Source organism: Melopsittacus undulatus, chromosome 11, assembly GCF_012275295.1.
Source record: "Melopsittacus undulatus isolate bMelUnd1 chromosome 11, bMelUnd1.mat.Z, whole genome shotgun sequence".
NCBI classification, from domain to species: Eukaryota; Metazoa; Chordata; class Aves; order Psittaciformes; family Psittaculidae; genus Melopsittacus; species Melopsittacus undulatus.
This window is the reverse complement of record NC_047537.1, coordinates 14,421,922-14,530,337: the sequence shown is the minus strand read 5'-3', so window position 1 is coordinate 14,530,337 and position 108,416 is coordinate 14,421,922. Positions and strand designations below refer to the sequence as shown.

At 51.3% G+C, this 108,416-nt stretch overlaps 3 protein-coding genes across 8 annotated transcripts; 2 read left to right on the top strand and 1 right to left on the bottom strand.

The window, feature by feature from the left end:
* Positions 1–4,796: 4,796 nt before the first annotated feature.
* Positions 4,797–69,213, top strand: UBE2O (ubiquitin conjugating enzyme E2 O). 2 transcript variants are annotated; one of them, XM_031044893.2, is made up of 18 exons: positions 4,797–5,164; positions 39,322–39,381; positions 44,617–44,727; positions 45,653–45,750; positions 47,175–47,238; positions 48,945–49,088; positions 49,658–49,767; positions 50,505–50,655; positions 51,412–51,911; positions 54,814–54,968; positions 56,397–56,509; positions 57,580–57,705; positions 58,742–58,831; positions 61,087–61,744; positions 62,606–62,742; positions 63,266–63,469; positions 64,044–64,101; positions 65,614–69,213. In XM_031044893.2, exons 1-18 carry the CDS (start codon positions 4,826–4,828, stop codon positions 66,375–66,377), a joined length of 3,882 nt encoding a protein of 1,293 aa, XP_030900753.2. In that variant the 5' UTR covers positions 4,797–4,825; the 3' UTR covers positions 66,378–69,213. The 2 variants fall into 2 exon arrangements, with proteins under 2 accessions (XP_030900753.2, XP_030900754.2); XM_031044894.2 differs by lacking the exon at positions 4,797–5,164 and adding an exon at positions 37,668–37,700.
* A 951-nt stretch (positions 69,214–70,164) lies between these two features.
* Positions 70,165–76,725, bottom strand: SPHK1 (sphingosine kinase 1). Its single transcript, XM_034067624.1, has 5 exons — positions 76,272–76,725; positions 72,395–72,544; positions 72,097–72,191; positions 71,815–71,930; positions 70,165–71,404 (listed from the first exon to the last, which is right to left on the bottom strand). Exons 1-5 carry the CDS (start codon positions 76,687–76,689, stop codon positions 70,645–70,647), a joined length of 1,539 nt encoding a protein of 512 aa, XP_033923515.1. The 5' UTR covers positions 76,690–76,725; the 3' UTR covers positions 70,165–70,644.
* Positions 76,726–83,182: 6,457 nt separating this feature from the next.
* PRPSAP1 (phosphoribosyl pyrophosphate synthetase associated protein 1) lies at positions 83,183–108,136 on the top strand. Of its 5 annotated transcripts, none has more exons than XM_031044835.2 (11): positions 83,183–83,317; positions 83,917–84,028; positions 92,701–92,753; positions 94,008–94,074; positions 97,718–97,890; positions 98,269–98,384; positions 99,069–99,124; positions 99,604–99,749; positions 105,881–105,951; positions 106,631–106,777; positions 107,313–108,136. In XM_031044835.2, exons 2-11 carry the CDS (start codon positions 83,946–83,948, stop codon positions 107,469–107,471), a joined length of 1,071 nt encoding a protein of 356 aa, XP_030900695.2. In that variant the 5' UTR covers positions 83,183–83,317; positions 83,917–83,945; the 3' UTR covers positions 107,472–108,136. The 5 variants fall into 5 exon arrangements, with proteins under 5 accessions (XP_030900695.2, XP_030900698.2, XP_033923516.1 ...); XM_031044834.2 differs by lacking the exon at positions 83,183–83,317 and adding an exon at positions 83,405–83,482; XM_031044838.2 differs by lacking the exons at positions 83,183–83,317; positions 105,881–105,951; positions 106,631–106,777; positions 107,313–108,136 and adding exons at positions 83,387–83,482; positions 101,523–101,642; positions 103,389–105,874.
* Positions 108,137–108,416: the final 280 nt, after the last annotated feature.

The window sequence follows — 108,416 nt, the reverse complement described above, 5'->3', positions numbered from 1 at the left end:
TTCACCGAGTTCTGAAGCTGAATATTCTTTGCAAAAGAGCTTGAGATCTTCCAACACCCTGAACAGGGAGGGTTTCAGTGAGAAGGGTCCTTACACCCAGGTTTTGAGAGTGTTGGAAGTGCAGGCATGGGACACGGGCTGCGGTCACACTCTTACCTCCACCAAAGCCACTTTTCAGACAAGCTAAGCTCCCTGCATCAACCTCCCTCCCCTCTGGAGCAATTCCCCCCCTGCCTGGGATCCTGGGGCTGGCAGGTCACTGGGCTGCCTGGACCACCGGTGTCCCCAAGGCTGGTGAGGCACTGGGATGCGGGGTTCTTACCGGATGGGGCCCTCGAGCTGTTCCTCTGCCTGCCTGGCTCCAGTGGTGCTGTCCCACAGCAGAGGAGGAGCCAGGGTTCTGCCTCCCCTCTCTGCCCACTGCACCCTCCACTGCCCCAGCTTATATATTTGTTATTTATGGGGCACGTGATGCCATCCACTAAGGAGTTTATGTCTCCAATGACAGACAGGGTGAGGTGAGAGGCTTTAACGTGACAGACCAGCAAAAGGATCCCATCAGGTTTCTATTCCCCCCCCCCCCAGGGGATAAAGCATTTAGCTGATTGCTCTGCCCTGAGTCCCTGCTGCAGGCAGAGCGCAGGACTTAGCTAGGACAGGAAAGCAATGTGTGCCTGATCCAGACCTCCCTGATGGCATCGGGAGATGCTGACGACAGCCCTGCCACGACTGGATGAGCTTCCTAAGGATGCCCATCACCCCAAGGGAGGTCATGGTCATGCCTGCTCATCATGCCAGGCATAAGCATTGCTTCAGTTTGAGCAGCTGGGGAGGGAAATCAGCTGGTTCCTTGTGGGATGAAAGGCCAGACCTAAGCTTTCTGCCCCAAGGAGCTTAATCCAAAGACCAAGCATCTCCCTTGCACAGCCCTCTGTTGCATAAGAGACTGGATAGGCAAAGCCAGCAACATTTGTCCTTGTCAGGATGTGTGCAATAAAAGGGGGATTATCCCAGGCATGAGTGTGATGTTGGAATCATCATTATCATCATGAACCAGATGCAGCCCTGAAAGGAGCCTGGAGCATGAGGCAGAGCTGGCTTTGCTCCACCAGAGACATGTCCAGGGGAGCTCAGGTTGCTCCCATTTCCAGCCATGGATAAGGCGACTCCTTAAGGGAGATATTCCCTTATCTCCCTCTTTTAAGTTTCTTTTCATGGAATTGAAACAGGAATACAGCCCAGAAGTTTTCTGCTCCTCAGAATTGCCATTTCAGAGCCATCCCCCACCATTTAGACTGAGCCCAGCAGAGCAGAGGCTGGTCTGTGCCTGGAATAGTCAAGCAGGGATGCTGCATTAGGTGGTGTTAACTGGGTCCATCTCTCCCTGCTCCTACACAGCTGCAGAGGGTCAAATACTCCATTAAATGAGAGCCACAGCAATGTGCTGGGATTTACACATTTAGCATCTTCAAAGAGCCTTGAGCTGTTGCTGCAGCCAGGCTGGTCCCTCCACTGGGGTCCCACTCAGGAAGGTGGCAATTGTCTCTGGGTAGGATTTGCAGAGAGGGGTGGCACATGGAGTGCAGATCGACCACAACTCATCCCCTGCTCTGCCAGGACTTGGGGCTGAAGCAACACACACAGAGCCCAGGGTCTGCCATCACAGGGGACAACGGTGGCATCAGGATCCTCCCGAGTGCCACCATCAGGGAGGTTTCTCTGCCAAACTCTTGTATTTACTCACGTAATTTCCAAGCTGGATGCTTTGCTTACATCCCTGTTTCACACCTTCCGCTGGCTTAGCCGCGGGGACCCGAGGGTGATGCTGTTCTAGAAGTGGCCTAAGAGGGGTGGCAGCGGGACATGGCTGCAAGGTCAGCCACGGGCTCTGATTCCATTCTCCGTTGCCTCCTGCCTTTTCATCAGCTACCACTGACCGGCAGCATGGAGTGCCCGTTCACAGCAGGATGTGGCTCTTGGGGCATACTCAGTATCTTCAGCACTTGCCAGGCTGGCTCCTTCGCTTTATCTCTCAGTGCTCCCGTACTGAGCTGCCAAGAGCAGGTCGAACTCACCAGCAGGTCCAGGTCTCTGTGCTGGAGAGGGACATTCGGTGCAGGTTAAGAGCCTGGGAGCTGGGGCTCTACTGGAATAGAGGTTCAGGGCTCTCATGGACAGTGGCCAGAGGCCCCAGGCTCTAAACAGACCCTAGAGGATTCTGGTTCTGCTCTGTGCTCTGAACTGTAAATATACATATAGAACATAGATATAAACCATGCAAATATACATGTACGTGGCTTTCCTCTGGCATATTCCTTTTGTTCCATCAGTGCAGCTGATGCCCTTCTGCGAGACTGCAGGGCTGATACCCTCTGCAGCATGCACAGGGAGCTGGGAAATGGATGAAGGGATGAAGGGATGAAGGTATGCTACTTTACAGCTTGTTTGGGATCGCAGCACTGGTCAGGCTTTGGATGCTGGCTTTGTCCTGCCCCACATCAACACGTGCCTTTGCAGGGCTGGTGAGTCTCGCTCCTTCTCTACACAAGCCTTTGAGGAAGAGCACGAGCAGTCCGGGGGCAGTTGCACGATGCTCTCCTGCCTCTGGGCTCCACCAGCAGCACCAGGCAGGGGTCCCGAGCACGGATCCCGCTCCTCCGGCCCGGCGAACCGGTGCTGTCCTCGCCCGCCCGTCACAACGGGAGCGGCCGGGCCAGACCCTGCGCGGCGGCGGCAGGAGGCAGCCCACGAGGTGGCACCAGAGCCCCGCAGCAGTGCGGGCACCGGGACCCTCCGGGCATCACCAGCACCTCCGGGCACCAGGACCCTCTGGGCATCATCGGGCATCACCAGCACCACCGGGCAACAGGAACCTCCAGGCATCACCAGCACCACCGGGCACCAGAGCCCTCTGGGCATCACCGAGCATCACCAGCACCACCGGGCACCAGGACCCTCTGGGCATCAGCAAGCATCACCAGCACCACTGGGCACCAGAGGCCTCTGGGCATCACCGGGAATCACCAGGCACTGGGGTCTTCCAAGCACCCCAGCATCACAAGACATCCCAACGCTGAAGACGTCGTCAGCACCACCGGGCTTCACCAGCACCCTTGGGAATCACAGGGCATCACTTGTCATCCCAGTACTCCACAGGCATCATCAAGCATCACTGGCACCCTGCAGGCATCACCAGCATATCTGGGCATCCAGGTACCTTGCGAGCATCCGTGGCACCCTGAAGGCATTACCAGTGTCTTCTGGGTACCCAGCACCCTCTGGACATCCCTGGCACCCTGCAGGCATCCTGGTGCCCTCTGGACATCCCAGCACCCAGTGGACATCCCAGCGCCTGCCCCTTAACCCCTGCAAAGCCTGTGCAACCCCATGAGAGGTGCACCAAGAGCCAGCCAGGTTCCAAGGAGGAGGGAAGGGAATTGCCCTTCACCAGTGCCTCGTCAGGGAGATCCAACAACCATAAAGAGGCTGGATCTCAGGGGCAGCTTGCTTGCAGGGAGGATGTTCTCCTACAAAGCAAAAGCCATCGCTTCCCAATCAGCCTAAGAGCAGGAATGGTCCCTAAATGAGGCAGTGGGAGGCTGTTTGACATGTGTCACTTGCATACACTTCCTTTGTGGTCAAACCTCCTGCTGAATCAATCCCATTTGCCAAAAAAACACGGATGCAAAATGCTTCTTGGGTCTGCCATAGTGTTTTGCAGAGCAATGCTACTTCCCTATGGAAGCATGGCAGAACCCCAGCTGGGATCACAGTGCAAAACCACCCGGCTCAACTCTTTGTTAACAGGCAAACAGTCCTCACTTGTCCCCATTAAAATCCCCCTGCTGTGAGCCTGGCCTGTTGTATAATGTGCTTGTTTGCATGGCTATTTATGGCTACCTGAAACCCCACAGCTGCTCTTCAGCATGTCCCTCTGAAGAGGGACAGTTTTTACCTATGCACACAACTACACCCATTACACATATGTATATTTTATTAGTGGCTGTAAGATGTACATTAAGGAGATGATAAGCATCACAGCGCTGGATAAAGCTGTGCTTTGGAGCCTTGAAAAGAACGGCTTCCATCAGCTCTTCACCAGCCAGAGCAGCGGAACCAGCTTCACAAACCATTTCTACTTCAAAAATCCCTGGAGACAGAGGAGGAAAAAACCCTTGGAATCAAGGAAGTCAAATGAAGTCAGTGACCGGGGACACAGGGATGGTGCAGTGCAGCCCCCAGTGACGGGGGTCACGGGGATGGTGCAGTGCAGCCCCCAGTGACGGGGGTCATGGGGATGGTGCAGTGCAGCCCCCAGTGACGGGAGTCATGGGGATGGTGCAGTGCAGCCCCCAGTGACGGGGGTCACGGGGATGGTGCAGTGCAGCCCCCAGTGACGGGGGTCACGGGGATGGTGCAGTGCAGCCCCCAGTGACAGGGGTCATGGGGATGGTGCAGTGCAGCCCCCAGTGACGGGAGTCATGGGGATGGTGCAGTGCAGCCCCCAGTGACCAGGAACACGGGGATGGTGCAGTGCAGCCCTCCGATGATCGAGGACATGGGGATAGTGCGGTACAACCCCCGGTAACCGAGGACGTGGTGCAGTCCAACCTCCCCCAGTGACAAGGGACATGGCTCAGCCCAAACCTCCCTGAAGTCCGTGTCCGTACCCGCCCCCTCCCTCACGGTGGGCGTGGCCTGACTGTGGGCGTGACCTCACCTGGCCCCGCCTCCCACCATTACTTGCGCGCGGCCCGCGCCACTCCGCCCCTCCCCTCCCCCGCCCGCCGAGGCGGCCGCGCGCTCTGCCGTGACTCCCGGCGCCATGGCGGACCTGCCCGCTGAGGCGGCCCCGGCCCTGCCGCTGCCGGCCCCGCCGGGCGGATCGCAGCGCCTCCTCTTCTCGCACGACCTGGTGTCGGGGCGCTACCGCGGCTCCGTGCGCTTCGGCCTGGTGCGCCTCATCCACGGCGAGGACTCGGAGGAGGACTCGGATGAGGGCGGCCGAGGCACCGGCGCCGGCGCCGCCAGCTCGGGAGGCTCTGAGTCCGGAGGGCCCGGCCCCGGCGGCGCGGAGGAGGGCCGCTCCAGCCCGCTGCGGCGGGGCTACGTGCGGGTGCAGTGGTACCCGGAGGGCATCAAGCAGCACGTCAAGGAGACCAAGGTAACCAGGGCTGCCGCCGACGGGGGGGCTGGCGCGGCCTCTGCGCCCGCGGGTGGCCCGCACTGGGGGGCCTGGCTCCGCGCTGGCTGCCGGTGCCTCCGCGGGCTCCGGTGTCCGCTGCTCCGGAGCCCCCGCCGAAGGGGGTTTGCGGCTTTCTTTGCTCTACCCCGTCCCTGCGCGCTGTGGAGCCATGGCCGGAGCAGGAAAGGTGGACAGGGTCCTGCAGAGGTTGAAATCCTGATCCCTTTCCCTTCCTTCGTTGCGCTCCTTCTGGAAGGCCGGCGTGGGTTCTGCTGCTGCTCTTTGCTGGTGGCAGAGCACGGCTGGGGTGCTGGGATTTAATCGTGGAATCGGATCCTAGAATGGTTTAGGTTGGAAGGGACCTTAAAGCTCCTCCGGTTCCAGCCCCTCTGCCACAGGCAGGGGCACCTTCTGCTGTTGAATGGCAGAGAGAGGCCTGCCTGCGAAGGTGGTTTGTGCGAGCTTCCAGACCCCTCATGCTGGGAATGTGGGCCGGTATCTCTGCCTTCATGGACAGTGTCGTCATTGCCTGTTTTCAGGGAGTCAGCAGCTGAATAGGGAAACCTCGGCGTGGGCTTTCCCCGTGCAGATTTCAGCGGGGAGTAATTGTGGTCTGGATCTGCCCTTGTTGACGTGAGCTTGTACCCCCTGCCGCTGAGCCATGCGTAAATCTGTGACCTCTTAATTCCATCCGAAGAGCCACAAGGTGTAGGTAGGTGTGTGTCAGAGCATTCCCACTTCCCAAAGTTCGCTTGGCGTACACTGACTGACAGTACAGAGACAAAAGCGAGCGAGGGGGCACTGTAATAGAACACAAAGGGGCCTGCGAGGAATGGGCGTTGCACTGAACAAAACAGGCCTGCACTGCCCCTGCAGTGGGTCCTGGCCCTTGTCTGGGGTGGCAGGCGAGCTGGGGGGCTTCTGGTATGGTGTGTGCTTTGCTGGTGCAGAAATGGCCTTGTGCACTGAAGGAGAGAGGGAAGGCCGGGAGGAAGGAAGGTGTGTTGCAGTCCTACAGGCATCGGTGGGATTGCAAGTGCTAACGGAATGAGCTAAATTTAGGTGGTAGTGTCATTGCCCACGTGACTGCTTGGAGATAAGGAAAATGAAAACAGGTATTCAGAAAAGATACTGCCACGGGATGGGTTTCTACCTTGGGAAAATAAAAGGCTTCTTTCTCGAAAGAACCACGATTCAGTCCCTGCAGCTTTCCAGTGAAATCTTTGTGTGCTGTTGCAGCAAGGATTTGTCCCAGGGTGAGTGTGGTTTAAGCACCTAAACAAAGCCACCTTGGTTTGGGTGAGTAAACATAGACTTGGGAGTTGCTACTGGGTTCCCGAATCCAGGAGTGCTGGCTCTGACTTCACTCGCTTGGTAACTGAACCCTTTACAGTGTTAGAAAAAGCTGGACTGGAGACGGTCAGAAATCAAAGACAGTTATGGAAATAAAGTGTCGTTCCTCTTCGTGGTGGTTCTCCTCTGGTGTAGGCATCTCTACCACTTTAACCTGCAGAGAAGTCTCCTGAGTGCTTGAGGAGCTGAGGTGTACTTGTATTGATTTTTCCATCTGGGAAGCTGCCCACTAACAAAATTGAGAGGCATTGTGTGCTGTCTGCACTGCAGCTCGGGGTTGTTAAAAACAAACCTGATGCCATTGGAAACATGCTATGGGACTTACCATTTTGTGGTTATAATCAGGGATTTTGGCTGTCTGCTAACCTAGTCCTTTCTGGGTTACACTGATGTGTGAGAACCAGCCAGGTAAGCCTGATGTCCTTCTTGTTGGCCGTGCTGGAAGTGATACAAACTGTGGGCACTACATGGCTGTCCTGAGCCTAAAGTTTGTTTCCTTTTGGGTGCTGTTGCCTGCTGTTAGCTGCAGGTGCTTCTTTTAATGTCTTTGACTCTTACCATCTTTGGCTGTGAGGCTCTTGCTTGACATCCTTAATGTTGACTTGTGCTGGTCACAGCTAAGCCATGAATTTGAGAGGATGCTTGTGTCACCCTTGTATTTTCCTGAGCTCTTAAATCTGAAATGGGGAGAGGGTAAAGGTGCTCATGGTGCCAGGGCTTCCACTAGCCCCATCTTGTGCCATCGTGTGCCTGGTTTGTGTGTTAGGTTCATTCCTGTCTCTCCCCTGTTTGTCAAGCACTTGAAGATCTATAAACCCTAGTGTATGGGTTGGATAGAGTTGAGTGTTGTTATTTGAGGGTAGTGAAACACCTTTAGCTTCCAGTGCAAAGGTTAAAGGCAGCTTTCTGTATCCAATTGCAACCCTGAGCTTTCCTGGCTTTAAACTCTGGGCCAGTTCCATGTTGGTTTTCAGCTAGGGAATAAGTAAGCCAATCATTCTCACTGGTGCTTCTAGAAGTTCAGTGCTTGCTGTTGCTCTTTCCTGTTGGAGGTGATAGGCACATAAACCACAGCACACCATAACTGATGTTAATAGGTAATAAAACTTTGTCTTGAAGAGAGCTCTCAGTCAGTACAAAAGCCCCACCAGCTCCTCTTGTAATAAGTGGTACATCTGAGTGCACTCCTCCATTTGATTCCTGTGTTGATAGTCATGACAGTAATCTGGAGGTACCCTCTGGCTCCTTGTGCTCCTTTCCTGCCTTCCATGAGCCCTGTTTAAGACACTGGGAAATCAGTGCTGCTGAATATTTTAAGACCCAAGCAGTCCTGGAAGGAGCAAGCTTCCCTTTACAAGTATATTTGCCATCCCTGTCTTTTCTGACCCAGCAAACCTGAAGAGCAGTTCCTCTGAGTGGCTAAAGCCTTATCTCTTGTCTTCATGATACTGTTGGGTGTGATTACAGCACAGGTTGTGAAGTGCTGTGACCTGGTGTGAGCACTTAGGGCTTTCTCTAACACCTTAGCAGGAGCACTTGAGCCCAGCTGAATGTTAATTCAGGATTTCTCAGCTGCAGGTTAGCTTTCCTGCTGCATGCTTGAGCTGCCTTTGGGAACCTCACAAAGATGCTGGGATGGATTGGGTGTTAGTAATGCTCATAGAGTGCCTTAAAATGTTGCTCCCTTCCTTCTGCCTCTCACCCAAAAGTGTGTGAGCTCTCTGCTGCCTTTCCTGTTCACAAAGCCTGTGCAAGGCAGCTTCTGCAGCTGGGGAAATGGAGAGTTCAGGTGTTGTGTTTCAGCACCTTATCTACAGGCCTTCAGATAAGGTACAAGCTCCGGGCCTCCAAGATCCCTGCTCTGTGTCCACCCTGGGAGGGGATGCTGGCACTTGGTGTGATGCTGTGGTACACACACAGTGCTGATGGGTTTACATGTAGGGACCTTACAGGGTCCCAGGGTTGCCCTCAGTGTCAAAGTACAATTGTGTTTATCTTTTTAGCAGCCTTTTGTTTTCAAGGTCCAGGATGCAGCTTGGTTTGAGTGGCTGTGACTGTGTTCAGCTTTGCTTTGGAGACAGATTCTGACTATCAGTGCTCCTCAGACACAACCCAGTAGCTGATGCTTGTTAGCTGGAAATTATCTGATGTTATCTCTGTGGATTCAACTCTGCTTTGCCCCACACAGCCCTTTTGTCCTTTTTTTTCACTGCTAGAATTTCTTGACCTCCAGTACTGAGTCATGAATATAAGATTGCAGGAGAAGTTTCTGAAGACTTTATACTCTCATCATTTCAAGGTTTTAATGAATAGTTTTTCTTGTCTGAATTCTGCCGTGTAGTTACTGCTATGACCTGGACTTTTCAGTTGTGATCTTCCTGTGCTTATACATAGGAGAAGGAAATAAATCTTTCACTGAAGGTCTGCATTTCCCTTCTCCATCCCTTTGCAGACCCTCTCAGCCCTCATTGCTGGGATCCCAGGCCACGCTCTTCAAATGTTAATCCTACTTAGTGACTCTATGGGAGCTATCTGCAGTGGAGGGATGAAAACAGCCCCAAAATCTTCCATTATCCTACCTGGCAAGAGGTTCTCTTTCTGGAAGTGCAGTGATGCAGCAGGAGTGCTTTGCAGCAGGTCAGGAGGGAGAGCTCTGCCTTGCACAGGCAGGATCCTTTTCAGAAGCCATGAGGAGATACTGGTCACAGCCAAGAAGTCCAGTTTCATTGCAGCACACCAATTCCATGCTCATACACTACGAAGACTGGGGTTTACTGCATGAGGAAGCTCTATGTAACCCTATTCTTGCATTTCAGTTAGTCTCCCAGGAGGGTTCTTTGACACCACCTGGTGTTTGTAGCCATCAGAGACAGGAGACAAGAAAAGGCTTACTGGAATTTTTTGCACTTCTGTGTAAAATAGAACCACTTTAATGTGTGACCTTTCCATCCTGTGAGTGTCTGTTGCAAGGTTACCTACCCTCGAGTCAATTCCCCATTTTGCTTTGATTCGTTTGACTTTTGCAATATAGACTTGGGGATCATCATTAATATTTTAGTGCAAAAGCAGACTCCTGCACAACTCATGGGCTGGAAATCTCAGGAGTCCTAAATAGTGTATGAATACAGCACTGAATACTGCATGGAGGGCTGGTTTGTGTACACTGTGCAGAGTGAGTTGATCAGTCAGGAGTTGCAAGTGGCCACCTGGGCTAAGCAATGAGTTAGAACTATCCCAGGCCTGGACAGGAGGGTTGTCAAAGGACAAAACTTGTGCTCAGGCAGCAGGTTCTGTGACATGATCTCTTCCAATGTGCTTGTATAGCCCCAAAAAAAGAAACCAAAGTAATAATGCTCTTAGGACCAGTAAACAAACTAATGTGCACTAAAAGCTTTAGCAGGAATCGATCAAAGCCCATGACAGGGTTTGAAATACCTGGCGAGTGAAGCATTTACTGCAGCATTCCCATACAAGCTCTTCCTTCACTGCTGTGCTGCAGCTCTGATGCAGACTGTTGCAAAGAAGCAGCTTCAGGCAGTTTTACCAGGTTACTTTTTTTGGGTGAAGGTTCTTCATTGCAGTTAAATGGCAGAAGCTTTTTGGGGCAAGGTCTTTCTTACAGCAGCTGCCTTCAGCTCCTCTCTTCAGAGGAAGGATGCTTTGTAATGTTTAGCATCTGTATTGGTGCTGGGAAATAACTGTGAAGCTAAAAGCCTCTTCTCACATGACTCTTTGACTGTTTAATTACTTGGGGGATTTCAGAGGCTCAGAAGGTGATGACACCTTACTAAATGCTACAGAGGAAAAACCTGCCTCATTGTTTCCACTCTCCTGTTACCTTCCACCCTCTGCTGAGTTTTGGACCAAAGGGGTTGTTGTAAGCGCAGGAGCTGATGCTTTAGTCTGGAAGCTTTGAACTTGCTTTTAAGGTTGTCAGTCCTGAGTTTCCTGTTACTAGGGGATGCGAGATGATGGCTTGGCTCTCTTCATTTTATGTAGTGCTCAAAGCACTTGGCTTGTAACTCAGTTCAGGCTCCTTGAATAGCTGGGGTGTCCCACTCCTGAGACCTTTAGACCTGTGGCAAGGTAGGTGAATGCTAACTCCATCTTCTAGAACAACAAAAACCCTTACAGGGAGACTCCATGGGAATGTTTGGGCTTTTTTTTTTTATTCCCCATTTGCTGTTGGCTGTTTCATTGCCAAGGAGATCTGTGCATGTTTGTGTCTGAAACCGAGATATTCTGCTGGCTTCATTTGTGAAGTTTCAGTTTCCCCTCAACATGAAGAAGAACTTCTTTATGCTGAGGGTGGCAGAGCCCTGGAACAGCCTGCCTGGGGGGTTGTGGAGTCATCTTCTGCAGACATTCCTGACCCACCATGGCCATGTTCTGTGTGACCTGCTCTGGGTGGCCCTGCCTCAGCAGGGGGTTGGACTGAATGATCTCCAGAGGTCCCTCTGACCCTGATGATCCTGGGATTGTGTGGAGTTAAACTTCAGCAAAAGCCAGTTTCTGTTAGTGGCAAGGTCCTGGAGCTGGGTAGGGGATTTGCCTTTGACAGCTATGGATAAGGTTTCTTCCTCTCTGTTAAGTGTTTCTGTGAAGGCAGCAGACTGCACTGGGGGGTAGAGCAATAATGAGTGTAAAGGGTGGTGAGCAACATCAAATGCTGTGAAAAACATGTGGTTTTGTTAGTGGAGGTGATGCGGATTACTGGTGACTAATAGCTGCTTTCAGATGTGCCTAGGTTTCAAGTTGACAGGTACCCTTTGGTTTTAGACCTGCTCTTGGTGTGAGCTAAATGAACTGCATGGAGGATCCTTGCCTGCTGCGGGGAGCCAGAGCACATGCAGCCCTACTTCATATAGGTTAGGGTGTTGTGTTTCTTGATAGGAAGCATCTCTCATTGTGAACTTCAGGATTATTCTTGGTTACCTTGTGCATTTTACTGCACATCTGGCAAAAAGGTGAGCTGTGGAATTCTGTCTGCTGTGCTCTCTGCTTTGGGAAGTGCTTGGGCCAGGCACTGGAAGTGGCCCAAGTGGCAATTGTGAGCATTTACTGGGCTGAAATCTTGAGAGTGTGGTGTAGATGCAAACAAACATGTTGATGGTGGATAGGCCTTGATAGCTTTATGTTGGATGTGTGCTTGTCAGGAGAGGTGAGGGGAAGTACAAGTGATGTTACATTTGTCTTCTGCCCTTAATTGTGTAGGGTTTAAAGCAACTTAATGGAGAGAGATTCAAGAAGCACCTGCAGATGGAATTCTTCCCTCTTACAGAATGACATGTAGATTGGGGCCAAGAACCTGGGTTGAGAGTGGTCAGATTTTAAGACTAAGAAGTCTGTACCTCTCTACACTGGGCTTCACTTTTTGAGCTGCTTTTTTAAAGGGATGGCATCACCATTGTGCTTTGGTCATCTTCTGTCAGTCAGGTACGTGCTGCACTAGAGAAGCTCCGTGGTTGTGGAGTTTGCACTGTGGTTCAGGTTATGGGGAAGACTTAAGCTAAACAGCATTGGTGCCTGTATGCTGCAAGCTACTAACCTGCTGGTCTGAATGGGTAGCTGAAATGTGTGGAAGTGTTGTCTAAAGCAGGCTAGTACTGGGCTTGGAATTGCTCCATTAGCCTCTGGCGTGGGGCAGAATTGTGGGAGTATAGGGAGAGCAGGAGGAAGCCAAGATACAGAATGCTTTTTCTGCACATACACCAAGATCACAGAATCCCAGCCTGGTTTGGGTTGAAGTGACCTTAAAGCTCATCCAGCTCCAACCCTGTCACAAGCAGGGACCCCTTCCACTGGAGCAGCTTGCTCCAAGCCCCCATGTCCAACCTGGCCTTGAACACTGCCAGGGATGGGGCAGCCACAGCTTCTCTGGGCACCCTGTGCCAGCGCCTCAGCACCCTCACAGGAAACAGCTTGTGCCTAAGAGCTCAGCTCAGTCTCCCCTCTGTCAGGTTCAAGCCATTCCCCTTGGCCCAAAAGCAGGACACATCAAACTGCATCTTAAATAATTTGCCCTGTTTTTCAAGGGGGTAGAACAACCAGCTCCCTGCTGGGGATGTACACTGGATGCCATAGGTAGGCTGCTTTAATTGCAGAACTGAATGGTTTCTCCCTGCTTTTCCCATTATCTTTAAAATCATGACCTCTGTTTCTTCCCTCAAGAGCTGGTGCTGTAACTCTCTGTGAGAGGAATGGGCAGTGTGAAGGCTGGTGGTCAGAGGTGAGACCAGGGCCTTGCAGCAAGGAAGGAGAGGCCAGGAGCACTTGGTGTCTTACCAAAGCTTTCAGACCAAGGAGAAGTTGAATTCCCAGGAGTAAACATGGAACAAGGAAACCCTGCTCAGCTTGCATGGTATCACTTCACAGCCTCTGGTTACAGTCTCTCCAGCTTTGCCCTTTATCCCATGAAGCAGCACTGCTTTTGTACAGTAACATTGTACCATATGGTTCTGCATTCAGCACACATCAGACCCAGCCCAGCGGTTTGGCTTTACCACTGCCTGTAAAGCTATTGAGCTTTTCTGCTTGTGAGCGGGGTGTTGGAGGCTCACAATCGAGGAGGCTGTTTCATCAACCAGCTGTGAAGAGCAGGAGCTTAAGGCTCTTAACTGTGTTTCTTTGCCCAAAGCTGTGAGTTCCTCGTGCATCATTCCAGTTGAAGTGACTGGGTGCAGTTTTCATTTGTCAGTGGATGGTGAACCCTCTGCTTTAGTGAAATACCCTGATACTGGGAGAGCTGGAGTCAGTTCCATCATGATGGATGTATTTGTTTTACCTGCTGTTGAAAGGGTCTGTCTTCTTGGAGAATAAAAACATTTTGCTTATGAATCATTTTGGTTGTAAGAAGCAGTTCTGCTTCTGTGCTGATAAGGATACTTAGCAAGTAAGTAGTGCTTTTCATCTTCAAAGGGATAAAAAGGCTCTGATGTGGCAGTGCCTCTTTGGCTGTGTTGGAAAGGTGACAGAAACTTCCCTCTCAGGTGACTGTGGGTAGTGCCAGGCCTTGGTGGTGCTTTCCTGGGATGTGCTCAGGGCTTTCTCGATTTCAGCCTTTCTGATCAGGGCTGGAGAGCATGAGCTATCTGCTTGGTGGAAAAGCTTTTGACTTCCTCAGTGGAGTTATAGCTACAGTCTGGTCTGGGCAAGCTATTCTCACCTCAAACTATAATACGTTGGTTATTTGGTATATGTGTGAAGTGGGATGCTTGGAAACCAGAAGACATGCTGTATCTCTTTCTGTTGAGGAGCTTGAGTTTGTTTTGGTTTTACTTGTATGAATAGCTTTTGAGGATTCTAGTATTGTTGAAAGCTGGTTTTTAGGTATAAATCTAGTCTAGAGAGAGGCAAAGGTAGAAATGTAGCCAGTGAAGAGCTGTCACAGGAGGCCATTAGCTTAGTTCACAGCAGTGTTTCTAGAACTCAGTGGTGTTGCAGGCCTCTTGGCTCAAGATAACACTGATAAAGAACCGGCCCTAGATCTCAGTCCTCAGTGAAGTAGTTGGCAGCAGCCACACTGAAACACAATTGGAACTGAGCTGTGCTCGGATCTCCAAGGAGCCTCTGTATTGCCCTTCATGCAGCTTTCCTCCATGTGCACTGAGATGGCCACTTCTGCCTTACCTGCTGCTGGGGAGGGGTGGGAGGTCTCAGCCCTGCAACGTAGGGCCTGCCTCTGATGGCTGGTGCTGGTCTCTGCCTTGTCACCTTTGCAGTGCTGGAGGGGAGTGTGCGTGGGGCACTGCTTGATGCTGTTGTTCAGAGTTGATCAGGTCTCCAGCAAGGCCCTCTTTGTCCTTTGCCTTTGCCCTTCAGTCTGCTGTTGAGGATGACAGTTGGGGTTTCTGCTTGGAAGGTGGGTTATGTATCTAACCCAAGTGAACAATTCGCATAGCTGTTGTAAGGAACATTCATGCTTCTGTTCAGCGCTTCTGTCCAAGTTCCTTGAAACAGCTTTAGTCTAGAGGCAAAATAGCCACATCTTCTAAATTTAGAGTTACTGCAGTTGTGTAACTGGCTGGCAAGGGTACATAATGAGCTGCCTCCTCATATCTGCATCCTTAGCACGTGTGACTTCTGTCAGAAGCCTGCTCTCTGTCCTTGTGCCACAGGTTGTAAAAGCTGCTGGGGTTTCCCGTGCTGAAGTACAATCTTGTCTCAGTGAAGTGCCTGTGGGTTTCAGTTTAAAGCAGAAAATGGGAGCGGGGGAGAGGCAGGAATCTCCATCCTTCCTGGAAAACCTCTGTGTTTGGCTGTTTTATTTTAAAGCCTGCAGATGTGGATGAGTCATTTGTAAGAGGTGGGCTGGCCAACATTGCAAGTGGGAAGCTCTTCCTAAGGAGGTGTAGTAGTACACGGTTTCTTTCTTTCTTGAGGTATATTTAATGCTGTTTGTGATTGAACATGGATTTACCCTGGCTGTGGAAGCATTCTAAGCTGGAGGAAAGTCCACAGCATGAATCAGACTGCTTAATGGATGAAGCAAACTGCTTCCTAGACTACACACCTCTGTTTAGTCCTGAAATCAGGAAAGAAGAGAGGACCTTGCAGAATTACACAGCAGGGAAGGTGCCACTGCAGAGGAAGAACCAGAATTCCCATCTGCTTCCATTAGGAAGAAACTTGAGGGGTTTTAAATCCATCATCCTCATGTGTCGGTGTTCTGAGCTCTCGCCTGTGTGTGTAACAGTTGGACAGTCACGTGCAGAGTGTGACTGGCTCAGTAACTGCCTTTTCACCCCAAACAGCCAACCTGTGGAGCTGACTTGGCTGGTTTGCCCTTTTGCCTCTGGGGCTAGAAACTTCCTCTCTTTGGTTTTGTGTGGGTTTGGGGATTGTGCTGGGATGTGATGGAGAAATTGGTTCACAAACCAAACGTTCCCTGTCATGATAGAGCAAAGTGAACAATGACTTTACTGTAATACAATGTGTGCTGGGCGGGCACAACCTGGGATCACTCTTGAGCACTCCTGCGTACTGGTGAGGGCACCCTGAGCAGGTTCCTGCTGTCACATAGAATCATAGAATAGTTAGGGTTGGAAAGGACCTTAAGATCATCCAGTTCCAACCCCCCTGCCATGGGCAGGGACACCTCACACTAAACCGTATCACCAAAGGCTTCATCCAACCTGGCCTTGAACACTGCCAGGGATGGAGCATTCATCACTTCCCTGGGCAGCCCATTCCAGTGCCTCAGCACCCTCACAGTAAAGAGTTTATTCCTTATATCCAATCTAAACCTCCCCTGTTTAAGTTTCAACCCATTACCCCTCATCCTATCACTACAGTCCCTAATGAATAGTCCATCCCCAGCATCCCTGTAGGCCCCCTTCAGACACTGGAAGTTGCTCTGAGGTCTCCACGCAGCTTCTCTTCTCCAGGCTGAACAGCCCCAACTTTCTCAGCCTGTCTTCATACAGGAGGTGCTTCAGCCCCTGATCATCTTTGTGACCTCCTCTGGACTTGTTCCAACAGTTCCATGTCCTTTCTATGTTGAGGACACCAGAACTGCACACAATGCTCCAAGTGAGGTCTCACAAGAGCAGAGGGGCAGGATCACCTCCTTCCACCTGCTGGGAAGGTCTCTCATAAAGAGTTAACTGTTTGCACGCCTCGAATTAGGAAGCTGTCCCAGTCTTGAGGAGTAAATGTGTGATTTCCAGCATAAACATGCAGGCAGTTTATACCCATCTCGTGCTAAAAGCAAACCTGGCTCCTAAGTAGCTTCTTGTCTTTACAAACGTGCTGTTATGTGAGGAAGCACAACCATTTTCTCCCTTTCACATGCTTTCTGAATTGGCTCTGGCTGCCCTGCTCAGCCTTGAGTACCTTGTTGAATGGTATTAGTGTTTCCTTCCTGCAGCTGCTTTTATCTGAGCCCAAGTGTTAGATGAAAACTTAACGCTTCCCGTATCGTGCACTCTGTATTTCACAGGAGGATTACGTGATCTGCTCTCATGTTTCTTGTTTTGGTGGGGATCTTAGAGCACGATTAATAATTTATAGGGGGGAAAGAATCACAAATATGGAAACTGATGTGGTCATCGTAATGCATGTGTAAAATCTTCAATTGGAGGAGTCTGTTTTTCTGCAGTGTTGACACTTGGAGATCTGGAAGAAATCCAGGCTGAGTTCCTGGCTTCCTCCTGGTTGTGCTGTGTGTATGTTTATTTCTTCTGTTCTCAGTAATGTAACTTCACAGAATCCCAGCCTGGTTTGTGCTGGAAGGGACCTTAAAGCTCATCCAGCTCCACGCCCCTGTGTCCAACCTGGCCTTGAACACTGCCAGGGATGGGGCAGCCACAGCTTCTCTGGGCACCCTGTGCCAGCGCCTCAGCACCCTCACAGGGAACAGCTTCTGCCTAAGAGCTAACCTGAACTTCCCCTGTTTCAGTTTGAACCCATCACCCCTTGTCCTATCACTACAGTCGCTGGTGAAGAGTCCCTCATTTAATATGAGATCACCATCCATGGATACCCTTTAGCATTTAGAATTTATCTTCTCTTTAGAATTTATCTTCTCTTGCACAATTGAGTTGAATTATGTCTTAGTGTAGTGAATGGGACCCAGTGTGTGTTGCACTAATTCTGTGTATTCTACTGTTTAATTGGCATTGGGTGCAAACACACAATGTGTGTTCACACCTAATGTGTGTCTCTCACAGGGATGCTTTGCCTTCTTTTGTTTCTGCCCCATGCAGTTGCTTTCTCTTCAGATTAGCATATATACAACCATGCAAACAAGGCAGTTTTGTAGAAAAGATACTCTTATCTGAGGCCTCCCATAGCTGGCACACTTGCTGTGAAATGAGCACACGCTGCAAAAGCTGTTTTCTTTTTTTCCTTTAGCAGTTGTGGAGATGTATGGGCTCCCCATCAGCTTCCAGTCATGTTGGGTTTGACAGCCTGCATTTGACCTTCTTGGCCACTATCAGTTGGGTAGTCCCATCTCATCACCCACCCTACCTACCTCTGATAGTTACTGTTGAGTGCACTTTACTGCCCGTGCTGACTGGCATGAACCTAAGCTTGTGATAATGGAATGAATCTCTTCTAACCTGCCATTGGTAAGTGTTGGCTGTCAGGAGAGCTGTGGTGAGAAATGAAGGGTCTGAACAGAGCAGCTTTTAAAGGTGATGTTTGTAGGACAGATTCCTGGTTTCCAGCTCCTCTACCTGCGAGTGTTGTTCTCTTAATGCTGCCAAAGGTGAGCATGCGGAGGGGGCAACAAACTTGGGGTGGAAAGCTCTTGCTTTCCACAACTTGGATTTTACAACTGCTTAGTACAGCTTGGCAAGCCATTCTGTAGCAGCATTTCTGAGCAATGCTGTGCAGCTCCTGCTGCTGTGGAGCTCCTGTGGAAGAATCCTGTTGATGTGAAGATGGCAGCGAAGCCAGCACCCCAGAGTCCAAGAGAGTAGTTTTGGAAAGCAGCTGAAGAAATCATTATGAAATGTCCTTCGTTCTTGTTGGTGCTGCTAACTTTGCTCCAGTTGGGTTCAGATTGCTACAGTGCTGGCAGTGAAGGTATAAAACAGAAGATGAAGGATCAGACACAGAGTGATGTTGATAGCTTCATTGTCCAACCTGTGTGTACTCCTGAGCATGGTGGAAAAGACACTAAATTGCAGTTCTTGATGAGGTGTGTTACTGCTGCTGTAGGCAGAAGTTTGGTATGATAACAGGGCCTTCATAGTTCTTCCTTTCAGTTTTATACCATTCTGTTGCTTCAGAGGCCCTTAAGTGTTCATGGCCCTTAAGTGTTAAGTGTAATCTCTGATTAAGTTTAGCTTTCTTCTCATACCAGTCTCAGGTGCCTCAAAGATCCTTTCTCCCCACACATTTATCCTCCCATCCCTTATCTTTGCTATTCTCATTTTCCCCTGGGAGTCCACTTACTCAGAACAGTAGCATGTTTGTTGTTCTTCAGAGAACGGTCCATCCCTGTGCTTGGTTGCATCTGACCGGAGGAGTGATGTTGAGCTGGGTTTTAGGTTTTCCTGCCAATGCATGGCCACTGGTATGTGAGCTAAAAGGGCATTTCCCCACTTAATTGCTGCAGGGTATTTGAAATGAAGCAGAGTTCTCTGTGTTCTGAGGAAGAGCAAAACAAAGTGTGTTTATGTTCCCATGTAGGAAACGGAGGCTCCAGTGGGAACACCACAAGGTTAGTAGGTGCTATGTGCATAGCTAGTGCTGCTCCTTCCCGCTTAGCCTCATCCCAGCAGTGCTTTTATCTCGTGCTTTCAAGAGAAGAAGGTACCTGTCATGTTCAACTACACCCAGGTTTACCCGAAGTGGCAAATCTCCATTAGAGACCAGAAAGAGCTTTTAATCAGAAATGACAGTGTGTGGTCTGTGATTTGCACGCAGGCCTCCGGTGCTGGATGAAATTACCTTTCTTGACACCCACCTTGCTATAAATAGCTGTTTTAACTGGAGGCACATGTCACTTGGGTGAAACCTGAGTGATGGGGGGAATGCACATCTCTGAGCAGAGGCATTGTCTTGCTTTATGAGATGTATTGAAAGCTGCGCATCTCTGCCAAGCGATGGTGTAATGGTGAGGCAGCTATTGATCAGAGCTGCTCTCTCAAGTGTTTGGAAGCTGTAATAGTGTCTTGAATCATCCTGGTGCTCCATTCACAAAAGCTGCTGCTGCTGTTAGTGTCACACTGATAGATCTGTATTGGTTTTATCCCACCCGACTCCCCCATCATAAGTGATTTATATTTCTTTTCCAGGAAACTCCACACTTTTTCAGTTCCCTGCTTTGTGTGCATCACAAAGGGATGGTTTTCCTGTTACCAAGTGTTGTCCTAGTGCCCAGACTGTTGGTAACATGTAGCAATGTGCTTTTTGGTGCAGTGTTAGAGTATCTCCACAATTCTCTCTTTATAATTGTCCTCTTTCAGGGGAAGCTGTGGTGACTTCCCTGCTTGAAGCATTTATCCATCACATGCCGTCTCTGCACTGTTGCTGTAGGACTTGGCTTCTGATGCTGAGGTGTTCTGCAAGAGGAAAACTGCAGCTTGTCTTGATGCATTCAAGCCTGGAGTGTTACTTGAACTTTGTGGAGAGGTCTGTGATTGGTGCATGTGAAAGAAGGAGGATTCAATTGCAAATCCCACTTGCCATTATCATGATGGCTTTCTGAGATGAAGAACTCTGCCCATCATCACATCCTTTTGAAAGGAGAGCAGCAGCTTCTTTTTAAACTTCATTTTCTTTTAAAGCTACTGTATCAAAATCATCTTTGCTAGATGAAACAGAGCCAGGACTTTTGAATCACAGGCTTTGATTTTGCAGCCCATTTCTGATCTTTGGGCTGTTCCTGTTCAGAAAGCATGTGATGCTTCAAAGCTTTAACACTGCGGTGCTTGGAGGCTTCAGGTGGCTGGGTGGAGAACGTGACTGGAGGGTGCCTATTGCAGTTACCATTGCTGCTGAATCTCCAACACCCAGAGCCTGTGGAAGCTACCTCTGTGTTTGTGACTGTTAAGGATGCTTAGCGCTGGTTCCTATGGGTGGTGTAGCTGTGACAGTATAATCCTGAAAGGGTTCTGAAACACGAATGTATCAGAAGACTCGAGCACTGATGGAGCAGCACATACCACACCACCACATCAATGTTTAATAATCCCCGTTTTTGTGTTACCATCTCAGTTTGCTGAGCAGACTGAAACCTAGGAAGAACTCTCAATTTGGGGCTGAAACAACATGTATGCTTTGTGCATGGAAGGAGGAAGCGTGGTAAGAATAGAGGTGGAGGCTCCATCCTGAGGGGTCGGAAATTTGGGTGGTAAGAGTTGGAGTTCCCTTAAAATCATCTTGCCCAGAAAGGTGGCGCTTGCCTCTTGGGTTGGAAATGGAGATCTGTGAAAGGAGAACTGTACACAAACCATCAGTGCGAGCCCTGCAGGCAAGGGATGGCTTCAGAGGTGACTTATATTTCTGCTGGGACTCTGCCACAAAGGGTTTGTGTTACTGCTGATCAGGTACCCAGAAGGGGAGACCCTTCTTTTTATCTTTCAGCTTAAATATAAGTGGTGGCTTAAGTTACCCTAAAAATCTGGGGTTAAACTTTGCTTCTGAAAGAGGTGCTCCACTATGGGCTCTTCCTATCTTGAGGCAATTGTGAAGAGTAACCTCATCTTGGTCTGATCATTGACAAAAATAGAGAGCTGAGCTCCGTGGCCCTTGAGGATGTCATGCTACAGGCTTCACAAACCCTTCTGTATGGATTTTCAGTGAGATTGGTTGGTTCTTGTTGTGTAGAGAATTCACCCCTCATATGTTGAAGGCTTTGGAGAATCTGCTTGTCCTGCCCTTGCCAGTGGCTTGGGCCCCAGGCCAGGAGGAGTGCATGATGGGGTACTCCCAGGTGATGCCTCACTGGTTGAGGTTTGCAAAGCGAACACTTAAAAATGGCAATCAAAATGACAGTTCAGCCAAGGGCTGTGTGAGGAGAGGGAGGAGGATGAGCAGACTTCACATCTTCATCCCTTGCCATGACTGTTATGCTCTGGTAGAGCTCAGTGTGAGGTGTGTGCTTGCGCACAGCTGAGTTTGGCGTCTTTGCTTCATTTCCTCAAGTCTGGTACATGGGATGGAGCAGTTTGAGAGAGGTGCTGGTGCTGAACCTCAGCACCTTGAGAGATGCTGGTGCTGCAGCGGGGGAATAGGATGTGCAGCAGCGGTGCTGGTGGCGGGTCCTACCGCAGCGTTAGGCTGTGTCTGCCCTGCAATAGGTCAGCAGCATCTGAACATGGTCTGGCTGCTGCCTTAGTGGTCTTGTCACCCCCAGCCTGTGTGTTGGTAGAGCTGCACTTGTGCAGGAAAGGAGTTTATACCCTAGCAAAGGAGAGGGTGTTCTTGTTTCTCTCCCATTGAAGGGAACTTTAAGCCTGATCTCTCCTCAGTTCTGTTTGGGATGATGTGAACAAAAGGGGGAAAATGGTGGGATTTCTTTTCATCTGTGGCTTTCTTACCACGCCCCTGGTGATCTCATAGCTGCTTAAATCTCAGCCCTAGCGCTGTGCAACATAATCCTTGTCATTTGGTGACAGCTTATTGTATGCACATTCTCTGTGCGCCTCCTCATCTGAACTGCTTCATATACCAAAGCAGGAGGCATTTTTATTGCTCTCAGTGTTGTTGAGCTTTGCAGTGTTCGGTGTATCCTCTTCTGCATCATGGATCAACAAAGCTAACAGCCTTTGGGGGCATCTTTGATCTTTATTGCTGGTGGTAATAGAGAGACACAAAAATGATGTGGGTCAGCTTGTAGAAACTGCTGGGGTTTTAAACAGCTAAAATAGCCACAGGATTGCAGAAGGGTAAATCTGAAATGCTTCATCCTGATGGGGAGAGCACATTGACCCAAACGAGTGTTTTCCAAAGGGTGGCAGTGAGATGTGTTCTGTCACTGCTTTTCTGTTCCTGCCCTGATGCCCTCAGAGGGAGCTGTTGTCCCTGAAGCTTGATGTCCTGTGTCAGTGTCCCTGGTGTGCCAGGGGAAAGCCCTCAAGGAAGGGTTTGCCTCCCTGATATTGTTGCCCAAGAGCAGTTCTGCACAGATTGCTTCTCTGTTGAGCCTTCAGGGGTTCCTTTCTGATTTGGGGGTTTTCTTAGGGAGGGTTTGGGGGGGGTGTGTGCTTTGGGTTGTTTTTTTTGCTGTAGTAGTAGAGGAGAGTCTGCATCTTGGAACCTCTCTGAGTTTCCTAGAACTTCACAGTAATAAGGATAAGGTGTAATCCTTACATGCGAGTTCCTGCTCCCTCTGTGTTTTAATGCAGCCAATGAGTCTGCTTGTTTCTGTGTTCTCGTTACCAGTGCCCATGGGCTCCTTTCTTTGGAGACAAGAGGTAAGGTTGGTGACTGCCCCAAAGACTGCTGGTTTCATTTCCCTCCTCAAACCCAATCTTGGCTGCAGTTTCAGCTGGAGACAACCACTTGCATAAGGAGGTAAAGCATGTGGCCAGGGCCATTGCCCGTGCAGGCTCTGTGTTCATCCATCCCAGTGGTCTCTGGAGCAGAGGGTACTGGTCAGATCAGGCTGCAGATACTGTTGCCTTCCTTGAACTTGATGGCTGTTCTACCTCTCTCTTTCCTGGAGCTTCTGTAGCTGTGTGTTATCTGAAGAGACATGAGGCTGCTCCATCCATCCCCGCTGAACCCTGAAAAACTGCTGGAGCTGATTAAAGAGGCACATTCCCACTGGAGATTGGCCTCCTCCGAGCATGGGAATGTAGGTCATGGTTAAGTATATAAAATGCAAAAAAGACTCTATTGTAATGGCAGCATTTCACCCAGATAATCCAGTGAGGTCCTCACACTAATAGCAAACCTGTTCTTCCATACATGCTATTTAATATGACTCATTAAGCAAACCTAATTAAGTAGCAGCTTCAGCCCTACTAAATGCCATGGCACAAGTGATTCCTAAGGCTTTAGGAATCCTGACTAGTGCATCTTCCTGTCTGCTGGGCTTTTTCCATACAAATCTGTATTCTCAGCCTTCAGTGCCCAAGGCCATGGCAAAGGAGGGAAGCAGCAAGGTGTGAGGCACTGTTAAGTACCTGATAGGATAAAGGGAATGTTGCATACGTGGCTGGCTGAGTCAGGCACTTAGGTCCGGGGTAATGAGGAATGAATCCTGGCAGATGAATTAAGTGGGATGGAAGCTGGCTCTGTGTGGTGAAGGGGGTGCTCTGTGTTCACTGGGTGGTGTTGTAACATGCAGGGGATCTCCTAAAGCACACCTGAGAAGTGGTGTATCTGAAAAGAAATCTCTCAAAGCCAGTCAGTGCCTGTTGGGGATGAGTCTGAGGCTCATCTGATGCAGATGTTCCCAGCTGAAGACCTTTCACGACAGGATTCTGTCACATTAGGTGCTTTCTGATGGTTTTTAGCATCTGGTAAGAGCATAGCCAGTCATATTCATAGCAAAATTATCCCTTTTGCTGCTTTCTCTGTATACTCAACATACTTTTAAATCTTGACAGTATCTTGAGTATGTACTTGAGTAGCTGCAGTGTATACCTTCAAATGGAGAAGTACCATGTTCTTGGCTTACTGTTGCCCACATGGTTACCATGTACTAACACTAGCTGCATTTCAGTGTCTGGTAACACAGTACTTTCACATATGCACAGCCTGCAAAGTTGGGGAATCTTAATTCAAGTACAAAAATCACTGTTGTAAGCAGAGGAGCATCCTGTGGCTGGTCTGACTTGACTGGAGGTTGCGCTTCTGACTCAGAAGCCTGCCAAATCTGAGGAGTACACAACGGCAGTAATGAGCAGGGGCAGCTTTAAGGAAGATCCCGGTTTGTCTGTCTAATGAGGAATGACCATCTAGTGCAGCCTGAGGCTTTGCCCCCCATGGACCTTCCCAGGACATGCCTGGGGCTCAGCATCCTGGAGCTGTTCTGCTTATGGATGTGCTAATGCTCTTCAGTTCACGCCACGGGGCTTTTCAGTGACTGAAATCAGTGCCTTCCACAGGGACCAGCCTGCAGCCCTGTCCCCTGCCTCCCCATGGCATTTTGGCAGTGCTGGTTGGAGGCAGAGTTCTGTTAACCTCCATTTTAGGGGAAGCAGGGAAGAGGAGACTGAGCGCTGCTCTGGCTGTCAGGGGAGCAGAGCTCTCTAAATCGTCTTGTGAGGGTGCTTTTATGGTGTTTGTAAACCTATAACTGTGTTTATGGCTCCATGTTTCATCAGGGCTGTGATGGGCTGAAATCCCTCTATTATAACTGAAGTCATTAAAGCAAAGAACATGTTCTGGATATGGCACGTAACAAAGAGCCTGGTATTAAAGCAAAATATGCACTTACCTACTATATATATGCATAGCAATCTATCCTCAAAAAAATGTTATTTTAGGAAGCAAGCATCAAGTGAATTACAGTTCCAGGAAATATGGGCTCCTGTCAAGGATAAGTGGCTGGGTTTAAGACAAGGCTATTGATTAGTTGTTCACCAGAATGTATGCTTTGGTGCAAAGGTATCCAGATGCACAAGGCACATGTTTGGAGTCGTGGCACTGTAGGGACAGGGATGAGTGGCTTTGTACTTGCTTAGCTGCATCAGTTGTCCTTAGTGGCTTTCCATCTTGGTTAAGATATTCCAAAGAGCCTGTTAGCACAGGTACAGCGCAGCACTCAGTGTCACATCTGTGCTAAGGGATCTGGTGCCTTTCTGCTGTGAAAGGCAAATGCTTTGTTTTAATGGGGAAAGAAAAAGCTTCACTGACAGCCGTGGGTCTGTTTGGAGCAGAACTGCTGACTTGAGGCAAACGAGCTCTTACTGCTTTCTGCTCATGCTCTCTAGTGTGAGCACTTATTCCTCTAAGGGCATCCTCAGCAGAGCTACTTATATCCAGTCAGGTTACACCTGAGAGAGTCCATGGAGGCAGTGAAGATGCTCAGAGATGAAAGAGCTCAGCTCATCTCAGGCCTTGGGCTGAGCTAGCAGCTCTGGAGGGGGGTTGGCAAGGTTAAGGGAGAGCAAATGCTTTTTATACCTATGCAGTATTTGTCACGTGGAAGGGGGGAGATTGTCTCCACCCCTTGTGTTTGATCTGTCTGTCAGCATCCCAAGGAAGCCAAGACCTTGTGCCAAACCATTGTGTCAGTGTCCCATTGTAGGGACCCTTTCCTGACCAGTGCTGCTGGACTGGGGGCCATTCCACTGAGCAGGGAATCATAAGGGGACCCCTCAGTGGCTCTTCCCACTTTGTGACCCACTGGCAGGATCACCTCAGGTTCATCCTTCAGAAGAGTCTTAAATCCCAGTTAGGAAAATTCTGAGACCTTAGTCCTTGACATTTCTAGGAAGATAGTGAGCTCCAGGCTGGGTTTGGTAACACCCAATCTTCCCTTGCCTGTAAGAGGTGACCTTTTAGAGTAGTGAAGGGGCCACTCCAGGGTTAGAATGGGAACTGCCCACAAACCCAGAGTGCATCTGGCTGTATTGCTCCTCTGGTTTCAATGTCATTGATACAAGTATTTACTTATAGCTCAGTGACTTGTGTGAGCCATCTATATATGTGCTTTTTGTTGCCAAGGAAGGGAAAGGAAGAGAAAAGAAGATTCCCAGAGCTATAATTCTGGAATTACTGTCACATCAAATGTGCTGCTGAATAACTGAATGGATACCTGTGAAGTGATATGGAGAGGAGAGCAGTGTTTGGGTGCAGATGCTGGATGTCCTGCTGGGCAAATGCTGTGTTGTTTTAGCTTCTCTGCACATATCTGGAGAGCTTATGATAGCTGGTTTAGGTGTCAGCCTAGGAAACACCTGACTGCAAAAGAATGTGGTAGTGTTGTGTGATCACACTGATGGGGTTTAAATACGATGTTGAAAGCCTTGTGCTCTGGCTGAGATGGTAAGGAAAGAAAAGTCAGTCCACTGGACTTACCTGTGCAAGGAAGTGAAACAGCTTTGCTCTGGGAGAACAAAGTGAGACTCTGAAGGGGTTTGACATTTCTGTGTCCATATTGCATCATTGCTGTCACCAGCCCTGGTGAGATTGTCTCAGAGTTATTATAGGGAATTACAGGTTGGTGGGTTTTGTTATAGGATGTAGGAGGCAATCGATTAAACCTGCTCAGGCTGAGGATGTTTCCAGCTTCCCGAGCCATTCCACAAGTGATGAATTCACCCCTTGAATAAACAGGCATGTTCCAGTGCAGGGCTTGCAGAAAATCACTCCTTAAATAACTGGGGTTTGTAGCCTGCTGTATGGATTCAGTAGGGACTGTTACTTCGTTTTGTAATGGCCAATACAGCATTTATGGGGGGGGGGGGATAACTGAAACCCTTTCAGTGAATAGAAAATGCAGCTGAGGTTTTTTGGGCAGTGATGCAATTGTGCTGCATTGTCCCAGTAGCATTCACACACTTCTGCAGTGTGAGCTGGGGGAGTGGCTTTGCTGTTTGTCAGGAGTGAATGCACTCATGGGGTACCTACACTGCACTGAATGTGAGGTGGGCTCTCTGTAGCATTCCAGAGGTTGCTTGAACTGGTTGTAAAGGCTTCGATTACACTCTCTGAGACCAATACTTGACTTAGGTGGCTCAGGAGGCATGTTATTTAACAGAAGGCTTTCACAGAACACGTGCTGCATCTTGAGCTAGGCACTGTACCTCTTAAACCAGCTCCTGCCTTGGCTCTGTGCAAGGAGGAACTGAAGAAATGACCCTAAAACTGCCCTGGCTGGTCCTGGCAAGGAGTCAGTGATGATACTGGTGTCCTTGCGAGCTAAATCTGTTTCCCTTGAGTGCTCTTAATCACCAGCCATGGAAATTGCCCCCATCTCCAGCCTGAGCATCCCATATTTCTCAGCTCAGTTAGCAGATTTACCCAGGTCCTGATCTGCTTCATGAACTTCACTGCTTTGCCTCTTCTCCTTGGGCTTCAGCCAGCCTCTCTGTCCATGCAGCATTCCATATGTAGCAGAGCACTAAGGCACTGCAGCATGTTCTCCCTGTGACACCAACCAGGACTCTTTCTCCAGGGGGAATGCTGGGGTTTGTAGCAGGCAGGACCCTCAGAGGAGCTACAAGAGATCGGTCAGCTCCATGGCCTCGCTGCCCAGGACTGACTTGGCACTGTAGCATGACACAGCATTTGCTGTGCTTTCAGCTCCAGCTATTTATAAATGGCTTTTCCGTGATATTTTGTCTCCTCTAGGAGACTCTGTACTTGATAAAAGAATTCTGCCTAAGTTTATTAGATTTGCCACAATTTCTACACCTCAAGGAGTATTTTGGCTCCATGGCAGGGCTCTGTCTCTGGGTCTAAACATGGTTTAATGTGAGGGAATTGCTCCTTAAGGTACGTCTGCAGTCAGGCCCCTAAAGTGATTTGTGCTGCAGGCTGGACTTGCATTGGGTCTTATGTGCAAGCCAGAGCTGCCACACTAGGGGTTTAAGGCTTATCTCTTCCCTCTCTCCTAGGAGAGAAGCTTGCAGCCACTGTGGAACATTGCTGTCTGTGGGGAAGGGGCTGCTGTGAGGGTGGTAGAGGAGGCTGTGGGCTGTAGCACACTAACCAGCCTCTGTCAGCCTCCCCCGTCCGGGTGTTGCATGGCTGACATCCTATCAAAGAGCTCGGGCTGTGTCCAGAATCTTAAGCAGCTTTATAAATAGTGTTGCTCAAACTGCCTGTGTGTGCAGAGACTGTGAACGACTGGGGGAGACCAAAATATTATTGCTTCAATTTGTGAACCAGTCCGAAAACTGGAGCCAGGAAGAGTGGAAACCTTGGTTATCATCCCCTGCAATGCAAAGCACACATCTGGGGGGGCTGGCTGTTAGAGAGGCAGCACTGCTGGAGGTTGCAGGCTGTAACACTCAGAAAACATGAATATCTAAATCTTCTTAAAGCATCTTAAACCATTATTTCTCTCTTATTTGCCTGCTGCCTTAAAGCAGGTTATGCTGTCTGAATAACTGTCAACAATTAGAAGCTAATTTAAATGGCTGGTTTGTATTCGCAGCAGCAGCACATGAGCTAACCAGCTGGAGAGCAGACACTGATTCTCTGAGATGTCTCCTTCTTGTGTTCCCTGGTGGGTTTGGCAAGGTGGATGTTTGCTGCGGGCTATTAGGAGTTCCTGCTGCACACACTGACCTGATTGCAAGGAGAGAGAGGATGCTTCATTCCTTAGCACACACTTACCACCAACCCAGCAGAGACCAGCTTTGGCTCAGCAGATGAGCTCAGCCTGGTTTGCTTCAGGAATACTTTTCATGGATCCACTCTTTATTCCTACTTCCAAAGCTGCAGGAAGGTGGGTGCACTGTGCCTCGGGAGGGGGTTGGTCAGCAGCAGTGACACAGATCTCCTTGCAGCATCCTTTTTAGCCTCTGGAAAGGCAGATGGAGGTTCAGGCAGCCCCACTCTTTCCTCCAGGCCTGGCAGTGTGCTGCAGATGCCACTCAGAGTGGTGAGTGACCAATCTCCACACCACTGATGGTGTCCAGATGGCAACCCCAGGGTGGTCCAGCCAGGTGGAAGCCCTGCTGCATTGTAATGCCATCTCCCTCCCAGGGCAACAGTCTGAGGAATCCTTTTGCTTCAGGTAAAAAAAAGAGCTACTGAACAGACCCTTCTTGCACACAAGGAAGAACACAGCTTAACTGCCCATGGGTTGTTGGGAATCGCAGGGATCTGCATTGGTGGCTAAAATGGGCGTCTGTTCTGTCCGTGTCACACTGGTTGGTGTTAGCATCCCGGTGAGCTTTTTAAGGGAGTCTCTTCTAGCAGTCAAAGGCATCTGACTTAGACCTTGCATAAGGTCTAAGATACTGCAGAAATGCTCAGCACAGCCCCTGGATGCTGACGTGTTCACCAAGGTTTGCTGGGCCTGGGTGTCTGTAGAGATGATGTGCTCCTTACTGCTGCTTTCTGCTGGCGCTGACCCGGCTTTCCTGGGCGAGTGCTGAGACAGCCTGTCTGCGGCAAGTGTTGTCTGATGGATAGATAGGCAAAATGTTGTCTCCTTTCCTGCTCACTGCTTCCACCCAGCTCCTCTTGTCTCTAACCACGGGCTGGTGTATTGTCAGGTAACAGTGCCATCTGGTGCTCTCTTACCAAGCTGCTCTCACATTCTTAGGCAAAGGTAGTAGGACAGTATTGCTTTTAATCAGCCATCTTACTATAAGAAAATGTGATGAGGGGAGACCTGTGATGATGTGCTTTTGAGACACTAAAAGGGGCGATGCTTTAGGCCTGGCTTGTCTTTTCTGTTAAGGAACTGATTTTCCTGGAACTGCTATACCCACAAGACTGGGTCCACAAAGCGAGGATATACAAAGCACTGAGAAGGAGGATCATAGCCTTTATTATGAACTGCTGCTGAAAAGAACAATTCGATGTTTGCATTTTATCTCATCACTGGGGACATCTTTTAAAGACTCCTTGTAGGAATCTGAGTGGCTTCCTGCTGGAGTGACCCGTCAGCAAATCATAGACTGGTTTGGGCTGGAAAGGACCTTAAAGCTCCTCCAGCTCCAACCCCTGCCATGGGCAGGGACCCCTTCCACTGGAGCAGCTGCTCCAAGCCCCTGTGTACAACCTGGCCTTGAACACTGCCAGGGATGGGGCAGCCACAGCTTCTCTGGGCACCCTGTGCCAGCGCCTCAGCACCCTCACAGGGAAGAGCTTCTGCCCAAGAGCTCATCTCAGTCTCCCCTCTTTGTGTAAATCTTTTTGCACACTGGGGGTTTGCTTTGCATTCCCAGATGCAGAACCTGTTGATGGATTGACGTGAGTACATGGGATGTGAGCCTGTTAGAACAAGTAGAGCAGCACTTGATGGCGAGGTTGGACAAAGTCAGACTTCTCTGTAACTCTTCCTGGTGGCACTGAAGCTTGTTCATGCCTGTTGAGTCCAGAACAGTGTCTCTGTTGAGCAGGCTGCTGAGGTCCTCGTCCTTCCAGCCAGAGCTGGCACTTGAGGTACCAGGTTGTCTTTGCTGCTTTACCCCTTCTTCAGGCATGTAAGCCAGACTGATCTGTAAGTGGGTTCCCTGTTGCTGCATCCCTTTTGTGATGAGTGGTGGTGCTCAGAATGTGAGACTGAAGGTGCTGAGAAGCTAAGAGTTGATGGTTATAGATGGGATTTGCCTCCAAGTGAAACAAAGAGCAAGGTGGATTTATGCGGCATTCCTTGTTCTTCTTCCAGGATCCTCCTCTCACAACTGTGTTGCTGCCTGTGCTGGGAAATGATCCTAAACCTACTTTTTCTTCCTTCAGATAATAACCCAGTAACCTTCCTGTTGTCTTGTTTTCCTTCCTGTGAATCACTGCCTTGTACTTTGTCTTCATCTGCAGACTGGTGTGTTCACCAGGCCAGGCAATGTGGCTTGCTTGTGGTGTTTTCCAAACCATCATGCAGCTCTGCAGAGCCACGGAAGTGATTTGTTGCCAGTGCAACCAATAATACTTGACAGCCTTGGACAAGGCAAATCCAAGCAAAAGACTCACATTGAAGCCAGATTCCTCTGCTCCAAAGCACAGCATTTGCCCACATCAGAATTAAGCTGATTTTTTTGTTGTTGTTGTATTCAGTGATTTGTTCTGATTTTTTTTTAGCCAAATTCCACTTCTTGGAAAAAGAAAGTGGAGCCTTTCAAGGTCTTTCTGCCAGAAGGTTTAAAGGTGGTATTTTGGGAGAGGGGGAAGATGCTGCAGCAGCAGCATGTGGCTGTGAGTGAAGGACTGGAAGGAATTGCGCTGTGGTGCTTAAAGGATGGAAAGATACTCTTGCCACCAAGGAGCTTTACTGCCCAAAAACAATGGGAAGGGTAAAAAAATCCCAGCAGGTAGGGTCCTCAGAAGTGCAGGCCACTGCAGGTAGGTGTGCAGAAAGGGAAGGCTCAGGAAGCTTCAACTCAAAGCCTAAGTCGGAAGGAACTCAGCTGAGTGGCACAACATCAGGTCTCTGTGTCTCCATAATGAGAGATAACAACTCAGAGCTGTGGGTCTCTCTTAGGGGAGCTGCAGGTCCCAGGGGAGGATGGCAGTGTTGGGAGGTTATAAGGAATGACACAGCGGGCTTTTGAAGCTGGCTGTGTCACAAACCTTGACTGCTAGCAGTGCTGAGATGGAACAGGGATGCGCAGCCAGAGATCTGATTCCTGTGTTTCAGGCTGCCTGATCCCTGGTGCTGGGAAGGTTTCCCTCCTCCGCTGTAAACAATAGGGGTGTAATTTGATCAGAATTCTGGTTCCCTTAGTGTAAAGGAGCTTTAAAGCTGTTGTAGGCATTCAGCTGGTAAATTTAGAGCAGTGTGTGATGGCCTGAGGATGGAAGCTGCTGTATTCATCCCTACCAGCAATGAGATCATCGAGTCATGGCATGGGTTGGGTTGGAAGGGACCATTGAATCACAGAATGGTTTGGGTTGGAAGGGTTCTAAACCCTGTACCATAGAGGGGGGATTCATTACCAGATCTTCATGAGCCCTTTAGGAAATCCTGCTTTAGGCCATGCCTTTTTTTTCCCTGACAAGGTGCTGCATCCACACTGTACCATCAAACCCCCAGCAGCTTGCTGGTACCAGGCACTGCTAGGGGTAGGTTAGTGGTGAATCTGAACTGTGTGCTGCTGGCTGTGCATGTGCTGGATGTTGGGTGATTGACAGATTTAGGGCTGTTGGGTGCATGAACAAAAGAGCTGGAATAGGTTAGCAGTTGGCTGCCTGCAGGTAGTGCTGCATGTGATGCGAAGTGGCTTGATTTCATCTTGGCTCTGTGCTTTCCTTTATTCATTTCAGTTTTGGGGAGCCTTTTAGCATCTTTGCCTCCCCCTGCTCTGTTCTTCCTGCAGCTGAAGGAAGGGTGTTTGGCCCTGCCCACAACAGCCTCATGGGCAAGCTTTTGGACTCCTTTGCACTAAATGCAGGAAACAAAGATGCTGCTCACTGCCCTTCCCTGGCTTGGACCAATGCAGATGGGGAGCTGGTGGTTCCTGCGTCACTCAAGGGATTTTTGAGTTAAACACAGGCCGCGTTGATCTTGTTGGTAACTTTAAATGTTTTCTCCTTTAGTAACTGAGTGCTTTGAGATGACAAGTGAGGTCATGATGTTATGAAAAGGCAGAATGATGTTAAAAAGCCAAGTGGCTAAAACCCAATGCCTTAAAGGCATTGGTTATGTGGCAGAGAGAACCAGGTTCAGTTGTAGGGTGCTGGGAGCCACACACCACTGACATCTACTTGACCAGGCAGACGTTCAGACTGTCCCAAATGCATGTATTCTGTGGGTAACGCAGGAGGCTCCCCAGCCTCCTGTCTTACTTTCTGTCTGCAAGAGCTACACACCACATACGTTTGCTATGTGCCAGGAGCCATCACAAGCACAACTTGTGTGCTGATCAGTGCAGAAGACTTATTCTCATTGTTTTGCAGCTGCCTCCCTCAAAGGTTGCATTGAAAACCTTCTGTGGTTCTGGGTGGTAGAATTCCAGTTCTCTGGAGTTTAGGTTTCTAGTAGCCTGTTTTCTACCCCATTGTCCTGTCTTCCCTCCCATAAAACCCAGTGTGGCTGGAAACCTTCATTTGTTAGAAGTGAAGCAAATCTGAGCTTCCATGTGATTCTCAGCTCTTGCTGCTTCATCCTCTCTCCTCCTTCTTTGCTTTTCAGACAGCGTGCAATGCAATATGATCAATGTAACGCAAGTCTTGCAAGGGAAGTGAACTTTCCACGTGGAACGTATTTTCCCCAAGAGTAGTATGGGATGCCACGGGTAATGTGTTGCTACTGAAATGATATTAAAAATATCTTGGCTTCGGATCTTCCAGGTCTTTGAATTTCTGAACCTTTTGTCATGTAACTGTGTGTAGCCAGGCTATATTTGGGAGCTCACTTGCTATTTCAGGCATTTTGTTTGGGTTGAAATAAACCCAGTTTTTGTTGAGATGCTTGCTGCACTGCTGTGTTAGCTGAAGTGGATTTGGGTGTGTGAGCAGGCCTTAGAGCTAAAAACAGCACAACACTGGGGAACACTGGCTTGGCTTGGCTGCTGCCATCTCCCTCCTGGCCTACCTCCCGTGGCCACCCCTGCACCAGGACTGAGCTGCTCTGTGTTATGTTGGCCACAGCATCGTTTTGTTTTCTCCCAGTGCTTGGTGCTGCAGCTGCTGTTGCCAGAAGCTGCTTGTTGTTGTAAGGAAGCTTTCCCTTAACCTCAGAGCCCTGTGATGGTCCCAGTCCCCAACCAGTGCTGTTTGATGTAGCTTCCCCATTGGAGAAAGCACCTCCCTACTTTCAGGTTCAGAAACCAGGCATGGAAACAAGGGTATGCAATGTCCTGCTTCACATGCGCTTCAGGGCATTCAGAAGACGTGTGAGGAGCCTGTCTGCCAGCTGGATGAAGCCAGGTTGTATTTTGTCACAGCATCAGGCACTTGGATTTAGCTTTATCTGTTTATGAAGCATCCTCTGAGTGTATCCCGGGGTCTGGAGAGCTCTGTGTGCCCTAGAACCTGTTGATGCAGCAAACTGCTTTCCCTGTGGTTTGCTCTTAACCTGGAGTTTTCCTTTTCTCTCTGAGTGTTGCTACTGCAGGATTTCCATGGCATCTCCAAAGCAAACACATAGGTGCCTGTCCCTTCAAAACAAAAATGCTAATGTGGGGATTGCAGGACAATGGATGGAGAAGCAGCCCAGAATGAAGAGCAGTGGCAGGTCTGTGCAGGCCAGAGCCTGGCTTCCCTGCCCTCCACGTGATGACCACCAAGTACTTGCTTAACTCAAATGGCAGAACTTCCATAATGGATAGTTTACTTCCAACTCTCAATTGGATCAACATCTCAGCCATCGTAGAGTTTCATCTTCAGCATTGTGCTTCCCTCCATTTCCTGGCAGTGTCTTGTTATTCCCATTTCTATAGGCAGTTACCAAGGGAGGGTATGTGGGTGTTGCTTTTTCTCCTCCATCCTTATGTGCTTATTCCCAGAGCTCTTGTTTTGGAGGATAAAATCTGGGATGCGTTCTGGAATAGAAACTGATGTTCTCACCACAGCGACTGTGTTGGAGGTAGAGGCTATGGGATGGCTCTGGCACCCTTGAGCAAATGTTATTCTTTGTTGGTCAGACGCTGCAGTTAAATAGACTCTCAGGATCATTTATGTTGGAATAGACTTGCAAGGTCATTGGGTCCAACCTAGCACTGCTGACATCACTCTAAGTGCCACATCTCATGTCTTTTAAACACCTCCAGGGCTGGTGCCTGCAGCCCTGCCCTGGGCAGCCTGTTCCAATGCCTGAGCACCCTCTGGGGCAGGAATTGTTCCTCAGCTCCATCTAAACCTGCCCTGGTGCAGCTTGAGGCCATTTCCTCTTGTCCCATCCCTTGTTCCTTGGGAGCAGAGCCCAGCCCCTCCTGGCTCCATCCTCCTGTCAGGCACTTGTAGGGGGCCATCAGATCCCCCCTGAGCCTTCTCTTCTCCATCTGAACCCCCCAGGTCCCTCAGCCATTCCTCATCAGAATCATGCTCCAGACACATAAGACAGCACTGATGGAGTGTAAACTTCAGCAGCTGAAGCTGGTATTGGCAAGCTTTGTACTGGATCAGGTGTGACCTCCCACAGCCAGGACACACTCCGCATCACTGGCTGGCTGAGCACTTATAAAACCGGGGTTGATCCAGGTGAAAGATGCGCTCCCATAGTCTGTAGGAGTTGAAGATCAAGGAGCAGTGGTCTGAAGTTCAGCCTTGGGCAGTGGTGAGTCACAGTGACACAGTCTCCTGTCCTTGCTTGTGACCACGCATAGCTTGAGCCTGACTGAGTAGTCAGCTCCTCTGAAAGGGAGCCCTAGCAAAAGATGTGTGTTGGTATGTTTGAGACTGAGCAACCAGTGTCTGCCTGGGGATGCATTCAGCCTTTAAAACTATGGGTCCCATCTGTGATTTAACTTGTCCCCAGCTTCTGTTGTGGGGCTGTTCAGAGCAGGGGATGGTTTGTTGATACTCATCTCCTGTTGGCCACATTGCCCACTTGGAGTGAAGTGTGATGGTACCAAAGCAAAATCCTATTTGTAGGAAAATTCCCTTCTTTTATTCTCCTAAAGTATCAAGACTCCTGCCCCAAGCAGAAAAGAGGCCATATGGAAATAGGGAAGGAAGAGATGTGCTGGCAGCAAGTGGGTGTATGTTGCCTTTTCCCCTTTGTAGTTTAAGGAGAGGGATGACACTGGTGGCTGCAGCCTGTGTAGAGGTGTTTCTATCCACTGTTGGGTACCACTGATGTTACAAGCCAAGCCAACCCAACCACCTGGTTAGTGAATTTAAGCTCTGCTTTTAACCATGCAGATAGTGCCTAGGGATTTATGCCACTACTGCCTGCTTCCAGTACTGATTTTGTTTGGATGCAGGCTAACCAGGGCTGCTTGTCCCTGTGTCAGCCTCAGCAACTCCTGTGTTAGCTCTCACTAAACTGCACAAGTAATTGCTGCTTATTTACCTGCCACAGCACTTGGCACTGGTGGCAAGTCCAAACCATCAAAAGAAATCGGTTTGGGTTTGATCTCTTGTCAGAAGGTAGTTCTGGAGAGGAAAATTGGGCCTGTGTGTCTCCCATTTGCTCTATGGAGTTGAGAGGTTAAACCCAGAGAGTTAGAGTGTGGATTCAGCACAGCTCTGGCCAAGGATGCCTACACCTACCTGCTGAGCTGCTTGCTAAAGTGAGGATGCAGTTATTGTCACAGACATAGCTCCCAACCTCTGCAGTTAATAAATAACCTGCACAAAGATGCTTCAAATGAACAGTTTCTTTCTGATAAAAGGGTAGACAAATGGTCTGAAGCAATAAGATGCCAATTCTTAATGAGTTAGTGCTCAGTAGCTAGGCTGAAATCCCAGGCTGGTTTGTATTGGAAGGGACCTTAAAGCTCCTCCAGCTCCAACCCCTGTCACGGGCAGAGACCCCTTCCACTGGAGCAGCTGCTCCAAGCCCCTGTGTCCAACCTGGCCTTGAACACTGCCAGGGATGGGGCAGCCACAGCTTCTCTGGGCACTCTGTGCCAGCGCCTCAGCACCCTTGTCATGAAAGATTCCTTCCTTACATTCAGTCTGAATCTCCCCTCGGGCAGGTTCAAGCCATTCCCCTTGGCCTGTCCCTACAGGCCCTTGTCCCAAGCCCCTCTCCAGGTTTCCTGCAGCCCCTTTAGGCACTGGAGCTGCTCTCAGGTCTCCCCTTCAGGAGCCTTCTCTTGTCCAGCCTGCCCCAGCCCAGCTCTCAAGCTGTCTGTTCTCTCCTAGTCTACCCAGCTTCAGGTAGGAGCCATGATGCTGCCTTATTTCATTTGAGGTGCGTGGATTCAGCTGGGAAAGGGACTGTGTTCCTGTTGGTGCTTGTTCTTATGCAGAAATCAAATACTTCTGTACCCCTCCTGCTGCATGTGGTACATGAGCATCTTCAGATGTGTTGAAGTATCAGATGTTCTCTAGATTGCAGCTGGTGTCTTTTGGTTGGTAGATCTGCTGTCGAGCTTAGGTATTGATTCCATGCTGAGCACCAAGAGAACATCTGAATAGGGGAGGAAATAGATGGGTGCCAGAGCTCTTTTGCAGTCAGTGCACTCACCAGTGTAACAGTCCAGGTGGGTGCGTGTCGGGTGTCCCTCTTTGCTTGGGTAAAATGAGTGTTTCCCGATGAATGGCCTTGTTTTGCCTTATTTAACATACAGGAATGTGGGTTTATTCCTCATGCCTTGTGCTTGAGGTGTTTGGAGGGTGTGGAGCCCAGTGTGGCTCACAGGAGTGCAGGACTAGCTGAGGGCATTGCTGAGAACCTGGTATTTATCATTCTTGGAGCTATTATCAAGGTGCATGGTTAGACCATCAATCTGATGTTAATACTGCCTTTCCTAGGGGTAAATATAGCAACTGAGCTGTAAGTACCTATTTTCGAAGGCTTCAATATTGAGTTCTCTCACTGCTGAGTGAGGGGGCTGACCTGCTGCTGACGATCACATCACTCTGGGTATGACAGGCAAGAGGAGGAATGACTGAAGTGTCGTTCTGGCTTCCTCTGCTCGGGGTTCTTCTGGGGTTTCGCAGGCTTTTGTGTGATGACAGACCTGCCGAGTATTTGTTGCTGATGCTGGCATCCTGCCTCCTATGTGGCTGCTTATCCTGGCAACTTGAGGCAGGTGGGTCTGGCACATGAAGCTGAAAATAGTTGTGCTGCCTTTAAAAATAGTGATCTGCAAATAGGTGAGATGCAGGCCCCCTGCAGAGGAAGCATTATGCCTTGCTTTGGGAAGGGTTTGTGTGGTTGTATCCTTCAGGAAGGATCACAGAATGGGGACGCTGCCCATTTACAACTTGTGTGATTTACTAGAGCTGGCTGGTGCACAAGTACCACCGCTGTCAGGTAGCATCGGATCACCTTGACAGGCTGGGTTCTTCAGGTACTGTTCAATACAGAGCAGAGCGGTATGGCTCAATGGTATGTTGAAACATAACACATCAATTTAAACACTGTGTGTCAGAAATTAAATTGCCCTAATGCATGTTGAAGTGAAAGTATCATTATACACTTGGAGATGTGCAGGAAGAGAACTTCAGTTCAAATACCCAACCTGCTGCTTGAGCTCGAGTCCTTCCTGGAATGTGAATGTTCTCTTTCTGGATGGTAAGAGGCTATCTATACAGTACTTATTTTAACAAACAAGTTTAGAAAGCTCTGTAAAAATTGATGTGCTCTATATACCCTGGTGGGATGTGAGAGGCAATGAAAATACTTCCACAGTCTGGAAATGGGCTGTGGGCTTCAGGTTTCCCACTCTGGTGAAATTCTGATTGCAGAAGCTGGGTCTAAAAGCCTGGCTGGCTGGCTCCCTTCCTCTCTTACTGAAATACACCATCAAGAAGGCCATAAATACTCAGGTACTTTGGGTTGATTCCGGATCTTGTCCTTGAATTATAGATTTATGTCTAATTTAGTAAAGCAGGCTGGAAGCCAGGGTGTGGGTTAGGATGAAATGCTGACAAAGCACAGTAGATTTTAGGCTGGAATCCACAAGAAAAAGTAATGAACGCAGCAGCAGTGGAAAGGTGGATGCTGAAGGTGAGATGTGGAAGAGGCTCTGTCCCTGACAGTGCCCTCAGGATGTGTAATGAGTGTGCCTGCTGGGCTCAGAATGGTGCACCAATGCAGATATGCTCTTGACAACTGAAATGCAGATGGAACTTCTCCTTCTGCTGAACAGGAGAAGGAAGATCTCAACTCAGTTGCTGTGAGGCTGAGCAAGCCTGAAACTGGAGTTGTGGCCTCCCTGTTAGTATGCTCAGGGCATTACTCCTTGTGTAGCATTTTGGTATTAGTGTATTTGATGGCAATGGTGGGTTGTAGTTTTGAGCTTGTTGATGACACTTAATGGTATTCAGGTAGCCTTGAGATCACCGAAGCAGCTTGATGAAGGGCCACTGTTGGAAGGCTACCACTTGGTTAATGGAGCAGTAATCACTGAAGACTGATCAAGTGATACCTCCCCTTACCCTTACTCGTTGCACCAGCTCTGTATGAACGAATGCAGAACATGTAATGATGGTCCAGCCACCTCTTGTTGCCAGCTCTAGCTCTTTGCCAGCAAGTGCTTTAGCAGGAGTACAAGCAGTGCTTTGGCTTTATCCATGTTCTTACCAACATTTTGTGTTACCTGCATGGACCTGGAGGCTATTAAGTGCAGCAGCAGCCATTTATTTGCCTTTTTTTCCTCAAGGCAATTGCTTGCTGCAGTGAATTTAGCACCAATTCCTCTGCTATACAGTACCTCCTCACCATACAGTACCTTGCTTCAAATGTAGCTGGCCAAACACATCCACAGATATTTGGGGATATCTTGTGTGTGAGATGAGACACAGGACAGACACTGTGCTGCTTCTTGTGTCATCTTATTTCTCTGGTGCATAGATTTGGTGTGGGTACAAAAGGATGTGTGGTGCAGATGGAGGAAGAGGAGAGAGGGAGCTTTGAAGTGATGAACGAGTCAGGATGTCTGCATCCTTTTAATGTGTCTGCTAATTTAGAGCACGGTCATGGATGGAGTGCCTGGTTGCTGTGTTTTGGATCTGGCAACTGGATTTTGTGCATGTGCCAAGGGGGTTAACTCTGTATGGAAGTGCCTCAGCATCCTCTGCCGAAAACCCTCTGTCTGGAGGATTGGGATGTTGTGCATTTGTATTTGTCATGTTATTTCTGACTATGTATCATCTGGAGTCACTAAATTCAGTCTCTCTCTGTCTCCCCTTAGCTGAAGCTTGAAGATCGCTCTGTGGTCCCTCGAGATGTGGTCAGACATATGAGCTCCAGTGTAAGTGCTTTTTTCTTTGTCCTGTTTTGATTGTGATACTGCTGCATAGATTTCTGAGGCTTGCCAAATTGCCTGAATGGAATTGAACAGGAATGCTTTGAGCATGTTCTATTTTTAGTGTGTGTGATAGACGTAGCTGCATCCTTTGCAAATGAAATGCTGATAAGGCTGCTTCTCTTCTGTTGCATATCTGCAAAGGGCTTCTGAGCAAGCAAGCCTGATAATGCCAAGTAATGAGACAAGAAGCTCATTTATTCTGCCATCGTTTAAGTTTTAAGTCAGTCTATGCTGGGATGAGGAGCATGGATCTCTCCTGGACCTGACGGGGAGGCTGAGGCAGAGGCAGATCACATCATCACTGCTTTGCTTGCCTTTTGATGTGCTGCAGTAGAGAAGTTGGAGGGAATGTTTTGAGGAAGACCTCTCAACCTGCAGTGAGCACCATCCTGTCCAGCATCTCCCAGTCAGACCTCAGATCCCAAGACTGCTAAAACGCCTGACACAAAGCAAGCAGCCTGTAATCCTTACCTGTACTCTTTCTGTACACTGTTTTAAGTCCTACTTGTTGTCTTGTAGCTGTGCTTAGCAGAGATGTGTGGATTTGGTTTTTGTGTTCAGTTTGGATCGTCAGCTGAGTTGTGATCTCTTGAGGGGCTTAGCTAGGCTGGCAGTTTCTTCCTGTAGCTCACATCTAACCTGTAACCCCGAGCCATATGGCTTGCCATGTGCCTGCATCTTCTCTTGACTTGCTTCCAGCAACATGGCTACCAAGGCTGTGATGAAGCAGGCAGCTGGCCACTCACTGCTGCAGTTGCACCACATGGTGCCCAGCCTGGTACCCAGCCTGGTGCAGGGATGGGGAAGGCCATTCTCTGACCTGGGTGTTTTGGGGCTTTAAATAAAGCCTTTTTTTTTATGTCAGTTAAAAAGTAAACCCACCCCTTTTTTACCACCGAATGTTCTAAAGAGAAGGGAGGAGAGACTTGAAGGGTAATTTGAAAAATGCTGAAACAAAGCATTTCCTTAAGAAATTGCATTGGTTTTGAAATGGAAATTTGGAGTCAACGGATGTTATTAAAGCTGCAGCTTGATGAAAGCATTTCAATCCCCAATAATGAAAGCAAATTGAAACATCAGCTCTTCACACCACTGTACCTGGCACAGCTGGACTCTGTAGTGTACCCTCCCTCACACAGAGGGATGCTCTGAGTCCTACCTCTCAACTCCCTGTTCTCCAGTGCTGCTTACAGACATTTTAAGCTTTCAGGACAGCAAATTGTCCTCCTCTTGGCAAACATGGATGTGCTGCTTTTGTTTGCAATTTCCATACTCCTCTGAGCAGAACTTGGCTTCTGTGGCTTGCTGCACGTGTATCAGCAGATAAATTACCCAGCAGTTGTTTTGCACACTCCTTTATTGTCTGTTTGCATGTTTAAACGCTTGCTTTTGCTTGACCATTTGTACTGGTGGCTGACAACTTCGTTTTCTTTAATTGAAAGGGTATAACTCAAATTCTTCTCTCTATTCAAAAGCATGGCAAGCCTGAAGATGACTTATATTTCACCTTCCCCTCAAGCATGCTTTAAATGTCAGCGATAAATGAAACAAACCCCTTCTATCCCAAAGAAAGCCTTTGCTGTTAAGCAGAATAGAAATCGAAACTAGAAGATCTGCAGGTGTCAGCCTGCCAAGTGCAGGGTGTGGGATGGCTGCCCTGTACCAGTTGGCCTGGCAAATGCACGGGGTGGAACTTATTCTGTATTCACCACGCACTCTTAGGGCTTGTTTTTAACCTTGAGCGGGAAGGACTCAGTCCTCTGTTCCTCAAGAGAAGAGCTGACTCAAATTCATGTGCTTTGTATCGAGCCCTGAGTGTGGGGAAAGGCTGCTTCAGGGGTAATGCAGAAAATGAGATCATTCCCTCTGGATGCGGTTGGGCCTCTGAGTCTAATCCAGCTGGATGAGAAGTGCTGGAGGTAGCAGAGTTCATTTTCCCAGGTGATAGGCTCATTTGGGGAAAGAGTGTATATTGGTGTCTGTAATCTGGATATTGTGCTGCTTCAGAGGGTGCTGGGCTATGCTGGCCCTGTTAAATAAAGGAATAAGAGGTTGTTATAAAAACCTCCTTATTAGAAAAGAGAGTGATGAAGGAAAAAGTAGAATGATGGGAGGTAGAAGATGCAGGATTGAAACCTGTTCTTGCTAAGCTGCTGTTCTTTCAGGTTGGAGTTTGCTGCTCTGCCTCAAACCCTTGTCTCTGCAGAGGAAGGCAGAGTCTTCTCCATTCACTGCTTAAATATTCAGTATCTCCAGTGTGGTGCATGCTGTCAGGGAACCAGAAGCAGCAGGAAGGAAGTCTAAGGAGTGCACTTAATTCTGGTTTAAGTGGGACTTGAACCCATCAGCTCTTCTTCAGATCAGTCACCTCCCTTCTCCAGTTCTGTTGTTGGGGTTGATGGACATTGATTTTTTTGGACTAGAACTGGAAATATCAGCTCATTCCATCCTTTAATGGGAGCATCTAATGAAGAGGCTGGGCCAGTTGTGCTGGAGCAGGCTGATGGGGAGCCTGCCCTGGAAGACAGGAAACACGGTGGTGACTTCTTGCTCCAGGACTGCATTGCTGAGCTACTGTAATGAGAATGATTCAGCAGAAGCCCTCGGCTGTGGATCTGCCTCCCCAGTTGCAGGCTGGTGCTTCATGTGACAGGGAAGTAAATAAACTCCCAATAAACCCAGGTTCAGTGGCAGGTGAGGGAGGAGAGCTGTGACTCAACAGCTCCCAGCATTGATCTCTGCTTTCATAACCACAGCCAGGGCTCTCTGCTTGCTCAAGCGCCACTGGAAGATGAAGCAAGATGAGCTAAACCCATGGCTAATAGCACCTGACTGTGTTAGATGGGAGGCTGACTTGTAGGGTGGTGCAGGCACCTTCTCCATGTGAAAGGTGTCTCTAAAGTATGGGCAGAGGGTGCTGGTGTCACCCCACTCCTGGGTTTATCACTTTCAGCATCAATAAAAGAGGGGGTTTAGGCCCAGAGAGCCAAGATGATGCGCAGGAACCTCAGGTGTTGGATTACTTCATGTCTCAAAGCTGCTGTCATGTTGGCTCCTGATAAAGGCAAAAAGAACTCTGAAATGCTCCGCATAGAGCAAGGAATTTTGTTGCTTGAGGGGGTTTTTTGGTTCTGACTATTGAGCAGCCTAAACCACGGAGCCTGAACTGCAGGGCTTGGGCAGAGGATGGATTGGGCATGCTTGATTTAACTTCATGTGCAGTGAAAGCAGGGTGGTGGCCATGCTGTAGCCTGCAGGAGCTGTGGGCTTGTGGAGCAGGTGCCACTTCTGAGCTGGCCTGGCTCATCCTGCAGCTCCAATCCTGCTGGCAGTGGTTGGTGTGGATCTGGGGGAGTTCTGGCAACTCCTTTGCAGGTGAGATACAGAGCAGCTCTGCTGGGCTCTACCCTGGCAGCCTGTGCAGGCTGCGAGCTGCTGTCTGCCATGGCGGAGCTCCCATTGCATCCCGGCCTTTCAGAAAGAAATGGGAATGATAGGTAGACCAGATGGAGGGAATGAGCCCAAGTGCTTCAGGCTCTGCCAGCCCTCCTGGCCGTGCTGGCACTGCTTTGCACGGGCAATGCATGGGGCAGGACCCACTCCTCGTCATCACTGCCTTAGGAGCCAGGAGGCTGCAGAGCACAGCTTTAATGGGATGTGAGGAAGGAAGACTTGCAACAGGCAGGTGGAAAGCCAGCCAGCCAAATGGGCTGAGCAATCTGTCCAGGAATTATCCTGGACTGTGGGTGTCTGTAGGGTGTCTTTGCTCTTAACTACCAGTTCCCAAGATGGGGCTGGATGTGGTGAGCACCAGCAAGCTCCTGAAGTCCCAGAAGGGCTGCCTTGGGGCTCAGAGTGAAAGCCTTGAATAAATATTTGATGTAATCAGAAGAGCAGCATGTTTAGAAGTGGGACTGAGCAAACAAATCCACTTCTCACAGGGTTTAAGCCCTTCGAGTGTTTTGCTCAAGTCCTGTTGGAGCAGAGACCTTGGTGCTTGGGATAAGGACAGCTTCAGAAGTTCTCATACCAGGGTGTTTGTCACGCTGGCCCTCAGACAGCTTTTATAATGAACTTGTAGTCATTAATAAATCCATATCAGTTGTGTCAGGAGGCCAGGGAGCTGCTGCTCTGACAGTGTTTGGGTTAGCAGCCCTTCCTTGCAGGCGTCCACCATGTGTGTGAGCAACATGCACATTGTGTGCTCCCTGCCAGACCACCCCCAGAAGGCTCTTGACAGCACGAATCAGTTTCCTGGGGACTAAAAAGGTTAAAACTTGGCTAAGAAATGAGGGAGATAATGACAAGCACCTCCTGATGGGAGCAACTGGGAATGAGAAGCCTTGAAACCTTACTAAAGGGTGCCAGGTTTATGCTAGTTATATTTTCAGCATGTAAGCATGTGAAGACCATTTCTCATGTCCTGCAAAACTGAGCTTGATGTGAAAAAGTCACAGCTTTAGAGAATTCACAGAATCCCAGCCTGGTTTGTGCTGGAAGGGACCTTAAGATCATCCAGCTCCAACCCCTGCCACGGGCAGGGACCCCTTCCACTGGAGCAGCTGCTCCAAGCCCCTGTGTCCAACCTGGCCTTGAGCACTGCCAGGGATGGGGCAGCCACAGCTTCTCTGGGCACCCTGTGCCAGCGCCTCAGCACCCTCACAGGGAAGAGCTTCTGCCTAAGAGCTCATCTCAGTCTCCCCTCTGGCAGGTTAAAGCCATTCCCCTTGTCCCGAAAGCCCTCATTTTTGCTCTGGGGTTGATGGTCTACCTCTGCCTTTGCTGTCTAAGGGCAGTACCTGCAGGAAGGTCCTATGGAGTTGCAGAGGTCTGCTCCTTTGCATAGACCAAGGAGCCAGACAGGCTTTAAAGCAAGTTCTAATCACCTGACGCTGTTCTTATTTGACCAGATGCACCATTCTCTGGGCTGCTGCTTTGGCAGCCATAGTAACTGGGAAGAAAACATTGCAGGTATTTAAGTGATCTCAACTTCTGAGTTGCCTTAGGGTCTTCTGGAGTGCCCCTTCATAATGAGGGCCTGAAGGGTGAGACTGAACAGGCTTGAATGGCTGCTTGCCTCTGCACTGTGTACACAGAGCACATATATATGTGTGTGTGTGTGTGTGTGTGTAAGACCTTCCATAGGCGATAAACTCTTTTACTCTTTTGCCTTTTCAGGACAGCCAGTGTGGAACTGTAATTGATGTCAACATAGAGTGTGCTGTGAAGTTGGTAGGAACCAACTGCATCCTCTACCCTGTCAACAGCAAAGATCTGCAACATATCTGGGTGAGAACACAGCCCAAATCCACGTGGGAGCCAGGGCTTGGTGGTTTGGAGGGATGCTGCTGTATTCTAAGTAACACACGCAAGGGAAGAATCCATATTGTGCAGAAAGCATCTGCAGCTTGGTTTTATTTTAAACTTATAGCAGGCATCCTCCCTGGAAGAAGATGATGCAGCATCACCTCATCTCCCCATCTGTTCTGTGTTTCTGATCACACTGCCGAGGCCAAATTGACTTGAAGGGCAAGGCTGACATTCAGTTGTGTGAGAATTGAGATGGGCTGCTGTGCCAACCTGATTGGGGCAGCCCCATGGCAGTGGCACAGAGCTTTTGAGCTGTTGGTACTGTTTAAAGAGGCTAATAAAAAGCTGAAAGGAGTTGAGCATCTTTCTGTTGAGCTGGAACAGTCTGAACCAGATCTGGTTCTCCCCTTGAGTGGGTGGATGATTTCCAGAGACCAGGCAGGATTTCATCATTCTTTTTCCTCTGAGATAAAGGTAATTTGGGAGCGAAGAGCTGGAACGTCGCAGCCTTTTTCAGGACATAGCCTGTGGAAAGGCAGTGGGATACAAGCTTCTCTGAGATGGAAAGTTAGTCTCAGGGATAACAGTTATTAATATTAACTGAAGGCAAGTGTTAGTATGCCTCTACCTTGCAGAGCACCTCCGAAACTGCACAGAACACTTAAACTTAAGATGCGAGGGGAAAAGAATCCCAGAGAGAGCCTGATCTTTTGAACAGGAGAATCCAGGCTCCGTGCCTACTGTGAAACAGGTTGATGCACCTTATTTCCAGTTTATAGGAAGATCTGCAGTTGCTGTGAGGAGTCCCTTTGAGATAGCTATCTAGTCTGCATGGTGTAAGGACTTACAGCTCAAAATACAAGGATTAATATGTATAAGGTCTTGTTTCCTGTTTTCTTCTTAGCCTTTCATGTATGGTGACTACATAGCCTATGACTGCTGGCTGGGAAAGGTCTATGATTTGAAGAACCAGGTCATCCTCAAGCTTTCCAATGGAGCCAGGTACTTCTTGCTGTTGAAGACTGTCCCCCTGTGGCTTTCACAATCCTGATCTGTTTTAGGAGAACCAGGAACAGACTTCATTCACATACTGATGAGTTATCTGCCTGCTTTATCGTCACATGTAGAGTAAGAACACATCTCTCTCTGAAAACGTTAACATTCATTGGTCACCCTCTGGAAAAGCTGTTGTCTGGAAGGTGACCGTTTTCTTCAGTCCCAGCAGATCAGTGCTTCAGAACTCAAGCATGTTGGTCCTTAAACTGTGCTTCTGTTCTGGAAAATAGCTGTTTAATATGGGCTGCTGTTCTAGACCTGTTCTCAGTAGGAGAGGAAAACTCCACTGAGAGGATTGTTACCTTAAGAAAGGTCTGTGAAAGTGTAGGAACTTGGAGGCTGATGGGTTTTATGAAACCAGGATTGAACAGCTTGGCTTGCTCACTGTTGTTTGCAGTTGTAGCAGGAATGCTTTTTCAATGAAGACCTAATCCAAGGTTACCTCTAGAGAGAGATTTAACCAGAGGTATTGAAAGAAATATCTGGTGACTTTCTGCAGAGCCAGCAGAAGGATCTGGATTCTGTTCCTTCTGCATGTTGGACGGTTACTTGGGAGCTAAACCCCTCTGAATTCCCTACATTCACTGGCACTGAAGCTTGTTTTGTCCAACAAACTTCACTGATGCAAGGGAAGGAAGGAACCAGTATAGAGCCAGGAGGCTTATAGGCCTGGAAGGTGGGAGATAGCCCATCTGCCTTGTAAATGGAGTGTTGATGTTTAAAACCCCCAAACCCACAATCCTGCAGGCAGCTCTGAGCCTTTCTAAGAGAAGCAATGTGAGAGCTATAACAGATGACTGGTGGATGTGTCTGATTTTGATTGTTTCAGTGTTTGTTTCAGGCTGGAAGTCTCTTATGCATATGCTAAACTGGGAGTGAAAAATAGCTCCACTTCTTTATCTGTATCTCCTGCAGTTACTGCTGCAGCTTAAAACCTTCTTGCTGTCTGTTACCAGCTCACACACAGCTATGTGAAATGAGGTAACCGTTTGCTAAATCTCTTCCTACTGAACCGTTTGAAATCCCATCAGAACTAACTCTGGAAGTGAAGCTGTTGCTGAAGCAAGATACCCCAATTGCCCTGATGTTCCAGCAGCAGCGTGAATAACAAATGGGAGCTTTAAACTGGATATGTTTAAGATTCCTTAAATTTATTATTACTTAATGATTTTACTTCTTTTTACATGCTGAATGGAACCTTTAGATAGCAAGCAGGGCTTTTAGAGCTTGTCTGTAACCAGCTTTGCTCTGAATCATAAAGGCTCAGTGCTGCACTGCAGGGTGTATGGACAGACCCACCCAGGCAGCGTCAGTTGATTTGGTGGTGTTTGCCTCTGAAAACGTGACTGTGTCTCTTGTCTGTTTTCCAGGTGTTCTATGAGCACAGAAGATGGAGCCAAGCTGTATGATGTCTGTCCTCATGTCAGTGACTCGGTGAGCTTCTGCTTCTCCTGAGTCTTTTTGATCACCTTCATCTTGTAAGCTTTTTGTGCAGGAGGGAGGGAGAAGACAAAACTATAGCCATTTATTAATCCTAAAATTAAACGATGCATCACAGCTGAAAAGCATTTCACTTGAAGTAAGTGTAACAGAATGTAGCTTAAAGGTGATGTTAGTAATGAGCAGGTTTTGTGGAGGTATTACAATTCATGAATCCAACTGCTTCCTTTGCAAACAACTTGCATAACATGTAGTCAGATGGCTGATGTCAAGGCAGTTCACTGCTCATTAGATCTGTACATGCTTGAAAAGGCTCTTTACTCCATTTAATGCTTTCAAAATTGTTCCTCTTCTGGAAAAGGGCATGTTGAAAAGGTGTTGTGCTAGAAGCACGTTTCCATGTCACATAACGCACTGTCCCTCTTGTTACTGAGCTCCATCGTGTTCTCTGAATGGAGACCTACCACCATACTGGTATTTTCCAAATCACATGCTGGGGAAGGTTTTGCTAGCTTTTGGGTAGACCAGAATTGCCTGTGTGCTGATGGGATCTAACCTCTCTCACCTTTAAAGGGTGACAGCTTGCTTGTTCTTTCAGGTGCCATCAGCAGGGCCTCGCTGTACTCCTGCAGTGATACTGGGAGTTGACTGAGAATGGTGTTTAATTCTTAGGAGCTACCAATGCAGTCAGCCACTATCCATCCCAACCCTCAAATCTGAGGTCCCTTTGAACTAAGACAGCACTTCTGCCAAAATCTGATGCCTGTTTCTTGAAGAGCAAATGAAGTATCAGTTTAATAGGTTGTGCTGCTGTTTTCTTGTTCTGTACAGAAAAGGACTGGTCTGCTTCTAGGTATTCTTTGGTATCTTCCTCTTGGCTACTTTGGGTTGTATGATTCCAGTATGTTTGCTGCTTGTAGTAGCATCCACTTTCTGGTTACCTAATTTTGAGCCCTTGTTTTGAGTCAGGCTGTGTTTGAATCGTACGTAGCCCTCTGGAGACTTACGGTGTCGTCTGAAACAGGAGTTGGCTCCAGTGTTACTCTTGTTCCCATTCTCAGAACTTACCTGACTTTCATCTTGTCACACTGCTCTTACCCTTCGTGACAAATTACAAGACCTGATAGAGGTTTGTGTGCTCAGTATTTTATCTGCCCTCCACTGCTCTGTCCACCTTCACACTCTGAGTCTAAAGTCACTCTAAATATCAGAGGGAAAGAGCTCTAGGAGAGCAGTTGTTATGTTTATCCTGGTTTGCTTTCAAAGAACTGTCATATTAACTAACCAACCTAAGACAAATAACAGTGAATTTGAGGAGCAGAGGAGTGAAGGCAGGTATGCTCTGGCTCTGAAAGCATATAGGTGCTTGAATCAGGGCGTGGAAAAGAGATGACACCCTTGCCCAGGGCTCAGCCCACCTTGGCTACCTTGAACCAAGAGCATTTGTGTGGAAATACCTTTTGTTTCTTGCAAGTTCCTTTGCTTCTCCCTGCCTTGAGTCATAGTCCTGTTCGGATGTGTGACAGAGCAGGTTGCTATAGGAACTGCTATAGGAGAGGAATGAGCTTTAGGAGATGGGCAACTTGCAGACTTCACCCTTATGGCTAATCTTACTGATCACTAATGAGACACAAGCAATGCTAGAATCATAAATCTTACAGTCCTTTATGCTGTTTTTTCCACCTCCTTTCCCCCCACAGGGTCTCTTCTTTGATGATTCATATGGCTTCTATCCTGGACAAGTCCTCATCGGGCCTTCTAAAGTCTTCTCCAGCGTGCAGTGGCTGTCGGGTGTGAAGCCTGTTCTGAGCACAAAGAGCAAGTTCAGAGTGGTGGTGGAAGAGGTAAGGACTGAGCAGCAGACACAGAGCCATCTGCACAGGCCCTGCCTGGCGGTTTGGAGCAGAGTCAGCTTGCCATGGGCACCTTACACGAGCACATGCACTGTGGCTGTATTCTCCTGAGGTGACAAATTCTTCACTATGGATTGACAGGACTGTTGAGCATGGTTTGGCTTTGCCTCCCTGCCAGCACCCTGCAAGGTGATCATGTGCCAATACACTTAGAAGCTGATCATTAGGGCAGTAGAAGCACCTCTTCTATTGGAGCTCAATGTTGCATGCTATCCAGAAAGGGAGGAATGTAGCTGACTCCAAGAGGGAGCAGCTCCAAGCCCATTAGCATGTCTCTGTGACATTGGGCTGCTGATTTGTATGTATGTAGCTTCCTTCCCAAGCCATGTGTCATCTTTCTTGGAGTTAAGAACTCTAGAAGCTCTTGGTGTTGCCAGGAGCTAGGCTATGGGAGCACACACAGGTTTGCTGCTTTCCTGGGTGCAAGTATTCAGATCCTAGACACTGGTCAAGGAAAGCCTTTGGAAAACTGAGTTTCCTTTTCTCTCTTTACATTGTAGGTACAGGTGGTGGAACTAAAGGTTACCTGGATCACTAAAAGTTTCTGTCCTGGAGGTACTGACAGTGTGAGCCCTCCTCCCTCAGTAATCAGCCAAGAGAAGCTGTCCAGGTGAGAGAACCCTTTTCAGTCCCAGCACCCAGTGCTATGGGTGATGTGCCCGCTAGCTGATCAGACACAGTGCTGCTCTTCCTTGATCCATGCCTGCATATTCCAGAGCTTTAAAACATCAGAGAATAGCTTCCAAATCAGTTTAGCAGATGCTTGAGTTACCAACACAAGGACTGGCATCTCCAAGTACTCTCCACCTGACAAATGAATAGAGGAAGGGAGTGTCTGGCAACAGGTCACTTCTTCCCTCATCCTTCCACCTGTGTCTGGAGCCGGGGGCATCTGTTCTGTGTGCGTGCAGTAGGCAGCTGAGGTGTCCTCTCCGGAGCTAGGCTGATGCTGAGGGAGCAGCTGGTGCCCTCTGCAGGCCGCAGCTGCAAAACAGGGCTGAACACGACTCGGCAGGGAAAGTCAAATGAGTAATAGCTCAATGCAGTGGGGTTCCTGCCTGGAATTCATAAGCTGGGGCAGAGCAGCTCTCAGATGACATCAAAAAAACCCCAATGCCCACTTCAAATGTCCCTTGGCAGCATCTCTGGGAAGGGGAGCTGGAGGGAAAGGAGTCACTGGTATCCCACCCAGTCCCTGGTGAGATCCCCACTTCTCCTTTAGAACTGTGTGCCTGGGAAGGATCCTGCCACCCCAGAAGAAGAGCTGTTGGCAAGAGCCTCGCTGGGCACTACTGGGTTCTGCTACTGCTTTTGCACTTTCTCATGGCTGTCCTCCTGTCCCACCAGGGTAAAGCGGCTGGGGTGCTTTGACCATGCCCAAAGGCAGCTTGGAGAAAGGTGCCTCTATGTGTTCCCAGACAAAGTGGAACCTGCTAAAATCACGTGTGAGTGTCCCGAGAGGAACTGTGTCCTGGGTGAAGGGACAGTTGCCAAAAAGGTGAGTTGAGGGCTCGAGGGAGTCATTATCTTCTCGAAGTGTTTCTGGTTGCTGTGGCTTTTAGAGCAGAAACCTTCTGCACTGTCATGGGGCCTGAAATGTGACTCCTGAAATGGTGGCTGTAAACAGTGATGGCTCCTTGTTGCCAGCAGCCAAGTCACCTTGTGTGGCAGTCTGACTGCACTGGGTGAAGCATGCAGCTAATGCCATGAGAGATCACGAACAGGGCCTTGAACACACTGCACCTCGCAGGGGTCGAGCTCTGTCAGGCTGGTGTGCTCTGACAGCCAGGGCTGTTAGACACATGTTGTTTTCATTAGCATGGCCTCAGGTTTCTCATGGAGCTGTGCTGTTCAGTTAAATCCTTGCTGCAGTGAGACAAGGAAGAAGTCTTTGCATCCTAGGCCAAGTGAGTCACGCTACGGCTTCTACATGCTGGCAGCAGAGCAGTGGTGTTCCTGGAATAACAGGATATCATCAGTGGGGATGGTGACCTCCCTGTGTAGCTCTGTCTGCTGCATAGATTAGCTGGTGACCTTCCATAACAAAAACTTCAGAAAAAGCTTAAAATAGCCTGCAGGAGCAAAGCTCACTGTCCTTGGACTAGCCCAGTGCTGCTCTCCTTGGTTTGCAGGATGCTCTGGGGCCCATGAGCTGTACAGAGGCCTGTGGGGTGCTGTGTTCCTCTGTGTGCAAAGCTGGCTGGCAGCTTGTGATGTGCCCAGGCATTGTCTGATTCAGCTCTGCTTTCTATAGGTGAGGCGGCTGCTGAAGAAACAGATAGTGAAGATCATGTCCTGCTCCCCAGAGTCTCAGGGTACCAGTGAGTCCCCTGACAAAGAGGCTGCTGCAGCTGATGACCAAAAATCAGAAGAGCTTAAGCCTGAACCCAAGTGTGAGCTGGATGACTCTCCTTCCAGTGCACCGAGTCCTGAGGAGAGCAAGGAGGAGCAGCCTGAGGAAACAGGGAAGGACAAAGAGGGAGCAGCAGCACGACAGCAGCCTCCCTTTCTGCTGAAAGATGAAGGGTTGTCCGACTACCGGCTTCAGTCCATGGAGCAGGATGCTGATGATGAAGCAGCTGATGACACTGATGACACGAGCTCTGTCACCTCTTCTGCTAGCTCCACTGCCTCGTCCCAGAGTGGTAGTGGCACTGGGCGCAAGAAGAGCATCCCTCTTTCCATTAAAAACTTGAAGCGGAAGCACAAGAAGAAGAAGACAAAAGTCTCGCGGGAGTTTAAGCCAGGGGACAGGTGAGTTGGGCTTCCAAAGCCTGGTAGTCTTAGAATCATAGAGTCATAGAATAGTTTGGGTTGGAAAGGATCTTAAGATCATCCAGTTCCAACCCCCTGCCATGGGCAGGGACACCTCACACTAAACCATATCACCCAAGGTTTCATCCAACCTGGCCTTGACAGAAATCTCCCTTCCCAAGATTCCCAGATGTAAACCTCCTCCTCAGCTTGGATGGAAGTTGGTGACTTGCCTCACATTAGAACACCCAGTGGTAGTAACCAACAGCAGTTCTCCTGTGATGACTGTGCAGTGGCCTGTGTTGAATCAGCTTGGTCCCAGTCCAGCTTCTGATGAAACTGGGGCCACATGACGTGACACTGATGCTATTTTATTTCAGCTGTGCCTCAGGGCATTGGCAGAATGTCTGTGCTGCATTAGACTCTATGCAGGGAAAGAGATGGGTGAATAAAGATCACACAGCTTAAACATGACATGAATTGGTTACCCCATTGGCAGCTTCTGCAGAGAGGCTGAGGACAGGCCATGCTTGCAGGAGTGGACAGTTTCTCCTCTGAGAGCTGCCTCCAGATGAGCAGGGAGCTCTGTGTTGGCAGGGGTTCACACTGCAGTGGTCTCTATTAGCTTTACCCTGCTCTGGAGAGAAATGAGCAACTTTTGCCAGCAGTATACTTTATATTGGGTTTTTAATGAGCAAAGTGCACTCCTTGAGAGCCTTGGAGGGATTGATTTCATAGCTTGGGGAGGAGGGAGCATTGCCTGGGTCTGCCCATCTCTAGATAAAACTGGATCTCAGCAGCTTTTACCTAATTTGAGAATGTTTAAACTCCTCATGGGATGCAGAGATGTCTGGCAATTGGCTTCTTTGGACTACTTGTATACAGACCCTGCACCAGAAATGAGCTAGTGTGAGATAGGTGAGAATCCTGGCAGAAAAGTGGCAGGATCAGGATTCAAGGGACCCAGTAGTTTGAGAATGCCACGAACTTCAGTCACGTTTAGGTTAGGTGTTTTAGCTTTGTCTGCATGCCAGGAGAGCTGCTCCTTCAGTCATTGTGGGGTTTGGAGAACCTGGATTTGAAGATCACAAGTAGTATTCAAGTGACAGAGCAGGAGTGTGTGATGGAGATCCTGGGAACTGATTCTGGCTTCACTTTTCACTTCTCACCCCTTTGCTGGCGCCTCCATTTCACTAAAGGCTTTGTTAAGGAGAGCATAGTAGCTGGTGAACCTGGCAGCTTTCTGCACCATACAGGCACTGGATCTGGGCAGCTCCAAGAAGGAAATGCAGAGATCAGATGTCAGGGCCCTTTGCAGAGATGACCATGCTGCAGAGAGTAAGAAACTAGAAGCTTTTTCAGCAGAGAATGTGAAGCCCCAGCTGATAGAGTACTGCAGAGTACAGGACACATGTGGCAGCTGGTCACAGCTCAGCAGGAGGGGTCTTTGCTGGTCAAACATCCAGCTGAAGCTGGTGCCCATCAGTAGACACTGCCAAGCACTGCTGAGAAATGCAGGGTAGCTGGGCTGGCTGCAGTCAGTCACCACATCAGACCTGGCAGTGCATGGGCATCTCTGCCTGCAGGAGCCAATGCAACCTGTGGCTTTGCCATCATTCAGTGACCTGCTGCAGCTCTCCAGGCAGCTCATGGACTCCTGGCTGTTTTAGTGAGGATATAACAGGGGGGTTTACTAATGTTAAATCATGATTTTCCTGTTTGTCAAGCTGCATAAGCTGTGCTGCAGACAGGGCTGGAGCGTTTCCTTCCAGCCTCTCCACTCTCCCATCCTTAGCTTTGCATAGTCCCACTTTCCCCAAGGAACCATCTCTGGGCATGTCACCCACCACACGTGACCTGTTGCAGACTTGTTCTCTGATACTCTGCTGTTGAGTGCTGGTCCTACAAGAAACTTCGTAGTATTTCCGAAGTATTTCTCTGGCATTTCAAACCCTACTTTGATGCTGTTGGGTCCTCTATGCATAAAAACAAGGGTGGAGAAAACAGTTGTATTTGCCTGTTGTATCTTCTTGATGGATTGACTTGAAAACAGCACAAATGCAGCACTTTTGTGATGTCTGGAAGGCCTGGGCAGCAAAATCAAGACAAGGTTTAAATGCTGCATGAGCTTCAGTTTGTTCTGTGCTGTAGGAAGGATGGAAATGGTGGAGGGCTCATTAGAAGAGGCGGTCCAGCTAAACTGCAGCTCTTCAGCTTCTCAACTTGCCTCTTCAGGCAGTTTACTCAAGCTCTACAGCAGAGGACCAGCATGTGGTCCATTGTTGCATGTGTGGGTTTGATTTCTGAGCTGCAGACACACATGGATGTGTTTGAACAGCTGAGAAGGAGACTTTTGTCCTTTCAGACAAAATCCTTTTGCTTTACCCATAATCAATGTGTTGCCTCTGGCCTTTTGTTTGGCTTTTTTCCTTTTTTCTGGAAGGGCTGACATGAATGCTGCTTTAGCTTTCCTTTCCAGTCCCATGCTCTTTGGCTGCAAAGATGACTCGGAGCTGTCAGGCAGAAGGTGCTTCAGTGGAGATGTTCTTAAGGTTCAGAGTATTTGAAGCTCCTGTTGTACCTCTGCCAGGGGTAGAATGTTGGTGCTGGCAGATGTTAATGTGCTCCACTAAGATTAAAAGTGAGCTCAGCATCAGCTCCCTGGAAGGGAAGAAGTCCTGTAATACATAGAGGCTTGCAGCAATATAACATCTGCAGGATGATGGAGAGCCTGACAGAACAAAACCACTGTGAGGAGGTGGGTTTCTGACATCCCAACCTACTCATGAGCATACCTTTGTGTTGCTGAGATCTGTCTTGATTCTTGAGGTTGGCAGCATCACATTGTGGCTGTAATCATGCACATTCCCTCTGGTAACTCATTGCCTTTCTGTGTTCCCAGGGTTGCTGTGGAAGTGGTGACCACGATGACTTCAGCTGACGTGATGTGGCAGGATGGCACCGTGGAGACAAACATCCGCTCCAACGAGCTGATTCCTGTCCATCATCTGGACAACAACGAGTTCTGCCCTGGGGACTTCGTGGTGGACAAAAGAGGTATTGGGTGTCAAAACAGTCCTCTCCTTGGGGAGCAAACATGCTCTTAAATGCAAAGTATTCTTCAGTCTGGATCTCTTAATGTACAGTGCAGCCCTTTTTATGGTAGCCTTAGTAGTACTCACTGGAGGTCGGTGCAGGAGCCTAACAACGAACAGTGGTTCAGCCAACTTAATGTATCAGTAGAGGATTGTTATTTAACTACCATTATTTAAACTGTTGGAACTGTGATAACAGGCAAGATGTGGAAGGAATAAATGCCAAGGAGCAAAGCTGGGATTCTCAGGGTTTCTATAGAGAAGCGGCCACCTTCTCCTTGAAGGCCCTGAGCTCTGTTGCAGAACACAGGGAGAAAGGAACAGCTCACTTTAGGCTGCTTCCTCCGCATGGCTTGTTTGTCATGACCCCCCCATTTTTTCATGGAGGGGTTGTAGGATCCAGAGGCATCTTGCTTTCTCTTTCTTCACCAAACCAGTTGCTGACACTGGTGAGGGTCAACAGTACAAGTTCAAGGACACTTACAGCTTTTGGCCATGAAATATTGATGGCACACCATCTGCTTTCAGCTCCATTTCTAGCAGGGGTAGTCTGTCAGCAGCAGAGAGCCAAAGTATTGTCAGGTTGGACTCTGACAGTCTTTGTGTGGTGCTGAAGGGGTACCAAAAGGCCCACAGAGATGCTGCAAGGGCTGGAGCAGCTCTGCTCTGGAGCCAGGCTGAGAGAGCTGGGCTGGGGCAGCCTGGACAAGAGAAGGCTCCTGAAGGGGAGACCTGAGAGCAGCTCCAGTGCCTAAAGGGGCTGCAGGAAACCGGGAGAGGGGCTTGGGACAAGGGCCTGTAGGGACAGGCCAAGGGGAATGGCTTGAACCTGCCAGAACAGGGGAGACTGAGCTGAGCTCTTAGGCAGAAGCTGTTCCCTGTGAGGGTGCTGAGGCACTGGCACAGGGTGCCCAGAGAAGCTGTGGCTGCCCCATCCCTGGCAGTGTTCAAGGCCAGGTTGGACACAGGGGCTTGGAGCAAGCTGCTCCAGTGGAAGGTGTCCCTGCCCGTGGCAGGGGTTGGAGCTGGAGGAGCTTTAAGGTCCCTTCTGACACAAAGCAGGCTGGAATTCTGTGGATGTATGATTTGAGAGCAGAGCACTAAGGATTAAAAGTGTGTTTTCTCTTGGTGATGGAGCTCAAAAGTGGTCCCGAAGTGGTGTTCACCCCATCCAGTAATCTTATTTTAACATCACTCTGTGCCCCATTAAAGCACAGCTTGTTAGCTGAGTACAGTTGTGACTGTGCAGGAACAAGTGTTTTTTCCTCCTGCCATTCATAAATGGAAGGTTTCAGCTGCGAGAGCTTGGGAGCTGACAGCCTCAGTTGCTGTGCAATCTCTGCTCCTCACTTACCTTGTCTGTTTTCTTCCCTCCCATTGCAACCCAAAGCTCAGAGCTCCCAGGACCCTGGGTTATATGGAGTCGTGCAATCTGGAGACCATATTGGCCGTACCTGTGTGGTGAAGTGGTTCAAGTTGAAATCCAGTGGAGATGATGTGGAGGTAAGTGCAGGAGCCAGTGCTTGTTGGAGCCAGCTAAGAGAATGCAGCCACAAAACACACAGGCTTCACACATAAACACAGATAAGCCTGGGGGTCAGCTCTGCAGCGGAGTTTGTCCTTGGGGATGGGAACAGCAATGTGCTTTCGGCCCTGTGAGGCTTACCTACATATTTACAGATGCCTCCAAGGCAGTGAAGACCAAACAGAGAGTTTGTATCTCATAATCAGCATCAGGCTGAAGGTTATTGCTGAAGATATCGGAGACAGTTGATTTGTTAAGTTCACTATAGGGATTTTTCCTTCCCATGGCTTTGCTAGCTCATCGGAAGAGAATCCACCTATTGCTTGTTGTCCTGCTCACTCTGCTGGGCACTACTGCCTATAGTCAGCCTGATGCCTTTTCCTCAGGGCTTGTATGAACACTGTTTTGCAGAGTCCTGATAGACTCTGGTCTAGTGGGAGATGAGGGGGATTCAGGCCACATAAATGGGGTGTGCTGCTTTCTGCCTTAGGGTGGGAGACCCCATTGTCAGAACTGAGCAGGGCCCTTTACATCTAGAAGTGGAACATGAGTCAGGTATGGGGTTGTGCTCCACTTCACCCATTTCTCATGAGTTGTGAGGCTCCTAGCTCTCTTCCTTCAGGAGGAATCAAAGGAAAGATGTTTCCTATTAATTGACAAGGCTTTTGTCAGGCACTTCCCATTGCCTTGGATCATTTCAGGAGTAAACTAACCCTTTGGGCCCCAGCAAACTGCCTTGAGAAATCTGGGTGTTCAGAAGGGGATAAAATGCTGTGCTTGCATGTCTTGTGAGCATAGTGATGCAGAACCTGAAGTAAAGGTGAGGATGAGCAGATGAGACAGAATATCCATTTCCTTTCACTGTTGTACCTTGACTGATGTGCTGCAGGATGAGGTGACAGGAAGGGACATCAGCAGCTCCTTGCAGGCTGTTAGACAACTGAAAACTGACCCCATATAACACAGTACTTCTGAGTGTTGCAGGCACGTTCTGCAGGTCAGAGCAGCATCGTGGGGCTGACATGTTCACATTCTGTCTGTGCTGCAGCTGATCGGGGAGGAGGAGGATGTGAGTGTGTATGATATTGCTGATCACCCAGACTTCCGCTTCCGCACCACTGACATCGTGATCCGCATTGGCAACTCGGATGGAGCCACGGCTAAGGAGGATGAGGTGGGTTCTGGGCACAGTTACGTGACTACATTGTCACCAGCTATTAGTGGAGGCACTTGAGAGAGTCAGGCAGAGGGCCTCAGGCCCTGCAGGGGTATCCTAAGCTTCTCAGCTTCCTAGCTTTGTGTTAGTGCTCCCTGCTGTCATGAGTAACACATCAGACCTCGAAGTCTGGAGGTGTAACCTTGAAATCCTTTGCTTTTTGGTGACAGTCTATAGCAGAGCAAGAACAAAGTGGGGACAAGAAGCAAACATGCCTGAATGGGTTTAGTGTAAGAGTCTTGCTTAAGCTTTCAGGGTAATCTCTGTTATGAGGATATTCTGCGGGCTCCTGAGCAAGAGTGAAGGTGGCTTTGTTATTAAACCAGTTTCACTTGGCAGCAGAAGACTGGGGTTGTGGTTTTCATCTGAGCTGTTATGTACATGTTAACTCTGTTGAGCTGGTTGAACTCCTGGTGAGGAAGAGGGAACGGTTTATATTGTAGAGGACATGCTCTTTGCTAGGAAAGCAGCATCCTTGGTGTACAGGGAAGACCTCCCTCCAGCTTTTGCGACTGCTGTCCTAAGTAAGAGTTAAAAGGTGCAGTGTGGCTCTTCCTGCAGCTCCAGTTTCAGCAGCATGAAGCACACACACCCCGTGCCAGTGAGGACTTGTCTGTTCCCTCCCTGCCGGGAGAAGCTGCTGGGATCCCACTAGAGGGCAGCCCCATTCCAGGGAAGGTCCTGTTGCCTTCCTGGCACAGCCCTGCAGTGGCCCTGGGCCTGCTTAGAAACCAGACCTCCTGCCAGATTGAGCCCTCCTGCTTCCTCCCCTCCTTGGGCAGTGAAGGGGAGAGTGTTCCCCTTCTCTGTGGCAGTGTTATGGGATTCCTGTGTGATTCTTCTACCCCTCAGCATGGGAGCCCAGGACTGCTGCTGGAGGCTGCAGGCATTGCTCTAGGTGCTTATCCAGCTGGGGAATATCTGTTTCTCAAGCCTTCCTGCTCTGCACTTCTGGGGGAGGAAAGGGGTTGACAAACTGCTCTTGTCTCTGCAGCCCTCAGTCGGACAAGTGGCTCGTGTGGATGTCAGCAGTAAAGTGGAAGTGGTATGGGCTGATAACACCAAGACTATTATTCTGCCTCAGGTGAGGTCCTGTTCCAGCTTGTGATATCCCTGTAATTGTTGGCTGAGTGATAAGTCTTGGGTTTAAATCCTGGGTGCGGGGAGTTTCGCTGAGTAAGGGAATCTTGCTCCATTTATTGCTGCCTTCCCTTATCATAGGATGACTTCCCAATTCTGTTAGCACAAGAAAATCCTTTGTCAGGAGGACTGGGCAGCTAACTGGCCATCACTGCTCTTGACTATAGAGACCAGGAAAGTATGGGCAGGCTGCTGCTCCCTTCACACACTGCGCTGCATGTTCCCAGCTCTGAGCACAACCCTGCTCCTGCCCTCCTGTTGCTCTGCACTTGGGGTTGCAGAGCTCAGGGATCATCAGCTCTGACCTGAGCCCAGGTTCCCTGCATTGTCCAACTGGGCACTGCTGATTGTTTGTTCTGTCTTGCTTGTGAAGTAGCTCCATGGTGGTTTGTTTGGGGTTTTTTTGGCTAAAGAAGCTCCTCCAGAAGCTGGACCAGAGCCACAAGTTCACACCTCAGCTAACCTAGGGATCAGACCCAAATCTCTTCCCAGGGCAGGGAATTAGCCACACTGCTAATCCATTTAGCCCCATTGATATGTCTTCTGCATTGTTCTAAGCTTTTCTGCTTACTATCTTGTAATTGTCTTCACTACTCCATGTAGTTTCATCCAATGTCTTTTCTCCTTGTTGCCTCAGATGAAGGCAGACAGCCTAAAGCTAAGAGAAAACCTGCATCTGTAGGACCCCATCTCTGTCACTGTGGCAGAGAACACCCCTACAGAGATGCATCTGGGAGTAGAAAGTACTCGCTCCAGATTTCTTTCTAAAGCAAGCAGCTCTGCATTAATTACAGTAGAATAGTCAATGCCTGCACTATGGCAGTGGACTGGAGCGTCACAAAGCAGGCTGCTGTCTCCCTTCCCCCCGTGTCACATGTGCTTGGATCACAGGCACAATCCGATGTGTGTTCCACAAAGGGCTGTTCTCACCCTGCAGGGCTGGGGCTCTGCGGCAGCTCCTGCTGTGTCACGCCAGCCCCTTCCATTCTGCTCGGCTGCGTAATGATGGGAGTTGGGGAATGTCAGGAGCGTGAGTTATCAGTTGGTAAAGCCTGGATTTATCGATGCCTGTCCGTGTGCCCAGGGAGGAGCTGGCTGGGAGCTTTCTCTCGGCTCTAAAAATAAAGATGGCATGAATGGCTAATTCCCTTTCTGCCTCCGATTTGGATTAGCTCTGAGGTTTGATGGCTCTTCCTGCCTGCAGTCACTTGTGTTGAACCCGGCTGACCTCTGCTGCCTGCCTGTCTCTGGGTGGCGCAGAACAGCGCTGCTTCAGTTCAAGGCTGTGACAAGATGATTGAGTGTCCATGGGCTTTAGCCTCTGGGTCATATCTTGCAAGATTAAGAGGATTCTTGGGCCATCAGTCAAGTGTCAGAAGCTTGTGGATAAAATGTTCCATCCTCACGCAGCCCTGTGAACTTGTTCTTGCTCCCTGCCTCTGTTGGTGCTTGTACCTGGAGTATGTCTGTAAGCCTCTGCAGGGGGCCTAGAGTGAGACATAGCATGTGCAGACTTAGAAGAGGCGAGGCCAGATGGAGCATGGAAGGGTTCAGCTTCCAGCAGCAAAGGGGGAGAGAACATTTTATGTAAGAGCTTATTCAGTAACTTGGGTTAGACTTCATTGTCCCAGTTGAATTTTAAGCAGCAGTGACATACCACAGCCGAAGCAGCATAGCAGGGCTCTGATGGCAAGTAGTGCGTGCCACAGAAGAAGAAAGCTGGTATGGGAATGTTTTCCTGCTTCCAGCATTGTTTCTATGGAAGAACAGAGTGTGAAGGCAGCCAAACCAGGGCTCTGTGCCAACACAGTTGCTGGTACAGAAGCAGGACCAGAAATGCTAACTCCACTCACAGTACATCTGCATTTGGAAACCCTGGGGCATCCAGGTAGCTGTTTGGTGCTTGTGTCCTCTCCCTAGCTGGATCCCAGCCACTGGAATGGCTGCAGCCCACCTGGAACTTGCCTTAGTTATGCCCTTTGAAAAGTGGAGGGTGGGGTTCTGCTTATCCATAATCTGTACCAGCCATTGAGCATGTAATTTAGATGAACCACACTCCACCCTGTAGAGATGGAAAGGGTTGAAACAGCCCAACCGATCCTAGATGCAAGCTCCCTTTTCATGGGGAGAACTGACTTGCATGTAAAACCGACTTAACACTCTGTGCTTCAGCCAAACTCTCTTGTAACTCTCCTTTAGCACTTATACAACATAGAATCAGAAATTGAGGAGTCAGACTATGACTCTGTTGACGGCAGCACCAGTGGAGCATCCTCAGAGTGGGAGGATGAAAGCGACAGCTGGGAGACAGACAATGGCCTCATGGAAGACGACCACCCAAAAATTGAGGAGTTAGAGCCTGAGGAGCCAGCAACAGAGGAGGTGAAGAAAGTAGAGGAACAAGTCCAGGGAGCTGTGGCTATGGCTGTTGCAGATCTGGCTGCAGAAAAAGGCGTGAAGGAAAAAGCCCCCAAGAGCTTCCGCGAGCTAAAGGAGGCCATCAAGATCTTGGAGAGCCTGAAGAACATGACTGTGGAGCAGCTGCTGACTGTGTCTCCCACCTCGCCGACGGTGGAGCTGGAAAAACCCACTCGGGAGAAGAAGTTCTTGGATGACATTAAAAAGTTGCAGGAGAATCTAAAGAAAACCCTGGATAACGTGGCTATTGCAGAGGAGGAAAAGATGGAAGCTATGGTGGAAACAGAAAAGAAAGAAGAAAAAGCAGAGGCACAGACACCCGTGAGGTCAGAGTGGCCCAGTGAGACACCAGTGCTGTGCCAGCAGAGTGGAGGCAAGCCTGGAGTCACCTTCACCAGTGCCAAGGGAGAAGTCTTCTCTGTGTTGGAGTATGCTCCAGGTGAGTGTGTAAGGTCCCACCAGTGTGGCAGACTCCATCCTTGCTGTCCTGCAGTGTTCCCTTCAAAACCTTTGCTTCCAGGCCTTTTGGGTTGCCTATCCTCTCTTCTTCCTAGTCCTTTTCACAGCTCATTGAGTAGGGAGGAGAAATTAAGACAACTTCTGTAGCACAATCTGTTCTGGGACATAAACCTGGCTTTTAGATAGCATCTCTAGGCACTGCTGCAACATCTCAAGCCACAGGAGTGTGCTTCCCTTTTGCCCATGTTGGTAAGTAACTTTGGAGGGCTGCAGAGAAGAGCTGCTCTCCATTGCAAGTACTTTCTTGAGAGCTGCAGGCTTGGTTCAGGCTTAGTTGCAGGGATGAACTGGTTAAGAAGCAGAGCAGTAACAGCTTGTACTGGGTGTCCTTGATGGGTGAGAGTCCTTGTTCACTTACGCCAATGTTAATCAGCCAAAAATCCAGAGCAGCATCTGTTTGTGTGGAACAGTGGTGACAGCAGAGCCCAAGGTGCTTGGGAGCCAGCCTGCCAGGCCAGAGCTGACAAGAAGAGGTGGCCAAAGTGGTCAGGACCTGCAGGGTGCATAGGTAAAAAGCTGTGCTTAGATTTGCTGTGGGCCAGGGCTCCTGGCTGGGGCACAAGGACCATGTTGTGTGGGACCATGGGAGCAGGAGATGCAGGTTGTGGCTGCTGTACAGTGTGGGAAAAATCAGGTCATCTCCAGGCTGCCTCCTGGCTCAGCACCAAAGCAAGTTTGGCTCTTTTCATCCCAATGATACATTTATAGAGTTGCCCTCACAAGGAACCTGTGGCAGTTCCCAAAGGCAGGCTCTAATCCTGTTCTCTGCCTTGCCCCACAGATACCCATGCCTTCAAGAAGATGGAGTTCCAGCCCCCAGAAGCAAAGAAGTTCTTTAGCACCGTGCGGAAGGAGATGGCTCTGCTGGCCACCTCCCTGCCTGATGGCATCATGGTGAAAACCTTTGAGGATCGAATGGTAAGTGCCTGCTCTCAAATGCCTGTGTGTTAGGGCTGGGCTCAGCATTTACATCACTTTCTTTCTGGAATTCCCTGCTTAGCCTTAATCCTTTGCATTAGAGCTGCAGGAATGTGTGCAGCATGTGAAATACAGCTGTAATTACCGTAAAGGGCTGCTTGTGCATTCCTCAAGTCAGGGTGGGAAACAGCCTGGAGCTCCTCATTGTAGGAAGCTTATTTCAGGTGCTTTGCCCCTGAGCCGCCTGTCCTGCTGAGCAGGAAAGGTGGATGGGCAGCCACAAGGGGCTGGTGTAACCAGGGAGTGAGTAGCTGGGGCTTGCTGGCTGTTCCCAAAGCCTTGCTTCAGATCCCTTTGCACCCTCTGGTCTCAGGCTGTAGTACAAGTGCAGCTTCTGTGGGGAGAGGTGCCTTGGGATGTGGTGTTTGAGCTGAGTTAATCACATCTCTCCTCTCTCCTGTGTAAATAGAGCCCTGCCAAGGTAAGAGGATGCTTCACTGGCTTCTGTTGCCTCTCTCCACAGGATCTCTTCTCAGCACTTATAAAAGGGCCCACACGCACGCCCTATGAAGATGGGCTCTTCCTCTTCGATATCCAGCTCCCCAACATCTACCCTGCTGTCCCTCCTCTCTTCCGCTACCTCTCCCAGTGCAGTGGGAGGCTGAATCCCAACCTGTACGACAATGGCAAAGTGTGTGTCAGCCTCCTGGGGACATGGATAGGCAAGGTAACGCTTCCATCCACCCGTCCCTGGGGAGCAGTGGTTGTGCCAGGAACAAGCCACCTCTTACCAGGCCCAGAGTCCTGGGCTCGGGTGGTGCTTGAGCTCAGGGTGCTTTGGGCTCCGTTGTAGATGTCTGGAGCAGGTAACTGGTGTAGGTTGGCTTCTGCAGGGACTGTATTTGGCTCTTGTCTGTCCCCGATGAGAAGCCTGGGGTCAGACCAGCCAGGCTGCGTCACACTTGGACAGAGCAGAGATGCCAACACCAGCATGGGGTGTTCTCCCATGGGTTGGGTGTGTGTCTCCCACAGGGAGATGCTGTGCTGTGAACAGGTAGAGCAGCAGGGCACGGGGAGGACTTGGAACTGGTGTCTGATGTGTAGGGTTACACTGTTCCATGCAGAACTGGCCTGATGGGGTGCAGTGCTGGCACAAAGTAATGGAGAGATGGGTTGGTACAATGGGACACCAGCACCTTCCTGCTGTGAATGCAGGGAAACTGGGGCCTTGCTTCCTCTGACACTGCCACAGAGAAAACTGCTGGTGCCAGAGCCCTCACACATTTGTATGTGCGTTTCAGGGGACAGAAAGATGGACCAGTAAATCCAGCCTCCTTCAAGTGCTCATCTCCATCCAAGGTAAGGTAAATGCTCCTGCAGAGCATGCGGGACAGGGAAAGGGGGAGGGAGGATCCCAGGCTTGGGGGGCAGGGGGTACCCAGCTGGGTTAGTGCTGCCTTTTGCTCTCACCTTGTTGGACACAGCAGTGTCCTTATCTTTCCAGTTCAGCAGTCGGAGCAGGTTCAGGCTTTCCTCGTGCCCTGAGTTTTGGCTGCATCCCAGGTCTCTGACAATGCTTTCCCTTCTTCTCACTGCATCAGCTAAAGCACAGAGCTGTTCTGCTGCTTGTTGCGAGCTGACAGAGGTGAAGCACCATGTCCTCAGCCAGTTACCAAAGTTAGTTGAGGTTGCTAAACTGGGCTTCATTTGCAGGTCTGTTTTTATCCCATGAGTCACCTGCCCGTCCTACATTGTACATGTTTTTGCACATGATGCTGGTGTTTATGCTCCTTCTATGTAGAGAATAATGAAGGGTGTGTCTAGACCAGCCCCAGAGCTTCCTGCCATAGGGCTTTGCTGTGTCTGCTTTGGGAACAGACAGACTAAATCAAATCTCTTCCTCAAAGCCACTTTTCCATATGGAGAGCCCAGGCTTGTGACTTGAGAAACCTGTGACACAGAGCAAGGCAGCTCCTGCTCCTCTGAAGTCTCACAGGCCTGAGGGAGAGTAACACTTCAAGAGCAACACTTTTCTCATTTCCAGAGCTGAGGATCCAGATTTAGGCAGTGAAAGACTCAGTGTTTTACTGGAGCAGCATGGGATTAGTGAAGGAACCTGCTCTCCCCCTGCGCCTGCCTGGGCTGGGAGATGCTCATGGTCTCACTTCCTGCAGCTCTAATGCAGTTAGTGGCAGGCTGCCAGTGGCCTGACAGTGTTGGTGCCATTGCCACACACGTGTGATTGCGTTAGACCAGCAGCAAGCAGGAGAAGGCCTGGGACGGGTGACCTGTCCCACTAGTTCATGTCTCAAACTGTGCTGTCTGCCGGGACTGTGCTGCGCAGGACAGGATGTGGCCGGCTCAAAGCCTCCTCCTGAAGATTGGCCTTTGTTCTCATTAAGAGGAGGAAAAAAACTAAGGAAAATGGAAAGCTTTGGGTGTGTTTATGGGGTTCTTTGCTGGGCAGGGAGGGAAAGGAGATGTGAAACTTTTCCCCTTCTGCCCGTTTGACCTCCTGTGCTGTTGCGTGCCTCTGCATCGCACTGGTAGAAGGCTATTCTTGCAAGCCAGGGGTCTTGAATGCCACTCTTGGTGGTACCAGAGATCCCTACCGCACTAGCAGAAGGCCACAACCCATCCTCGTGATCCCTACCCTCTGCACCTTCCAGGTTTTCGAACCTGGCCTCTGCTACCTGCTTGAAGTCAAAGCACGGCTGCCGGCCTGGGGCCACCCGCATCACTGAGCCTGTGGGTGATGCTTCAGCGGGGGGGGCTGTGCCCCTTGAACCCCAACCACTTTGACAGTCCCTTGGCTTGGCATTCAGTGAGCTTCCCCCCCCTTAACCCCTTGGTGCCCCCTTCTCTTGGCAGGTCTCATCCTGGTGAACGAGCCCTACTACAACGAGGCAGGCTTCGACAGTGACCGGGGCCTGCAGGAGGGCTATGAGAACAGCCGCTGCTACAATGAGATGACACTGATCCGGGTGGTGCAGTCCATGATGCAGCTGCTCCGCAGGCCCGTGGAGGTCTTCGAGCACGAGATCCGGGAGCACTTCCGCTGCCACGGCTGGCGCCTGGTGTCCCGCATCGAGTCCTGGCTGGAGACCAACGAGCTGGTGGAGCGGAGCCACGAACAGGCCAACGGGGCGGATTCTGCCTCCCTTTGCTCTGCAAGCAGCGCCCAGGCCGAGAGCCCGGGGGACAATGTGGGATCGCAGGGGGAATACGGGAGCAGTTTGGAGCAGGGAGCGGCCGCGGAGCTTTCTGACTCGGCGCTGGACGGGAAGGAGGAGCTGGATGAGTCGGAGTTCACAGCCTCGATGCCCAACGCTGCTGATGCCCAGCAGTACTCGGACTCGGAGAGCACAGCCCAAGCCAGGGGGGCAGACCTGGCCAGAGACCGAACGGACGAGGGGAAGGCTGCCCAGGACTCTGCCGTGCAGCCCAGTGTGAAACCAAAGAAAAGGAGGAAGAGCTACAGGAGTTTCCTTCCAGAAAAGAGTGGTTACCCTGACATTGGGTTCCCCCTCTTCCCTTTGTCCAAGGGGTTCATTAAAAGCATCCGTGGTGTCTTGCAGCAGTACCGGGCTGCCTTAGCAGGGGCCAATATCCCAGAGTGGACAGAGGACAAATAAACCATCAGGTTAGGGACAGGCAGGTGCAGGGGAGAAGGGAAAGCAGCAGAAAGGAAATAGGCAGATGCTGTCACCAGTAAACTTGCTTCTCCTTCCAGCTTTTCTTCCTCAGCTTGGTTTGTTCCAAAGAAGGTGGTAAGCCTGACTGCTCCTCGAGGAAAGGTTGTCTAAGCATGAATAACTCTTTGCCCCAGCCCTTCTTCCTTCCCCCCTGCCCCATGTACGTGTTCCTTTTGCAAGTTTGACCCTGCAATGGTAAGATTTGAGACCTGCACAGAAGCAGGCTTGCAGCCACATTCCCTTCTGCACTTTCATCTTGGGGCACCTTTCCACACAAGGACTCTTCCCACCCATCAGTTTGTTCTGGTGGGCTTCAAGCCAGAAGTGATTGATTGCTGTAGGATCTGGAAGTGAAGGGCAATGCCCTCCCGGTCTTTCATTTTTCTCTGCATTACCATGGGTTTTATGAAACCTGCCCCAGCTTTCCTGTTCTTAGACATGGGATTGTGTTTGCATTGAGGTTGTCTGCACCATACAGACTTGCTCTGGTCTTAGTTCACAGATAGCTGTGAGGCTGTGGCAGTGAGGACTTGGTAGGCAGAACCAGAGCTCTGAACTGGCACTTGTGCTGCCCTGGGAGTGTTGCAGGGTTTCCATGCGGTTCTGCAACTCCTTGTCAGCCTCCTGGAAGCAATTCTCACCATCCCCACTTCTTTTTGGCCAGGGTGAGACAAACTTCCCTTTCCCCCACCATGCATGCTGCTTGTCTTCTAGAGATCCATGGGCTTCAGGGGTCTGCCCTTGTTGCTCACTTCGGTAGCAGCATCCTTCATTCCCAGCCAATCCAGGCTGTCACACAGCACTAACCTACCCCTGGATCTCAGCCTCGCCTGGGCAGCAGCAGCGAGTGGTCCTGGGGCACGTTGCAGATCCCGAAGCTACTCTTGGTGGTGAACCTGGTGTGGCTGCTCCTTCTCCATCAGCTGTAGATGAGTGTCTTGGAGCTGTTGGAGCCTGGGCCCCTGCGGGACAGGAGCTGTATTGCAGTGATGAGGTCCTGTCATAGCAGCAGCAGTTTGTGCCTGTTCTGTGCTGTTACTCAGCAGCTGGGGCACTGTTATCAGTTCCTTCCCTTGCCACCATGGCCTGGGTCCACTGTGGGCACAGCACATCCTGTCCCTGATCTCCACTGCCCCTTGGGACAGGGCCTGTGCCATCAGCCCCTGCTCCAGCAGTGAGAGCTGCTGACCCTGAGCACTTGGAATCAGTGACTTTGCCAGAGGGCCCTGCTCAAGGCCCCTTCCTGAAGACTCTTCTCCTGTGTGCACTCCCTTCCCTTCACTTCTGGAGCTGGGACGTGGCTCTCCAGCACCACTGCATTGCCCAGCGTTCAGGCATTGGAGAGGCTCCCACCTGGCATCCCTGTGGAGCACAGCCCGTCAGGGGGAAGCTGCTGGTCCTCCATTCAGGCTGAGCAGACGGCTCTGCCACAAGTGAGGATGGAGCCAAACCCTCCTTTGCTCTTGCTCACTGTGGCTCTGGTCCCTTCCCCTCGCCCAGGCCAGGCTCTGGCCTCTTATTTTGAAGCAGGGAGGTGCTGGTGCCCCTCAGCACGTTTGCACGGTGCTTCCTGCTCCTTGAGCCCTCAGAGCCTGCACCCCTGTCCCAAACCCCCTCCCGGCTCCCTGTGCCTGCTCTTCCCTGCTGCCCACATGCTCTGGGCAGCACAAAGCCCTTGTGGTGTCCCCATGCGGGAGGCGCATCCTGCACCCAGTGCTCTGCAGGGACCAGGGCTGGCTGCGGGCAGAGCCCTCGGGCAGCAGCTCTGGCCCGGGGAGCAGTGGGGCAGAGCCTCTCTGGGGTGCAGGGGGTGCTCTGGGGCCCGGGCAGTGCGAGCCGGGCGCTGCCTCCTGGCCACGTTCTGGTGCTAACGGAATGAATCCCTTGAGCAAAGAGCAGGAGCATCACCATGGATGGGGTCACTTGGGGCACAGGGCTGGAGGCTGCTTGTGCCCAGGGATGAAACCTCTTAAGAGACCGAGTTGCTGTTGGTCCTCCACAGACCCCGACCTCCTGTGGCCCCAGCGGCCAGAGAGGGAGAAAACCCTTGAGGGCTGGGGCTGGAGCAGCTCCAGGGCTCCCTGCTTTGCCCACCCTTTGCTCTCATCTCCCAGCGAAGGTCATCCCCTTCGCCCAAGGAATCTCTTTTTTCCTCTGATCTGAACCAAGAGCTTTGCATTGGCCATGGGGTGTATTGGCCGTGGGGTGCACTGGCTGTGGGGCAGGGGCCGGTGCCCCCCAGGCACTGCCCCATCTGAAGTGTGCACAGAGGTTTACACGTTTTCTAAAGCTTTTGATAATGTGAAGCTGGGGGCAGGGTGCTGGGCACAGCCGTGTATTTTGTGTAAATGTAATATTTAAGGAGAACACTTTAAAAAGCTAAAACTGGGGGGGGAAAAATGGGAAAAAAAATAAAACCCAAAAAAAAGCCAAAAAAAGCCAAAGCATGATGCTTCTTGTCAGCCTTAACCCGGCTCCGGGCTCTGATCATGTACAATGGGAGCGGGCTGGAACTGCAGTGCGGGGCGTGGGGAAGGAGCGATGCAAACCCCCTTTGTAGCCTTGGTTCTGTACAGTATTTAATGAAGACAGCAGCCCCAGCCCTGCCCTTGAGGCCATGCTTAGAGGTGTCGTCCCCGTGCAGATGTGGGTGCTTGGTTGCTTACGGTATCTGTATCAAGTGCTGTGTGCCCATTCGGACTTTTTTTACCTGCAGAACTTGTTTTGTTTGGCTGACCCGGGTGTAATAAAGGAGGGAAGATGACTTGCCATGAAACCTGCCTCTGTGAGTACTTCTCAGCGCTCTTTCTTGCCTTCCCCAGCCTGCTTTTGGCTCCAGGGTGCATCCCGGTGCTGGGATCCCACTGGGATGTAGTTGATGGCATGGAGAAGGTGGTGTCCTGAGGGAACCGCGGGGATCTGGCAGCTCAGGAACAGCCCCTGGGCCTCCAGCAGCTCCTGCCTCTCAGCTCTGCTCTGGTGAGACCCTCTGCAGCACTTTGTGCGGTGCAGGTGCCCTCAGCATGGGAAAGACACGGAGCTGCTGGAGCAAGCAGAGGAGGCCATGAGGATGATCAGGGTCTGGAGCATCTCTTACATGGAGACAGGCTGAGAACACTGGGGCTGTTCAGCCTGGAGAAGAGAAGCTGTGTGGAGACCTCAGAGCAGCTTCCAGTGTCTGAAGGGAGCTACAAGGATGCTGGAGAGGGACTATTCATTAGGGACTGTAGTGATAGGACAAGGGGTGATGGGTTCAGACTGAAACAGGGGAGACTGAGATGAGCTCTTAGGCAGAAGCTCTTCCCTGTGCAGATGCTGAGGCGCTGGCACAGGGTGCCCAGAGAAGCTGTGGCTGCCCCATCCCTGGCAGTGTTCAAGGCCAGGTTGGACACAGGGGCTTGGAGCAGCTGCTCCAGTGGAAGGGGTCCCTGCCCATGGCAGGGGCTGGAGCTGGAGGAGCTTTAAGGTCCATTCAACCCAAACCCCTCTGTGGTCCCTGTGGGTCTGAGCTCCCAGCATTCAATCAGCTCCAGCATGAGGCTGAGCAGGGAGGCACAATCACACCCCAAAAACAAGGGGGGGGGGAACAGCACCCTATGTCCTGCCTCTGAGACACCTCCTGTGGGAGCATCTCCTGCACCATGGCTCTGGCTGGAGGTGGCAGTGCTGGGACAGGGGAGCAGAGGGCACTGAGAGCAGCTCTGACCAAGGCTGTTGGGCCTGGGGCTGGAGTTTCTGCAAACACCGGCTCTTTATTGCATCTCTCACAAGAATAAACTCTGCTTCTGCAGGAAGCTTTGGGTACAAACATCCTTACAAAAAGTCAAGTTCTTGTAGCAAGAGATCTTGGTCCTGACCCTCCCTGCGGGTGGCACTGGGGACATGAGCGATGCCCCCGTGTGTGTCTGAGCCAGGGAGGGGATGGGGCTGTGCCGGCACAGCTGGGACCTCGTACCGGGGTAGGACACCGAGCACCTGATGGGCACCGAGTACCTGATGGGGGCTCATGGCTCAGGTGTGGGACAGCGCTGGTGGCTGGCCCAAGGGGTTAAAGCTAAGCATGGGGGCAAGCGAGGGGATGAGCACCCGTGGCCCCCGAGAGCTGTTGCTATGGGTGGAGGAGGATGTTCCTGAGTGGGATGAAGGCTCTGCCCCCCCGGCCGGGCCGTGCCAGCAGCTCAGCACTGGGGTGGGTGAATGCAGCAGCTCAGGAGCCGCAGACGACGCGGCAGAGGCGGCCGTGAACCTGCCCCTGCACGGGCTCAGAGGCCAGCGCTTCCCCATCCACCGTCATGATGCCCGCAGATGTGCGCGGCTCCAGGCGGAACGCCCGGACGGGGACGTAGCACAGGTGGGGACAGTTCAGGTCCAGGTGGGTCCCTCTGGCCATGGCCAGGAAGATCCTGAGCAGCGCCGCGCGGCTGATGCCGGCCTTCAGGTAGAAGAGGTGGATGCAGCCGTCGTGCAGCCGTGCCGCCGGGGCCATCAGCAGGTTGGTGCCCAGGTGGGACTGGTAAATGGCATAGACGGTGACGAACTCCTCCTCGGGGACCACGGTCCAGTGCGCGGGCACCGGCTGCCCCAGCGGCACCAGCAGCGAGTCGGGGGGCAGCGCCCTCGGTGCTCCGGTCCCCGCCGGCAGTGGGATGTGGCCGTTGGTGACGGGGTCCCGGGGGGTGCCCTGTGCCGTGGGGCCGAGGGGCAGGTAAGAGAGGCGGCCATGGTACACCCGCAGCTTGGCCAGGCACTGCAGCGTGCCCAGCGTGAAGCGGGCATTGCCCAGCCAGCGGTACTTCTCGCTGTCGATGTCCACGTCCGAGATGAAGCCCCAGCCGAAGCCCAGGAAGGAGAAGAGGCGCTTGCCCGAGGCTGTGCTCAGCGAGACCAGGTCCATCTGCGTGTGCAGCCCCTTGCACAGGAGGAAGGTGCAGTTCATCAGCAGCTTCTTCTTGGCGACGTGGTCGTTGCTGCGAGGGATGGGGAAAGGTGAGTTTGGGCTGGCCCCATCACCGGTGTTGTGTCCGTGTGTCAGGACATATCCCAGCTGGGTGACAGTGTCCCTCAGGGACAGCTGCTGGGACAGGTTTTGCTTGGGGTGGGAAGTATAAACCAGCTCTGAAAGACAGACCCGAGCTGGGGCTGCTGAGTCAGGGCAATCCCAGTCCTGCAGCAGGACCGGCTCTGCCTGGATCCTTTAGGGAAAAGCTTTGCCAGACTCAGAGCCTGGAGAGGAGGAAGGATGGGGGGGATGTGGGGATGCAGCCTGATGCTCACAGGGACCGGCCTGCAGGGAGCTGGGGACCCAGAGGAGCTCCCCTGTGCTGGGATCAGCTGGGATGGAGCCTTTCCCCCCCATCCCACTCCCCACAGGGCTCACCCTGCATAGTAGTTGATGGAGGCAGCCAAGGCATTCCCAGAGCCCCCGGGCAGGATGCACAGTGGCTTCTTCATGGCCTCATCCCAGTCCGGCCGCTCCATGAGCCCATTCACCACCTACAGGATGGAGGCAGCTTGAGGCAGGGACCCGGTGGGCCCAGAGCCGCACTGGGTCCCTGCATGGACCTGTCACGGTGAGCTCGCCCCTCTCCAAGCACGGTGCCAGCTCCCCTTTGCTGTCCCCTTCCTGCCTCCAAGCCAGGCACCCCGTGGTGCCCCTCACCTCGTACAAGAGCCCATCCCCGGACATCACCACCAGCGTGTCCCACTGCGACAGGTCCTCATCCCGAACCTTCTCATGTGCATGGTGGGGTCTCTCTGTGGGGTAAAGCAGAAAGAGCCGAGCATCACCTCGGTGCCCCCGGCCCCAGTGTCCCCAGGCAGGGCTGCAGGAGCTGGGGCAGCACCAATCCACCCCTCGTGCTTGTCTGAACCGGGTGATGCTGGGGGTACGAGCCCCTTGAAGGAGCCCAGCACAGCAGCACCCAGGTAGGGGCCTGGGGCAGGAGGAGGGGACTCACCCGTGACGAAGACGCTGGCAGTGACTTCAGCCTCGGCCAGCATGGGCTGCACCACAGCCTGGAAGTCCTCGAGGGCACGGCCAGCCCCACTATGGGGGTTCAGCAGCACCAGCGCGCGGCAGGGCCGGGGCAGCACCCCATAGCTGTCACCTGTGGGGAGGGACAGGGCTCAGGGGGCTTTGTGAGCACAGCCCCACAGCAGGAGGAGCTGCGCCCCATCCCCGTAAACTCCATAGGAGGTGGGCAGGGATGGAGAGGAGATGGGGACACAGGGTCCTGCAGGGACTCGTCCTGGGCTGTCCCGCAGCCAGCAGAGATGTTACAGGGGAAGTTCAGGTTAGGAATAAGGCAGAAGCTCCTCCCTGTGAGGAATGGGCTGCCCAGAGATGCGGTGACTGCTCCATCCCTGGCAGTTCCAACCCTCACTGTTGTGATTCTGTGTTTGATGCCCAGGCTGGAGCCCGCAGCATCCAGTGTAACCAGGGCTCTGCAGCATGGAGCATCCCTGAACATTCTGGTGCTATGGATGCTGCTGGCTCCGCTTTCAGACACACCAGGAAAAGAAAAGTGGAAGTGAAGGGGAGGTTTGAAACCCACCCCTGGCTGAGCTTCCCCTGCTGAGCCCCACAGCTCAGTCCTTCAGTGTGCAAGGAGCCAAGCAAGGGGGCATGAGGACCATAGATCCCAATTCCCAACATTCTCCCAGATGGAGTGGGGCCAGGACAGCCCCTACACTGTCAGACAGACACCTCTGCCTCCTCTGCTCCCCATGGGGCTCAGGTTTAGTGTGGGGGCTGCAGTTACAGCCTGGCAGGGCCCCACATCCCTCTGCCCCCCCAGGCCCAGTGCTCCCTGTGAGGGAGGACCCCTGAGTGCTGCTTGGGCACTGTAAGCAGGGCTCTGTGCCCCGAGCTCCTGCAGTGCCTCTGGACCCCCCCAGCCCTGCAGGATGAAGCAAGGCTGGGGGGTCCCCACCAGCTCTGGGTCCCCAGGGGGGTGGTGGGTGCCTGCCCAGGGCTGTGCCTGCTGACTCAGCACAAATCGTTCCTCCATCAGGAGCTGACTCAGGAAAACAGGCACTTCCCAGCACCATCCCAGCACCACCTAGCCCAGGCACAGCCGGATAGCATGGGGGGCTGGGGCTGTCCTCCTGCCCCCCATCCACACAATGGGGTGATGTGAGCTGTTGGAACACACGAGCAGCTGAACCCCCCTCTGCTGCCCACCCCAGGCACACGGGCAGGGAGAGGGGAGCCTGGGGACAGGGATGTGGCACCGCTGGGGACACCCAGCATCACAGCAGGGCCTCCCCAGCTGCAGGCAGAGCTGCACACGCTGCCCTGTGGCATCCCCTCTCCGTGCCCATCCAGCCCCAGGAGCACGGAGAGCATCGCTCGCTCAGCACCATCAGGCTGATGGCTTTGGCCCCAGGAATGACCCTGCAGGAAACCTCCTTGTCCACACACCGACTGCTCAGGACCTGCCACCGAGGCCACAGCAATGCTGTGCCCATGAGAGCCCCTTCAGCCAGGGCTGGGGGGAGCATCAGCTGCCCCCCACCTTCCCCAGCCCCTTATCAGTGGGTGCCAGACATGAGGGACCTGCTGCCCTCAGGACAGCAGTGGGGCAGAGGCTGCCCCAGCTTGGGGCAGGGATAATGGGCAGTGACCCAGGGCTGGGCTGGACACAGCCGCTCCTCTCCGGTCACCACCAGCACTAAACCCCCTCGGATCAAGCAGCCGAGCCCCAGGCAGGGATTGTGCCGCAGCCCCAGCTGATGGAGGCAGGTGATGGGGGATTTCCTCCCTCTTTCTCCCCCGCCAGCCCTGGAGGATGCAGTTGGAGCATGAAGCACTTCAGGAATCTCAATGCTGTTTTGAAACCCACACCGTCTCCAACCAGCCACATCATTCCTGCCCTGCACACACGGGTCTGGCCTGAAAATCCTGCCTGGACCTGTGGTGCTGCCCCTGGGCAGTGGGTTACAGCTGGGATCCCAGGATCTGCTCCTTGGCTGGGTGTGGAAAAGCCTCAGGGACACAGAGGGATGCCACAACTCCATCCCAAGGAACAGATTGCTGGGACCGGGGTGTGAGAAGGGCCTGGGCCATGGTCCTGGTGCAGGATCAGTGGCACCAGCAGCACCAGGCTGAGGTGGTGAGTGCTGGTTCAGAGCCAGAGCCCAGCAGCACGATGCTCGGGGTGGGACAGATGTGAGCAGCATCCCCCTTCTGTTGCACAACGAGGGCCGGTCCCTGGCATCCCAGCAGAGCTCGGCCACTTCCCGGCCCCATGCGGCTGCCTCCAGCCTCAGAGGCTGCGGTTGGGGTGAGCAGACGTTGAGTCAGCAGGAGGAAGGGGCTTGAGCTGCTGCCAGAGCAGGCTCTGCTCTGCCCCTCTGCCCACAGCCCCACATGTGCCACGTGTCCCCACTGTGCTCAGCGGGGAGCATGGCTCCACCACCACCAGCTCCATTGTGTCCCTGCCTCCTTCTGGAGGCTCCTCAGGCACAAGGAATGAGGCTGCTGGGGACAGGGAGTCCTGCCCTGGCGTGCGGCCGGGTCAGTGTCACCCCTGCATGGCAAAGGGGTCCCCAGAACACATCCTGCACCCATGACACCACAGCCGGTGCCAGCAGCTCAACGGCAGCTTCCTGCCACAGCCAGGGCTGGATTTCCCCATCGGGACACAAACCTGGGGAGGGTTTGCAGGTGGGACCCTGGGTTAGAACCTGCTGAGGGAGGGGGTTTCACCCGTGCGGTGAAGTAAGGAGGGGGAAGCTTCACCCAGTGCTGACCCCAGGAGGGGCTCCCCAGTGCGGGCAGGGCAGGGCAGGGCGGCAGGATTGGTGCGCACGGACTCACCCTGCGCTGCCCCAGCTCGGCCTTATCTGTCCCGCACAGGCGGGTGTGGGGAGAGGCATTTTTAGCTCGTCCCGACCTGGGGGAGGAGGTTCAGCAAATCCTTTTGGAGCCCTCAGCTCCGCACCGCCTCCTCCCGTCCTCCTTCCCCGGGCTCCCCCGAGGCTCCTGCCCCAGCACCTCCCTCACGCTGCCTGCGAGGGATTCCAAGCGCTCCCAGCTGCACGGTTCAGGCTGGAGCTGGGGCCGGGGAACTGGCTCTGCCCCGGCCCCGTTCTCCTGGGGTTTGTTCTTCTGTGTGAAAAGGAGCAGAAAGTTGCTTTGTAGCTGCAGGTCATGTAAAAAAGCTGCATTTTCAGAGCCGAGCAGAGCAGCGCTGGGCTAAATGGGATCTGACAGGATGGATCCCCCTAACCACACATGCCTCTTCCTTCCCAAGTCTGAGCAGTGCGACTGAGCAGCTGAATAAATGAAGTAGTGCATATAATTGAATCCCTGCTCAGATGTTCCAACACACGCCAGCCCTGCCCTGACAGCCAGAGCTGGGGACCTGGGGCCCAAACCAGCATCTCCCCTTGAAGCTGGTGGCAGCTCCTGGGGGGCTGAGGCTGCTCTGGGACCCCCGGGGATCTTGGGGGGCTTCACCTGCCAGGGCCTGGCTCCTGTCCCTCCTGCGTCAGCACCGATGGCTCCTTTGGTTCTCTTGCTTAATTCTGCCCTTTGGAGCTTTGAACTGAACCGGGGGGGGCGGGGGGTGGGGGGTGGAAGGGGGGACAGGGACGTGCAAAGGGCCCCTGTGGGGCCACCAAGGCCCTGCTGCCCCTTCGCTATAAGGGTAAAAGGGGGTTAAGGCAGCCCCGGGGCTGTCCCCACGTCCCCACCCTCCGATCCAGGTGACACCTCGGGGACGCGGATCCCCCCTCCCCATCCCTTCGGAGCTCCCGGGCACAGGACGGGCCCTGAGGTGGAGCGGGGCCGTGTCCGCGTCGGTGCCCGAGTCCCCCCGCGGCACTCACCGCCCTGCACGGGCACGGCGGGCACCGAGAGCTCCCGGATGCGGCGGCTCCAGGCCTGGGCGATGCGCAGGTTGCCCTCGGCGTCGGGTCCCCGGTAGACGCGGAAGGTCCGCTCCAGGCGCTGGCGGGCTGGCGAGCCCCAGCGCGGGCCGCGGAGCGGGTAGCAGACGAGCGAGAAGCAGGCGGCGGAGGCGGCGGCTGGGAAGGCGGCGGAGCTCACGCAATCGGCCAAGCGGAGCGCGGCGTCGGGGCCGGCCGAGCCCCCGGAGGAGGCTCCGGGCCGCCGCACCTGCAGCTCCCGGGCCGTCAGCACCAGCGAGCAGGAGGCGGCTCCGGGCCCCGGCCCCGCACCGAAAACGCCCTGAAGCAGCACGGGCCCCCCCCCGGGCTCCGGCGGAGCGCGGCGGCCGGCGGCCATCGGCGCTGGAGCGGGGAACGGGACGCGCCGGGGAGCGCCGCCCGCCGCTGCTCGCTGCTGACGCCCGCCGCACGGCTACGGCAGGCGGGGCGGCCCCATTCATAAAGTGTAACCCACCCCCCGCACCGCTCCTCCCGGCGGCGGGGACCGGCCCCGGCGCTGCCCAGAGCCCCACGCACCCCTCCCGCCTGCCTCAGTTTCCCCAAGCGCCGCCCCGGGCAGCGGGGAGGGGTCACCGGAATGTCCGGCTGGAGCACGGGATGTGCGGAGGCAAAGCGATGCCGCGGTGGCTCTGTCCCGGGGGGGGTGTCCGGTATGGGGCTGCCGTGGTGCCGGGGCTGGCCTGGCACCGACCACACGGGTCTCGCCGGGAGAGCAGCAGATCGTGTCCAGCAACGCAGCCATCGCCGCGGGCAGGGGTCCTGTCCCGGTCCCTCACCCCACGCTGCATGAGCAGCATTGAGCAACATCTCTGCAGCTGGGACGGGCTGAGAGGAGCAGAGTGGGGAAATCAAAGCACAGTGGAGGACAGGGGAACAGCGGCGGGGTCACCTCCGGCAGGGAGGATGGAGGGGGATGATGCCACTGGTGAATTGCCATCAGGTACCCGTGAGGGTCGGAGGGTGCCGTGGGCACAGTGGAGGGAGATGGGCTGTGCTGTGAACCCACCGCGGGCACAGAGTGCTGGGGACAGAGCCCAGGGACCTGGCTGGAGAGGGCTGGCAAGGCTGGGAGCCGCTCGGTGCCAGCAAAACTCACTGACAACAGCTTTTGATGGCGACGGGACTGACCTCACCCTCCCGAGGGGCTGCCGGGCTCCAGGGGTCTGGCCCAGCTCAATAATGGATTCTTTTTGTTGCAGTCACTTCCCCCTGGATGTAGCTCGGCTCCGCATACTCCAGCTGGTGCTTTGCTTGCAGGCGGCTCTCAGAGCTGAGCCTCTGCACAGGGAAGCAGGTGATAAGCGCTGGACAAGCCGATGGGAACAGTAAGGAAGGCCCCAGTCCCATCCTCCACCTCCCCTGGGCCCTCCTCACCCCACGCTTTGTGGCCATGCTCCTGGTGGTTTCACACACCATGTGCTGCTGGGCTGGCAGCAGCCTGAGACCCCATAGCCTTGAGCTCACAGCTCAGAGGCATCACTCCTCACACTCACAGCAGTTTAATTAACAGCAAGCTCTCAGCCCTGCTTAATCCTGCCAGAACTGGCCAAAAACTGCAGGGAGGGCATGGGATGCCACAGCCTGTGACCTAAACAGAGCTGAGATGCCAGCGTTTGGAACACTGCGCTTCCCAAAAAGACTTCCTGGGTGCTGCGGGTTCGAAGAGATGCTTGGAGGGGAGGGGACAAACCCTGCTCCCAGCCTTCTGCTGGTGGATGCTTTCAGCTGGGGCCCTGAAGCATCCACAGCTGACCTGGGGTAAGGTTTGGGCAGTGTTTGTAAACAGCCCCAGGGCCTGGGCAAGGTGTCATGGGAGGAAATCGCTGGCTGCTGGGTGTGCAGGGCCCTGACCTGGCCCTCTCCCTCCTCGGTGACTAACATGCTCCTGATTTCCGCTCAGGAAGGCACGAGACACAGTGGGAGGATGTGAGAGCAGAGCTGTCACCCTGCTCCTCGCAGGTGCACGGGGCAGCTCCGGGCTCTGTCCTCACCCCACATCCATCCATGGCCCCGGCCCGCAGGGGTCCCCTTACCCTGCCTGAGCTTTAAATAGGAGTGGAATGCCCAGCTGGGCTCTGCTGGCCGCGGCTGTGAGCTGGGAAAGGGGCTGACAATGGCTTCCTGGTGAGTTGTTGAAGGTGGTAGTGCCATGGGAAGGTTTAGGCAGCGCTGCCCATGGTGGGGATGCAGGGAATGAGGGGGCTGCAGCCAGGTTTTCCTCAGGTGGAGAATGGGACCAGCACAAACTCAACCTCCATGATGAGCTTTTCCATGCCAGTGCTGGTCTATGGGGACTCCACGTGAGCCCATCCCAGTTCTGTGCCACCCTGGGTGGATGCTTTGTCCCACGGACACCCCAGTGCCCACCACCAGCCCCACGTGGGTCCCTCTGCTCTGCTTCCAGAGCCACGCGTTGATTCAGCTCCCTCCCACGTGGATACCGCTTGCTTGCCTCCAGATGCGATGTCTCATGTGGAAGTGGGATCACTTCCTTTGCCCTCAGTGCTGATAAACAGTCCTCTGGGCCTATCTTAATTACAGGAGCTTTAACAAGCTCCTTTGACCCAGGCAGCAGCCTGAAGGGTGCTCAGCAGTCTGCAGGTCAGGTTTGTCCTGATCCCCTCCATTCCCTGTGCTGCAGAGGCCACGTATGTGAGAGAGCAGTGCAGGAATGCGGGATGGGGATGCGGTGGGGACAGAGGGTGGTGAATACCCCCCCCCCCCCACCACTACAACACCAGTGCAGGGTGTCCAGTCCAGCCATGACCATGGAAACCACCGGTGTCTCTTCAAGAGCAAACACCCCTCAAACTCCTGTCCTGGAGAGCCTGTGGGATATCCCAGACCTCACCAATGTCACTGGGGAAGCAGAGGTGTACATCCAGAGCATTGTGCCCCTGCAGAGGGTGGTGGATGCTCCTGTGGTTGGGGAAACTGAGGCAGAAGCAGCAGCCAAGGGTTAAACATGGCAATCCAACATCCCCTCAGCTCCCTCCTGCCCTGAGCTGCTTAGAGGAGCTGGTGCCCAGAGAGAGCTTGTCATGGGGGAAGAAAGCAGAGGCTGGGGGCTTCCTGGCCCTGCCTTAGTCCTTCACCATGCTGATGCATGGCTCTCCATGCCAGGACAAGCCTGGATTTCAGGCTCCTGCTGCCTACACAGCAGCGACAGGCTCTGGAGGAGGCGTGCAGAGGACACAGCTCTGCAGCAGGTTGAACGGCAGCGTTTCCCTTCGAGGCACACAGCAGCTCCTCCAGCTCCCTGCCCGCTCTGCTGCAGCCGCCTGGGGATGGGAATGGGATGCACTCATCCTGGATCTGTCTGTTTTAGCATCATTCCCGCTGCTGAAGGTACATGTCTCAAGGTGGATCCAGAAATAGCGCGGCTGTGTGCTGCAGCGGGGCTGGCAGGGCTGCAGGCTTGGCAGGGGGACAGCCACCCACTGCAGCAGTCGGAACGTTCCAGGCAGTGCCTGCAGGAGTGGCCAGGGCAGGGATGGAGCCACTCTGGGGCAGACGCAGGCCAATGAGTGCACCTCAGCCCCTCACCACTGGGGTTCATGGGGGGCAGTCACCCAGGGAGACACTGGGGCAGGAGGAGACAGGAACAACAGGTATCTCATGGGGGAGAGCGACTGGGATCACATCCCACCTGAGGTGCATGAGCCAGGACACAGGTTTTGGGTCTGCCACTGATTTGAGGCAGAACTCTGGCAAGTGGCTGCAGCCCCAATGCTGGCTTTGTGACTGATAGCAGTGGGCATCACCCATAGCAGTGGGTATCACCCGTAGCAGTGGGTATCACCCATAGCAGTGGGTATCACCTGTAGCAGTGGGTATCACCTGTAGCAGTGGGCATCACCTGTAGCAGTGGGTATCACCCACAGCAGTGGGTATCACCCATAGCAGTGGGTATCACCCGTAGCAGTGGGTATCACCTGTAGCAGTGGGCATCACCTGTAGCAGTGGGTATCACCCACAGCAGTGGGTATCACCCATAGCAGTGGGTATCACCTGTAGCAGTGGGCATCACCTGTAGCAGTGGGTATCACCCACAGCAGTGGGTATCACCCATAGCAGTGGGTATCACCCGTAGCAGTGGGTATCACCCACAGCAGTGGGTATCACCCGTAGCAATGGTTATCACCCATAGCAGTGGGTATCACTCGTAGCAATGGTTATCACACATAGTAGTGGGTATCACCTGTAGCAATGAGTATCACACATAGCAGTGGGTATCACCCACAGCAGTGGGTATCACCCGTAGCAGTGGGTATCACCTGTGGCAATGGGTATCACACATAGCAGTGGGTATCACCCACAAGCCCAGCTTCACACAGGGCTTAACCCAGGAGGGTTCTTAACCTCTGAGGAGCTCGGGGTTACAGCAGCTCCTAAATCACAGCCAGGCTTTGTGACCTGCTGGGGGCTGGCACCCCCCATTGCCAAGCTCTCAGCACAGCCCAGGACCACAGGGGCTCACTCGAAGCAGCTGAGCTCATTCCTGATGCTTGACTCAGGGATATTTCTGAGGTCAGGCCTTGTGCTCAGGGAAACACTCCCAGATGTCCCATGAGAAGCTGCTGAGTCTGGAATAACCACACACACACACACACACACCACTGACCCAGGCATGAAGTCACCCCCATGAGTGTTCCTGGCATCAGAGTGATGGAAGCCAATGTGCTGCTGTTTGATCTCCCCCCTTGGCTGGGGGAAGCCAAGTTCCAGGCTGTTGTTGCAAGGTTTTCACCACTTCCCTGCAGCGGTTTCCTGCATGATGTGAGCAGAGGAATTTTTGGGAGCTGAGTCAGAGGCTGCAATGAGAACCACTGGGCTGGGGCAGTTACGTGTGGGGGACACAACATCCCAGCACAGCATCCCGGGGAGGGATCTGCTGCAGCAGTTCCCACAGCTCCTCTCTCCCTGCCGGGTTCCAGCCACCCCAGCCCGGCTCCAGGGTGGCATTTGGTAAAGGAGAAAGGGCAGAACCTGTCTGTGCTCTGCAGGGTTACCCTGGGCCAGCCCCACACATGAACCCACCCACAGCGAACACCCCGGTGCTCTGTGGCAGCAGTGCAGGACTTGGCAGGGCTCAGAAGCCGCCCTGGCTGGTGGCTGATGCTCAGTGTATAAAGCTGGGGTTTGGTACCGAAGCCCCCCAGATGGACCCTTTGTTGGCTATGACCCCCCCTGCCCACCCCTTCCCTCAGCCCAGGCTGAGCCTGGAGAAGCCTTGCCAAAGGAGTTAAACCTGCCTGAAGCCGGTGCTGCTCCCTGGCCCGGCCTCCTAATCTGCCCTCTGATAATGGAATAATGAAGCACTGTAAGGCCTTGCTCTCTGCCGTGCTCCAGGGGAGGGCTCTGCCGCCTCTGAGCATGCCAGCAGCTGGGATATTCCTTGCTCCCTATGTGAACAAGGGCTCCTTTCTCCTTTGCCCGGCTGGAAAGGCAGGTGGGACTGTCAGGGAAACCAGCGGCTCCCTCTCCCCGGGGAAAGATTGGTGGCTGCAGTGATAACAGCCACAATCTCAGCTCCACAGGGCTGATCCCAACCGCACCCTGTGGGATCCAGCCCCGGTGGGTGGCTCTGGGCATGCCAGGAGGCAGCAGCAGGATGAGGCCCCAGCATCAGTGAGCTGGCCGCGGGTGGGAAGGGGTTAAGGAGCCCTTGCTTCCTGCTCCAGCGCACCTGATGGCTGCCAAGCCAGGAGGGCAGCCGTAAATCCCTGTGCTATGGGCCCAGCATGGAGCTGAGCACCCTGCAGAGGTGCTGGGTCCCTCTCCCTGCCCTTGGGGTCCGTCCCTCCTTGCTCTCCCTGCCTGGGTGCTGCTCAGGGTTTGTCCCTGCTGTCCCCATCCCTTGGGGCTCCCCTGGGAGCACTCAGCCAGCTTCTACACCATAGGCCTGTGCCCACCCAAATGGTTTCCTTTTTCACCCCCTTCCTTTAGAAGGACAGAGCCAGTGGCTTGTGACAAGTGAAGCTGGTGCTGTGACCACAGCAGCCATCACTAAACACACATCTATGGATGCAGCTGAGGGAGAGCCTGGGTTGGGGTGCCCATGAGGGGGTATCTGTGCCCCCCAACAAATGGATCCTGCAGCTTGGGATGCTTCATCAGGTGGGTAACTGGGAGGTGGTTTTGATGGATGCTGGGGGGAGATGAAACTCTCCACCCTGGTGCTCGGGCAGTGCATACAAATGCATTTCGATCTCGTTTGCATTGAGGGTGCTGCATCTTACCGAAGGCTGGAGAGAGCCAGCCTGTGATGAGGTGCTCAGCTGAGGAGGGCTGACAGCGACGCTGCAGCTCCAGCCGAGCATGGAATGTTTCTGGCAGGAGCTGTGGCTGCAGGCATTGCTTGTGTCACACACACGTGCACCACAGCACGGGAGTCACTGCCGAGCCATGCAGGTGTGCGGTGCCATGTCCTGCCTGCAGCCCCGTGTCCTGCCTGCAGCCCCCGTGTCCTGCCTGCAGCCCCGTGTCCTGCCTGCAGCCCTGGGCTGGGGCACGAGTGCTCTGCTTACAGAAGTCATTTCGTGCCTGTACCCGCCGAGGGACTTCGCCCTCACACCCGAAGAGCCCGGAGGACCTCGGGGAGCCTGACAGTACGTGTTCCCTTGGGAGACCAGCACTGCCTCCTCAGGGCCGCCATCCCCGCCATGAGGTGCTGAGGCGAGCCCGCAGCCAGGTCACGGCCTCCCTCCCCTCCTGCCATAGAGCGAGGCTAGAGCGCCGCCACATCCCGCCTCGCCTGCCATAGAGCGAGGCTAGAGCGCCGCAATAGCGCTTCCGCCCGGCCGCCATCTTAGGCACGGGCAAGTGAAGCCGCTGCGTTGAGGCCGCGCCGCTCCCCGCGGGCAGGAGCGGCAGTGACCGCGCTGTCAGCAGCACCGGGAGCTGGCAGCGCACTCCCGACCTGGGCAGGGAGAGTGTTCACCGCCCTCACGCCTTCTCCTCAGGTACCGGCACTTCCCGGGCAGGAGCCGGTAGCCCTGTCCCGCTGTGAGGGAGGGGCGAGGCCGCTGTGCCCTCACCTAAGATGGCAGCGGGGGCGGTCTCTCCCGCGGGAAGATGGCGGCTGAGGGGAAGGGCGCTCTGGCCGGTGGCGGAACCCGCTTGGCTGGGTGAGGGCAGCGGGAGGGCCCCCCCGGCCCCCTAGGGACCCCTTGCACCCCCTTCCGCACCCCGCAGTCCCAGGGCAGCCTCTCTCTGCATTGGTACCCCCGTTCCCCATTTTGGGGAGGGGGGAGTGTTCTCCCCCGGTGCATGAGGGCGGGTTGGGGTTTGCTCTGCAGGCAACGCTCTCTCGCTCCCTCCCTTCCTCCCTCCCCACATTCTCCCCCCGTCTGCTGCCCCATTTGAACAGTTGTGTTTCCACCTCCCCTTTCACACTTTGCCACAGGAATGGAGCAGCACGTCCATAGGTAGCGGAAGGGCTCTCCTCCTCCTCCTCCCTCTTCCCCACCCCTTTGAGGGGCGGTGATCGTGGCGGAGGGGAAGAAAAGGATGCCACGGAAGCTCTTGTTGCCTTATAAATCTGTTTTCTCTCACTTTCGAGCTCCGCGGGGCTTGCATGACGCTCTGGCCATGAACGCAGCCAGAAGTGGCTACCGGGTCTTCTCGGCCAACTCCACGGCAGCCTCCACTGAGCTGGCGAAGAGGATCACGGAGTAAGTTCCCTCTCGTTCAAGTTTCTCCCCCCGCTCCGAGCTCCTCCGTGCAGGCTGAGGAGGCTCCCGGCATCCCCCTGCCTGCCCAAGCCGCCGGCGGCTGCTGCAGGCACCTGTGCTGCAGCGGGACTGAGCTGGGAGCCGCCGCCAGCTCTGCCTTCCTGGGAGCTCAGTTTGAACATAGACCCTCCGGTGGCTCTGACATCCACGGCAAGGCTGGAAAGGCCGGGGTGCAGCAGAGGCTGTTACTCTGGGGAGGGGAGGAGGTACAGCTTGGCTCAACAACCTCAGGAAGGGTTTTGAGTGGCTTGGTTGATGCTCAGAGCTCTCTCTGCTGCCTTTCATGGGCACAGGCTGCTGAGCTTGTTTGCCCAACAGCTTCACTGCTTGGGGTGTGCTGAGCGTTGCGTGAGTGGCCCTTGATGCAAGAGCAGCGGTTGCACCAAGCAGTGTGGGCAGCACATGCTCACAAAGGAGGCTTTAGTTCAGGGATAGAAATGTGTTCCTTGTTTCTCAGCCCATCAGTTAGGGCAGTTTGGATGTGCTGGATGAGGGTGTAACAGCTGACTCCAGAACTTGTGCACAGAGGAGTCCCCCCTGACACTTGATCTTCTGCTTTGGATTAGTTTGGTTCAAACTGGAGCTGAACTGGGGGTTCAGACTCTCAGCTGAAGGGGCTTTTCTGAGACAGGCATCGGTGGCTTGGGGAGCTGCCATCCTAAAGCTGGACTTGAATTTCCTTTCTGTGTCATAGCTGCAGTTCATAGAAAGCTGCTCCCAAAATCGCGGGGGCTCAGTGTGTGTTCTGCAGCAGAGCAAACCCTGAGGCAGCTGCTGGCCTGATCCATCTCCAAGAGGTGCTTAGGTTGTGGACATTACTAAAGAGAGGTGTGCTGCTACCTTAAGCACAAGAGCATCGTGCTGTTTGTCCAGCTAGTTTAGTAAACAGATTATCTCCATGAAGCTGACTTGGCTGTCTGGCTGGGATTGCTGGTGTTGATGGGATGTGTGTTGGGCTAATAGCAATGGACTTCATTATGTGTGAGGTAGAGAGGGAAATCCTCGTGTTTGGGAGTAGAAAGCATTTTGTGGTTCATGTATTTTTGCTCTTTTTGGTCAGTTCTGTCACTGATGCAGCTCTGGAAATAAAATGTCTAAAAAAAGTAAGTTTTGCTGCAGCAGATGGGACACGGTTTTACAGGACTTGTCCTGTTATGTCAACGCAGAATGTAACAGAAGTCCCCCGGGGGTGAGTGGACCTCCATGAGCTCCCAGAACTGAAAGAGCAAAGGGACAATCTTTATTCTTCACTCTTCCTCTTAAAAATAACTCCAGTTTTAAAAAGATGTAATGAGAAGAGGCAGGGAATGGGCTTCCCCAGGCCATGGCTGTACCCTGTGCGGATGGAGCCCACTGCAGGGTGCCCAGTGGTGCTCTGAGTGACAGCAGGATCCAGGCAGTGACCTCCCAGCTGTCCTTCACAAAGTAAACTTCTGATAGAGGAGATTGGGGCTCCTTGCCTTGGCTCTAACACCAGTGAGGAGTTGGGGTGCTCGGGTGGTGGTGTGAGCATGGCAGCGTGCTGCACAGCTACTGCTGAAACTGAGACCTGGGGACACACAGCTGCAAACTGAGAGCAATGACTGAGCTAAAATGGGAAGGTGTGAAGGATGAGAATGTGGATGTGGTTTTGTTGGAGAGGGAGTGCAAAACCTGGGATCATCCTCCTCCCGTAGGAGGCCACAAGGATGATCAGGGGCTGGAGCATCTCTTACATGGAGCCAGGCTGAGAACATTGGGGCTGTTCAGCCTGGAGAAGAGAAGCTGCGTGGAGACCTCAGAGCAGCTTCCAGTGTCTGAAGGGAGCTACAAGGATGCTGGAGAGGGACATTCAACAGGGACTGTAGTGACAGGACAAGGGGTGATGGGTTCAGACTGAAACAGGGGGAGCTCAGGTTAAATGTAAGGCAGAAGCTCTTCCCTGTGAGGGTGCTGAGGCGCTGGCACAGGGTGCCCAGAGAAGCTGTGGCTGCCCCATCCCTGGCAGTGTTCAAGGCCAGGTTGGACACAGGGGCTTGGAGCAGCTGCTCCAGTGGAAGGTGTCCCTGCCCGTGGCAGGGGTTGGAGCTGGAGGAGCTTTAAGGTCCCTTCCAACACAAACTATTCCATGATTCTATGAATTAGCCACAGTAAAAAGTCTCTCCAAAAGGAAGGTGTTCTCAGCATCTTGTGCAGTGGTTTGGCTCTGACCCCCCTTGGAGCTCAGGGGCTGTTTCAACACCTTTGTAATGCATTCCTTGTTTTTTCAGGTTGCAAAAGCTGCGTGACTGCTGCCTTTGCCACCGTGTCCCATCCCAGCCTGTGCTTTGCTGGGGAGGTCACTTGAGCCTTTTAATTGAGTTGGAGCAGTCTTAGAAGGGTGAGTGTGTCCTCTAATATTGTGCGTGCTTTTTAAAGTTTTTTTATGGCCTTTAGTTTAAGTAGTAAAAGAACTTTAAAACAACACACAATATTATGAGTAGGGCCCCTGGAGAGGCTCAGTTGCTCTTTGCTTGTAGGTGTGATGGTGAAAGTGACACTTGAGGAGTCCTGGCTTAGCCTTTTTTGACCTCTCAAGCCTGGGGAGGAGCAGTGGGACATAAACCTGTGAAAGCTGTTCTATCTCCTCACTTCCTTTAATACGGATCTTCCAGAGCTGCTTTTGATTCAGGCTCTGAGTGTGGAGTTCTGATCTCTGCCATTTCCCAGGGTGATTCTCGTCTGGTTAGGGGATGGGTGACTAAAGGGATAGTCCAGCTCTGAGCTTTCAGAGCTCTGTAGCCATGCCAGGGAGAGAAGATGGTGCTGGTTCGTGAGAGCCAGATGCCTTCTGGAACTTTAAATGGTAAAGGTGCTCCTTAGACTCAGGACTACTGAAGCATAAATAAATCTGTATGTTTACTTGTAGCCTAGAAATTAAGAGCATTGATTTTTAATTCCCACATGGAAAGAAAAATCCTCCTGCAAGTAGCACACTTTGCATGTGATCAAAAGCTACTTTTACAGGGGAGACAGCTAACTTCTGGACCTGTGCTGATCCCTAATGGGCCTGCGTGCTGCTGGGGGGAGAGGGAGGAGGTCTAGCAAAAGGCTTTGTAGGTCTCCAGAGTCCAACAGATGCATTCAGATGTCCCTCTGACTGCAGTGCTTGGTTAGCAGGGTGCAAATGCTACATTCCACTCCCTGCTGTTGTGTTTGGTTGGAGGGATTTGCTGGTTGAAGCTTGCTAATGCTTCTCCAGTGCTCCTGCATGGTGATACTGCGGTAAACTCATTGCAGGCCGTGGATGGGAGTATTCTAGACATTCATTTGGTTGGTAGCAATGGGAAATGCTGGTGATCTGAAGGTAAAGGCAAGGCTGTGAGCTTAAACAAAGTGAAGTGATGAGGGGAAGGATGAAGCCTTGTGTTCTAATCTCTGGTTGTAGGAAGTTGCGTACTCAGTGCTGCAACAGGGTGGTGGGTTTTATGGACGAACAAGACATGAGCCTTGCTTTTGGAAGGGACAGTGCGTCAGGAGGACTTGCAGCAATCCCCCAGCTGAAGGAGTACTCATGGGGTGGAGGAGGAGCAATGTCAACCTTCCTCATTCGGCTGTTAGGATGATGCAGGGGAGTCACCTCATCCTTCATCCTTCAGATCACACTGTGATGCTCCTTGCCCCATCTCCAAACCCTGTTGCTGCCTTCAGGAAAGAGCTCTTGTGTGGTGCTAAGGGAGGAGAGGAGGTGGCACAAACTCTTCCCCATCTCAGAACATGGAGCATTGTGGCAGGAAGCTATCAGATATTACAGGGTGAAACTGCATCAGAAGGTTTTGGAAGGGGGTCAAAGTTAACCAGCTAAAAAGTAGTACAGTTGGGAGAGGGTTAAAGGAAGGGCACAGTGCTGGAGAAGGGTGTGCTTGGAGCAGTTGGGCTTTGAGATGTTCTGTGCAGCCTGGGCATGTAACATGCTGAGCAGACTGACTCCCCAAGGAGTATTCGGGTAGGAGTAGAGGAAAATCTGTGTGGTATTTGCCCATAGTTCAGCTTCGTGGCTTGTGGCATGGCTGGAACAGGTGATGCAAGTGCCGCGTGGCTCAGGGTGCAAGTTGCATGTGAGCAGTAGGGATTATTCTTCAAGTATCCAGTTGTGATGGGTGGATGGAGAGAGGTGAAGAACTGGGATAGCTCTAAGGCTCTCTGAACAAACTGCCTTGTATCCAGGAAGCTGCAGTTTCCTTTCCCTTTTCCTGGCTTGTTTTTTGTAGTGGGAGATTAGGAAATACACCCCAGAGCTGCATTGTGCTTGCTGGATGAGATGTCTGACCTTTAAATAAAGACCTGCTCGAGTTTGGAAAGCAACTCAAAGTCAGGCTGTGGCCGTGCTTAAGCATGGAGCAGATCTTCTGCTCTCAGCTCCAGCTCCTAGATCTGCAGCAGTTGGTGGAGGCTGGAGGTGTGGGGACAGTCAGGTGTTTGCAGGGCTGCAACCAGTGACAGTGTTTGTAATGATGAGGATATTGCTAAAATAAAGAAAGGGCTTTCTCTGTGTGCAGATTTCTCTTCAAGTTTCATGTTTGCACTGTGAGCTGGAAGCTTCCTTTGGAGATAACTTTCCAAATGTCTTTTGGTGCTTGTCAAAGTGGGCAGAAGGAAATGCAACCTGAGCACCCTTCCCAGCAGTACTGAGACATGCTCTGATGGCATGAAATCCTGCAAGTGCACTTGCCCCTTGAATTCTGATTCAGCTGAGCATCAAGTCTCTCTTACCTACCTGTCCTCTGTGTCTGGAGCCTGGTACAGTTGGTTTTGACAGACTTCAGAGAAGCATTTTAAAGTACAGTCTAATACAGGCTCATAGTTTCCTATGTCATTTCCTCATTGAGGTGTAGGTGATTGCTGAGCTGTGCACTTTGAGGCTGTGAATTTGAGACATTTTCTAAACACTCTTGTAGCCACAGCTTAATATCCCCTTGGCATGTGGTGAGACTGCAGAGGGCAACTTTACTGAGAGAGAGGTTCCAGATTAATCAGCTCTTCTGAGTAAGCTTTTTAAAGCTGTAATGAGAACTTTTCTCTTAGATGCCATCAGGTCCTAGAGGAGTCACTTTAGTGATGGAGCTGGCATGAGGACAGCAGTGAGGAGCAGTGAGTGGTCGCACTGGGGAAGCTTGCAGTGAGCTGGCATTATGGACTTCAAAAGCTGGGAGCAGCCTGGTGTAGTAACACTTTGATCTCAGCCCTCTGTGCTGGGGCTCTATGAGCACACTGCTGCTTTTAAAACCTAAACTAACACCAAACTGAGTGTCTGTCTTCCTTGGGTGGAGAAGGGAGCCTCCAGAAGTAAATATGTGTTCATATGTCTACACAGGGCTCATTAACAAATGAGATTTTGGCCTCAAACGCCTTGGTGTTGGCAAAAGCATCCAGCTCCCTGTGGCCAAATACTGCAGCACACAGCAGGGCTTTGGTCCATGGAAATCATTTTGCTTGAAGATGTGATTTATCTACAGGACGTGAAGTGTTCTTTTCCCCAGAAGAAGCTGTATCTCTGCATGGCTATGTGCTCTGGGTTACTTGTGCAGCCTTTTCTTTCCTAGTGTGAGTCTTCTTGCAGACAAGTGACAGCCCCTGTGCTGCTGGGCCTGAAGCTGAATGCAGGCAGAGTTCTTGCTGTCAGTTTAATTTCTCTGTCACTTAAAGCAATGACTGGTTGGGAGCTTCTGCATGGAAAGGGTTTTGAGTGAAAAGAGTTGGGGATGGAGGGAGGCAAAGGCAGAGGTGATGGGAAGGAAGAATTGCTCCCAGGCTGTGTGGTGGCTACAGCCATGCCTTGCCCTTGACTTCTGGCCAAGGCTCCCTTTTGACGCAAGTCCTCTGGAATTTGGAGCTTTACAACAGGAGCTTCAATAGTATCCTTGGAAATAAATGAAGGTTTGATCAGGGGCATTCACTGGCTGGAGCCTCAGCTCACACAAAGCCTTCAGGAAGGGACTCAGTGGAAGGTGAACTGGTGGAGCTGCCTGTTGGTCATCTGCAGGGTGCTGCAGGTGGGGTTGATTGGCACCTTTCTGGGCAGTTTCTGCTGCATCTTTCCCATTGCTGCTCCTCTTGTTGCCATCAGCAGCTGGAGCAGAGATTTATTGAGAGAGAGATTGTCCAACCAGAGCAATCCACTGCTGCTCATTCCTTTAAGTCTGCAGCTGGGTTTGACAAGCTGAGCTGCTTGTGTCCCTCTTCCCACTGGAAAGCAACCTTCCCTTTCTGATTTCTTGTTTCAGCAGCATAGAAGCTGCATCGCTGCTGTGCAGCCTGAACAGGGGAGCACTCGCCTCTGGTTTCTTCTTGCCAGCTACATAATAGAAACAGTTAGGTTGGAAAAGACCTTTAAAAGATCAAGTCCAGCGCTGCCAAGCCCACCACTAAACCATGTGCCTCAGGGACACATCTACATGTCTTTTTTAATCCCTCCAGGGATGGTGACTCCAGCACTGCTCTGGGCAGCTTGTTCCAGTGCTGGATAACCCTTTTGGTGAAGACATTTTTCCTAATATCCAGCCTAACCCTCCCGTGGTGCAACTTGAGGCTGTTTGGAGCATCACAGACCTCTGTGGTGCGTGTTTGCCATCATTTAGCGTTGAAAGCCCTACTTTCCAAGTGATGCTTTGCTGTGATGTGTGTGGCTGTGCTGGTTTTGAAGCTTTCATTCCCTCTGTGAGGTGCAGGCTTGACTAAAGGCATTGCACAGTGTTGATGATGGAGTCTTTCTCCCAGCAGTGAGGCAGGAACGTGCTGTCTGCAGTGAGCTCAGGGCTCACGTGCCTCCAAAGGGAGCTTGCGAGACGTGCTGTGTGGTTCTGGAGGAACAAGTGTGAGTCACTAAACGTTTCCCCACACACGCTGTTTGTTTTGTGTGTATGACTCTTGAGCTGGTTTCGACTTGGCAGCGATAAGGCCAAAGCTTCGTGGTTGCAGATGCCTGACTGTCATGGGAAAGACAGCAGGATCCCATCTGCAAATCACCTTTACTGTATTTCCCTCCCTGGATTTGCTTTTTGTTGCCCAGCTGCCAGCTCTGGTTGAAGACACTGAAGGTACTGAGGATGCCCATATTGCAGCTGTGATTTTTAACCAAGTGGGGCTGGTGGGAGCAGCCCCATTGGTAGAGACTTGGGTGACTTGTGTGCTCTAGGCTGCATGGCCCCTGGGTGATGCTGCAGCTGGTACCCAAGCCAGTCTGCTTCCAACCTCATATGGACAATTCTCCATATAGGAGTTCACTCACCAGCCCCAGCCATTGCCACATGTACTGCCAGACAAAGGATCAGGAATGTGTGTGCACCAAACACGTGTTTAGAGGCCAGCTAAGCAAATACATCATGTTGCATTGAAGTAGCTGCTATGGCAGCTGACCTGGATGTGATTTCCAGGCCAGCTCTCAGCTGAGACCTCTAGCATGTGGGCTCAAAGCCAGGGTGGCCAGAGTGCAGTGTGAGGCTTCTGAAAAACTAAATCTCTGTGACAGGTGAATACAAGGCTGCATCTGTGGCTGAGAGACCAACTGCCAAAGGTGGTAGAGTGGGGGAAAGCCCGTGACAGATGTGGGCTCTTCATTTAGGGGTAGTCCCAATTCACTTGTGTCCAGGTGAATGCAGACAGGAAACTACCATGGTAACTTTCATAGAATCACAGTCTGGTTTAGGTCGGAAAGTACCTAAGATCACCCAGTTCCAGCCTCCTGGCACGGGCAGGGACACCTTCCACTTGGTTGCTCCAAGCCCTGTGCAACCTGGCCTTGAACACTGCCAGGGATGGGGCAGCCACAGCTGCTCTGGGCACCCTGTGCCAGCGCCTCAGCACCCTCACAGGGAAGAGCTTCTGCCTTAGATCTAACCTGAACTTGCCCTGTTTCAGTTTAAACCCATCACCTCTTCTGTCACTACAGTCCCTGATGAAGAGTCCCTCTCCAGCATCCTTGTAGCCCCCTTCAGAACTGGAAGCTTCTCTGAGGTCTCCATGCAGTGTCTCTTCTCCAGGCATGTGGAACAAAGGCATTTTCCAGACAGTTAAACTGTTTCCTAATCCATGGCATGGCCACCAAGCAGAGCCTCAAAGAGAGGGTGGGGGGGGGGTGTGTGGGACTAATCTTTGTTGTGATGAATGATGTAGGTTGAACCTTTGAGAGGAGGAAGGAGTAATTTGAAAGAAAACCAGCAATGTTTTGGGTTTTTTGGCATACGATCTCTTCAGTCAGCTGAGTTATTTCAGCAGGAGGGTTTGGGGGGAAAAATACAAGATGTGGGAGTCGAAAAGAAGTGACTCCATTGCCAGTCATCAAATCTGAGTAAATCATTAATGTTTAGTTTTGCAACAGACCCACCTAAGGTGGCATTGCAGAGGCCTGCAAGGTGTCCTCTGCCATGAGGAGACAGTCACAGAGGACTGGCTCTGTGAGCACACATCAGCCTTCTCCAGGGGTGTCAGAAGGAAGGAGACCCTGGGGCAAGGGGAGCACAAGTAGTTCTGCAGGCTGAGGCAATGCTGTGCTTTGTTGGTGTGTCCTGTTTGGTCCAGGCTCTGCTCTGGATCATAAACTGAGTTATTACAACTGTTGGGTTCCTGCATTTTTCATTTCCTCTTTTTCTCTGCAGGCGTCTCGGTGCTGAGCTGGGGAAGTCTGTGGTGTACCAAGAAACCAATGGAGGTGAGAGAAATGGTTACTATTTGCAACTGGTTTGAGGTAACCTTAGGAATACTGCCTAACTCCATCAGCTAAGCCTGGCTAATGAGGGCAGTGATTCAGCTGTGATGTTACTGCTGCTCCTGGCACTGCTAAGCCTCATGTCTGACCCTGGACAAAGCAATTTAAATGTGTTCCTTGTTTTCTCCTCTTGCTCATTTGGCTGCCCATCTCCTCTGAAGGAGAGTCCTACCTCAGGCGTTAGGCAGAGGCTCTTCCCTGTGAGGGTGCTGAGGTGCTGGCATGGGATGCCCAGAGAAGTGGTGAATGCTCCATCCCTGCAGTGTACAAGGCTGGGTTGGACAGAGCCTTGAGCAGCATGGTTTAGTGTGAGGTGTCCCTCCCCGTGGCAGGGAGTTGGAACTGGATGATCTTAAGGTCCTTTCCAACTCAAATCGGGCTGGGATTCTGTGATAATGCTGCTGCTCATATAGCCAGAATGAGCCATGTGGTGTGTACCATGGTTCTGGTGGGATTGGCCACAGCCTTTAGAGTTAGTTTTAAATCGGGTTACTTGCTGCAAGGTCTGAAGACATTCTTTGTCACTGCACAGCCTGCTCTGAGCAGAGTCCCTTGCAGTTATTCCTGGGTAGATATTTCTTTCACTTATTCCTGCCTTAGTTCACGCCTATGTGGGAAATGAGTGGCTAAGACGGGCACCTCGAGGAAACTTTGGCTTTGTAGAGCTGATTTGGAGCTCAGCTTTTGCATGTCAGCCTGGGACTATAGGAATTGTGTTCAGCAGAGACTCAGCACTTGTCAGTGTTTAAATGTCTTGACCTTGATAGTGAAACTGGGGAGCTCTCAGCTCTCTGCTGCTGGTGTTGCCTTGGGCTGACCCCTTGGTAAGCCACAAAAGGAGTTGCCTCCTTGGTGAGTACTGAACGTTGTTGTGTTGGGTGGTTCATTGTGCACTAATGAATGTGGTATTGACAGCTTCCAGCACTCAGTGAGGAGAAGTGAAAAGGCTCTTTCTTGTTCTGAGTTAGGTAATTGTCTTCTACATGGGTTTGCATTGTAAACACAACTAACTCACCCCAGCCTTTGGAAAATCCACTTGGCTCATCTGTGTGTGTAGAGGGTATATGTTCACACAGGGCAAAGGAGCAAATCCTTATCTGCTCTGCCCAGTGGGCAGATGATACTAAGACATGGTGTGTTATCACTGGAAATGGGATGTCTGGAAACAAAACTGACTGTGTTTTCATTCCTCTTCAGAAACAAGAGTTGAAATAAAGGAATCTGTGCGGGGACAGGACATCTTCATCATACAGACAATCCCCAGGTAAGGGACCTGTGGCTCAGTTTTACAGCTGGGGTGTGCTTTGAACATCTGGTTCAGCAGGTTGCTCCATGGGTTTGTTTGCCATTAGCCAGCATGATTACTAGTCTCTTTCCAGTGCTTTGACTTACATTTAAGACACCACATAGTGTTAAGTTGTTAAAATTCCCAAGGGGTCTCTTATGCCACAGCAAACTGGGACGCTGCCCATCAACTAGCTGAAGTGGGTTACTTGAAGCCAGTCATGCTTATTCTTGCCCTATGTGACACACCTTTACTGTGTGTGTCCTTGCACCTCAGTTGCTTGGTGATTCGTGACTGGCATTTCCATTTTGAGCTGCGTATTTTCCGCTGCCTTCACATTACCAGGTAGCTGAGACAGCAACAAACAGCAGCTATTGCTTTCATTACAGGCTGCATTACTCTTTTGCTTTCACTGTAGTGATGTGAAACTGAGCTCAGTTTCTCTTATAGCTCTTATTGATGTTGGCCCCTTTTGGGCTTCTATTTTGGGCTGTTCTAGCCTTGAAGTAAGAGGAAAAAGAGGTGCTGCAAATAAGCAGGGGGCTAAAAACCCAGCTGCTACCCCCAGGAACCTTGCTGCTCCCTGCCTGAGGAAGCACAGTGAGGTTGCACTAATGTGGTGGGAAGGAGCCTCTTGGTAATGTTTGGCCTGTTGTAGGACTATAAGATCAGCTTTCTCACTCCTGGAATTCCTCTTGCAGGCTGAGATATATTCCTAGAGCTCATCTTTCTCTAGAGAGATGCTCCAAGTGTTTCCTCCCTCAGGGAGCAACTAAACCTCCAAACTAAACTCCACTGATGCAGGATTGTGTTTCAGGTTAATAGTGCCCTTCTGTTGTTCCTCATGAGAGAGCTCTCTGAAGTAACTTGTAACTGAGAGCTCTAAAGGTGAAATGGATGAGGTGTTCAAAGACAGGTAACTCATAGTTAGGGACAGCAATAGTTTTGGGAGGGGTGAACCTCTTCTGCTTTCAACTTGTTGATCCCCTTGTTTATCCATAAACTAAATTCAGTGTTATGGGTGAAGAAATGAGTCCTTTTTAGCCAAAATGTTCAAGGCCTTTCAGGTGAGGAGCTACCATTATGCAGCTAGTTTTTGCTGCAGCTGTAGCTGGCTGCATTGCTTGAGAGGACAGATCAAGGGCACCTCAGATTTGCAATGAGTTTCATGAGAGTAAAACCAACAACTGTGTTGAATAATGTAAGAATAGGATTTCTACACTCAGTAGTGTTTTGAAAAGCAAACAACGTATTAGGACTTAGTAGGAAGGAAGTAGAGAGGGGAAACAACCTTGTTATGCTGCAGTGTGAATTCACAGTCTGCATGGAGAGAGAACAGAAAGACCTGAATATTTGATGCAAGCTGACTGTCCAGAAAGCACAGAGCAGAACTGAAGAAGCTACAAAGACAGGTATTATCCAAGAGTGGTGAAGTGTGGACTAGCATTTGGATGAGGGAGAAACAAATAGCTCAAGTTCATACTGTAGCGTATAAAGAGTTGGTGGTTTAGTGATACACTAAATGGGAAATGGGTCTTTTTAGTGCTGAGTCTTGGTGCTGGTTGTTGCAGCTTCACATAAGCCATTTGTTCAGCCCCGAGAACAGGGATCTCCTTTGGGCAGGGATGGAGAGCAGTGAGGAGGCTCCAGGCTGCCAGAAAGGGGTCTGGGGGGGAAGCACTAAATGTCCTTGTAACCATCTGACAGTAGTGACAAGGGGTGGTGGGTTCAAACTGAAACAAAGCAAGTTCAGGTTGGATGTAAAGAAGAAGATCTTTACTGTCTGTGAGGGTGCTGAGGCGCTGGCACAGGGTGCCCAGAGAAGCTGTGGCTGCCCCATCCCTGGCAGTGTTCAAGGCCAGGCTGGACACGGCTTGGAGCAAGCTGCTCCAGTGGAAGGGGTCCTTGCCCGTGGCAGGGATTGGAAATGGATGAGCTTTAAGGTCCCTTCCAGCCCAAACCAGGCTGGGATTCTGTGATATGGCCACCAGTGCCCCACAGCAGCAGGACTGCAGGTGCCTTTCACAATCAGTGGTAACTCTTTTTTTTCCAGGAGCAGTCTTGTTCTCTGTCTGCTTTCCCTGTGAACATACATCTTTTTCAAGAGTAGTTTGAAAAACAAGGATGGAAAAGATTGAATTCCAGGATGAACTTTAAGCAGGCTTAAACTTGTCCAGTTTGTTTTTACATAACACTGATAGTAGCATCTTTTTCTCCTCTCACGGCCTCACTGGCACAGCTGAAACACCAAAGGGAAGAAACAGCCCTTTGTTTCCTTGTTGTCTTGTGTGGCACGGGTATGTTTTATGTAATTCTTGGCTGGGTGCTTCAGAGCTAACAAAGCTTTCTGTGTGTCAAGGATACTGTGGTGGGGCCAGAGGGAGGGAGAACAGAGACCTAGAGTGCTCCCAAACAAGTACACATGGAGGTTCATTGCCAAAGGAAGGGGGGAGCAATGAGGAAATGGGAATGTTTAGAGTTTGGTTATGGGTCCCACATATTGAGGCTTGGAAAATGGGATCTTTAAACTCTTGGGGAAGGTGCTCCCAGTGGTCAGGAGGAAAAGAGGACCTCAAGCAGTGTCCCTGCAGAGCTGTGGGCTGCTCTGTGCTGTGCATTCCTCTGCTGCTGTGTGAAATGAAGGCCCTGTCAGCCCCTGCTATGCCATCATGGGCTCCTTGGCTGAGCCACCACCAGCACTGCCCTCCTGGGGACCAGTCTGGGAAGTGGAGCTGGCTGTGCTGAAACCCCCAAGCAAGGCTGGCTGCATTGCAGGAGCATTGCAGGCCCTCTGTCTTATCTGAAGTGTTCTTCAGTTCCCCAATGGGCTTGAGTCACTCTGTGGTGATGCACAAAGTGTCTCTTGGTGCTGGCTTTAAGGAACTAAAAAGGTTTGGCTTTGTTCCCCCCTTCCCAAAATGAATTAAAATGCAGCTTAATACACTCCTCCTGGGCCACAGCAGCCATGGAATCACAGCATCAGCTAGGTTGGAAAAGACCTTTGATCATCAAGTCCAACCATCATGGAGAAGCCAACTGAAAGGGGTGTTTTAGGTTGTTCAGCATTTGCTGTGCTGTCATTCCTTCCATCTCTAGATGATAGTCTGGAGATGCTGACCTCCACCCAGGTGATGCATCTGGACTTTGTGCTGCTCCAAAATGCAGGTTTTCTTAAGGCAGGAAAATTAACCTGCCTTACATTAAAAATACACTGATAAATCCAGTGAGGATGAAGTCGTGTTGGCTTCACGTGTGCTGCTGCTTTAAAAGACTATTTTATTTCAAAATACACTGTATGAAGTGACATTTGTTCCAACATAAATGAAAAAAGCCTTTTTTTTGTTGTGCTGATGGAGGGAACCCATCATATACCTCTGTGAGGATACAGGATCAAATTCTGCTCACAGCTCTTGAGTGCTGGAGTCATGTCCTGTCCATGTAACAGCCAATTGTAATGTGCTGTGGCATGATGGAAAGAGCTCTGTGAGCACAAGCTGGGTCTTGCATACATTAGCATAAGGTGTAGCATTATTTGCTTGGAGGTTTGGTGAGAGGAGGTGTGTCAAGGGAAAAGGAGTTACACTGGATAAACACTAACATCTGGAATGGGTTTCAACTCTAGAGATGTGAACACTGCTGTCATGGAGCTGTTGATCATGGCGTATGCACTGAAGACTTCCTGTGCCAGGAACATCATTGGGGTCATCCCTTACTTCCCCTACAGCAAACAGAGCAAAATGAGGAAGAGGGGCTCTATAGTCTGCAAGCTGCTGGCTTCCATGCTGGCCAAGGCAGGTGGGTGTCACAGAGAGCAGCAGCATGGCAGGAGGGTGTCTGTCCTTGTGTTCTCCCATCCTGTGCTGGGACATGCTGCTGAGCTCTCCAGCTGCTTTGGGCTGTTCATTTTCTTCAGCTTAGTGTTATTTCTTTGTAACTTACACCTGGGAAGCAGCCCTAGAAGTGACATGTTGAAATACTGCATCAGCCCAGTGCTGTGACTTACCACAGGCCTGGTTCTCTTTTTGTCTTTGGAACTCTTCACATGAACCTGTTGATGCTTATTTTAGCACATGGCATGTGTGAGTAATAGCTGAAACAGTCTGGAATTGGAGCTGTTGAGGATATCTAGCTATGTGGGACTCATCTCCTTTCTTTCTTTCCCCTTTTCCTTAGGTTTAACACACATTATCACAATGGACCTTCATCAAAAGGAAATTCAAGGCTTCTTCAGCTTCCCAGTAGACAACCTGAGAGCATCCCCTTTCTTGCTTCAGTATATACAGGAAGAAGTGAGGTTACTCTAGTTGTATATATATATCAACTTGTCTTAATGTGTCAGCAGCACTGGGCCTCTGCTTATGCAGTTTGTTGTCAGGCTGGGTCAGTTGTTCTGTTACTGAATTCTTTCTTAGGGTATACTTATTGCATGTTTCTTAGGCAAGTGAGAAAATGTTCTATTGTATGATTGTACCTGGAAAGAAACCAAACTCTTGCCATAAGATGAGCATGTTCTCTGTAAAGTCAGTGCTATTTGAGAGCTCCTCTTCATCCTTCTGCCTCTGATCACCTCTTAAATCCTGTCCCACTGTCTCACCTCACCCTTGTGCTGTGGTGGATGTCTGACTGCTCTGGATTATCGATAGACTTTGTCTGAGGCTGAGTATGCTGAAAGCTGAGGGCAGCAGGGCTGGGGCAGGGCACGAGGTTGTATTTTCCATGTGCAGAAGGTGATGATTTATGCCCACATGTTGGGATTAAGGCTTCCCCAGATGGGGAACCTTCTCCAGACAGAATTGGCTACAGGGTTTGGAACTGGATGATCTTTAGGTCCTTTCCAACCCGAACCATTCTATGTTTCTAGCCACAGAATGAAGAGTTGGGTCTGGGGAAGGAGAAGGGGATGTGATTATTCGCCCATGTATCAAACCTGTCCCAGTAAGATCTTTACTTAAATAACTTTTTACCACATGCAGATTCCAGACTACAGAAATGCAGTTATTGTAGCCAAATCTCCTGATGCAGCTAAAAGGTAAATGGATGTTTTACTGATTGGTTAAAAGTAACTTGGAAAAAAATCTGGGCGGATGGAAGTACACCAGGAAAAATATGGGAAGGTCTCCCATGGGTCAGGAGTCTGGCCTGTAAGTCCCTTGTGCCTGGAAATGGGATGAACATCTGTTGTGGGTCAGATGGGCAGCTGAATTTTCAGTCTCAAGCCTGTGGGGGTAAACTCTGGAATTCTGGGTGGTTCCCCTGGGGTTAGGATCAGATCTGCTGCATGAGTTTCAGCAGTGCCTGATCATCTCAGAGAGCATTTAGCAGGTGGAGGGTGGCCAGGAGAGCCCTGTGCTGCAGCCAAGGGGGCTTTGGGCTGTTAAGTTTGCTTTTGGTGAAGTGTCTTGCTGGGGATCAGCCGCAGATGTGCAGCCTTTGCTTGCCCTGTTGGGTCTGGGAGAGGTGTGCTCCATCAGCCCAACATCTTCCTGACATGCTGTGCTTGTCCTGCAGGGCTCAGTCCTATGCTGAGAGGCTGCGGCTGGGACTAGCAGTGATCCACGGGGAGGCTCAGTGCACAGAGCAGGACATGGAAGATGGACGTCACTCCCCTCCCATGGTCAAAAATGCAACTGTGCATCCTGGCCTGGAGCTGCCGTGTAAGATGGAGCTTCTCTGCTTTCCTCTGGGCAAAATTGAGGGAAGTTTGGTGGGAAATTCTTGTTAGTTTAGGCATGTAGCTATAACCAACCTAATGGCAGTTGGACCAGTGGGAAGATTGATATCAGCAAGCTGTAAGAGAAGGTAGAGGGGAGGGTTTGTATTGAACTCTGACCATGCAAAGCATCAGTCTTGTTCTCCTTGGCTGTGCCCACTTAACAATGCCAGACTGACCAAACTCTTCTGAAGGTGGTGCTTTTACAGTGCTCAGCAACAAAACTCATTGAGCTCATGAAACAGAAAGCGAATGCAGAAGTGTTACTAATGTGGGGACAGGCAGTGAGGCTGCTGTCCCCAGTCCCCAGTGTGCAGGCTGGCCTTTGTCTTCACCTCCTGCTGCTGCTGCAAAGCTTCATCTTGGCAGCCAGCTGATTGTGTTCCAGTGTGTTTTGACAAGGTTTTGGGGTTTGTGTGGCTGCAGGAGCATTGCTGTGCTGCTTCCTCAGCTCTTGCCATCAACTGGTAAGCTGCTGATTTGGGAGCACAGTGCAAAGCCAAAAGGAGGATACCTATGTTCCAGGAAATGCCATCCCCTTTGGATTGCTTGTGTTCCTGCAGCAGCAGCAGTCAGGACAACCAAAATCCAGCTCCCTCTTCAGAGGGTTTTTAGCTTTCTAGGTAGGTGGTGGTGGGACAGGAACTGAGTGCAGTGAATGTGGCTGAGAAGCGATGGTGAGAAAAGCTGTGAGCTGCTGTGCATGGTGAGGAGCTGCTCATCATGCAGCCAAGCTTCATATACCAGCAGTGGTTGTGGCTTCTGCAAAGTGTCTCCTCTTGAAGCTCATGGAGAGCATCCAGCCAGTTTGTGGGCAGGTTGTGAAGGGCAGGCAGGTGAGACTGCAGGCATTTTACCTTACCCCATCATCACTCTCTGTAATACAGTCAGTTAAACAGTGCTTCTGCTGCTGGAGAAACCCCTGCTGGGCCTTGGGGACCAGGTGGGGTTTGGCAGTGGAGCTTTGGACTTCTTCCTGCTTGTCCCCTGTCCAAAGGGGATTTTTTCATGCCCTTCCAACAAAACAGGAATGTGTGTGGTTACCATTGGCCTTTCCTTCCCCACCTACTCTGAAGAGGATGCTGTCCTCCAGAATGTCACTAGCTGATGTTTGCTGCCAGGGCATTGATGTGACTGTGTTCTTACTTCTATTTCACTCCAAGGAAACTCGGTTGTGGGAGCTTGTGCTGCTGGTAAATGGCAGCTCAAACAGAGATGTGCCCTTGTCCAGTTTAATTACGATTCCAGTGGAAAATGGTTTTCAGTCCTTACACAACTAATCTGCTGTGGATCACCACTTTCTTACTTCATCTCCTGCAAAAGCTTGACTAATGACCTTACATCCTGCATGCCTAAGGCACAAATGTAATACAGTCAAGCTGTGGCTTGGTAGCTGTCTGTCAGTGGGGTGGATTATGGGGCCAACTCGTCCAAAGCTCTCAGAAGAAAGTTGCTTTTGTCTCTAGTTGTCTAATCTGATAGATCCCTGGCTTTGACTGAGCTGGGCTCTGCTGCTGCAGGTGCAGAATACTGAGGTGCTGTGTGTCTAAAGCAGTCTGGGAGCTTCTAGTGCATCCTGGTTGTGTTGCAGGCTCTATTGTGGAGCTGTGCTCTGCTAAGCAGAGGTGGAAATGCAGCCATTGAGAGATAGGAATGGCAATGCTGTGGGTGTCTGCATTTCCTCTCTTTTATCCACCTCTTCTCTTGTCTGATTCAGGTGTTGGAGAAGTGTCTTCCCACCTCAACATAATCATAATCAAACCCGTTGGCCAGCTCTTCCTGCCATGCGTACCACCACCAGCAACCCCAGTAGTGTAAAGTGTGATGATAGAGTGAGGTATGGTTCATTTGTGTCCCTGTGTGGTTTGTGAATGGTAGGACCCATGCTACTCAGAGCTGTATGCTTCCTTACATCAAAGCTGGCCAGAGAAACCTCTGGGTGTCAAACAGAAGCATTGTGCAGGGCTCAACTACCACAAACCTGGGTCTGGGCAGTTAGAAGGCGGCTGTGACTAAACCCTGGAGCATCCTCCTCTGAGCTACAACCACATTGATGTGGAGCAGCCTGCTCTCCCTCTCGAGATTCCACAGTTCAGCATTCCTTGGGTTGTGTTGCAACCAGAAGAGAGGTGAAACTACATCTGGGAGCAGCCCCAGAGCCCTGCAGTGATGACTTGTGCTTTAATGCTGTTCTTCGAGGGCTTCCTAGTGAGTTGGCTGAGCTCCTGCCTCCTGATGTGCATCTTTTATTCCTATTCTAGTAGAGATCATGCACCTTTAGTGAATCTTACATAGAGTAATAGCTTATTTATTGTCCTGAGAGTGTAGTCTCATCTGATGCTCTGGTTTGATGTTCTATGGAGCTATAACAGGAAAGTGCCAAAGGTACTTCTAGTTGCAGTTCAAGTGCTGTGCTGAAGCAGCAGCAACAGCTCGCATCACTCAGAGCCCAGAAATCAGAGCCTTTGGGACAGGATGGCACTCCAAGGTTGTTTTCTTTGATCGTGTGCTCTTTGTGGCTCCAGACTTGCAGCTGGTTTGGGGCTCTGCTTTACCAAATGCATGTGGACTCTGCATGTTGCCTAGAGAAAAGGAGTGGGGCACCATCTGTTAAATCATTTCAGTCCTTTCTATAGGCAGCTGCTGGTCTGCTTCCAGCCCAGAGGCCAGCAAACTGGGGAAAGTTTGGGTGAAAAACAGGACTGACCATAGGTCTGTTCCCACTTTCCTACCCTTGTCTCTTCCCTGTGTTCAGGCTGGGCTTGGGGCTGTTATCTCTCCTTCCAGGTCTGTCTCTCTCACAGAATACCTTGAGCAGCTTTTTGCTCATGGACTCTGTTGCAAATGCACCATTCTTCCTCTTGGTAATTATCACTTTAATCCACATTGGCAGCTCCAAAACAGAACTGGGTTTAGCATTTACCATTGGAGTTGGAACTGGATGAGCTTTGATGTCCCTTCCAGCCCAAACCATTCTATGGTTTCGTAATCCATTTTTGACTGTAACAGGCTTATGCACCTGGGAATGCTGGTTCTTTGTGCCAGTGATAAAACTGCTTTTAATGTGAGGTGCTTTAGTGTATATTCCATCAGAATGAAAGTGCAGGTTCAAATGCTTGGTTGATGAACTTCTATCCCCACCACCCTTCCGTGTTCTTTGGTATTCTTGTTTTATAAAACTGGTGGTTGGTTTGAGTTTGTTTCCTGTCTTTTCTGTATCAGCCCCCACATGAAGCTACAAGTATCATAAGCATCTTTTCTGACTCCAGAAAAACCCCAGCAACTCTTTTAGCTTAAACCCCTACATAATCCAAGGGGTTACACTAGGCAGAAGTACAGCTCTGGCTTCCTTCTGTTGCCCTCTCTTGTCTACACACAAATAGAGGTTATTGTGTCTGAGAGGGAAAATGTTCTTTATTACTTGAATCATGTTTTACCTTTTCATAGTACATCTTTATGGTCAAAGATTTTTGAAAGCAAAAGAATCTGGCTGCAGTAACCCCTGTGTAAGCTCTCCTCACACGGGATTTGATGTGGTTGTGGGTAGATCTTTGGCTTGCAATTGTTTTCTCTTTTTTTGCAGAGAAAATTGAACAAGAAAAAGGGAGAACATCTCTTTAGGATCCGGGTAGGTCCACGTGTTGCCTACCATCCCTGGAAACTAAAGGAGAATTGAAATACAGCATTTAAACCCCAAGAGATGGGAAGTGCTGCTCAGGTTGTAGCTGCTGTGTTAGCCTTTGAGCATAGCAAGGAATGGGTCTGCTTCCTTTATGGAATGGATTTATTGAAACTTCATGTGTTTCTGGGTAAAACAGTGCTGCATTTCAGCTCCTTGGGCCTGTTTTTTTGCTTAGAAAGGGTTTTTCCCTGACCTGGCTGTTGGAAATGGGTCTTATCTGTGGATGCACACCAAGGGTGGGACAGCAGCTATGTGGAATCCTTTTGGTATTCCACAGCTCCTGCTGAGAGTTCTGTTCCTGCCCAAGCTAGATAACAAGCTAATAACTAATCCAAGCAGGTAGGTAGTGCCTAGAATTGAAATGTATGGTCTGCTTATCTCTTGTGATGCTTAATCTTAGTTTTTCCTTCTCCTAAGAATATTTTCCCTTCCGGATTAGACGTGACTTTGCATTTGATAGACTCAGGAATCATGCAAGGAAAGCTGAGAATCTGCTCCAAAGAGCAGTTAACTCTTCAAGTCCAAGGTAGCTGTGACTTTACCTGCAATACCCAGCAGTGAGTAATGTAATTTTGGTCAAAGCAGAACTTTTGTCCACCTTCTGTACAGTTTTGGTCAGCTTATGGAGAACCAGTCTGTGGAGTTGGTTGTGTGTGTGTGAAGAACAGGTCTCCACATGAATCTTTGGAGCTGTGGTCCTCATAATTGCCTCCATCATATCCCTCAGACTGACAACACTCAGCATTCCCAGGCACTGAGGAGTTGTGGGAATAGTGCTGCAGCAGCCTGCTGTGCAGATCCTTTTTGACTCGAGGGGGCAGAAATCACTTTTCAGACAGGGTTTTTGATGGGCACTGGCTTATGTTCTCATGCTGCTCAAGTATTCCATCAAAGTAGGCTATCTTGAAGGAGAAAAATCTCCCTCTTTAGGGTGTCCAAACCTCCTTGGCACTGGAGAAGCCTCTGTGGCCTTGGTAGGACACTTTGCACTCCCCATAGAGAGCATAAAACCTGGGGAGTGCAGGTGGGGCAGGTAAGTATTACAAATGCTGGATGTTCCTCTTTCCTTCAGTGGTTAGATCAGCCCAGACTGTCACCTAATGACCCACCCATGCCCACCCCTGTGTCCTTTGTGTGCTGCATTCACTATATGAACCTCTGGCAGGTGAGAGGTTTGGCTTACGGACAGTGAGTCCCTGGCCTGTATCAGAGGCTGACTGCAGTCTGGTGCCACATCTGAACACCCTCAATGCACCTGAGTTCATATCTCTTACTTTTCCTACTGCTTTCAGGATAAAGCCTGTTACAGATGTACTTTGTGCATGAACCATGTCAGTGCACAGTTAGGCAGGCAGGAGTGGAACCAGGTTTCCCAGTGTACTCTTCACCATGTGTCAACCAGCTCATCAGTGTGTCCTTTTGCTTCCAATTATTGCTTGCACTGAGCTTAAAGGACTGGGTTTGAACTGGGTTTGTCCTGCTCTTTCCACTAATCCCCTTTAAAACAAACACTTATCAGAAAAGGAAGTTTGCAGAAGCAAATTGCAGAGCAGGTATTTTTAAGGTCCTTACACCCTCTGAAAGAGCCTTGCATGTTGTTTGGTGAGACGAGAGAAAGCAAGCAGGCTGCAGTGTGGGTCCCAAATCCTTCCGAGGAATTAGTGGGTCCAGCAGGTGAAGAACTGCACTTGTGAAGCCCTTGAGAGGTGTTGCTCAGAGAAGCCCATTTGATGTTCCCAGTCAGGAGATGTCCCTTTTTCCTCAAGTCCTGTTCTGGAGCACACAAAGTCACTGATACCGCCCATAAATGAGGTGCTGCTTTGGAGCTTCCCTTGCACAGGGGGCTGCTGGATGTTCGGATGTGGTTCCTGTCTCTGAGATCAGTACAAGGTCCCTACAGTAACAGAGAGTTTCAGCCTTGTGCAGCACTGCTGTTTATTTCAGGGGAAGTGGAGGAGGGGAAAAAGAGGGGAATGATTTTAAATTGGAAGAGGGTAGGTTCAGCTTAGATCTTAGCACCCTGTGAGGGTGCTGAGGCGCTGGCACAGGGTGCCCAGAGAAGCTGTGGCTGCCCCATCCCTGGCAGTGTTCAAGGCCAGGTTGGACACAGGGGCTTGGAGCAAGCTGCTCCAGTGGAAGGGGTCCCTGCCCGTGGCAGGGGTTGGAACTGGAGGAGCTTTAAGGTCCCTTCCAACCCAAACCAGACTGGGATTCTAAGAAAACAATGGTTAAACCAGCAGTTACCTGTTTAGGTGGGTGTCAGGATAACATGAAGCATGTGTCTGTGCACCAGTGTAAGATGTAGTTAAAGGCTGGGCCTCTTGTGTGGTGGAGCTGTTGTGGTTTGACTTGAGGGTAACTGACCTGGGCTTTTCTTTTTTCTTATTCTTTAGTGATGATGGCGAAAGAGAAACCACCAATAACTGTGGTTGGAGATGTTGGAGGAAGAATTGCCATCATTGTGGTATGAGTGTGATGGAGAGGAGGGTGGGAAGGGGGTGGCTTCCTCCCAGCATCTTCTGTTGACCTGTTTTTTCCTAGAGAAGAGGAGGAACTGCTCGGGAAGGGTTGGGAATGTGATTGTTGCCACTGTTTTCTCCAGTTTTCCTGGTGGCTTTGGTTATGTCACCTTTCTGTTGAAAACCCTTTGTACTTCAGTGCTTTAAGCCCTGACATTTCCTTGCTCCTTTGAAGCTACAAAGGTCACATTTCCACAAATACTCTACAAATCCAGGACACGCAGAGAAATCTTCTGGAATGTTTAAACCCTGCCCCCCCGCCCCCAACCATCCAGATAATCTTTTTAAGGTTCTCATCCTTGCTGTGCCATGCTGCAGTGTAAGTCATCAACACACAGCTACTATCACCATGATAAAACCCACCTTGCTGAAGGAGAAGCTCTGTTGGGGTGTGTGCAGGGACTCCTTTGTTTCCAAGACACGATGTTTGTTGTGCATACCAGCAAAAGAGTCTGTCTGTGAGGGAAATGGCATTCACAGGTGGCTGCCCTCACATCCAACAGCAGCTGAAATAGCTAGGGTTTCTGTTTTACATGTGGCCAAAGCTGCAGTGCCTTGAAGATCCACTCCTGGCCTGCAGGCACAGTCAGCTTTGGGTTTGATGGTATTTCTGTGTCTTCTCAGGATGATATCATTGATGATGTGGAAAGCTTTGTTGCTGCTGCAGAGATCCTGAAAGAGCGTGGAGCCTACAAGATCTTTGTGATGGCTACTCATGGGCTCCTGTCAGCAGATGCCCCCCGTCTCATTGAGGAATCCTCCATCGATGAGGTGGGTCTGCTCTCTGACTGAGGCTCTGGGGGCTGGATTGATGTAGGGCACCTAAACCCACCAACTCTTGTTCTTCCCCTGCCACATAGCTCATCTCTGGAATGACTTGAAAATCAGTCATTCCAGTTTTCATCATCATGCTGCTTAAGCTGAACATCAGCTTTCAGTTCCTGAGCTCTTCATGGGCAGGAGGGGGAAGAAGAATCATGTGTGATGAATCCTTATTGAGATCAGATCAGTTCTGAGGAGGATACTTCAAACCTCATGAGGAGGATACTTCAAACCTCACACTTGATAACAGATGTGTCAGCTGCTGCAGTTGACATGGACCCCTCAGCCTCAGTGGAGCTGGTGATGCTGGTTCCCTCAGCACTGTCACCTGGGGGAGACCACTTCCTTTACTCTTTATCTGGACACACAAGGAGCTCTCCCCTGACATGCACAGCAGCAGCAGCACCCCAGCACTCAGGGAGCTCACTGGGGGCGAGCGTGTCAGCAGCACAACTGATGCTCTGTTCTTTCTGATACTCCATAGGTGGTAGTAACCAACACAGTTCCTCACGAGGTCCAGAAGCTGCAGTGCCCCAAGATAAAGACTGTAGATATCAGTTTGATTCTCTCTGAAGCCATCCGACGAATCCACAATGGCGAGTCCATGGCTTATCTCTTTCGCAACATCACTGTCGATGACTAGACCTGGCTTCCACAAGAGAAGGAAATGCGTGTGAAAAGGCATCAGTTATAGGCAGAAGACAACTTTATTCTTGTAGGAGCATGAAGGTTTTCAGTCAGGGGCTGGAGCCATTGCATTTTGTGAGCTTTGGGTCATTCTTGTTCTGCAGGGGCAAAGCACATGGGGGTCTTGGTCCTCACTTGAACACTTGCCTGCACTGCACCCCCAGGCACTGTTCCTGGAGCTGCTTGGGGCTACTGAGTTGTGGCAGAGTCTCGTGGGGATCGGGAGTTGGAACAGGATCTGCCTCTACTGCAGCTCTGCTTTCCAAAACACTAACACTGACCCTGCTACCGAAGCAGAGGATGTTCAGGTTTGGTGCCTCCTGTGCAACCCATCCCCTCTGAACAGCTGCTGTGCCTGGCCTGTGGGGCTGTTGCTGTAAGCAGGCTCACTTGGCAGCTTGCAGCCCCTTCCACAGGGACACAGGACTCGCAGCTTGTTCCTTTCTTGTGTGACGCTAATCCTTGGCTGGAGGGGACACTTGAGAAGGCAGCACAAGGGGCTTGTGAAGGGCTTTGTCTCCAGGATGACGGAAGAATAAATTCCCTAACTGTGATCTTCCCCTTGCTGAGGCAAACACTCCAGTAAAACATGTACCACTTTCCAGCCTGCTGAGGAACAAATCACTTGCTTCCAGAGTGCACTGTTGTCACTAACAGACCCTTCTTCCCTTTTGCTTCTCCAACTTCTGCCCCCATCCTTCTCTTCCCCTCCAGTATCTAAATGTGTTGCAGGGTGCTGAGGGCCGGGCCAGGCCGTGCCTGGGCAGGGCCAGCCTCAGCAGCAATAAATAAGTGTGCCCTGCAGGAGAGGGGCCAGGCTCAGAGCTGAGGAGGGCACACAGAGGTTTGGAGCAGGTGGGTCGTCTCCAGTATCTCCAGCAGGGCTGTGTGGGGGCTTAAG

Coding starts and splice junctions, on each gene's coding strand:
- UBE2O (XM_031044893.2), top strand. CDS start 4,826: ATGGCGGACCTGCCCGCTGAGGCGGCCCCGGCCCTGCCGCTGCCGGCC. Junction 5,165..39,321: donor AGCACGTCAAGGAGACCAAG/GTAACCAGGGCT, acceptor GTCTCCCCTTAG/CTGAAGCTTGAAGATCGCTC. Junction 44,728..45,652: donor AAGATCTGCAACATATCTGG/GTGAGAACACAG, acceptor TTTTCTTCTTAG/CCTTTCATGTATGGTGACTA.
- SPHK1 (XM_034067624.1), bottom strand. CDS start 76,689: ATGGCCGCCGGCCGCCGCGCTCCGCCGGAGCCCGGGGGGGGGCCCGTG. Junction 72,192..72,394: donor TGCCAGCGTCTTCGTCACGG/GTGAGTCCCCTC, acceptor TTTACCCCACAG/AGAGACCCCACCATGCACAT. Junction 71,931..72,096: donor GGGATGGGCTCTTGTACGAG/GTGAGGGGCACC, acceptor TCCATCCTGTAG/GTGGTGAATGGGCTCATGGA.
- PRPSAP1 (XM_005144273.3), top strand. CDS start 83,865: ATGCCACGGAAGCTCTTGTTGCCTTATAAATCTGTTTTCTCTCACTTT. Junction 94,075..97,717: donor ATCATACAGACAATCCCCAG/GTAAGGGACCTG, acceptor TTTCAACTCTAG/AGATGTGAACACTGCTGTCA. Junction 106,778..107,312: donor AGGAATCCTCCATCGATGAG/GTGGGTCTGCTC, acceptor GATACTCCATAG/GTGGTAGTAACCAACACAGT.